Source organism: Odontesthes bonariensis, chromosome 19, assembly GCF_027942865.1.
Source record: "Odontesthes bonariensis isolate fOdoBon6 chromosome 19, fOdoBon6.hap1, whole genome shotgun sequence".
NCBI classification, from domain to species: Eukaryota; Metazoa; Chordata; class Actinopteri; order Atheriniformes; family Atherinopsidae; genus Odontesthes; species Odontesthes bonariensis.
In genome coordinates, this window is record NC_134524.1 from 7983207 (window position 1) to 8122270 (window position 139064).

The 139064-nt window shown below is 42.8% G+C and overlaps 13 protein-coding genes across 19 annotated transcripts; 7 read left to right on the top strand and 6 right to left on the bottom strand.

The window, feature by feature from the left end:
* Positions 1–3569: 3569 nt before the first annotated feature.
* LOC142368932 (tripartite motif-containing protein 5-like) lies at positions 3570–5573 on the bottom strand. Its single transcript, XM_075451144.1, has one exon. It carries the CDS (start codon positions 5469–5471, stop codon positions 3906–3908), a length of 1566 nt encoding a protein of 521 aa, XP_075307259.1. The 5' UTR covers positions 5472–5573; the 3' UTR covers positions 3570–3905.
* Positions 5574–14287: 8714 nt separating this feature from the next.
* cideb (cell death inducing DFFA like effector b) lies at positions 14288–17917 on the bottom strand. The gene is made up of 5 exons (XM_075451396.1): positions 17874–17917; positions 17454–17568; positions 16657–16815; positions 15206–15390; positions 14288–14429 (listed from the first exon to the last, which is right to left on the bottom strand). The coding sequence occupies exons 1-5, from the start codon at positions 17897–17899 to the stop codon at positions 14288–14290; spliced, it is 627 nt and encodes a 208-aa protein (XP_075307511.1). The 5' UTR covers positions 17900–17917.
* A 962-nt stretch (positions 17918–18879) lies between these two features.
* tinf2 (TERF1 (TRF1)-interacting nuclear factor 2) lies at positions 18880–25315 on the top strand. Its single transcript, XM_075451656.1, has 10 exons — positions 18880–19177; positions 19482–19684; positions 19797–19904; positions 21456–21551; positions 21624–21734; positions 21882–22005; positions 22088–22919; positions 23426–23481; positions 23593–23654; positions 24872–25315. The coding sequence occupies exons 1-10, from the start codon at positions 19150–19152 to the stop codon at positions 24989–24991; spliced, it is 1740 nt and encodes a 579-aa protein (XP_075307771.1). The 5' UTR covers positions 18880–19149; the 3' UTR covers positions 24992–25315.
* A 351-nt stretch (positions 25316–25666) lies between these two features.
* On the bottom strand, positions 25667–31120 carry dhrs4 (dehydrogenase/reductase (SDR family) member 4). 2 transcript variants are annotated; one of them, XM_075451658.1, is made up of 9 exons: positions 31081–31120; positions 29793–29908; positions 29383–29560; positions 28439–28540; positions 28264–28334; positions 28091–28142; positions 26855–26989; positions 26723–26778; positions 25667–26636 (listed from the first exon to the last, which is right to left on the bottom strand). In XM_075451658.1, exons 2-9 carry the CDS (start codon positions 29903–29905, stop codon positions 26522–26524), a joined length of 822 nt encoding a protein of 273 aa, XP_075307773.1. In that variant the 5' UTR covers positions 29906–29908; positions 31081–31120; the 3' UTR covers positions 25667–26521. The 2 variants fall into 2 exon arrangements, with proteins under 2 accessions (XP_075307773.1, XP_075307772.1); XM_075451657.1 differs by lacking the exon at positions 31081–31120 and adding an exon at positions 30227–30334.
* efs (embryonal Fyn-associated substrate) lies at positions 30697–41452 on the top strand. 2 transcript variants are annotated; one of them, XM_075451653.1, is made up of 8 exons: positions 30698–30844; positions 31861–32081; positions 32816–34117; positions 34339–34458; positions 36396–37328; positions 37432–37503; positions 39042–39299; positions 39382–41452. In XM_075451653.1, the coding sequence occupies exons 2-8, from the start codon at positions 32070–32072 to the stop codon at positions 39562–39564; spliced, it is 2880 nt and encodes a 959-aa protein (XP_075307768.1). In that variant the 5' UTR covers positions 30698–30844; positions 31861–32069; the 3' UTR covers positions 39565–41452. The 2 variants fall into 2 exon arrangements, with proteins under 2 accessions (XP_075307769.1, XP_075307768.1); XM_075451654.1 differs by lacking the exon at positions 37432–37503 and having other exon boundaries at positions 30697–30844.
* A 490-nt stretch (positions 41453–41942) lies between these two features.
* On the top strand, positions 41943–62578 carry acin1b (apoptotic chromatin condensation inducer 1b). 3 transcript variants are annotated; one of them, XM_075451650.1, is made up of 17 exons: positions 41943–42121; positions 44126–44191; positions 44290–44401; positions 44514–44587; positions 44779–46077; positions 46483–46565; positions 51313–51433; positions 55287–55332; positions 56966–57111; positions 57626–57772; positions 57854–58028; positions 58130–58275; positions 58955–59062; positions 59820–59927; positions 60080–60416; positions 60513–60613; positions 61362–62578. In XM_075451650.1, exons 1-17 carry the CDS (start codon positions 41987–41989, stop codon positions 61683–61685), a joined length of 3528 nt encoding a protein of 1175 aa, XP_075307765.1. In that variant the 5' UTR covers positions 41943–41986; the 3' UTR covers positions 61686–62578. The 3 variants fall into 3 exon arrangements, with proteins under 3 accessions (XP_075307765.1, XP_075307767.1, XP_075307766.1); XM_075451652.1 differs by having other exon boundaries at positions 60516–60613; XM_075451651.1 differs by having other exon boundaries at positions 44782–46077.
* Positions 62579–62937: 359 nt separating this feature from the next.
* Positions 62938–72193, bottom strand: ajuba (ajuba LIM protein). Its single transcript, XM_075451655.1, has 8 exons — positions 69654–72193; positions 65891–65992; positions 65711–65778; positions 65568–65630; positions 64198–64328; positions 63967–64018; positions 63616–63684; positions 62938–63462 (listed from the first exon to the last, which is right to left on the bottom strand). The coding sequence occupies exons 1-8, from the start codon at positions 71119–71121 to the stop codon at positions 63331–63333; spliced, it is 2085 nt and encodes a 694-aa protein (XP_075307770.1). The 5' UTR covers positions 71122–72193; the 3' UTR covers positions 62938–63330.
* Positions 72194–77264: 5071 nt separating this feature from the next.
* Positions 77265–79416, top strand: mrpl52 (mitochondrial ribosomal protein L52). Its single transcript, XM_075450976.1, has 5 exons — positions 77265–77321; positions 77618–77687; positions 78343–78410; positions 78942–79006; positions 79101–79416. Exons 1-5 carry the CDS (start codon positions 77288–77290, stop codon positions 79251–79253), a joined length of 390 nt encoding a protein of 129 aa, XP_075307091.1. The 5' UTR covers positions 77265–77287; the 3' UTR covers positions 79254–79416.
* An 8199-nt stretch (positions 79417–87615) lies between these two features.
* mmp14a (matrix metallopeptidase 14a (membrane-inserted)) lies at positions 87616–104631 on the bottom strand. Its single transcript, XM_075450658.1, has 10 exons — positions 104178–104631; positions 95124–95272; positions 94541–94663; positions 94009–94316; positions 93764–93925; positions 93042–93184; positions 92700–92838; positions 92440–92590; positions 90193–90308; positions 87616–89509 (listed from the first exon to the last, which is right to left on the bottom strand). Exons 1-10 carry the CDS (start codon positions 104259–104261, stop codon positions 89199–89201), a joined length of 1686 nt encoding a protein of 561 aa, XP_075306773.1. The 5' UTR covers positions 104262–104631; the 3' UTR covers positions 87616–89198.
* A 2659-nt stretch (positions 104632–107290) lies between these two features.
* lrp10 (low density lipoprotein receptor-related protein 10) lies at positions 107291–119060 on the top strand. The gene is made up of 10 exons (XM_075450846.1): positions 107291–107351; positions 109238–109426; positions 109578–109610; positions 109811–109955; positions 110385–110578; positions 111379–111935; positions 112208–112644; positions 113257–113451; positions 113878–114007; positions 117214–119060. The coding sequence occupies exons 2-10, from the start codon at positions 109378–109380 to the stop codon at positions 117856–117858; spliced, it is 2385 nt and encodes a 794-aa protein (XP_075306961.1). The 5' UTR covers positions 107291–107351; positions 109238–109377; the 3' UTR covers positions 117859–119060.
* A 169-nt stretch (positions 119061–119229) lies between these two features.
* cirop (ciliated left-right organizer metallopeptidase) lies at positions 119230–125815 on the top strand. The gene is made up of 15 exons (XM_075450864.1): positions 119230–119314; positions 120510–120885; positions 120961–121054; positions 121233–121284; positions 121369–121518; positions 122812–122937; positions 123018–123102; positions 123228–123373; positions 123788–123971; positions 124056–124125; positions 124219–124315; positions 124526–124633; positions 124715–124855; positions 125400–125509; positions 125596–125815. Exons 1-15 carry the CDS (start codon positions 119258–119260, stop codon positions 125813–125815), a joined length of 2016 nt encoding a protein of 671 aa, XP_075306979.1. The 5' UTR covers positions 119230–119257.
* Positions 125816–126052: 237 nt separating this feature from the next.
* On the bottom strand, positions 126053–131085 carry LOC142369113 (E3 ubiquitin-protein ligase RNF19A-like). Its single transcript, XM_075451372.1, has 5 exons — positions 130642–131085; positions 128899–128996; positions 127766–127860; positions 127508–127678; positions 126053–126903 (listed from the first exon to the last, which is right to left on the bottom strand). Exons 2-5 carry the CDS (start codon positions 128987–128989, stop codon positions 126445–126447), a joined length of 816 nt encoding a protein of 271 aa, XP_075307487.1. The 5' UTR covers positions 128990–128996; positions 130642–131085; the 3' UTR covers positions 126053–126444.
* Positions 130788–137972, top strand: LOC142369112 (ubiquitin carboxyl-terminal hydrolase 47-like). Of its 3 annotated transcripts, none has more exons than XM_075451370.1 (12): positions 130788–130883; positions 131701–131830; positions 132417–132513; positions 134304–134413; positions 134514–134584; positions 134909–135031; positions 135135–135230; positions 135317–135445; positions 135526–135654; positions 135738–135778; positions 135863–135897; positions 136884–137972. In XM_075451370.1, exons 2-12 carry the CDS (start codon positions 131773–131775, stop codon positions 137630–137632), a joined length of 1638 nt encoding a protein of 545 aa, XP_075307485.1. In that variant the 5' UTR covers positions 130788–130883; positions 131701–131772; the 3' UTR covers positions 137633–137972. The 3 variants fall into 3 exon arrangements, with proteins under 3 accessions (XP_075307485.1, XP_075307484.1, XP_075307486.1); XM_075451369.1 differs by having other exon boundaries at positions 130833–130883; positions 131698–131830; XM_075451371.1 differs by having other exon boundaries at positions 130833–130883; positions 131698–131830; positions 134307–134413.
* The last annotated feature ends 1092 nt before the right edge of the window (positions 137973–139064 follow it).

Below are 139064 nucleotides of genomic sequence, written 5' to 3' on the forward strand. Positions count from 1 at the left end.
AAGTGTGGAAGGTAGAGGATAGGAAACCAGTTCATCTTTAATGTAGTCTGTCAGACCATGCAGGAAAACATCGTGCAGAGCCGCAGTGTTCCAGTCACTCCGACGGGCCCTGGTCCGGAAGTCGATGGAGAAGTCAGCCACTGACTGGTCCATTTGGCGCAGAGAGAGCAGATCACGGGCAGCATCAGAACCGGAAGTGCCCAACCCGAAGACCTTGTGTAACTCCTCAGAGAAAGCCTGCAATGATGCACAGGCGGGAGTCCACCTCTCCCACTCTGCTGTTCCCTAGAGGAGGGCTCTGCCGGTCAGGTTGCTGATCGCGTACGCCACCCTGCTTTCCTCGGTGGCACACATGTATGGCTGCAGGCTGAAGAGTAAGGAGCAGTTCAGGATTCCTTTCATATCGCTCTGGGGTTCCCACTCGGGGCTTGGAGATCATCCTGGGCTGTGGCAGAGCTGGAGCAGGAGGTTCCGGTGTGGGGACTGGAACTGCAGGAGGACGAGTGGACATCAGCTGTTGCAACTGGGCGGAGTGGGCGGAGAGCGCTGCAAAGGCGTTGGCCTCTGCAGCTCGTCTGGCGTGCGCATAAGCCTCCTCCATTCTCTGCTCATGTTGCATGAGCGCGTTCTCAATCCTCTCAAACCGATTATGTCAGGGATGTCCAAAGTCGGTCCTGGAGGGCCGCTGTCCTGCAGGTTTTAGATGTTCCCCTGCTTCAACACACCTGATTCAGATTAAATGGATATCTTCAAAAGATTGTGAAGTTCTGCACAAGTCTGTTAATGATGCATTGATCTGAATCAGGTGTGTTGAAGCAAGGAAACATCTAAAACCTGCAGGACAGCGGCCCTTGAGGACCGGATGTAGACATCCCTGGATTATGTGGTGAAGGTGGTCCTGCTGGGTCCATCTCTGGCCAGATTGTACTGTAACGGGTGGTGTATGGACCCAATTGCAGTACAAAGGACTCAGAAACAGTGGTAAAAGTTATCTTACTAAGACTCTGGCAGACAGGCAAACAGTTCAGAAACCGGCAAACAGGAATCAGGAGAGGAGAGGCTAAACTTGGTCAGTGACAGAGGGCTGGGTCGATTTACCAGGAGGCAGACGAATCAGGGGAATCAGGGGAATCAGGGACAGACGAGGTCGGTACCGGGAAGACAGGCAGGAGAATGCTGGAAAGTCTTGCATGGCAAAGAACAATCTGGCAAAGGAGTGAGTGTGGAGCTGGTGAGTATATGCTGGGCTGATTGCATGTGATGAGCTGAGTGCACAGGTGAGTAGAGTAAACTGACGAGGTGGGTGTGGCTGACAGGCTGAGTGGGGCAGAGGCAGGATCAATGGAAAACTACTGAGGGCTCGATGACTGAACTGTGACAATTTGTTGCCAAGTTCTGTGTCTGAGAAGATCGACAAGCACCTCCTACTAGAGATTAAACTCATCTAACACTTGCAAACCAATTTTTTATTTAACTCTTTGTATGTAAAACAACTTGTATTGTCATGATAGCAGTAATATGCACATGATGATTTAGCACCAAATTACAAGGGATATTAATTGTGTCAACATACATTTTTGAAATTTCTATTCAGTCTTTGTGACTGTCGGATTTGATCCATTTATCACATGATAAAGAATCCTTTTCAAATAGACTGTGGATGTGTAATAATGACTGAACCCACTGACAACACCACACATTCCTTTTATAGCTAACAGCCATGATCATTCAATGAAACTAAGAAAACATCATTTTCTGGTAGTTACTTAAAGGACTTGGAAGTCTGTATGAATAACAGTGCATAGATACAATTCAATGATGTGGGTTCACACGGCAACATGACTGAAAATTACAGAAGTTCATGAAGCATCTCTGTGATAGGTGAGGAATAAAATGCAACCTTTCCTTGTTGCTATGTAAACATAATAGGAGGCACTGGTTGATAACATAAATCAGGCTCCAAACGACCAATAGATGGAGACAAACATTTAAAACTTGTAGAAATATCACATGCATTAAAAGCAAATCTCAAAATAAAATTAATCCCAAAGAAGATATATATTCAAATGAGGATATTTAATTGACATAAGTGTTAAATGTGTAGCTTGAGCACTTAACTGTCACATTCCAAGATTAACCCTTTTTATTGGTCTAAATGCATTAACTTGACATCTTTACATCAATCAGTTCAATTCATACTCAGTTATTAGCAGAATCTTAACAGTTAGCACAAGTTCACAAACCAGCTCTGTGGTGAATGGGCCAGGAAACTTTTTTCCACAAGAACTGCAATATGACTGTGAAGAGGAATGATAATACATTGCCAACTGGTTTGCCTCAAAGTCCCAATTAAAAAGAGTGAATGTAACCCAAAGTAAAGCATCCAGAGATCTGTTAGTTTTTTAAAATTAGCTTTGGAAGGTTTCCTTCATCAGCCGTGGAAATCTCACACTGTGAAGTTAAAAACTCAAAACCAAGAATCAAGTATGAATCCCTGCCCTTCATGGTGGGAAACTGCATGGTCAAAGTCGGAGCAACTACATTTCCCAGTAGGCCATGGGCAAAATGGTCACCAATTGGCTGATTGAAAGCAGCTGAAAGGAAGGAGCTGCTCACTTGCTTCATGGATCGAACAAGCTGCATGCAGGGAGCAAGCAGCCAAAACTCTCTGCAAGATCTACTCTAGAAGTTGCTCCAACACACCAATGGTCGGTGATTATATTTGTTCTTTTGAAGACTGGTAGAATATTTACCTTGAACTGCTACGTTTGTACCTAGAAGCTTCTTAATTTGATTACTTACCTGTCCTAAATTGTTTGTTAGTGCTAGGGTTAAAGTTGAGCTACTGCAAACTTATTGCAGTTTTGAGCATTAATTGCATTTCAGTGTTTGCTTACTGTGTTTGACAAGTTAGAAGATAAAAGAAAGCTTATGGTTTAATGTTTAAAGTTGAAAAATAATGAATTCAGTTAAATGCAAGGTTAAAGAATAAAAACATGTTTGATTAAAAACTCTTGCTAAAAATTTGAATTTAGAATGTTAAAAGTTTAAAATGTTTGAGAAAGAGCTGATCTACAAGCCTGTAAAAATACTTACCTTACTGAGCTGATTTAATTAATTCAATTATACTTACCTTTTTTTTTTTTTTTTTTTAGTTGATTGATTATTGTGAAACCTTGTTTGAAAATACCTGTGTAATTTTGTTGTTAACACTTGTTTCTCTGTGTTCAAAGGTTAACAACCTGATGATTATTCTGAAGATCAACTGGACCAACCAACAAAGAAAAAGTTGGACAATAAAAAGTTGATCAAATTTGGAAATCAAGAGTTGTCCGCGTGTCCTTTCGGAGTTCAACTGAGTGGGACTTGACACACACATTTGATTTAATTACCATTTCAAGCTCTTATCTGTTTATTATCTGTTTAAAGAAAGTGAAGAAAAGGGTTTCTATGTTGCCAAAACACACACAAGAAAGACTGTTTTCATTTCACTTAAATTCAATAAAACATTCCACATCTTAATGTTTTACTGGCTTTATTATTGATTAAATCATTAGCAGCTTTCCTATGAATTAAAATGCATACATTGCTATGAGAACTTAACATGAGGCATTATACAGAGGCATGAATCAGGCTCCTAACGACCAATAGATGGAGACAAACATTTAAAACTGATAGAAATGTATCACATCCATGAAAAGCAAACCTCAAAACAAAATGAATCCCAAAGAAGATATATATTCAGCTGAGTATATTTAATTGATGTAAGTGTAAAATGTGTAGTTTTAACATTTAACTCACATTCCAAGATTAACCCTTTTTATTAGTCTAAATGCATTAACTTGAACAACATCTGCACATCAATCAGTTCAATTCATACTCAGTTATTAGCAGAATCTTAACAGTTAGTGAAGTTCACAAACCAGCTCTGTGGTGAATGGGCCAGGAAACGTTTTTCCACAATTACTGCAATTTGACTGTGAAGAGATTTTATAACCACATGAACACCTCCACTGCTGCTGGGTGCTGTTCTGAGCATTTGAACACCTCCGCTGCTCCTGAATGCTGTTCAGAGCATTTGAACTCCTCCACTGCAGCTGGGTGCTGTTCTGAGCATTTACCTTCCCCAGACGGACAAAGGGGACCAGGCCCCTGTTGTTGAGGCTCATCTCAAGTGTGATTATTTCCTCCCTCTGGCACTGTCCAGTTCTGCTGAAGAAGGACAGCGTGGAAGCAGTAGAGTTCCAAAACACCTCCACTGTTTCAGGTATTGGTGCATCCTTCCCCGGATGTGAGAGTAATTTAGACAAAACCCTGAGATGGTGATGTCTGACAAATTTAGACATGCGGTTTCGCACTACCATACCTCTTGCATCGGTTCTGACATCATCCTCCGTCATCACACAGCTGAGGCGGTTATCTTCACAGTGCAGCCCATAGACGGGTCCATTCTCCAGGTTCTGAGCAGACAGCTTATCACACAGTCCAACCATCCAGTCAGACTCTTTGGTGAGACTGATGATCCACCTCTGTAAGTTAGGAGCTGACTGTGTGCTGCCAATCAGAAAAGTGGCAGAGCATGGTCCCAGCCAGCTGTTGTAGAACACCTTCCTCTGGTCTTTGGACAGTGAAATGCTGGAAACAGAATTCTGTGGTTCAAAGATCAGATCTGAACCAGTGGCACCGAGCTCCTGGTGGTTTTCAGGGTCAACCAGGGTCAGCAATGATCCCCAGAAGTGGGACGCTTGCTTCACCATCTTCTCACCGTTCAGTCTGATCTCCTCCATCAGTTTGTCACAGTCGTCTCCCGGCTCCAGCCCTCTTCTCAGATCCACAGCTTTGGCCTTCTCCAAATCCTGATGCACCTGAGAATACATCTGCAGGAATCTGAAGGTGTCCTTCTCGTTCTGGGCTGCCTGCATGCTGCTCCTGCTGGTTCTGATGGACGCCATGCGAGCAGAGACTGAACTCTGGACACTGGTCAGAGAAATATCTCGCAGGTTAGTCACTGCCTCGAGGAGACGAACACTACAGCGACCCACCTTTTCTCTTTCACTCTTCTCCCACTTTTCCAGACTGTCAACCTTTTTATTGGTTTTCTCCTGTAAAGCCTGCTGCTCAGCTTTGAGTTTCTCCACGAGCTCCTTGTGGGCTGTGGAGAAAGTCTTCATATTGTGTAGGCGGTGCTGGTCTTCGATGGCGCAGGAGACACACACACAGGTCATGTCGTCCAAGCAGTAGTACTCCAGGAGTTTTCCATGCTGAGGACACTTAGTGTCGCCATCCAAAGCCACGGGTTCAGTCAGAGGATGAGTCTGCAGTAACAAAGGTTTTGTCAGGTGGGCCTGAAGGTGCTGGACGCACATGGAGATCTCACATTTCATGCAGGTCTTCCGTGCTGGTTTCCTGGTCTCGTCCGTGCACATGTCGCAGAAAATAGTTTGAGGATCCTTTTGCATGTTGTCAGACATGTTTTCAAAAGCAGGAAAAATGGAAAAAATCCTTGAATCGGTGGGTCTCTGTTCGCTCGGTGTTTGCTCTGACAGTTCAAGCTCAGCTCTGAGTCCTCAGCAGTTTCATTTCCTGGCAAATGAACAGCCCACAGTGAGAGCAAATACCTTTTATGGCAGTTTATTGTTTTTCCCCTTGATAAGCATTACAGTATCTCACCACTTAAAACATAAAAATTGAGCAACAGGCAAAATCAACGTGCAATTGCAAATATAAAATGCAACCTTTATCCTAAGACACTTTGGCATTCCTAGTATTTTATAGAAAGAGGTCATGTGAATAATCAGCATAGGTTGTGCCAATACAAGCCAAATAAATTAAATCCTTGTTGTCTGAGCCATTGTGCATGTTCATGGATAATTATTAAAGGTCCTATGGCATGAAAATAAATGGAAGCTTTTATATATTTTTATAGGCTTTAGTGGTCCCCTAATACTGTATCTGAGTTTTTTTCCCAAAAATTCTGCCTTGGTGCAGAATTACAGCGAGTCCCAAAAATGAGCTTTCCTTAGGATCCTTAGAATGAGCTGTTTAGTGGGGGTGTGGCCTTACTTACGCCCGTGGTACCTTGCGCAAATGTTTTGTGAATCGCTATGGCACGTAGATGGCACGGCAGCCCTATGCCGTAAAACTAGCGAAACCTGTTGAAATGAGCTTACTTTGACAATATGACGAACTAGTTAGTGAACAACTCTCCTAACACAGTCAAACATCAAGCAAGTGCTACACAAGACACAGCAAAAAAGGCGTGCGTGAAGGGGAAAGCAGGATTTTGACATTGTCATCTGATTGCTCTGGTTTGCAAAGATGCACGTAGCGCGAGTCATTTCAATCAGGGGAAAGGCAGATATCGTGCGCGCCATAAGACCAACAGCAGGACGGCTATCAAAACAACAAATAAGTACACAACACTCGCGTTACAGTAAATGAGGTGTCCACTTGCATACCTCATGCTATTTACCGTTACATTAGTGACAGTGACCGAGCTATTAGCTGCAGAGCTAACGACACAGACAGACTGACCGTTTTGACTCTGGAACCATGAATGAATCATTATCCTGATGAAATGCATTGAATTTGCGGATTCATTCTTCTTCAGGAAGCTTGAAGTAGGGGGTTTTGGTCTAAAATGAGCGAGCTAACCATCTCATGGGCATGCAAACACCTCCAACAGCCCAGTTGACAGAGATAAGTGCTTGCAGATGCTATTAGCTGCATAGCTAACCGTTAGCTAACGTTAGCTGCTAACGATACAAACCCTTTCCTGTGGTAACAAGCTATGTAACTATACTGTACATACAGGAAAGCAACACAATAATAAGCCGCTTTCGGACAGACCGTTCTAAGAAAGTAGTTATCAGAACTACCCTCCTCGAATTTCGTTCTGATAACTATCCTTCCCCAGCGGAACTGTTTCAGTCTGCATTCGCACATGAGTCGGGACCTGATAGGGACTGATGCGCCGCGCGCAGCCGTCTGCTTCAGTGACGTGTTAGCCGTTAGCCGTTTAGCGCTACATTCAAACACAAAACAAAACGGTAAAAGTAATGAGAGTAGAAAAAACACCACCAAGAAGCTAATATGGAGAGCGGGGAGGCCACTGTGTTTATGGTCTGCATGATGGTGATATTAATCATGGACAATCACATCAGGCGTCTAATATCGAGTCTGGAAGAGCTCACAGAGAGAGTCAGGAGACGATACTTTTTTATTTCATGAAGGAAGAAAGGAGAGCAGCGCTGCAGACAAATGAGACCAGTGTAAGTTTAACTTATTAAACACCCGCCGGGAAACATTTTAGCCGTGATAGCATGACATGGGGCGTAGCTACCGACCACCAAACACCTCTGCCAGATTAGTTCTATAGAACTATGAAAAGACCCGACCTCGTAGCCTGATAAACCAGCCTAAATGGATTGGATGTCTAATTTAGTCTGGCACCGATCAATGGATACAACGGAACATTGTTGATGAGCACAACCCGTTGTCTTTCAAACCGCGTCTGTGCCTATAGGCCAACGCTCTGACCAATCAGCGCAACTGACTGTGACGTAGTAAGCGCGACAGAAAGCTTTGGTGGGAGGGGACTCTTCCAAAACTGATGCCAAGCACAGATTCTATAATAGGACAGATACGCCACTCACGGTGCATTTCCGGTTTCCAACGAGGCGATTTTGGTTGCAGTTCCACCCTCTTTCCACGTGGGGCGCCCAATTTTGGAGACCAGAATGAATGGAGTCCTATGGAGCTATACGCCCTTTCGTGCCCTTATCTCAAGATATAATTTTTTCTCTAGTAATTCGAATGTTGTTTTCGAAAAAGGGTGTTTAGAAAATTCCCATGGCTGAGTTTTAGATTTTTAGAGCCACTCATTTGCTTAAAAAAAGGATTTGAAGTGTATATGACGTCATACATAGCTGGTCGACCAGCTGTCATTAGCACAATGCTAGCGCGTTGTGGACAACAAGAAGCCAACCAGTAAGAAATCAAAGCGATATATGTACTCGTTCAGTAGATTTTTTACTTGAAACCCATGTTGAGCTCTCAGAAACTACATTCAAATCTGAGCGCTCTTGAGGAGACTTAGGTGAAACTGACCATTTGTAGCATCTAGCTCCATAGGGCCCCATTCATTCTGGTCTCCACCGACGCTCCCAGTGGAATTCTGGTGGAACTGCAGCCAAAAAGCCAGTACAATGGGGCTTAATACAGAGTGGCAAGGCTGTTCGTTATAATGGCTGTGTGCCAAGGCTGAATCAAACGAGCACTGTTCCATTGCCGCCGCCATCTTTCTTGTTGTGCTTTCGCTGTCTATGTTCGCTTCCACTGCCCAACGTCGCACTGCTCTGTCGTCACTCCCTCAAAACCCCGCACCAGAACCCTCTGGCCCGCCCGCGTTGATTCAAAACACATCTCTGCGTTGTGATTGGTTTAGTTGCCATCTGCCAGATTCAGGGCAGTATTTTCAAAATGACAAGTGGATCGAGGCCAGACCCAACCGCAGGCAAAACATTTTGCCGTCCAGCAGTTGGCGCTGGTTTTCCAGGCTACCGACCTCGGAGAAGGAGCTAAATAGTTATAGGAACTAAGGGAGAAAGCCCCGAGTTCCTGTATGTCCGAACACGGGAGAAAACGGCCCCGCGGATTAAAAGGTTATTAGAACTGCCAAAGGTTCCTACAGTCCGAAAGCGGCCATAGAAGGAGGAGCTGAGCCAGAAGGCGAAGCTCTCGATTTACCGGTCAATCTATGTTCCTACCCTCACCTATGGTCACGAGCTGTGGGTAGTGACCGAGAGAATGAGATCGCGAATACAAGCGGCCAAATGGTGTCTGGGCTCTCCCTTACTGGGCTCGGTATTGGCCCAAGTTCTGGAAACATTCGTCGGTGAAATGTTTGGCGCACACACACACACAAATCTCTTCGGTTCTGTCGTCACTTTCCCAGAAAAAACTAAATCTGTCCACTGGCTCTTTAGAGGTTCTGATGCAGGAGCTCTAAACAGATTTTTTACATCCATGTACAGCGCAATGAGCTGTCCAAAGAGCTGTGGGCGGGGAAAGGCAGTTTTGGCATAGCCATATATGGGCTCTGGGAGGAAAAAACCTCCATGTCATAAGCGGCGCCCACGTCATAGAGGCAGCTTTCCCGATCAGGCCATCTGCATGGTCACATTTCCCAAGGCGGAGCATAATTTCCAGTGCATGGTTTAGGTCTATCGTCATTTTTAGCCACTGGGGGACCGCAGGGAGACCAGAGGAACTCATATTAATGTTAGACAACCTTAAAAAGTGAAAATTTCATGCCATAGGACCTTTAATTTGGTGGTACATGGACAGAAGCAGTTAAATACATGAAGGTTCAATAACAGCTGGGATTTATTGGGACTCACATGGGAACACAGACAGGATCATGTGGTCATCCATCTGTTGAGTTATAAATCAGAAAGTTTGGCTTGAATGTTGTACATGGGTCTAAACTAATTTCTCCTTAGCCTGGTCATCTTGTGTTTTTTGAATAGTGATAGTGACCAAACCTTTTCATTAAGGTGGCCTATTCTTTGGCCCATGCAATCATTTCCCCTACAGAATGGTGTCTGTATTCGATGCAGTGCTGTCTGACCCACCAAAATTCAACTTTACTCTCATCCCACACACAAAGATTTCTCCAGATTCTCTGAATCTTATATTATATTTGATCACAAATCTCTCAATTCTTTCCAGTGTCACTTTGACTAAATGTTCATCTTAAATGTTGTTGAACTATTTCCATTTTTGTTTGCTTTTATTCTTTTCTCAATTTATTTTAATATGAGCTGCTGGCATATTTAGAAATGAATATTTTATTCTCCCCTAACATTTCTCAGTTTACGTTTATTGATCTACAATTGCCAACATGGAGTGAAATACATATAATGACAACAATGGTTTATTCACCTTTTACAAACCATCCTAACGTGAAAAAAAATGTAATTGTTCATGCAATCTGATCTGAAAGTAAATTGGTTCAATTTAAAGTATTTTCTGTTGTAATTCGTCCTGTATTTGAACCATGTAATCAGAAAAACAGGACATAGATATCCCATTTTATACATTTTATGGATGTATCACAAACTGAATTGCTGTAGATGTGACAGGTTTATAGTTTAAATAGTTTATATTAGTGATTTTTAATGTACATTTAATGTAAATTTCTTTCAATAAACATGGAGAAGCAGCATTTAGCTGTTATGCTGCAAACAAGTGGAACAAACTGCCAGTGGAGATTAAACTTTCACCAAATGGAGACATTTTTAAATCCAGGTTAAAAACATTTATTTTCTCATGTGTCTATGCATGAAATCTGCACGCTATCTTTGAACTTATCTAGACAGTTGCTTGTTTTTAAATTCATTTAAATGATTTTATTTGTTTCTCTTTATATTCTTTTATGTATTTTAATGCTTCTTCCACTCCCTGCTGCAATGCTTTTATTTTGTGTGAAGCACTTTGAACTGTTTGTACATAAAATGTGCTATATAAATAAATTTGATTTGATAAATTCCAAACCAAAACTAAATAAGGTAAAATTGTCATATTTTCATTTATAATTAACAAATAAGTAGTTCATGCTTAAAAAAATGGTTAAACAATTATGAGAATCGTTAGTTGTCAAAGGTAACCGAAACTGCGCAGAGAGCTAGCTAAACTTTCCAACTGACGTTAGCGCTAATGCTAACAGACCAACGGCTGCGGGAAAGGCGCTGAATCAAATAAAGGAAGGTAATCAATATTTATTACGCTGGCTGGTTTAGTGGAAGTGTAGTCTAGTGCAGTCACTGCAGGCTCAATTCGATTTGTTAGGAGGATCACACAATAAGTTAATAATTTACACAAGACAATGTCGGAGATTAACTAGCAAGATTTTGAGGCAAGTTAGTTTTAGCCCACACCCTTTTATTGATTTCGTGTCGTTTAATCAATGTTTTAATTGTTATCAAATGGTTTATTTGTGTGTCGTCTTCCACCAGCAAAGATGCTTAACTTTACACATACTCCATTATTAGGCAAGGCAATGCAATTTTATTTATAGAGCACAATTCATACACAAGGCAATTCAAAGTGCTTCACATCTATATAAAATCACAAGAAGGGAATAAAATCATTAAAAAGAATTAAAAAATAATAAAATAATTTAAAAATAAATAAATAATAATAAAAAAATTAAAAAAATGTAAAAACCCATTAAAAATAATCATTAATTAATTACTTTAAAAGTGAAGAGTGCAGATAAAATACTTTCAGTTGTCGTATGCACAGCCAAAAAGGTGTAAATAAGGTGACTTTCATATGCGGTGGCTGGTGTTTTAAGTAATTTTTTGATTTTCACACAGAAATTACACCAACAACCAATAATGGAGTTCAGTAGAGCTGTAGCTGTGGTGGAGAACATCAGCTCATGGTTTTTCATTAAATACTCCTGAATACATCAGTAGCTTGGGCATTTTTGAAGAAATTGAATTGAAGAATTATTACTTATCAAAAGGAGAAAACATAGAACACCGTAAATGCGTGATATTTGGTTGAGGAGACAGTTCATAACTACATTACTTTGATAGGAATTTGTCACAGAGTCAAAAGACATTCAGAGAAATGCAGAAAATATCAACAAACAGTCAAAACAACCTCAAAGATGCAAAAAAAACAACCACAGCGACATTAAACTGCCCCAAAACAGGCAAAACTACCACAATTAAAACACAACAGGACAACAAAGACACTCTTAATTAGCACAATAATACATATGACCACTGAAACAACCAAAAAAGATGCTTAACAACGAACTAAAAACTCAAAACAACCACGTGAGATGGGCAAAAAATGCTAAGACACTGAAACAACAATGAAGAAACTCAAAACAACCACAAATTACCTGAAAATGACCACACGGACAGACAAAAATCCCACAAAGAGAGAGAAAAGGTAACAAAGACACCCCAAAACGAACCCAGAAGGAAACAAATAACTCCCACTCATGAGACTCCAAATGCTTTCTGTGAGTTAGAAGCTGATAAATACTTTTGGATTTTATTTTGAGTGTATTCTGTTTTATTCCTAGCTTTGTTTGATGGGAGGCCCACAGTCCCTGACTTTGAAAACCCCAAATCTTTGATAAAAAGCATGGACTTATTTTGCAGTGTAGTCCAGAGCAACCAGGCTCAGTGACAGGTAACAGAGTTGTGTCCTCTGACGGTGACACTCATGAACTCAGTTCGATAAAACAGTAAAATACTATAATAAACTACAGCATTGTTACAAACTTTTCTTTTTGTCTGCTCTTTCCTGAAGCCGTTCCCACTAAAATGAGGCAGTTTGCTGATGGATGGCTCCCCGGGGCCACACAAAGGACACCTTCATCGGACATCGCAGCTGCCCCCATGACCCCCAACAGCCCAGTGTGTCTGCCCCTGGTCTCTGAGAGTAAGAAGCTCATATGGGTGCACTCAGACCAGATCGATTTACAGCTGAACGGTGCAGCAGAGCTGGACAAGGCCTTCGACCGGTTTCCTTATCTGACACACGAGCAGACCGCCGCACTGGCGCAGCGCTGCTCCCTGCACCCGGACCAGGTGAGGGTGTGGTTCATGGCACAGAGGCTGCGCCATGGCATCAGCTGGGACTATCACGACATCCGTGAGGTATGGAGCAAGTTCCAATCCAGTCAGGGAGGGGCAGAGGGACCTGAAGAGATGGAAAATGGGATGGAGGGAGACGAGAAGCAGAAAGAGACGGAAAATACAACAGAGTGTGGTGGGAAGAAGGCAAAAGAGAGTAAAATCATAGGGCAAGATGTAACGGTTACTGATAAGCTGGAGGAGATGAAGAAAGAGGAGAATCGAAGCGTGGAAGGAGACAAAAGAAAGCGTAAAAGGATGGCAGCGATGGAGAAGATGGGGCAGAAGAAAACGAAGGGTATCACTGAGAGAGCAACTAAAGTGGAAGCAAAGAGCGATAAAGACGAGAGCAAGGGGCAAAAACGCGTCAAGTCGGAGGGCGCCGGGAAAAAGAAGAGCGGGAGGAAAAGACAGATTTCCACCCAAGAGAGGCCAGCCCACAACGTGCCTGCGGGCGCTGATTCTCTGCTCTGTCTTCAGCCGGCTGACAACAGCCCAGATGTTCTCCTGACCCCTGTGAGCGGCGGCCTTCAGGGGGAAACACCAGGGCCGTCCGGGCTGATGGGAGATCTGCTCATAGACGCGGCGAACCGCAGCGTTTTGGTCTCCGATGCCAGCGAACTTAACGAGCTCGCAGAAGGCAACATCGTTGGCGATGATCTACCCGCCGTCGCCCGACAGCAGAGCTCCGGGGGTGAACACGCAGCCCCGCGCCGGTACCGCTGCAACGCAAAGACGCACTCTCAGCTGACGATGCTGAGGGTGGCTTTCCTGCGCTGCCAGTATCCGGACAGTGAGCAATACAGGCAGCTGGTGGCGGTGATTGGCGTCCCTCGCCACGTTTTGGTCCAGTGGTACGGCGACATGCGCTACTACATCAAGAGGTCGATGCCCCGCTGGATGAACGAGGAGCAGCACAGGCAGGTGCTGGCCAGCGTCAGGTATCGGCAGTACGTGAGCGCGCTGGCGAAGGAGCAGCAAAGGCCGACGAGTGGCGAGGCGATGGCGCTCGAGGGGAAAGAGAGCGCGGCGCCGTCTCTTCGCTAGAGCAGACTCTGAATCCTCGTGTTCAGAAAAGACGGCCCCTTTACGACGGCTCAGCGTGTTCGTTGGTGTTGAGAGATTAACAAGTCAGGATGCAGTTTGACTCTGACGCAAAGTGTTTGTTTTTTTTTGTTTATTTGCCGTTCAAATAAAACAACTTTTAAATGCTCGTTCAAACACGACTCGCTTTCACCATGAGTTACAGACAAACTGGGCTTCCTCTCGTACGTAAACATTTTTCAAGGTTCAGATGGAAAACACGATAAAAACAAATGCGATTTACCTCAAATTAACAAAAATATAGGACAGTTCTCTGACATTTAGAAAAATATATTGCACAATAAAGGAGAGAAAAACTACGTTAACATTTTGACACTCATTCTCTTTTTATCCCTCTGCAGCACTCAGTTTAATCCGTGTTTTGTTTCAAATATCTTGTATTTTTGGCTGTAAATACTGTCAAAGGATGCTGTAAAATCACACAATCAACACAGCGTCTCACAAAAGCGTTGAAAACAAAGAATCGATGTCAGGATGAACGGTTACTCGATGGTGAAAGATGTCGGACCCCGTGGGCCCTGTCAGTTCCAGCTGGCGGTGTACTCTGCCCTCTGAGGCTGCCAGAGCTCGGCCCCTTCAATGATGCGGCGAATCATGGAGGCGGAGGTGATAAGCAGGTGCCCGGCGGCCTGCAGGAGGGTGGAGGCGAGGCGGAGTGTTTCTCTGGGAACAGAACCAAAGTGTTATCAGCGTAGAGTGTTGCTGCCTGCTTTTAATGTGCAGAAACTTAAGCTTTAACCACTGGTGTTAGCAGCAAACTGCTGTTAGCATTAGCGCTACATTGAAATACCTTATCACCACGGAAACCAAAGTAAATTCCGAGACAGGTGTTTCGTAATTACGGCACCTGCACGGCCTCATGCTTCAGTGCCACTTTAAATGTGTTATTGTACGTCCCTAACCTGGGATTTTCCAAAAACACACAATTAGCTTTATGAATTGCAATGACCGTTTTTTTTTTTTTAATTTGTTTATTTTATTTAAAAAAATATATATATTATTTTTTTATTTAGTCTATTATTATTATTATTAGTAGTATTTTTATTAGAATTGGTATTATTATTGATGTTGTTAATATACAATCAATGTAAATATTAATAATTTTTTTTGAGCTACTTGACTAATTTGAATTTCCCCCATTGGGGGATGAATAAAGTATTTTTCTATTCTATTCTATGACTGTCAAAGACTAAAACCTACAAGCTCATTTTTTCCAATTATAGTTAAATAATTATTTGAGGTTCAGGAAGCTTAAATTAGCAAAAACATGAGGCAATTTTTGCTCGTCTCTTTGATTTGGAGCGTTTTGACTAAACTAGCGAACTATACCAGCATCAGCGATAAAATTATGGATTTTTTGAAAGATGTGCAGCAACAGGCCGAAATGTGGAAAAGAAGCATGATATTTAGCATCTTTGTAGTCCTTTAATTTGGCTTACCTGATGACTTTCTTGGGCCCCAGACACTGGAAGTCAGCGCTCACAGAGTACAGGCCCTGAAAGGTGGCCTTCACGTTCAGCGAGCCAAACACGTCCTTGGGGCTGATCCTGTAAAGGTCAAAGGTGACTCGGGCTATGTCTCTGCCAGTGCGAGGCTTGTTGTACTCTTTGGGCACAACTGGACCCTGGAGTGGACGAGAAACAACAATAATAATAATGATAATAATACATTTAATTTATAACAAGCTTTACATTTACAACAAAATGTCCAAGTGCTACAACGGGATAAAAGACAACTATTAAGATCAAAAGCAGGGACAGTAAAGTGCAAATAAAATGCACAAATAAAAGTCCACTAAATGCAAAAAGAAATAAAAACAGCATTTAAAGGGAGATCATTAAAAGCATTGGGTAAAAAGAAAGGTTTTCAGGCCTGTTTTAAAGTGTTTCTCAGTCTGTGGAGTCATCAGATGTGGAGGCAAAGCAAGTTTATCTGTACGGCACAATTCAACTACAGGGCGATTCAGAGTGCTTTACAGATACATTAAAACAGTAGAAATAAAAAGCATGATTTAGATTTTAAACTAAAAAGAAAGAAATAAGAACAATAGATAAAATCAGTAGTTAAAATGTGATTAAATTTTTAAACTCAAGCTTCAGATTTGGAGCTTTATTCAGCTGAAAGTAGGTGTGTCTTAAACACACTGAGTGTTTCAGCTGATCTGAGGCTTTCTGGGAGTTTGTTCCAGACATGTGGAGCATAGAAGCTGAATGCAGCTTCTCCATGTCTGGTTCTGACTCTGGGAACTGATAGAAGACCGGATCCAGATGACCTGAGGGGTCTGGAAGGTTCATCCTGGGTCAGGAGGTCACTGATGCGTTCTGGTCCTGGACCATTCAGAGCTTTAAAGAGCAGCATCAGAACTTTAAAGTCTGTCCTGTAAATGTATTTTATTTATTTTACAGACAGCCCTTTACAGACAATCCTTACGATGTACCAAAGTGCTTTACAGCAGGTAATAAATAAAGAGAAGAAGAAGTAAAAACAAATAAAAACAATAAAAGAACAGTGAAAGCAATAAAATACAACAAAATAAAATAAAAGTGTCATCATACTACTGGTTATTAAAAGCAATGTGTGCTTTGCAATAGTCAAGTCTGGAGGAGACAAAGGCACGGACGAGCCTCTCTGCATCAGAAAGAGAGAGTCAGAGCCGGAGTTTTGTGATATTTTCCGCTTAATATGGCTTTCAAAGGTGAGCTGTGGATCAAAAATAACACCAAAGATTGGTGACCATACTGGAAAGAGAAATGTTCTGGTAATGTTGAGATTACTCAACAATTATTACAGCAGCAGGGTACGAGCCGTCAGAAATAAAGCAGAAACTCTACGGCAATATGTGTGCATGTGTGGTTTATAGGAGGAGTTTGGTGTCTGTGGTCCCACCTACCGCCAGCGGTTTCCACATCTGTCCCGGCTCCAGGGCCATGAGCACGGTGTTGTCGGGTAAGGTCATGAGGAACTCGTCCGAGTCCACCTCTGTGCCGTCCTCCTCGCACACCAGAGACAGAGATACTGCAGACAGGGACAGCAGCAGAGCCTGGCACACCTACCAGTGGACATGCGTGTCATCACTCTTTCACATCTGCGTACGCCAATGATTTCGTATCCGAATAGTTAGTGAATGTGAGGACTCTGGTGGCATTAGTGAATATATATCCCCCTTTGAATGATAAAAGAAGAATCTGTTCATTTTGGGGCATTTTTGTGCTTCTCAAAGCATCAAAGACCTGCTCATACTGACTCATTTCTGAGGATAGTTGGTCAACTGAACCTATTTTGAGCTATTTTGTTTATTCGTGTGCTACTTTTTCCATCCAACAAAACATCCTCAGATTCAATGTGAGCAACCTTTGGAGGATTCTGAACTGCAGTAGATCTCCTTATCAATACTTGTATGTAACTTTGCCATTTATTTTCATTCTTTTATCACAAATACAGCCAGAGCCAGTGCTCTGAGTCATTAAGCAACAGTTTAATGTCTCATCAGGTATCAAATATCACACAGTAACTTGTTAAAATGATCAATTTCAGAAACTTTAACTCAGTGTCAGTTACACATATTGTATAAAATAAATGTATATGCTATAAAATCTGGCTCCTGCTGCATCTTATCTTATCTTAATTAATCAAATCTTTACGATTTAATCCTCTGAATCCACATCACTGAATTTGAATCCCTCTCACCCTCTCCTTCAGCTCCTCCAGGGTCCCGGCTGTGATTCCCTTCTTGGTCTCCCTCTTGTGACAGCAGACTCTGAAGGGTCGCTGAGGTGGGGACCAGACTCGCCTGGTCACAGATCTGAGTACAGATCAGACAGGAAAGTGATAAAATCTTTGATCAACACTGTCCTCTGTCTTTCCGTCCTCTGAGGCTCGTTTTCCTGAGACATTTTTACTTGCTTTGATATGAAAAGCAATGATGTTACTCATTAAATAAACTTTGACTCTGCTCTTGTCACATGTCCCAGTAAATCAGAACATTTGCACAAGCTAACTGGAAGCCACATATCATTAATTTTAATGCTAAGTGGTGTTTCTCTTCTTTGTAATCCGCTTTTTTCTCATGGATTTAATGGCCTTATCGTGACCATACGCCTCACTTACTTGAGAAATGATGATGTGGTATCCATGCTCGTGAGTTTCTTCCTCTCCCTTCTCGCAGCCGTATTTCTTGTGGGGTGTTTTAGAGCAAAGGAAATGTTTGTGTCCCAGAAGCTGACTTTGTCCTCAGTCTGGTGATACTGCAGATACTGAGCAGAACGGAGCAAAGTTCATGTTGCCTGTGTGTGTGTGTGTGTTTGACTCAGAAACAAGATGAATAACTATCCCTGTAGCTGATAACCACTGGTTGATACTGATAATGATGTTTGGCAAAATAAACAAATGGCATAATAAACCATTTAGATAAGGATCCCTCACATTGTTTTTCTACTAAGGCTGCACCCAGGGTGTAGGCCTACAAAGTGGGGCGTAAATACCTCTTGACTATGTGACGGTGGGTGTTTAATGCCATTCTAAATATCTTAAAAGCCATTAATTTTGTTAAAAACTAACTACAAGAACAACCATGAAATTTGTATTTAATTGCTGACTATACTTGAAAGGAATCTGATCAAACCCTCCTCTTTGCAGACATTTATGTCACTCGTATCTACACCACTAATAGCTCATCTTGGAAGGTAAATCAAAATGACGATATTAAAAAATGAATACATACCGTATTCATGAAAGACTCATTTTAATGTCTGTTTACGTTGGTTTTCTTGTTTTCAAGCTTTTTTTTCCATTTTTACAAAGATTTTATGATGATGAAGTTGCATTTATTTGAAATATATTGATAATGCATCCTTTTTATTTTCATTTTTATATATTTTTTACTTTCATAACATCACAATCGACGAAAATCACTTTTTCGTTTATTTTAAAAAGTCATAACATACCGCGTTGCTTGGCAGGCGACGTCTCTACGTCATATCCTGTTTATTTGCGTTTGTTTATTGTACACTGAGTGCCCGTGTGGGCGGTGTTTGCTGTTAGAACCATTGCTCTGTATTCGCATCCTGAAAACACCGCCCCTTCGGGACTTTTGGGTGAAATGATTGAATTGACAGCTGGCATCTCATTGAAGGCGGGAGGATGAGAAGCAGAATTTTTGACAGAAAGCTGTTTATCTTTGTTTGCGGAGGTTTAAGAACAATAGCGTCCCTGATGTTTAACGATAGCTAACTCTAGGCGTCACCGGAGTTGGTAAAGCTCTGTTGAACTTAGCTCCGCGTTACTTTTCTGGAGCACTCCCGAGTTGCTAAGCTAACGTTAATTAACCTCAACTCTTTGGTCTGCTGCCTTCGCTAGCAGAGCTTACTTTAGCCGATTCAGCGGAATGGCCACTGGAAAAGCCAACGATAACGGTAAGTGTTTATAACTCGTGCACTCATTGTGGTGAAAAGCGTTGATGTGGATTAAAGTTGAATTTAAGGTCTGAGCAGTTGGGACTGTCTTCCTTTAGACATTTAAATGTGTCGTTTTGCTGATAGCTACGCAGATCCAGAAGTGTTTTGACGACTGATTAGGCTCTGCTGCATTGGCATCAATGCATGGTGCTCAACAGTCGAGCTCTGAAGCCTTAAAACCATCTAAAAACCAGCCTAAAATGCCTGATCTGCTCAGATTTGGTGTATTTGGGATAGCTTCTAACTTGAGTCTCCTGCACAGATGTGTGCCTCCCCTTCGCTGCTCTCCAGCTCCTGGCCCCGCCTGTCCGTCTGGTGTCTGCAGCGCTCTGGAAAGTGCTGAAGCAGAGGGATGTGATGCAGTATGGGGTTGTGGAGGAATTTGTGACATCAGCCTGTGACAACGTCCCTGGGTTGCTCACCTTGCGACACCAAGGCAAGCTGGCACTGGGACTGAGAGCGCGGGTGAGTACAGCCCAACATCCCCCTTTTTTTGTTCCCTTCGGTCTCCGTTTGAGAGAGTAAATCCTCCACTTTGATTGCCCCACATGTTCATCAGCATTCACCTTCTTTGCAGTTGATCTTAGAGCTGTGCCGCACGCAGCCTGATGCCAAAGTGATTACGCCACATCTGGAAAGGATTCGTGTTCCAGCTGCCCCTTCGTGCTCCTCTGCCTCCACTGTGGTAAACCTCAACTTAAGCTCAAAACAACTCGACAAATATTTCTCTTTCAATTCAGTCACCAACAACTAATCATGGAGGCGATACCACAGTCACAGCGTAGTGATTTTGACTCTTTCCTTTGATATAGATGAAACTGGATGCACTTTTGTGTTTTACTGAGCAGAATGTAAATTAAAGTACTTCTACAAATCCTACACAGTGGCAATGTTTATAAAAAATATACTCATGTCATTTCTAAACTATTCATCTATTCACAGAGGGTAAAGTAAGAGCAATTATCAAGTAGTTGAAAGATTAAAGGGATAGTTCGCCTCTTTTGACATGAAGCTGTATGACATCCCATATTAGCAATATCATTTATGAACATGTTCTTACCCCCTGCTGCGTCCTGTGAGCCGAGTTCCAGCCTCGCTTTGGCGTTGATGAAGGTAGTCCGGCTAGTTTGCTGGGGTTTAAAAAATAAAGCGTTTTGCTTCTCAAAACAATATGTGTTCAAAAGAGTAATACATTTGCATCACAAAATGGTTCTCCAGGAAAAAGTCAGACCTCACAATCGCTTGGCACTATTTTCTCCCTCCAAAACGAGGCTGGAACTCGGCTCACAGGACGCAGCAGGGGGTAAGAAAATGTTCATAAATGATATTGCTAATATGGGATGTCATACAGCTTCATGTCAAAAGAGGCGAACTATCCCTTTAAGACAGGCTGTCCGTCTGCGTTATGAAGCGATGTGGAGATAATAGACCAGGGAGGACAAATCTCTGTATGTTTTGGACTTTGGGGGAGAGTAGAAGGCATCATTTTTCATCATGCCTTAATTGCCTTCGTTAATAATAATAATAATGATGATGATGATGGATGATGAACTTACAAGCATATTTTAGGAGGCTGAAGTCTTTTTAGCGTGACTGCGACCCAAAGCATGCATCCACCCCACAACAGACAAGAAAGGGGATGATCTTAATAAAAGAGAATACGCACGCTGGATTGGCCCAGAGCAGAATCCAGCTGAAAACCTGTGATTGAGCTGGAGTGGGCTGTGCGGAAGGACTGGGTGGGATCAGAAAATAAGCTAATGTGCTCGTAGACATGAATTTGGTCAAATCAAAAGCCCCCTTCTGTAAAGTATTAGTGTAGGAATGTGCGCGCTTCGTGGGTCACGGTTTGTAAACTCGGGGAAACGCTGGTTTTGCAGTTGGAGAAAACCAAGAAGTTTGGAAGGATAATCCTACATGAGTGTTTGAAGCTTACTTGGAGCCGATCAGTGGAATAAGCACACAAACCTTGATTATTAAAGCGCGAGTTTGCTGATTATCAGTGAATGTGGAAGAGGCTCCGACATCCATCATTTTGGTTTCATGTCACAGAAGGAGCTGCTCGTTTCTGCCCCCTAAAAGTGTTGTGTTTAGCAGATATTAGATAAAAACCGACAGACGCTGCAGACCAGGAGTATGTGTGCTTAGCAAAAGATGCCTAATGATGCTGATAAAGAGGCTGTTTTGGGTATCTTAATGAAAAATGGTCTAATTTCTGCTTTTTTTTGTCCCCCAGAGGAAGGATGTGAAAATCATAAGAACAGTGGAAAGCTTTCATTCCTTCGTTGACTCGTTGCTAAAAGGCCCGACAGAGAGGGAGCGATTCTTCAGGGTAGGCACCCCTCCGTCTCTTTACTGTCGGTGTGGTGAACGATCAAAGTAAATGGAGTCTTTCCTCTCACAGGAACAGTTTCCTGTGGATTACGGCCCAAAGTTCGACCAGGAGCTGGAGAAGCTGCTTTGGGAGTTTTTGATTCGGCTGGACCAGTTGCTTCCAGTTCCAAACCTTGCTCAGGTGGCTCATTTCGACGCTTTGTGGCTATTTTCATGCAGCTTGCTTCTAATATTTCTTGGAAAATACTCAAGAAGTATTTAACCGATTTATTTTTTTCGTTTTACGACGGAATGAAACAAATCTTCATGCTTAACGATTTGTTTTCAGACGGTGTCGTGGCTCAGTGATGCCCCCCCTGTCCTGGAGGAGTGTGCACAGGCAGCCACCCAACCCCAACTCCTTAAGATCTTGCTTCAGCATCAGACTTGCTTGGGTCACCTGGAGTCGGCAGGTTGAATAAGACACTTTCCCCTGTAGTCGTAGTATCTGTGACGGGATAAATTAGTGTCCAATAATCTCTGTTGTTATTCCAGCGTCCCTGCCTCCAAACATGGGAGACTCCATCCTGGCTTCTCTTTCTCTGCCACCATCTGGAAAAGTTGCATCAAATCAACCAACGGGAGACGGCAAGTCTTCTGCTGAGCTGCAGAACGGCACGCATCCGAGAGACAAAACACCGTTTATCAGACCGGTTATTGGACTCATACAGAATGAAGATGTGCCGTTCATGAGAAGAGTGCTGCAAGGCGACAAGGCATCCAGCTCCAAAGATGCAACAAGCGAGCAGCCGGATCCAAAAGAGAACCAGAAGTTCACTTCGGTCAAACAGAGACAAAAGCCCAAAGACAAAGAGGGAAAAGAGAGCCCAGAACAGCTGGAGGAGGAGTGGGAGAGTTTGAACCGAAGCCGTGGAAGGAAACGCAAGCAAGTGGCTATAATGGAGAGTGACTCTGATGAGGAGGTTTTAACTGGAGCTGGGGAAAAGAAAACCAGCATGGGCGGGAAGGCTGAAGACGACCGGAGGTCAGATGAGAGCGAAGAAGAAGGAGCAGGAAGTGTAAGAAACGAGGGTTGTGACAGAGAACTCGGAACAGAACTCCTGATGAGCTATGCGAGCAAGCTTGGCATCGGCAAGCTGAACTTACCCAAAGACCCGTCCCTCAGCTCTATTTTCGTTTCCTGCCTGAGCGCCCAGCCCAGAGTGGTCATAGAAAAGCTGCCGCTGGCCTCCGACGGCAGGAGCGGCTCCGGAAGAAGAGCAAAGTCTGCATCCACGGAAAGACGGCACCACAAGAGGAGGCCGCACGCACGCAAACGGACCAACAGCCGCCAAACGCCTGAGTCTCCCGGCCTGGATGATAAAGAGTAAGAGACGTGGGATAATGTGCTCGATAACGTGCGGTGATCACGCTGTAAAACGCAGCCGCCACGTTAATAAAATGTCCTCCGAAGTTCGTTTCCAAGCGTTTTATGTGTCCGCTGAGGATCCTCGTTGTTTTGGTGGCCACTGCACTCAAAGGACACTTGGAATAAAAAGTTTTTGTGTTCCACTGATGCTTCAAATCAAGCACATTGAGCAGCTCATCGGTTAGCATTGTAGACCGTAGTTTTACATATTAAAGTCCAATAAAAGCGTCTCATTTAGTTCAATGTCTCTGGTTTCTTTTGGTTTATCCGTCTCTGTAGACGGTTTGAACCTTTATCTCACTCCTTATATCCTATAAAACCAGCTGATATTTAGGCTTTCTGTGCCGTCTTTGGAGATGAATCGCCTGTCCTTTCATGGCAGATCAGCAGCAGCTCAGTTTCTGATTATTCTCCCCCCTTTCTATCCTGCTTTTACCACCTTTTATATCGTTTGTGCTTGACAGAAACCGTCCTGTATCTCTGAGTGAGGGCAACTCGTCTCAGCAGCTGAGTAACTCAGGTGACTGAACTCATCGGGAAACACTCATTCAGGGATTTTTGGGAGAACGTCCCGAGCAGCTGCCGGCTTTTAGCTGACCGTTTTGTGTTTTTTGTGTGGCGGCTCCTCCAGGCGACGGCGACGACTACGTAGCAGATTCTGAGGACGAGGCGACAAAGAACTTCAAAGGCAGGGTAAGTAAACCCCAAATATCCCCAAAATGAATGCCTGTACGACTTACATTTATATAGAAACTCAGATTCAGGAAGTGCTGCAGTTACCGTCGTCTTATCTCTGATTTGCTGATATTGTGCACGTGCTGCTGATGGGCTGTCGGCTCGTAAATCAAATCAAATTTATTTGTACACTGGAAACAATGCCCCTCCAAAAATAAGTAAAACAACAACAAATACGAGACGTTTTTGCTTGAAATAAGCAAAAAATCTGCCAGTGGAACTAGTGAAAATCGGCTTGTCAAGATTTCTTGAAATAAAATGTGATATTTAGGACTTGTGAGATAGAAGTGATCTTGAAATTAGCTTAAAAACCTCTTCAAATGTAAAAAAAAAAAGCTTGTTTGATATGAAATCCGACTCAAAACAATTTGTTTTCAAGACGTTTTCATTTAACAAGATATTCCAGATGTATTGTATTAAAACAAGTCCCTATATCTGGCTGAAATGGTACTTGTTAGACAGTTGTGTCTTATATTAAGTGTAATGAGATACTCAATGAGACAAATATACTTGGTAAGATTTAGATTTTTTTCCAGTGTATAGCACATTTCATGTACAAACAGTTCAAAGTGCTTTACATAAAATAAAAGCATTGCAGCAGGGAGTGGAAGAAGCATTCAAATACATAAAATAATATAAAGAGAAACAAATAAAATCATTTAAATGAATTTAAAAACAAGCAACAGTCCAGATAAGTTCAAAGATATCGTGCAGATTTCATGCATAGACACATGAGAACAGAAATGTTTTTAACCTGGATTTAAAAATGTCTCCATTTGGTGAAAGTTTAATCTCCACTGGCAGTTTGTTCCACTTGTTAGCAGCATAACGGCTAAATGCTGCTTCTCCATGTTTAGTCTGGACTCTGGACTGGACCAGCTGACCTGAGTCCTTGGATCTAAGAGCTCTGCTGGCTTTATATTCTCTGAACACATCACAGATTGTAAACCATCAGCAGGCTTTTAATATCTATTCTGTGACTGACTGGAAGCCAGAGTAAAGATTTTAAAGCTGCTGTGATGTGTTCAGATCTCTTAGTCCGGGTTAAAACTCCAGCAGCAGCGTTCTGGATGAGCTGAAGATCTTTAATGCTCTTTTTGGGAAGAAAACCTTTCATTTAACGCCCCAAATCGAGAGCTTTCCTGTGTTTTCTACCTGATTTTTGTCTCCCCCAGCTGTTTGTGAAGCGCTACTACAAGACCAAACACGGCACGTATGTCCCCACTCTGAGGGAGTTCTGGAGGCCCGGGGCGACCCGGCGGGACTCGCTGCCGGCGGGCAGCAAAAGCAGGTGATGAAGCGGCCTTCAGGTGCCGTGCGCGCTGCTCCTGAGCGGAGCCAGTGGACTGTGGATTCCTTCTGAAAAGCAGCAGTCACTCCAGCTAACGGACATTTCTCACATTTACCTTCAGCGGGATTTATTTTAAAGTCGTCATCATGGAAAACAAGCCCTCAAACAGCACTGTGACTGATTACGGACACTATTATGTTCATTTTGTGTTTATTCTGAATTATCAGTGTGCAAAGGATTGATCCGGATTACCTCTGCCACAGATGAGTAGCTCTTAGAAATATTTTAACCTCATATTCTGTAATATTCTCTAATAAAGTTTAAAAAAAAAAAAATCCTTTTTTGCTCATGTATTCCGTGTTAAAACATCAGCTTAATGGACCCTGACCAGCTGAAGACGTTTCTGTTTTTAACATCAGGGGGAAGATGTAAAGATCTGGATTTAAGACCAGCTGTTTGTTTAAAAAGTTCACATCTTCACAGGAGATCCTTGTTCATTAACTAACAGTCACAGTGGGAGAAATGTGCTCAGGAACCCCAAATCTTCAGTAAAAGGTTAACTAATTTAGTTGGTTACCAAGTTTATATTATTGCACGAATGTTAACCAAGTGTTGTTTCTTTATTTAGACTCTTTATTTTGCAAAGGAATTGATCTTCTTGATCGTTGTTGTATTTAAAAAAAAATCTGGACGAATCTAAAGTCTGACGCCGGCATCACATTCAGAAACGGCCTTGTTCACCCTTTGTGTTGCAGCAGCCTTCCTTTTAATGAGCATTTTAATCATTTGGCTGCAGAGGATGCTGTTTTTTGTGGTTTTCCAGAGGAGTCTGGGTCCATTGTTGCCGACTAATGATTTCAGCTGCTCAGCAGTTTGGTTGTTGTCCGTTTTTTCTTTTTTTTTTTGTCTTTGTACATTTTCAGGAGGAGGCAAAGGTGGATTTTCAACCAAAAGCCCCCAGAATTTAAACCCCCTGGGCTTTCCTTCTCAGGCTTTTTAAGTCCTGGGTCTGAGGTATGAGGGGAGATGAGGCAGATTAAGCACTCACAGGTCGCCCTCCTTCATAAACCGTTAAACCAGGGACTGTGAACCTGATTTATTCACTCAAAATATGTCATTTTTACACGTTTTGGCCAATTTTTTATTTGTAACCAGTGCAGATATTAACATTTTATTTATTAAATCCTAATGGGTGCCATCTCTCATTGTGATGGGAAAGTTTCCCGTTGTTGCATCCTGAACCTTCTGGTTTGTTGTTTTTCTGCCTCTTATCTGAACTTTTCTGTTTGCTGGCATCTCTTATATAATTATTATTCTCTTATTTGTTTCCATTTCATCATCGGTACCGTAAAAAGTCGGTCAGTGGAGACACTGAGAATCCTTAAATAAAGACTCAGATAAATGATAGATTAGAGCTTTTGTTGCATTTAAACCCCCCCAACCCCAACCTTTTCTGGAGACGGGATTGATGGCATCCACAAATAATCTACACAGAAACACATGAAGTGCACATTTCTCCGGCAGCCCTGAGGGCTCAGAGCCGACAGCTCATCCCTCCAGTCACTGTGACGGTCTCTCCCGTGATGTAGGAAGCCTCCTCGGAGCACAGGAACGCAATCACCCCCCCGATCTCCTCCGGCTCTCCGACTCTGAAACGACGGATCGATGTGCAGAGTGAAGCCTCGTCTATGAATGGATCGTGCACACGTTTGTGTATCGCACAGATGTGAGTCACCTTTTAATGCAGAGCTGCTTTTTAAGCTCGTCCTCGACGTCTTCGTTTTGCCACAACTGGGACAGAAAAGCAACACGTTAGTCACTCAACAGATAAGAAACCCCCGGTTTGAGGATGTGTTTGGCTCCTCACCGCAGAGCTGAAGCGGGTCTTGATGACTCCCGGAGCGACGCAGTTCACTCTTATGTTGCTGTGAGCCAGCTCAGGGGCCAGCGCCCGGGTCAGACCCAGCAGGGCCGTCTTACTCACACTGTAAGGACCCAAACCCTGCAGAGTCAGGGTCCAAGTCTTAGATGAATCCATAAAGGTTATTTCTCCAACAATACGTCAGGTTTCAACCCCTTAAAATTCCTGCAATATTCGTCTAAAACGGCTAAAAACGGTACGCGCAAAAGTCAATTTAAAGCTGCTCTTGAACCATTTGGAGCAGAGGGATTAGCGATACACTAATCTCATGATACGATACGATACACGATATTCAACCAACGATACGATTACATCATTTTCTGGTGGGGAAAAAAAACGGACAGTGTGATTTGACATGAATCGTCGCTGATTGGACTGGTGGTCCGACCTTTGAACCGGAAGGACAACACCGCCAGACAAACAGAAACAAACGAACATGTCACAAACGTGAGAGCTTTATGCACTTTATACAACATTTTTATGAACTAATTTATCACTGTTTTGTATAATGTGACCCCCTGGCATTGTATTTTATCACCTTAATGTTCTGTGTTTTCAATAATTCTAACGTCTGACTTTTCAATAAAGTTTGCTTAAAAAAAAAAAAAAAAAAAAAAAAAACGATACTCACGGCTGAAAAATCGATACTTTATCGGGAAACGAAATATCGATATATATCGCAGCATCGATAAAATTGCTCAGCCCTAGACAGGACTGTGTGTCTTTATGGATGCACGACTTGCAGATTAACTATATCACTGGAGCACATTAACTGGACTTTTGCAACCTTCTGTGAGGCTTCGTAGGTGAGTTGCATAATTTTTTCTATTTGAGACGGGTTTCACACGAGTGTTTCCTGAGTCTACACTTATGTACCTTTCAGCCATTTCAGGATACAATCATAACTCGAATCTCAAGAACTTTCTCTTTCCAACGGTGTATAATGTATAACGTGTGTAGGTACATAGAAAAGGAGGCTGAGGGGAAAAAAACTAAATTTGTCATGAAATATGCAAATAAGAAAGATGCCAGTTCACAAATAGTGAAATGTTGAGAAACAAAGCAACACTGGGACATTCACACATAAACAAGCTGCATCAGAACCAAATACATCCAGCTTATAAGAACATTTAAAGCTGTTAAATTCCTCTAAATGAATCTTTCATGCGTGCTTTAGCCGACCTGCATTGGTTGGTATCCAGCCACCGATGAGACAAATATCACATTTCCCCCTCTGAAAGAAAAACACAGACACGTCAAAACGAGTGGCAGAAATACAGCGGAGAGTTTTATAGTCGGTCCTTTGGGTCGGTCCTCTGGCTCCAGTCAGTGAAAGTGCCGTCATCATCACTCACCCCCTCTTCACCATGTGAGGCATCACCAGCTTGGTCAGGAGGAAGGCTGCTTTCACATTTACAGCCAGGATCTGTGAAGAAATATAGAACTGATGACGATAAAAACAAATCTATTCAGCATTTAAACAAATGAAAGGCAAATATCCAGCCCACAGCCCTCGTTTATTGTGTGCACCTTGTCCCAAACGTCCTCTGTGGAGTCCATGATGTTTCCAAAGAAGGGGTTGACAGCTGCATTGGACACCAAGATGTCAATGCCCCCGCACTGATCCAGAGTCTGGAGTTAGGGTGCAACGATTCACACAATGTGACACAATACAAGCCACGAATACAGTTTTATAATCAATAGCTGTTGATTTGAATCAAAGTGAGAAACCCAGAGGAGAGCGTTAAGTAAAGACGAGTCGAAAAAGCAGAGCAGAATGAGTGAGAGCCGAAGGCCTGAATGGATCATTGGAGCTGGTTACCATGACGGTTTTATGAGTCTACCATATGCAAATGATTGGAAAAGCACAGTTTCCACGAAAGGACTCCATGGAGGAATCCGCTGCTCTCCAAGACAAACAAAACTGCATGCTTGAGGTTTTCCAAAGCACACCTAAACACTGCACAACGCTGCTGAGAAAGTGTTTAAAGGCGGCCAAAAGTAAGAAAAACATTGAGTGTGTGAGTGTAATGCGATGTCCAGGATGGAGTCAGCATGGCCGAGACTCGTGCAGCAGGAAAATGACCCCAAGCGTCGATGTAAGACTGCGACTGAACGACCCGGATCCGGTGGAATGACTTCAGCAGAGCTGTTCAGTCCAGACGTCGGAAGAATGCAGCCGAGCCGAAGCAGGACTTTATAGGAGGAAGGGTTCAAAATCCCTCCTGAACATTTTGCAGGTCTGCTCAGCAGCCACAGGAAATGTTTGAGGTTATTGTGGCAAAAGGAGGTTCAACCAGTTATTATTTCCAAGGGTTCACTCATCTTTTCCACCACCGTTATGAGGAAAGCAGCAAAGACTCGCATCTGTCCGTTAATGGATTCGGGTCGTTGCTTTTATCTACTTTTTTTCTTTGACCAAAGCAGAAGGCTTTGGTAGTTTCAGTTTTTTTTACTGCTTCTCAGGAACGTACCGTTTGAACTAGCTTCTCTCTGTCCTCGCCCTTGCCAACGTTACAGGTGGTTCCAATCACTTTGATGCTCTGGCTCTGCAGCAGCGCCACGGCCTTGTCCACGTTGGCCTGCCGCCGGCTGCTCACAACCACATGGGCCCCTCTCTTGCCCAGAGCCTGAGCTGCTGCCAGACCAATTCTGGGGAGGTGGAAAGGGGCACAAGTGAGCCTACTACAGCTATTATTATCACGAATGTGTCTATCTTGAATCTATTTCACACACAATGACTGCAAAATGAGTAGGTGTGCACCGAGAGCCGCCTGCCTTATGTAAAATATTCTGCACCACTGATTTGTGAAAACAGCAGACCACAGTCACTTCCTCAGCTGCTGTTTTGCCTATTTTAGGGCAGTAAAAACACCTTTCTCACCCATCTGTGGAGGCAGTGACGATGGCTACTTTCCCTGCAAGACTACTTTGAGACATGCTTCTTTGGCAGGCAACAGGAACGGATCTAAGAAACCTTAATGCACTCCTCATCATCACCTGTGAACAGAGAATAATAGATTTATTTCATGCAGGCACTCGTCAAGTAGGGCAGGGGTCATGGACTCTAACATGATTAGCAAATGGACGGATTCTGACCTATAGAAGCGTGAAAGACGATGAAAACTACAATTTTATTAGTCAAACTTATGACATTGGCTGATAAACGAAACGGCAACACAAATATTAACACATTTCTTTCAGTATTTATGAAGGAAAACGCCGACAAAATCGTTTCAACTTTAGGTTTGGACGCAGTGCTCGACATTGGACAAAGTAATTCAACACTTAAAATACAAACCAAGACGATTATCTCACCATGCAGCTCATGCAAACTTAAAATCAAGTTCCAGCGAGGAGTTTTTAATAAGAGAACCTCCTGGATGGACCTTTGACTTTCGCTGCATTTACTGTTTTCCGGGTAAACGTCGCACTGTCAAATTAAAAGCCTTATTTAGCTACTTTTAATAATTTTTTCGAGCCATTATTACAATATCAGCCATTATATTTGATTAAATAAAATAGTGAGCATGTCATGACGAGCATTTATAGTAATATAAGGATTTTTTTGCATATTTTCTTCAGCGTCTGAGTCTTAGTTGTGTGATTAACGGTCGAATCGGTCGTACTTAAACGCACCCGCAAGAACGAACCAATCACACAAGCCGCATGTTGCAGGCTGCGGTTGGCTACGCGATTTCACAACCGTTGGGATTGGTCCGAACCATGAGACTTACACGAGCGTACTGCTTTGAGATCAGTGATGTATCCAAACCACCGAGGAGGCGGAGCAAATTTTTGTTGTCATCGAAGACGATTGAACGCGTATGGCTACAGATTTTCACGCCTGTAATGAAGTGATTTTTTACATTATCATAGACTGGACGTGGACTGGAAGTTTGCCGGCCGTTGGCTTCGTGTTTTAAATTTTTACTGGTAAACGAATCGTTTTTTTCCATTTTTATCCGTTGTTGTGTCGAGCTGGGCTTTAGCGTTAGCAGCCGGGAGTCTATGTAGATAACCAGCGTTTAAAATTCAGCCAGGGTTATTAGCTAGGCCGCGACACGGTTTACTGTGCTCTTATTAGTTGCTGGTTATATTCATATTGGATAACAGTCGCATATACGACTATAAAATATGCATTTTGTAGCGAGTTCACGTTGCTTGCTTACACGATGCTAAGCTAACGCCAGCTTTCTTGAATGGTGTTATGCCGAAAAGTGTATGCCTGCTGAGAAAAGTGTATGCCTGCTGAGAAATGCATCCCCTGCTGGTCCCCTGCTTTAAAGAGAGTCTGGAATGGAATAACTACATTAGAATTTGTTTACCCGATTAAATTAACAGATGTGAATTTCAGCAAGTCCAAAATTGTCTCTAAAATTAAATTTAAAATAGTCAAATTTCATAGTTCTAGGTTCATTTTTGGATTATTTTATCTGGGCTACACTGAGTAAAGATTGATATTCATAGAAAATGTCTCCAACCGGCTTTCTGGCTTACTGCAAAAGTGTTAGTCACGGCCCTTACTTTGTAATATTTGTACAATAATATAATAATAGGTGAAAGATGCTCTAAACTGTACAATTGTGGGATTATCATAAGTGTACTGTACATGTATTATTCATCTACATGAAGAAAAAAGATGAACGAATGAAAAACCATTGTCAGCTCAATATCATCACTGTAACTTTATTGGAAAAATGTAATAATCCACACGCCTGAAACTGTTTACGCGCGCTCCCGCGAATGGGGGATGCATTTCTCGGCAGGCATGCACTTCTCGGCACAACACCTGGTTGTTTTAACGTAACGTTGCTGGGCGTGGAAAAGCGTGCACAGGTGTTGCCCCTGTCTGCCTGTCCACCTTTTTTTTTTAATTCTTCCACACGCGTGTTTGCAACGTACGTGTTGCGGTTTCTGTAACCGGTTTTGGATGTACACATGTTTTGCAGGATCCGCATGAAGACGGGGACGTAGAGGCAAGCCGCCGGATCTTGAAAATGCGTCCTGCCCAGAACCAGCTGTGCCCCGGGATCGGGTCTCGCTGCCCGCAGACACACCCGTAGAGAACCAGCGCGGATCTAGATGGACGAACCCGACTGATCCGAACACTTTGAGTGTTATAGTTTCTCAGAGACATAACTGATATACCCTTGCAGCAATGTCCGTTTCAGTGAGTACAGTACTTGTGTCTTTGTATGCACGCATTGAATTTAACTCTTGTGGTTGCATCACTGTGTTCTGCAAATGAGTTTGAATCTAAAGGAAAATAAGAAATTGCCTTAGTTATTTCATGATGTTTTTATGAGGGCTACCTCCATTACAGTTCTTAGGGGGACCCACATGGCTCGCTGGAGCCTATCTGTCCCCTGGGGGGTTGGGTTAGAGAATGAAAGGGGGCCTGACTCTCTGGCTTCGGGTTGGCAATTAGACCCTAAACAGCAAGGGACAGATGTGCCTCTCATCCCCTCCCCCCAGCCTCTCATCCCGCTCATTACCATTAAGCCTCTGTGTCCATTTGAACATTGATTCTCCTGACTGTGCTCCTCTTTCTCTCTTCACCATCATTACTAACCCAGCTGGGAGTTTTATGATAAACATGACCTGAACTCTGCATTTTCCATGTTTTTTTTTTGTTCACCATTCCTCCTCATGGTTACCTGTTTCTCATACTTGCATGTTGCCCTGATCCTCTCTGTTCGCTCCTATTCACCACCCATTTAACAGCTCTAAACAGTCAAGCTTTTTATTCTCCCGACTCGGCACTGCCATGCCAGTGTGCATGTTTGTTCCTAGTTGGAAGATGTGAGACACATCTGGATGTTAACCTCCGTCCATACAGCTCAGTTTGAATTACTGAACTGGTTTTTAAGTGTTAATGAATTCTGCTGCTCTCCTCTCCCTCAGACGGTTTTGGCAAAGGCGCTGTTTGACAACACAGCAGAGAGCCCAGAGGAGTTGGCTTTCCGGAAGGGCGACATCCTCATGGTTCTGGAGCAGGAGCAGAGCGGCGGGACGGGCTGGTGGCTTTGCTCCCTGCATGGCAGACAGGGCATCGCCCCCGCCAACCGCCTTCGACTCCTGCAAACCGCGCCACCTCCGGGCTCCGGCCCCAATGAGGACTCCGTCTGCCCGTCGCCTGGTCTTCCTTTGACCCGGGCCGCTGTCAGCGGTAGCACGGACGATATAGACGGAGTTTATCGCTCCCCGCCGGCTGCAGGCGAGGGCCGAGGAGGAGCTTCGTCTCGAGCTGGGGAGCTGCGCAGGGTGGAGGGCCGCCCGCGCTCGCATTCTAGTTCCGGCACTCGGCCAAGACCCGACTGGGACATTGGCGTGGCGGGACGTCCACGCTCGCCCTCTCTGAGGGGACGTGGCACAGAAATGACAGGAACGCTTTATCAGACCCCAGTGAGTCCGATGCCCTCGGCAGCTCAGCATGCCAGACAGCCCGGGGTTTTCATGTCCTCGGAGTCGGTCTACCTCTCCCCCAGCGGAGTGCAAAGGGCTGCCGACGGACCAGAAGACGCTACATATCTCGTCCCCAGAGAGACGCTAACGGGACAGTCGGACGACTGTTACTTGGTGCCCAAAGGCACACCACTTGCAAGCGATGACGTTTACCAATCCCCAACAGGCGGAGCTGTGGCCAGCCTCTGCTCTAACGGCCCCTCAATAATCAGCGGAACTCCCCCATCCAAAGTGAGCCAGGAGACGCCTGGGATGTACCAAACACCCACCCCCGTGGGAGCCAACCTGCACAGGCCATCAGCGACCGTTCTGGCCCACCAACACCCGTCTCAGTTGACCCCCGTCAAAGTTAGCCCTCAAGAGATACTCAAACGAATCCCACCGAGCCCGTCCGCCGCCAGGGCCAAAGCTGCCCTGGCCGGTCACCGGGGCTCCCCTTTGTTGATCCGAGCCGGGCAAGTGAGAGCTCCTGGATCTCCAAATTCTGCCCGCAAACCCCCTCCACCCGCACCTCCAGTGAGAGGTGTCACCAGGAAAGACGGAGCGCCATCTTCTGACTCTAACTCCGTCTCCAAACCCACTGCTCAGGTGACTCCGTCAAGCCTGCAGCAGCCGCAGGACAAACCGAGGGGAGCTGCTCAGAGAGAAGAAGACCGGCTGAGCAACGGCCTGGAGAAAAGCAGCAATGTGCAGAGCAAGAAGGGAGAGAGTCAGGATTACTTGGGTGCTGCGGATGACCAAGTATGTGACACGGTTCTTCATGTCGTTCTAGTTGAGCTCATTTTTTTATTTATTTATATTAAAAAAAGTAAATGTTACGTTTCTTGTGAGAGGCGACATCATTGGCTGCCTCTTTCCTGTATGGTCGGCTTTCATAGAGTACAGCAGGTGTTTTCATTTTTAAATGATGTCTTTCAAATCTACAGCCATGGTCTGATTTTTGTCTTTTGTTGCCACGTTAGGTGTATGATACCCCTCCCAGTGGCAGGTGGCAACAGCCAGTCCCATCTGCCCTCAGGGATGATGAAGGCATTTATGATACCCCCCGCAGTGTCCCCCCTCCAGCCGACTCTGAGACGGAGGTAAATATAACTTTGCTTTGCTTGCCGGGCTGTGCATAGCCTTGTCTTATGAGTACTGAGTTTCCACTGGGTATTTGGATACCTTGAAAAATGTGCTTTTCATATATTTCTCACCAAACATGTTAGTATTATTAGACTTAAGAAGCCCATAGTTTCATAAAAGTTTCTCTTCTTGGTTAAACTGAAATAGATTCACACTAATTTAGCATTTCAGTCTTTACCTTTTCTTTTCCCCTCTTCCCTGTGGTGTAACGCTGCATTTAATAAGTGGGATTTCAGGACTTACAATCACCTGATCGTCAAACTCGATGTTGAGTTAAACAAACTTTTGTGTTAACTATGTAAGCAAGTTAAGAAGAAAGCGGGTAAATGCCAACGGGTCGATGTCTACAGAGAAATACACCACCACACACTTCTATTGTGCACCTACTTTAAGTATAGGTTTATTTTTTTTTTTTGCTTAGCCAATCATTTGTCCATCAGTTTTCAGCTGCTCATCAGGTTCAAACAGCATTAATGTCTTTAATTCAAACTATTTGTGATATAAAGAATGATAATTCCAAAGAGATACTCAGAATTATTCTTAGTCACGTCATACTTGAGTGTTTTTCTCTCAATTTGTGAACCCTGCTGCAAAGTCTTTCTGGAAAAGTAAGCTCTAATCCTTTAACTCATTCTACTGTTTTGCTTGGAAACGGCTGGAAACTCTTTCTGGAATCACATCTACACAAGTGAAGCGATTCGTGAACAAACGGTGACTTATCAAAAAACGCTTGCCACCACTTCTTCCCGCATTCCACCATTGGTCTCTCTCTCCCTGCCCCCCTCCAAAGCAAGGCCACACCTGTCTCTGTCTGCTGTGGAGCCAGTCTATCCAGTCCAAATGTTGCTTCTATTTTCTCCCTGTCACACCCATTTCATGGCCATGCCACGGGTGTCCCACCGCCACCATGCTGAGTCCAACGGCCTCCCCTTTAATCTTCCTTGAAAATGTGTGCCAGCTGTTGGGAGTATGTTTTTCTTCTTGGCCTGCAGTTGCCGTATGTGGATTGCAGACGCTTTGTTAATGGGTGTGAATGTCTCTCACCCTTTGGTGGTCACTATCTCTTTGTTGTATATATTTACAGACTTCCGGTGGGGTTTTTGTCACCAGAATTGGATTATATCCTTCGTGTGTGTGCGTGTGTATATCATGGTTTTAAATGAGCCTGACAGACTTCCACATGCGCAAGCGCAGCATTGCATGAAGGGAAACTTGGCGTATCCCTGGTGGTTTTGGTCATAAGAATGTAAATGTACTTTATTTATACAGCCCTTTACAGACAATCATTACGGTGTACCAAAGTGCTTTACAGCAGGTAATAAATAAAGAGAAGAATAAGTAAAAACGATAAAATAACAGTGAAAGCAATAAAATACAACAAAATAAGATAAAACAAGATAAAAGTGTCATCATACTACTGGGTATTAAAAGCAATCCTAAATAAGTAGTTTTTTAGCCTAGATGTGAAGAGGCCCAGGTCAGAAATAAGACGCAGCTGGACGGGGGGCTTATTCCAGAGCCTGGGGGCAGCTTTGGGAAAAGGCTCGCTCACCCCAGGGTTTGTATTCTGACCTGGGCACTTCCAGCAGAAACTGATCTGTTGACCTCAGAGCGCATCGCAATAGTCTGACCTTGAACTTATTAGGGCATGGATGGCTTTCTCAAGGTCATGACGACTTAAAAACATTTTAGCTTTGGCCAGGAGACGTAACTGGGAAAAAACTAGTCCTGACGACATTGTTAATTTGTTTGTCCAACCTCAGATCAAAGGTCAAAGGTCACTCCCAGATTTCTGACAGTTGAACTAAGCTTTGAAGACAAGGCGCCAAGAAGGATCTTCCTTTCCCACCGTCACACAGTTTGAAAACATGTGCTGTTTTCTCTCCTCCTGCAGGTCTATGATGTCCCCACAATCACTCTGAACAAAGCCACATCAGACATACAGGTGGAGGAAGCTGATGATGAAGTCTACAGCGTCCCTACGCTTCCTGGTGTCCCTCTGGGGCCGGCGGAGTCCACCACCAGCCTCTCCAGTGAGGACGTTGGACAGGTCTGCAGCGCCCCCGGATCTGAGCGAGCCGGCACTGGAGACCACAAACGAGAGTCCCCCGAGCCTGAATGTGGCATCTATGACATGCCTGCCCTGACTGTCAAAGTTCTCCCTCACTCCTCGTCATCCTCCTCCACCTCCACTCACCGCCTCTCCATTTCCAGCAACGGCTCGGGCGACGTGCAGTGGAGGGCCTCGCTCTCGAACCTCGTCCACGCCGCTCTGAGCTCGGCCTCCTGCTCGGCCTCCACTCTGTCGTCACGGGACCTGGCCACCTCGTTGGCCGAGATCCTGTCCACCTGGAAAGCCAGTCATTCGGGTGATCCTCCGCCGCCTCTGCAGCAGGCCTGGGCTCGTCTGTCGGACCTGCTTCCTGCGTTGACCACCACCGGTACTGCTCCTCCGTCTGAAAAGCTGCTGTTGCTGGTCCAGCGCTCTCTGGAGGAGAGCTCCCTCCTCCTGCAGGCACAGGGACGGCCTCGTCTGCCTTCCCAAGAATCTCTGTCGCGCAGGCCTCTGCCGGCGCTGCCGGTGCCTGATGGGAAGTCTTCCGGTGGTGGCATGGGGTCCCGTAAAGGCAGCTGGATCCAGGAGAGGCCCCTGCCTCCGACCCCCCAGCCTAACTTCCCCTTACCCCCCGCTCCCACCACTGTGACTCTCACTGTGGGTTCTGTTAATGGAGAAGATGACCCCAGCAGTGAGTATGCAGGCATTGGCCTGACTCCAATCCCAGCCCCGGTACCTACTGGAGACAGCGTTGGATACGTCAAACTGCAGGTCAGTTAACACTGTGATGGCTTTTTGCTGATATGGAATGAAAACCAGTATCATTTCCACTCAGATTTCATTGGTACCGACTGCTTTCTGTCTCCCACACCAGGGTAAACCAGAGCCGCCTCCTGATACCCTTAATGAGAACGGGCAGACACAAACTATCTCCACAGAGCCGAGGGCAAGTCCTTTACTTTGTATTTTCACCTCCGCGTACAGTCCTCTATCACTACGCAGGCTGTGATGTAAATGTATTTTATTTATACAGCCTTTTACAAACAATCATTACGATGTACCAAAGGTAATAAATGAAGAGAAGAATAAGTAAAAAACAATAAAAGAACAGTGAAAGCAATAAAATACAACAAAATCAAATAAGATAAAATAAGATAAAAGTGTCATCATACTACTGGGTATTGAAAGCAATCCTAAATAAGCAGGTTTTTAGCGTAGATTTGAAGATGGAGGATTTCTGCGGCGCAGAACACAAATAGGTCACTGATTCACTGACAGTGCGCTCTGTTTACCAGCGAGCACCATGATTCATTAATCCGGCTTTCAGTAGCTGCTCGCCTCCCAAATGTGGTGAAAACACTCCCAGTGTTTACCCAACATCATATATGTTGTGCGTGCAGAATGAGGGAATGTTTTATTTTTATGATATTAGAGCTTTCATTTGGTTTTCCTGAGAATCCAACTCCTTAAGTCGGCTGCGTTGGACCACAGTGAGCTCACGTCTTTTTAGTCCTCGGCCTGCATTTTTCCTCCTCTCTGCGAGGTTTCTTTGTCATGCCACAGACCAGCAACAAGAGGTCACTTGTAGTTCTCAACAATCTTGCCTTACATGCGAAAGGAGGCTTACGGGACAATAAGCGACAGAACAGCCCAGTCATGCCTTCAGCAGTGCCTGCTCTTGCTTTGACGTACTGTGTGTGTCCGTGTCTGACTCGCTCAGACATTTGGGTTAACTGTCAGACTCTGTTAGCTTCATCTAAAAGAATCTGACTGCAAACGCTTCATGTTAATGCTGCAATAGATGGGATCTGGTGCATATCATGGTTTTTCCTTCCTTTTAGACGGCTCTGATTCTCCATTAATTTTATGAATGAAGCAAGTTGTTGTGCAGTAGTAATTATTAATAAAAACAGCAAGATCTGTTGGATTAACTGGGGTAGCCGTGTAGCACAGTTGTTTGGACGGGTGCCTGGTGTTTAGAGGCTGTAGGTCATCGTTGCAGCCGCCCCCCACCCCTCCACCCCTCCGCCCTTTTTTCTTCCTTCTGTTCTCGTCCAGCAACGAGTGCCAGAAAAGACCGAGGAGGGCGGGGGCGACCCACTGTTAGCTGTTTTTTTTTTGCTGCTTTTCTTTGTGAAATCGAAGGGTTTCTTTCTTTTAACTTCTTCTTTATAGGCTTCACCCAGAACTATGTGGCTGATTAGTGCAGTTTATATGTTTGTTAGTATTACTCAGAAGTTCTGGACACACTGATGTGGCCCAGTTTACGATGTGACTAATGTTGGAGGATTTTTTTTTTACGATGTATTTATTTATCTCGGTTTGAGGCCTTAAGATTGTTCTCGTGGTATTTTTGACTGCTGCTAAGAGAAGCAATGTGAGGAAGCCATGTTGGACTCGTGCACATTGATATCTGTCATCTCCTGTCTGACCTGTGAAGCGTAACTTTGCCATTAAAGAACAAACTCGTCTCTTCCCGCGCAGCTGACCCCGTCGCCTCCTCTGCCGGGGTCCCTCTCGCTGGAGGACTCGGAGCTGCTGTCCTTTTACTCCTCTCAGAGCCTCGCCCACCTCTCCTGCCTGGCGGACGCAATCGACGTGCTCTTCAGCAGCGTGCAGGGGAACCAGCCGCCTCGCGTGTTCGTCGCCAAAGGAAAGAGCCTCATTGTGACGGCGCACAAACTGGTGTTCATCGGGGACACGCTGTCCCGTCTTCTCACTTCCTCGGACCTCCAGACGAAAGTACGCACGGCCGCTCCCTGACCGCACCGCACCAAAGCGGCCTTATCAGTCGTTTCTTTTAACGTCTTTATCCCCATTTCAGATCGCCACTTCCAGGGGGCGGCTCTGCCAGTCGTTGAAGGCCGTTGTCGTGGCGACAAAGGGCGCCGCACAGAACTACCCGTCGGTATCCGCCGCCCAGGAGATGGTGGACCGCGTCGCAGAGCTCTCCCAGCAAGCGGCTGGCTTCTCCACTCTGCTTCAGCGCCTGACAGAGATATCATGATGTTTTTGTGTCACCTGTGTAAAAACTTTGTCGACACCACACCTTTTATTTCCTCTTTGAAATGCCTTATTTGTTTGGTCCCACTCTTCCGTTTCCTTGCGCCTGAGCGGGATTGACGCTGAGTCCTGTAAGAAGTGTTTTCCCCACATTGCAGCTGGTACCGAGCTGGGTTCAGACTGTGGTTCTGTCATCCAAGAGAGACTTGTTTGATGTGTTTTTTTTCTTTTGGTTTGATGCCAGGCCCTCTTGTTTTTTCTGTTTTTATGTGTTAACTTATTGAGTATTTGAAACCCCTCTGTGGTTTGAATGTCCGTGCGGACTGCTTATTTCGGGAGCTTTGCTTTAATATGCTTGCCACGTTTCCTTTTCCCTCACATGACAGCCATTTTTCTTCCTTCCTCTTATTTATTTAGCCCCCCCGGGTTCCAAAAATAGTCCAAGCCTTACATCCTGGTTCTGGCCCGCTTTTTACAATGATACCTGAAAGGCCTTTTTGTTAGTCTGAAACTGATTACGCTGCATGTTGAGGATTTTTGTGCTTTTTATGAGAGAAATTTAACAGAGTGGAGTGCTATAGAAGAGTCCCCCATATTCTATTCTCGATCCATTGCTTGTGTAGTTTCCCTTTCCTTTGGAGAACAAATGTTACCTTGAGTATTGCTTACAGTTGACATACTTTTACAAGAAACGTATCTCAACACATTCTGCTGTTTACCGTCATGCAGTCTTACGTCATGATGGGAAGTGCAGGTCCTTTCTGACAGGTAGAGATAATATATTCAACGAGAAACTTTAGGGAAGAGTGTGACTAATGGTAGCCGGGTGAGAAAATGCCTAAGTTTGTTCTTTCCCACAGTCGCAGAAAAAGAAACCCGTCGACCAGGTTCACCTGTCTCCACATGTCTCGTTAGGATCATTACTCGTCTTTGTTTGCTTTTTATCTATCGCATCACCTAAACACGTCTGTCAGCGACGCTTACGCTAATCTGCTTTGACAGTTTGAAGTCCGCAGCCTTGCTGTGAAGCCGTCTGATGTAAGGCTGGTTATCAAACGCGTCATTATCGTCATTATGTCACACTTTTTGTGCAATTTACATCAAAATTTGAGTATTCGGGGTTACTGGTTTGGTAATCACCTTTTTATTCTGTTGAACCTGTGAAAAACTACAATAAGAAGCACGGCCCACTTTTTTTATATTGAATGGGAGAATGAATCAAAACACTAAAGCTGGTGTGAGGCTGTCGCACCTCTGCTATTATACATTTACACTAAGGGACTCTTAAACATGTTAAGTATGTAGCAGCGGTGGAATACATTCATAATGGAGTGAAAAACCTACACACTACACATCTCAACTGTGTGAACACCAGGTCATAAAGTTGGAATATAACGCTAAGTGTCGGGACCTATCCTTTATCTCGTCAATCACGTTACTCAACCTGTCTTGTTTCATATTCAAACTGCCATTGTATTTCATAAGCATGATTTTTCTTCCCCGTGTGGCTGAGTTGAGTTTGTTCTTTTGAGAAATGCTGTATTTCTCTGCCTTGACTTTTTCTTTGCTGCAGTGCCACCTTTTGGGAGTTTGAAGTATTACTAAAGGAATATCTACCTGCTAAAACGGGCTGTTTGTGTGTAAGAGCGCATGAGAGACATGCAACCTTTAGATATATATTTATTAATGTCTTTTTTTTTTATTCTTTCCCATTTGCATGGCTTTAATTTGCTTCTTTTATATGCACATCCTACACCAGGGAGATCCTATTCGGTGATTTGCAATGCTTAAATATGTTGTTTTCTTTTTTTAAATATATATATTTTACATTACAATTCAAATATATGGCTGTTTTCTTTTATACAGGGAGCTTTTTTTTTTTTTTTTTTTTACACCATGTGAACTCTCTAGAGTCTCGTGTATTTGCTGACATATAAAAGTGAATCTTGGACTTCTCACCTACAGAAATGTCAAACCTAAACCCTCTCCCTTTTAACACTACATTTGATGTCTGTCTTGTATTCCTGTTCAGAATGCAAAAATACATCTTTTTACAATTAAGCAAATGTGTTTGCTTATGTGAACACTCATATTCAGATGTGTTTGTATTGTATTTTTCAGTCTGGTTTGATAAAAAAACAAAAAAAAAACATGTTATTTATTTATCCTGCAGGATATTTCTTTGTCGGTGGCCTAGTTTTTCGTAAAAAAAATAAAAATCCGAATAAACCCCTTTTTATAAATTAAAAAAATGACAAATAACTGTGCCTGGGGTGCTAAAAAATGGTCCAGTAATATTTAAACTGACACGACTGTAATGTGATCGATTCGGGACAAACCGAGCCCTTCCGGAAACTGCCGAGTTGTGACGCCGAACAGCAGCCGTAGCGACGCTTGTTGGAGTTTAGACAAGCGGAGGGAGCAAAATGGCGGACGAAGATATTACGCTTGATGGAAAACCTCTACAGTCGCTCCGAGTTGCGGATTTGAAAGCGGCTCTGGAGCAAAGAAACCTCCCAAAAAGCGGGCAGAAAAACACACTCATAAAGCGGCTCAAAGGGGTAAGTTTTTGCACGTGTTTTGGCCGTCTATGTCGAGTCTAGCTAAGTTCAGCAGGAGGCGAGAGACGGTGGGGGGGTTAACGTTAGAGGCCGTAACGGTGTGTGGGCTCCGAAGCGGGAATACATAAATCGCCTTGCACTCGTTATTACACGTAAACAACAGTAAATTATAATTGGCAGCGCTATCTAACTGTCTGCCCAGAAAGTTTAGACGTAATTGGTAACTACTCGCGGAACACCGTGTTGCACACAGTTGAACTGTGCACCTGTCAAGTCGAGGCCTAAGCTGAGAGTAAGCGAGCCAACAGCCGCACACAGTGTACAGTACATGACAGTGACCGCGCGCGCCGTTTGTGTGTGCTGGGGTTACGGGGGCGCGCGCCTTGCGATGTAAACACAATTTTACGAGCGTCTTCAACGGCTAATTTGCGAAAATTTCCTGCCAGTTTTGTATATTTTTGAACACGCAGAAACACATTTCGCACGGGGCAGTCAGTCTACGAATGACCAGGTCCATAGGACCATAAATACATGAAGAATTGAGTCCAACTGCCCCTTCCCCCCCTGTTGCCAAACATTTTTATTCACCATAAAATAAAAACAAACTACCAGCAGAACTGAAATCAGCCCCAACTGTAAGCACTTTTAAATCCAGGTTAAAAACATTTCTTTTTCGGTGTGCTTATGGTTGAGTTTATATCTTCTTTTTTCCCCTCTTCTTTGATTGCTTTTAACTGTGTTTTTAATTTTTATTCTCTTTAAATTGCTGCTTTATGCTGTTCTTTTAAATGCCTTGTCTTTATGTAAAGCACATTGAGTTGCCTGTGGTATGAAATGTGCTATATAAATAAAAATGCCTTGCCTTGCCTTACCATAAAATAGGAAAAAAGCTTTCTTATTTTTTTTCTAAACTCAATTTATTGCCAGAAATGGCTCTCTCTGAAAGTTTAATTCGCTCAAATTGAATTTAAAGTTGTGTTTTAAAGACCTTGGCAGGAATTATATATATTTATCTATTGAGAGTGTAACGGCACTTCCTGAAATGCTTATTGTGAACTGTCTGCATGAGTAATTGACTTATTGTCCCCAGATTAGGACAGTTTACTTAATACAACAGTACTTGAATTATGCATTATAATATCATTGTCCATGCTGCTCTGGTTTATTAGCTGCTTATTTCAGGACTGTGTATGTGCACCAGTGTTAGTCAAATTACTTATCAAATGCTCTAATTGACATCATCCACTAAATTGAAAGGAGCCATAACATCCCCTTTTTTATTTTAAAAAGCTAGCACGTTTTCCGAGGTGCTTTTAAAATGTGTAAAACGTGAATGGGTCAAAATATAATTCGGCTGAAGCGCAACAGCTGTCTCCTTCCCTCTACTGAAAGAACACTTACCAGATCAGCCTGTTTTAGAGGTGGAGAGTAGGGAAGTGGGCAGTCCACTGAACAAGAAGGAGCTTCTCTAAAACTTTGTCCGTCAAGGCTTCAGCAGGATGTTGGTGAACACTTAGGTTTTTGTACATTCATACGTTGACCGAGGACACAGCGTCATGACTGCAAATTACTTAAGTCTAACATACGATGTGTTTCTCTTATCAAAACCTGGCCCTCTGGTGTACAATTTAATACAAATGTAATGAAGCTATTCATCCAGTCATACCAATAACACTCAAGCCCTCTCTATAGATATAGATCCTTTATTGATCCCATGAGGGTAATTGCTTAGTACTATAGCTTTGTAAGTTATAGGTGCGATTAAAACAATGCTTTCTCATCAACCGTAATGGACCAAGCAGAAGATGTACACGGTATCAGCTGTATATTTGTTGCTGCATTTAAATGTCTTGTTTACATTGATATGATTAAACAATTGTACTTGTAGACCTACATCTTTATCAAAAACATGCCAATAAACTCCACATGCAGCATGTTATTGTGATATCATGAAGTTTTACAGCATGACGCTTAAAGCAACTTCTCCTTTCTCGATCCCTACAGGCTCTGATGCTGGAAAACCTACAGAAGTCCTCTTCCTCTCACATTGGGCTGCAGCCAAACTCTCAGGTAGGAGATTCCGATCGAAGATTGGTCTAGTTTTGGTAATCTTTTAGAAACGCTGCACGCCGTTTGACCCATGTTTTTTGTCTTATTCTGTGGTGTAGATAGGGGAAGAGATGTGCCAGAACAGCTTCATAAAGCAGTATCTGGCCAAGCAGCAAGAGCTCCTTCGTCATAGACTGGAGCGAGAGGCCCAGGAAGAAGACGACGCTGATGGTAGAATATTTCTATAAACGCACATAATAGCAAAACAGATAGGAAACACATTTGGTTATTGAAACCATTGCACATTACTGAAAAACACATCACTGTTTCCCCTTTGTCATAGAAAGCCCAGCCGGAGCAGAGGAGGATGAAGACCACTCTGAAGACAATGACAGTTCTTCATTTGTCCCTGATAAGGTCAGTAACCTCTAAATGCTTAAAAACAGGATTTATGTGATAGAACAGCTTCCATTTTCAAATCAGTATTAATATTACACAATATTACATCATATTAAACTATCCTTAAGTGATTCAAACACTATCAGAGTTGGTACAAACATTGTATTTTTCTGTAAAAACTTGTAAATGAATAATTTTCTGTTGCCCAGCAGCACCGAAACTTACTGCCCCAGCCCTCGGTGGCCAAGCCTGATATTAGAGGAGGAGGAGGAGATTTTGTGATGGGTCATGTTCAGGAGGCCCCTCAGGCTCCAGGAGGTAGGATGCAGCGATCCACCTTTCAGCAGGGACACAAGGAGCCCCCGGCACCCTCCCCTCCCCGAGCTGTTGCCTCCCTGTCAGTGCGTGTCCTGGGACAGCCCGACAGCCAGGGACCATCCCCGGCCGTTCCCCGCGCCCAGGAGAACGAGGGCACTGCGCCCAGTGAACCTGGATCAGCTCATCCCGTCCTCCACTTCGGTCGATCTGCCCGGAGCTCGGCGGGCAATCACGCTCCCAACGACAGCGATGAAGATGACGATGATGAGAGTGACGACGATGAAGACTGGGGTCCTAGTCTGAGTGGGGCACGAAAGGGAAAGCGAGTTCCTCCTCCGGCGGTGCAGGTGGCCCCCAGCGTCCCACCTGCAAATGCAAGATCCAAACGCAAACTTCAGCCACCGCAGCACATCCCTCCACCACAGGTACACCAGCTGCGCCATCCCACCCCTCCTCCCTCTCCGCCCCCTAACCTGTTCCCCCTGCCCGACACTCCCAAGCAAAGCCCACCAGACACAGATGACCAGGAGGGAGAAGCCCCCCAAGCCGCACGTCGCTCAGGGGGCGTGTCTTTCCCACCGCCCACCATGCAGAGGCAAGATTCTGACTCAAGCTCTCGTTCCAGTAGTCCCGAACCTCCTGTGAAGCGCAGGCCCGGTCCTCTTTCCCTGCTCGTACACAAGATGGAGTCAGAGCAAGCAACCTCAGCCCCTAGTATGTCAGGAGAGACGGCGCACTCCAGTGCTGGGTGTTCAAGCGCATCTCCAATGCAAGGATCAGAAACCAAGAGGCAGCAAGAGGGTAGAAACATGGAGGAGGAGAGGCGGCTGAAGGAGGAGAAGGAGAGACAACGGCAGCAAGAGCTGGAAAGAGAGAGAAGAAAAACACAAGAACAGGAACTGGAGAAGAAACGCTTGGAGGAGGAGAGGAAAAAACTGGAAGAGGAGAGGAAACGCAGACGAGAGGAGGAGGAAAAAGAGAAGAAACCCCAAGAAGCGGAGAAGAGAAGAGAGGAGAAACGTCTCAAAGAGGAACAGGAGAAGAAAAATGAGAGAGCCAGCAGAGACACGATGGTGGTGTCTCAGGCCCAAGATTCAGATTCCTCATCAGACTCCGACTCCAAGTCAGACTCCTCATCACAGTCATCCTCCGACTCCAGGGATAAAACACATCCTCCCGATCAGCTGAAGGTTAGTGATTTAACTGCTGTGGGTGTCAGTCACTGTCAAAGGCACAGGCACTGAAAGGAAACCGTGTTTGTAATGAAATCTAGCATCACACCTGTTCTGAATTCCTCAAGAAATGTTTATATATTCAAATAAAAGCACGGATATATACACACCCTTGTTTCACCCGTGCTGCTGTCCATGAACCAGCTTGAAATGTGTTTTATTATGTGTTTTTAAGCACAGACGTACTAAATATACAACCTGGTTGTATTTTTACTTCCAATTTGTTATATTCTGGTCTTTCTTTATGCATTTAGAACAAACCTTATAGCACATGTCTCGATATTGACATGCATTTTAAAGGTTAATTGCTTCAGATTGCCATCTGCCTTTCATTTGTCTCACTTACTTTTAATCATCTTACAGAGGGCGGACAAAGGACAAGAGGCGGAGGATGAGAAAAAGAATAACTCGAGTAAAGGGTTGGAGAAACGATACCTTTCAAAAAGGTCAGTAACCATGTTTAAGACACAGATAACCTGTGGAAATTAGCGTGGGATTCACTCTATATCCACACCACAGTTTAGTTTTCATAAGAGACTGACTCAAAACTGTACACACAACATGAACATGACTAACCAGTGGAGGACCCATAGTAACTCAGTCAAGAAGTGGATGTGGGCGCCTCTTTTTTCATTGTCAAAAGTGTAAAAAAAAAAGGTGCAAATTGAGTTTTTGAACATCAGAAGAAGTGCCAGAAGAAGTTTTTAAAAGCTCCGTTTTTCAGGCACAGATGAAACTGCATATGTGTATGGACGAAATGTTAAAATATACAGATGAAGCTAAATTTATGTGCGTGTGGTGTTCAAGGAGCTAAATGTGGGTGGATTTAAAATACTCAAGTTTCTGTGGTTTGAATTCTTTCCAAACAAATTGAACTAATTGTCATATACTGTCTGTATCCCTTCTTTATTTCTACATAGAGTTTGCTGTTTGGTATGATGTAACATAATTGAACCAAACAGATCCCTGTAATTTTGTGGTTATTTATTTAACTTTTAATGAGTTTAACCACTCTATCCATGAGCTTGTAGCACTCTGAATTGTATCCCTGTTAAATAGAACAAAGGTTTTATTCACTTGAAGACCTTAACTGCATTTTTGTCACATGTAGGACTAAACTGTGTAAACATGCCATTATGAGCAATATCATAGAATTCACTGGTTGATGATAAACGTCCTTCACAGCACTGAATTTACAGAGTAATTGATCATGCACACATGACACAGTAATGCATTTTTAATCGCTTTTTCCTTTAATGGCAGGAGTGGTTTCCTTATATTTCCACATCATATTTCAGGATTAACCGTCTGTTGTTGTGAAATTTAAAGAAAAGAAAGGAGTACTGCTTCTTATTAACGGCATCCAGGTGCATTTTTCACCCTCAATAAATATCTTTGTCTTCCTCTGATTGAAAATATGTCAACAAGATGGACTAATTAGTACATTTGTAGCTCCCTTTTTCATGCTTCTGTCCCCCTCGGAGCAAAAATGGTCCCTTTTGTGTGAGGCATGTCTTAAACTTGTGCCAGTCACGAGAGCAAAATGTTTGTCATTTTATTAGAAGTGGAAGTTGTGGGTTAATCATATTTCTACAGTGTTTATTACAACGAAAAGGACAGCGACTGCACTAATATTCGGTGAATAAACCGATGTGCATCATGATTTTGTGCCTGCAAAAAGTAAACTTACAAGTAAGAAAACACTACTTTTTTTCCTACGATTTAAAGTAAAATGCCCGGTCACTGTAAGAAAGGAAATAACATGTCTTTTTGTGTTATTTGTCGACATGTTTTTGGCATATAAAAGCCTGAATACTCAACACTCAGGGCAGGCTGCATTTCTAGTCAGGCGTTTAATGCGGCACCCCTACAGCCTTGCGTTTGCTCCTTTTCTCCAGAGAGAAGGGGTCCTTTCCGCCTCTTCTCGTCGCCTGCCGCTGTCTTTTTCGTGTAATTTTTCTTTGCTCACTGGCAGCCGAAACCCGATTTACACCCAACGCCTGCTTGCTAATTATTCCCAATTTTTTCTTACATTTCGGTGTGCGCCACCGTTTGAAGCGCCCAACATTTATTTTGGAAATCTTGGACCGGAAGGAGGTTATATATACTGATAGACTGGTCCGCGCTAGCCAACATGGCCGTCCTGCACGCATTGCATCCCTGATCCAGACGCAGTATACGGCTAATCAGAAATAGAAACAAACAGCGCTTGATCTGTTGCTTTGCGTTTCCGATTTCAATCCAAACCCGAGTGAAATATCAGCCAGACACAGAGTGTCATTCTCTAATCCCCGTGGGTTCCTTTCCAAGGCCGGTCACAATGCTCTCCGAAGGCAACAAAAACGGGTAAGAGTGAGCCAGGGAGGCGACTAAAGGCTTCAGGTTTCTGGTTATGCTTCACCTCCAGCTGTACGGATATCAAAAAGGGTAAATTGGCCGCTCTCGGTGTGCCTTTCTGTGTCGGTGTGAGCTGCCGGTTAGCCAGCAGCTCCTCCCCGGCTGTTAAATATCATGTCATCAGTTCACATTGGCCTGATTATGAGCGGTGCTACATGTTCGTCCATGTGAAGTAGACCGGGGGTGGGGACGTGGGGGGGGAAGCCTTTTGTTGGGTGAAGGAGCAGGGAAGATTTTGTTGGGGGAAGGGGTGGGTGGGTGTGTGGGTGTGTGTGTGGGGGGGGGGTTTCTCCTTTTCTTTGATCGTGGCGTGAAATAGCTTTTCATTGAAGGACACTGGTGAATAAATAATGGCCTCAGATTTTATGGTGTGATGAGGAGAAGCACGTGGAGACGGATTTCTCCCCCCTTTTCTACTGATGTGCCTCTCTTATTATGGCTCATTTCACAGTCCGTCATGGTAATTCTGTTTATGCGTTTTAATGTCTAAAGGAGGGAGAGCAATATGTATATTTTTGAGTTTATGTGGCTGTGGCTGTTAATGATCTCACTGTTGTCAAGGGAGATCATTAAAACAGACATCTGTTAGCTCTACAGTCAGTGTGAATGGTCCCTTATGGTGTGATATGATTCTCCAGCTGGCACCAGCTCTCAGCCTCCTCTCATGGGAGTTGACTTTATGTCCGGTTTGATCTGTGACAAATGATTTGATGCGTATTATCTGGTGGTTTCTACTTGTTCTGAATACTCGCTGATTACACTTGCTCAGCATTTAAAGTTGGACCAGCAGAAATTGATTTTCTTTTTTTTTTTGTATGTTTTTCAGTTTAACATTGCTCCTCGGGCTACAGTCTGACTTTGCTTCCTCATTCCTGCCTAGTCATATGAATGCATAATTACTGGAAAAGTAGAGCAAGGGGGCTTCAAAGCTGCTATTTGAGAAGAATGAGCCAAACGCCACAGACGCTCACAGTCTGTGTGTGATCATATCACCCTCTTGCCCTTTCCTGATTCCTAGGGGTCAAATTTCTAGTGACATCTGTCTCCCTTTATAGTCTGTGCAGGTGTGCTGCTGGCTTTCACCACAACTAGGGCAAATGTGGGGAAAAAATGTGTGCGGTGTGAAGAAAGGAAGGGGGGGGAACGCTGTTTTTTAGCTGAAACTCCCACCAGAGATTAATCATCAGAGATGCCCTGGATAAAACATTTAAGTCAGTCCTCTGATAGATGCTTTAAAACTTTGCCAGCAACCACCTTCATAACATGCTCAAAGACAAAAGCAAAGATCAGGCTAGCTGACCCGGAGCAATTATTAAGTTTGATGTTGTTTCCAGACTTTAAAGGCAGTTAAGGGATCAGTTTCTTCATTTTGACACATAGCAAACCACATACCACCTGGTAAAATCATTATTTATATATAGTTGGGTAAAGGTGACTCAGTAACTATCCGGAAAGTTTCCTCCCATTGAGTGTGTATCACTTTCAGATCAAAGGCCATCACTAAGTCAGTTATTCAGTCGACACAAACTAGATTCTTTGTAGAAAAATGATAAATATGCACGTTTTTGTTTCATCATAGTAATTCTAATAAAGTGGCCAAATAAAACGGGGTATTTGAAAAAAATACCTGCAAAGTAACAACAGGTTTGTTCATAATTCAAGGTTTTATGTCCAGTTGTTGATGATTTAGGACTGATGGAGACACAAACCATGATATTTGCATCTTAAATTGATAATTACTGCCAAAAAAAGGTGTTCTATTATATGTTTACATGCAAACTATGGTTTACAAATCCTAAAAAATGAGCAAACGCTACAGGAAAATGAGCACTGAGTTAAAAACGAGGTCTGCTACAGGATGTTATTCTCCCACGCACAGGGTGCTGCCTCGGTGCCTGTGTCATCATATGGAGGAGGCTTCTGATACTGCTAAAAATACAAGGCTGTTTTCATTTTTTATCCATCTGAGATTACCTCCTGTTAACCGTGAAATGAACCAGGACAAAACAAAAGATGCCTGACTGTGTGAGGTCTGAGTCATAGTAACCACAATGCATTGCCTGAATGACCCGGCATGGATCAGATGGGAGACCACACACAGAGTCATCTGGACGCGCACGTCTTAAAGTATGAGTTGGTTTTAGGAGTGTTTGTGACCCTGGGTGTCAGTTGGCTGGTGAGTTATTTATAGCAGGAGTGACCCAGATCACCGGCTTCCAGCACCCTTCCTCTGACTGTTTCTGTGATTTTTGTCTGTCTCCTGACCGACTCATTTCGTCTCTCGCTGCACAAACCCTCCCGTTGCTCTTTGTCGAGCTAAAGTAGACGGCAGCATCGGTTATCCTTGTTCGGATTGAGTCTGATATGGGTAACATTAACAACTACTTACAGTGACCTTGATGCACAGCCACTCCTGAGCCATGGCTACCTACAAAGACTCCCTGATTGTTTAACTGATGAATAACTGTCCAGAAAATGTCAGATAATGGTGTAAAGTACTCGTGATGCTCTAAACCTCCTGGTGTTGATGTTGAAAAGCACTAAATTCAGTCAAATTTGCTTGAAAATGACTTCAAATCATCATAATAATTAGCATTTTGCTTCTTATAGCTGCTTGTATTAAAGATGACCAGAAACAAAAGTTGCTCTATTAAACTGACCTTCTTTTAATTCATCCACAATAAAATTTCAGCACCACATGCGTGAAGAACTACGAGTGCCTTTTTAGCAAAGATATAGACGGTGTGGTTTTTTGGTTTTCTGCTTTTTCTCATCCTGATCGTGTTCCTCTTAAAGAGAGGTGTCGGAGCCCAGCGCCGCGGCCGTGACGGAGGTGGAACCGGGCTCGGAGAGCTCCATGGCCCAGCAGCCGGCCTCTGGGGCCCAGCCAGAGAACAGCGAGAGCCGCCCAGAGGAGGTAAGGTCACTGGGAGGGTGTGGGTGCCCGGGTTTTGGCTCTCTTCCACTAACCTGCATCCTCACTCGTGTATAAAAGCATGTTTTAATTACAAGTGCGAGTTCAGTGGCTCATTTAGAACCAACACATCCCCGGTAGTTTGTCAAACATTGTGGATAAAGTAGCTGCATCCTTTTTAACCGTGTAAAAATGTTTAATGAATTATTGAACTGGCTCTTTGGATAAATTACCGGTGAAATGAAAGGGGCTGTGTTGGAGTTGAGTCACGGGATAAGTTGGAATGATCTCATCCCTTTTCATGTGCTTTTAATGCATCTTAGATCTCATTCACAAAGATGATCTCTCACACACTCGTCCATGGCCCGTCTGCTCCCTGCAGAGGTTTGTTAAGTGCTGATACTGCTGGAATTAAAGTAGTCGTGGAGATTGTGTTTTAAATTGGAGCTGCAGAGAATGCATGCTTAGTATTGTTATTGCCGCTGTGTGTTGGGGAGAGAAAGCATTATAATTAATGGCCGTCACTCATCGAGATGGCAGCCATTGCTTAGCAACTGCGCCATCGTTTTCGTGGATATGTACGTTAAAGTTGCTGCTTCTCTGCAGTTTAAATGATTGAGAAAGGTGAATTGATGGCAGAGATGGTAGTTGAGAGGCAGCTCTTTGACCGGTTCTTTTTAGTTATTTCACTTCTTTCAATTCAGTTTATTTTTATTTTATTTATTTTTCTCTAGCGGTCAACATCTCTATGTACAATATATGTTGGTGAAACCAGAATATTTAACTTAAAGCCAGACTTTGTCAGCGCAGTACAATGGGGTATGTCAGGCTCTTTAGACCATATATACTGTATGGGATCAGATTGTGTAGCTTTGTATACTGTTTTCTTTTTCTAAATTCCAAAATGAACACCTTTTTATATTCAGTACCAGTCAAAATTCGGACATGAATACGTTTAAATATATAATTTATAATTCCCCCGGCTGTAGGAGTTATTATCGGCAGGTTAGTTTTTATTTTTCTGTATAAGTTTGTGGATTTTCTGTTATTATTTTAAACTCTTAGGTTTGCATGGGTAGCGGACCATGACGGTGTGTGTAGAGATGCATCAGGGCTCGTTTCTTGCTGTTTATTTTCCACAGTTTTCATTGTCTTTGTTTTCCCAGTTGCTCCTTTTCTCTCTGCCTCTCTTTGCTCTTTTTCATCCTTTCTGCCTTACTGTCTCTCTCCCCTCTCTGCCCCCTTATTTTCCATCTTTTGCCTTTTTGTGTCCCATCATGATCACTTCTCTCTCACTATATATATTTATGGTGTGATTGCTGTTTAAAACCCCATTGATTGCTTTGTTATGAAGGTGCCCATGCCTCTTCCATTGCCCCTATTGGTACCTGCTGCGTACTACTACCACCAACACCACCAACAACACCTCTTCCACTCCTCCTACTCCTTCTACAACTCCTGTCCCGCTATGCGAAAGTGCGTCGCTGGTACCTGAGTTAGGCCCAGATTCTGCAACCTCATGGCACTGAGTAAAGCCTGCGAGGGCTTCTGTTTTCCCCTCCAGTGACTGGCTGTCTGACCTGGAGCTAGAGCTTCCGTCAGACCAACAGCAGTGGCAGCGATGGGCTTGAGTCTGCTTGCTGTTCTGAACTGGACTAAAGAATGAAGGTTGAGGGGGAGGGTATCCTATCCTACCTCTCCCATCGACCATGATGAGGATTAACTCATCCTCCGTAAACAGAGACGCATCAGGAAGTCACGGGAGTCTTCGATTCCAGTTCCTCTGCTGCTAATCCCACGCTGCCCTCTGCTTGTAGGGTGGAGAAATGACTTTGGACTGAGAACTGCTGCGTGCCTCATTCGGTGACGAGGGCTTAAGGATTAGTATGATCACTTGTTTTGGGGGGTGTGTGTGATGCTTTTAAACACACCCCCAGAGGAGCAACTGAAGACAATTGGACTGTTTTTCATGAACAAGTTTGTTTCTGTGGGAATGACACAAGTGGAACGCCGAACATCGCCGTCATCATCATCCTGTTTTAAAAGGAACTACAACACAGATTTGATGGCGTTACCGTGGACAACGCTGTTCTCCTCACTTCTGCACAACGCCCAGTTTTCGGTTGACTTTCAAAGGACACGCTGGAGAGGTCAAGTGACGCCGATTATTTACTGTGGCTCTTTGTGAGTGCACAGTGATATTGATCATCCAGATCAGTCCCGGAAAGCTGGACGTACTCAACAGATCGCTGCCTCCCTTTTCCCTGCAGCCACACTGTCAGAACTCGGGGAAAGTGGCTTTTTCATCAGGATGTTGTGATATTCTACCTCTAATATGGACTACCGGAGTTGTTGTTACAACTAATTTATTGCTACACAGACACCGCTTGACTCCTGCAAGCACAGAGCCAGCGTTTCTACAAGCCTCCTTATTTTTATCCCTTGCATGGATCGGGATATAAGAGACAATTATTATTTTTTTACCTTTTAAGAGACCTACTCCTCTTCTACGAAGCTGCAAAACATCTAAAGAATCATGGATCTACAAACTCCGACTGAAACCAGCAACGTAAACGCCTCTCAGACAACCTCCCGTTGTCCTTTGGACATTTTGAAGTGTCAGAAAAGCTTCCAGGACTTGTTTATTGGACTCAAAAGAAAGTCTACGTCCTCAAGCTTCAACTTTTTTTTTTTTTTTTTTTTTTTTTTTTTTGTACTTGCTTAACACATCAGAGACTCTTACCAAAGTAAACTTCAACCCCCTATGCACATCAGCATCCCAACACTTTGAAACCTCTGGTTCCTAAAAGACTGAAATGTGACTGCCAGCCGTTAGCCGAGAAATGTCCTCCCCAGCCCTGTTCAAGACAAAAAGTCCCATCCAGTCATCACGTCCTGCCTGGTGGTTAATCTGCACACTCAAATCGAGCCCTGCCCTCACTCCTCTGCCTTCTCTGATTGGATCCTTGTTGCCTAGATACAATGCACACTGTCGTGTGGTTGGGCCATAGTCAAAACCAGTAAGGAATCAGGTGTTAAATGGTACCAGGAAATGACTTGTAATTATTCCTCTATTTCAATTGTATTCAATTTTAAAGAATCAACAGAGTAATATAATCTTCTTTTTGTAAATATGAGGAGTGACTTATTTCCTCTGTAATTTATCCAGATTTTTTATCAAATGTCTCATGTTAATGTAGTTTTAATTAGAAGTTTTTACAACAAGCTTACATTTGAACACATACTGTGGATTTAAACCATTTTAGCTGCAGACTTGATAATCCTGTTTTCAGATGATTGACGGTTTTTTAACACTCGGTTCTCCACCTATGCTCAACGGCACCAACATACAGCACCGTCACTCAGTCACAGCTCCGGTTTTAGCTGCTTCATATGACTCTTAACACTCACTGAGCAGAAAGAAAGAAGGAAGTATAGAGAATCAAAGTTTCTTCACACAAACGCACTGACGGGCTCTGTATCGATCTGCTTTCATGAAACGTTAAACTATGCACACATGAGGGTTTTTATGGTGGGCATCACGTTCTTTTTAGGCTTTAGTTTATCTTGACTTTCACATGCACGCATGTTAAGGAATAAAGATGCATTTCAGCGCCATTGAGCAGAGGTGGAGGACTTAAATGTGTTTCAATCAAAGAAACCCAGCCCTTAAAGTGGTGCAGTTAGATCCTGCAGGCCTCTGTTACTCTAACCTCCGTCCCCCCCACCCCTCCTACACTTTTTCCTGTTTCACCTCCTCTCTGTTGTTGCCTGTTTGGGTCTGGACTCTTGGTTCTGATCTTGCCCCGCACCCCTGGGGTTTCTGTATGTTCTTTTTGTCTCCCTCTCTTTCCAGAGCACCACTCCGAAGGCTTTTGCTGCTCGCAAGATATCCCTAAGCAGTAAGTGTCGCAGTTCCTTGTTTCTCCCGACTCCTGGAACACCAGTAAGAATGAACCAAACAGAGATGCACCACTGGATTTATTTATTTATTTACCAAAAACCTGGACTTTCTGAATTATGGCTTTGAATCTGATAGCTACAATACATCAATAATCCTCTAATTTAACAGGGAATTTAAGCACTTAGACAACTTTACCAGTTTATAGAGCCCTCTTATTGATGTGCTTCAGGTTATTGACCTTTTTCAAACAAATAAAATCCAAACTGTGCTGCCGTACTTCCCGCTTGATTGAACTTGCCAGGATGCAGGTGTATTCCACTTTGTCGACTGTCCCTCCACACTCATCTCGCAGCCTGCTGCACCTGGTAAAAACTTGCACATGATGAAGGTTCCTGCTTGTTTTCTACCTTATTATGATTAAAAAGAGATATAATTGGGGGTTAACTTCTTGTTTTTATGCAACTGATCTGGGAATCTTGCATCCAGGAATAACTGAGTTAGGTTGGATGAACGTAATGCTTCCTGGGGGGGGGGGGAAACTTGCTGTGTTGTGCTTCTCAAAAATGAACCAGAACTCTTGAAAAAGCTTCGTAACTCATGCAGACATGATGTTCAATCAAACTGGGAACCAGCTGATCGATCGGGGGCCTCTCTCAGTGTTTAAACACCTGTGTCGTGTACAAAAGCAGCACGAGAGGTAAATCGCTGCCATGTGGAAAATGTAGACGTTCAAAGCCACATTCTGTGCACTCGTGTCTCAGTAGGAACAATAGCAACACGTGTAATTGTTATTACTTGTCTGCTTATGACGAGTGTTAATTTCCACCACCTTTATTAGATTTTGGAACTTTCTGACAGACGGCTGTGACTTCTCACAGCAAAACATCTGTAAATCAGATGTTTTCCTTCTCCCACAAAAACAAACTCCTGATATTACTTCATTTCAAACGCGGTTGTCATTTTAACAACGATTGCTCTTAAACGTAGCTTAGTAACCCCCCCCACGTGGTTACTTGGACGTCTCACACGGAGCTGCTGTATTGCAGTAAATTGCGATGAGTAACGCAGCAGCATGCTGTGTTGTGTGTTCATGCCAGCACTCCTTTCTTTATTTATAGATTCAATTTCATGCCAACATGCTGCAGGAAGACTTCTGTCCATGCTGAAGGCATCTCAAGTGCAAACTGTTTGTGTTCTTCATGTTTCCCAGTGATAATAAAGCACTTGCTGTGCTCTTTCAGTCGCAGGTGAAGCCTTTTTAGCACCTGCTAACAGCTGGCTTTTGAGGTGTCGGCACTACAGCAGAAAAAACGTATTAAACACGTCACATTTGGTGCAGAAAGCGATTATAACGCAATCTGTTGCAACTCTGCTAAATCTTGCCTTGAGTCATTGCATATTATTAATAAAGAAGAGGGTAAGGAAATTGCTTAATGCTCTTCTGAATTCTGTAAACTCTTGACTACTTACCGCCAACCCTTGGCTAAAGTATTTGGGTCAAAGCAATTATTTCTGCATTTCTGGTATGAGCTTGCAGCAACTTGTCTGTTAATTAGCGTTCACGGGTGAGCAAATAATCCGTCTGCTCGATGATTAACTGTTTTTTTTTTTTCCTTTTTTAACTCCTGCAGACAACAAGGCATCTCCAGCCACCACAGATGGAGGAGCGGGAGACCCCGACGCAGGAAATGCAGCGGGGAGGAAGAGACGCTGGGGTTCCAGCACAGCGGTCACTGCTAAAAAACCGTCAATCAGCATCACCACCGACTCCCTGAAGGTACGGACGCCCCCCAGGGAGGAGGGCCTGGTGTCCAGCAGATCTGACAGCGGTGTCAAACTGGAGCTGGAGGACATTATCGCTCATTTTTCTGGGTTAAATCTTTTAATTGGAGTTTAGATTTAGTGCTCTTTTCATGGGAAAACCACCGTTAACATAGAAATAGATAGATGGATAGAAACTTTATTGATCCCAAAGGAAATTCAAGCATCCAGTAACAAGACATAATAAAGCACTACAAATGTTTATACAATTATAAACACTTTAAAAACAATCTAAGAATTTAAAAATATAAAATATATATATGAGCGGTAATTTTAGTAATATAAAGACGTCGTGTCTTAATGTAAAACCCACATAAAGCACAACATTACAGTTGTCCTGTCCTTGTTTGAATTATAAACTCAAAAAGTCTTTTTGAACTTGTTTAGGAAACAGATTTAGTTTATACGTTTAATTTTTGCTTTCCCTCTTTTCCCTGTCTTGTATTTTTCCTCCCGTTTCTGCTCCTCAGTCTCTGATTCCAGACATAAAAGTGAACCAGGAGGCAGTTGTGGAGCTTCACCCAGAGGAGCTGCAGTTGTCCGGGGACGAGGAGAACTTGGACACCAGCCGGCCAGACCCGGACAAAGGCCTCAAGATCCGCCGTACCGTCACGCAGGTAAGACCCAGCTTATTCATGCTGCCGGCTGATTATTTTAACATCTGAGTTAAAGTTCATAACCCTGTTATTCCTCCCCAGATTGTCCCAAGTGACAACCAGGAAAATGGCCAGACGAACGAAGAAGAAGAACAGGTGGAGAAAACGGAGAAGGAGAAGCAACGCAGGACTTCCAAAGACAAAAGGAAGAACAGTCTTTCTGAGGAAGCCTCAGAGATGCAGGTGTCTGTGAACCTGGATGGAGACGCAACAAAAGGTACAACTTGTTCGTTTCTGTCGCTCATCGGGCACAAAAACGTCGGCCTTTGGTTACACGGTGTCAGTCATTTCTGGTTTTTTTCTCCGTCTTTCCTTCAGTTACCCCCAGCGACAGCCTGGTGCGCCGCTCCATAAGTCAACAGAAGTCTGGCGTCTCCGTGACGATCGACGATCCCGTTCGCACGACCGCTCAGCCCTCGCCGCCTCGTGGAAAAGTTTCAAACATCATCCACGTGACCAACCTGGTGAGTCTGTAACTCGGGCCATTAGCTTCATTAGCTTCATTAGCTTCTCTTCCAAACTGAATTCATAGCTTCTTTTATTCTTTGTTTATGAGAGAATTACGTGACATTTTTCATGAATGAGGCATGCAGTTCATCCCAGTGGTGACCACATCATCCCATACCCGTAATTACAGTCAGGTGTTAATGCTGTAGCCACTGAGGACTTAAGGGCCACAGAGCGTGACTAATCAGACTCTGTCAAGATGAGACATTACCCGTTAAATGACTCGTATTTGCAGGGTTTTTGGCTGACGTCACAGAGGTGAGACTTGAGCTTCCACATGAGTCAAAGGTTGCCGCCCAGCTTCACTAATTCCAGTTTAAGACCAAACAGAGTCTAAGCAAATAAGACTAAGACAGAAGTTGAGGTGTGAGGCTGTGATTCTCATGGTAAACGTTTAGTTTTGCAGAAAGAAAAACAAGTTGATCGGATGTAGAAAGCATGTAACTTTGGGCCTGAGGGTGGCACCAGAGGATGGAACATTTCTTTTACCTTCAGAGTAAACGAGCTGTTCTACGACTGGATTATTAAACAGAAGCTGGTGGAGGTTTAACTCAGGTTCAGGTCCCCTGAACACATGAATGTTTGCACCAGATTTCTGTTCTACAGCGTTCACGGTGGAGCTTTCTCACCCCGCAGGTTCGACCCTTCACTCTGCTCCAGCTTAAAGAGCTGCTGAATCGGACCGGCACCGTGGTGGAGGAGGGCTTCTGGATCGACAAGATCAAGTCTCACTGCTTCGTCACGGTAGGAATGATCAGATGGGCCTGAGTGAATTAAACCGGGAGCAAATGCATGATGTGAAGAAGCTGTCGAAACAAAACCAGATCACATCACCTTTGTGTCCACACGGCTCCACCTGTTCCCGCTTTGGTCGGTTTTAGCACCGAGCGTTTATTTCAAATCTCAAATCAAATTTATTTGTAGCACATTTCATGTACAAAAGTGCTTCACATAAAATAAAAGCATTGCAGCAGGGAGTGGAAGAAGCATTAAAAATACATGAAAGAATATAAAAAAATTATAATAATAATTTAAATGAATTTAAAAACAAGCAACAGTCCAGATAAATTAAAAGATATCGTGCAGATTTCATGCATAGACACATGAGAAAATAAATGTCTTTAGCCTAGATTTAAAAATGTCTCCATTTGGTGAAAGTTTAATCTCCACTGGCAGTTTGTTCCACTTGTTTGCAGCATAACAGCTAAATGCTGCTTCTCCATGTTTAGTCTGGACTCTGGGCTGGATCTAAGAGCTCTGCTGGCTTTATATTCTCTGAACATATCACAGATTGTAAACCATCAGCGGGCTTATAAAATCTATTCTGTTACTGACTGGAAGCCAGAGTAAAGATTTTAAAGCTGCTGTGATGTGTTCAGATCTCTTAGTCCGGGTTAAAGCTCCAGCAGCAGCGTTCTGGATGAGCTGCAGATGTTTAATGCTCACTTTGTGATTAAACCGTCCGTCCGTCTGTTAACCACCTTCCGTCCTGTCCTCGCAGTACGCCACAGCAGAGGAGGCAGTCGCCACCAGAACAGCGCTCCATGGAGTCAAATGGCCCACGAGTAATCCCAAAGTGCTTAACGTGGACTTCAGTGAGCAGGATGAGGTAAAGTGGTGATGTCCTATCCTTAAGATGGATGTTATGTTGGTGTTAAAGAGCTCCTTTTTGGATTTGGTGTATTTTTCACTCTGTCGTTAAACATTAACACTCCTGCCGTTTGCCTCCTTCTTTGTATCTTTCCTCATTTTCCTCCCCAGCTGGACTTCCACAAAGGAGTCCTGAAGCCGGAGAGAGAAGAGGATCAAGCTGCTCCGTCAAGTGGTCCCCAGCCCCGGCTGCCCCCTCTGATGCCCGAGCGCGACAAGGACCGAGAGCGGGAGCGGGAGCGTGACCGAGGGGTGCGGGATCTGTGGGCAGAGCGGCAGAGGGAGATGGAGCGCCGGGAAAGGGCACGAGGCGAGCGCGAATGGGACCGGGACAAGATCCGGGAATTCGCGAGGCCGGGAGAGGATGAACGCAGATCTAGATCCAGAGACCGAGATCGGAAGAGGAGAGACAGAGCCAAGAGCAAGGAGAAGAAGACCGATAAGAAGGGTAAGAAATCCGGGAGAGAAAAGGAATTCTGCGTCTTTGCTCCCAGGGCGACTGGCGCCCGATTGTTGGAGATTCATTCGTGTCTTTTCTTTCCAGCAGAGAAGGGAGATGAACCTCCAGCCAAACTGTTAGATGACTTGTTCCTCAAGACCAAAGCAGCTCCGTGTATTTACTGGCTCCCCCTCACCGAGGAGCAGGTGGGTCCCACATTACCTGACCATCTGTTGCATTAAAGGGACAGTTCGCCTCTTTTGACATGAAGCTGTATGACATCCCATATCAGCAACATCATTTATGAACATCTTCTTACCCCCTGCTGCGTCCTGTGAGCCGAGCTCCAGCCTCGTTTTGGTGTTGACGAAAGTAGTCCGGCTAGTTGGCTGGGGCTTAAAAAAATAAAGGGTTTTGCTTCTTAAAACAATATGCGTTCTAAAGAGTAATACATTTGCATCACAAAATGGTTCACCAGGAAAAAGTCAGACCTCACAATCGCTTGGCCCTATTTTCTCTCCCTTCATATCACTGCGCGCTGTGTAAACCGTGCAGACCGAGCAGCAAACACCGTAACAGGCGCAGCTGTCGGCAGGCGGCAGCAGGCAGTGATACGAAGGGAGAGAAAATAGTGCCAAGCGATTGTGAGGTCTGACTTTTTCCTGGTGAACCATTTTGTGATGCAAATGTATTACTCTTTAGAACGCATATTGTTTTAAGAAGCAAAACCCTTTATTTTTTTAAGCCCCAGCCAACTAGCCGGACTACTTTCATCAACACCAAAACGAGGCTGGAGCTCGGCTCACAGGACGCAGCAGGTGGTAAGAAGATGTTCATAAATGATGTTGCTGATATGGGATGTCATACAGCTTCATGTCAAAAGAAGCAAACTGTCCCTTTAACTTAAACATTTCGTGGTGAACCTAAATATGTTTCTGTGTGTGTGACCACCAGTCAGCGAAGAGGATCTCAGACCGCACCGAGCGCCAGAAGGAGCGTGAGCGAAGGCGCAAAGAGCAAGAGGAGGAGGAGGACAAGAAACGTGAAGAGGAGAAGAAGGAGAGGCTGAAGGTCCGGGAGAAGGATGGCGGCGTAGCGGCGAGCGGTGGAGCCGCCGGGCGAGGAGCCGCCGACGGCGACAGAGAGCGCGAGCGTGGCCGAGACAGAGAAGGGGACAAGAGGAGGGACAGCAGCCATCGGTCCAGCCGGCCCTCGCAAGGCGCTGGCAGCGGACGGCGGTCTCGTAGTCGTAGCAACCCCAGGGACAGACGCCGCTGAGGGCCCCGAGAAGCTGAAGGGAAAGGGAGGCAGAGTAGCAGAAGATGAAGCAGACAGGAAGTCTGGAGAAGAAGCGTTTCCACGTGGCGAAACATTTCTTTTTGCCTCGTATTCAGGACTTTGCGTCTGCTCCCCGTGATCTGCCCCATCATTGCTTTAATTCGTCCACTTTGACGCCAGCGTTGTCTTCCATACACTTCTGCCATTTCTCCTCTCCTCTCTTCACCGTCGACACGAGAAACGCACGTCGGGTTTCTCTCCTAGGAAAACGTCAGCTCCTGTCCATCTCTGGTTCTTCATGCCTTTCCGGAGGCTAAAGTCTGTCCTTTGTCCTGTAGAGAGCAGCGTTCTTCTTCTTCTTCTTCATCTTCATCTCCGTGTAATGCTGTTAATTTTCCTTTCATTGACGAAAAGTAGCTGAGGGCGGTTGTTTTCCGGCTCCCCTCTTCATTTTATCCCTCTTGAGGTTTTTGGAACCAACCTCATTATTTTAGCTCTGTGGCCACGCAGCTCCTTCCTCCTCTGAGCCCTGTAATAAAAACGCTCCAAAATAGATCCCCGACCATGACCTCACATATTTTCAATGTTCGACTTTTCAGCACTAAGATTTTTTATATATATATCTTTATGTATACACAACGAAAATTCACAGGCAATCCTTCGTCAGAGTGAAGGTTATTTTATTTTGAAGTTTAATGAATCGTGTTGGTCTTTTTTTTTTTGGCCACAGAGGGGGTTGTTATGTGGCAGCAGGTGAGTAATAACCTTTATCTCCCCCCTGAGAGGCTGCTGGTGTCAACACTGTAACCTGTAGAAATGCAACGGGATGCGTTCATGAGGCTGTTTGTGTTTAGTGGATGTTTTTTTTTTTGGGGGGGGGGGGGGGGGGGGGTGGTGGTGAGGCGTTTAAATCTGTTATCGTTGTGGGACGCTGGCCTTCCCAGCACTGAGGTCTCCATTTGGAAATGCCACCTCTGACCCTTCATATTTAAGGAAGCAAAAAAAATAAAAAATAGAAATCGTCTAATAGAGCAACAGTTGCAATTTTAATATTTTTAATTTTGTTTTTAGTTCAAAAGTTTGATTTTTGTTTTTTTGTTGCCGTTTTCTCCTCCTGCAAGTGCTGAATGTACTAAGAACTTGAGAAATTAATAAACTTAAATTGGTTTATCACAGTCTGCTTTAATGTTTTTGTTTGCATCCGACCTGGTTAAATACGTTTTTTTAACTTTTAAATACACACGAATCCGAGCACAGATGAAAATATTTATTACAACATTACAGAAATTACAGTTTTTACCTGACAGATTCATGGACAAAAGTTAAATTTAAGTGCAAAATGTTTGCTAGCAATAATGTATATACAAAACAATTCAGCAAAGTCCCTTGTTCTTCTACAGCAAACAGTAGCCACATTGGGGTTAGACAAGCAGTAGTTTCTTCGTTCCCTTTTCATGATGGTACAGTAAATCGTACGAGAAGTACAGCAGGCAGTAACAAAAGGGACAAAATGAAATGTGAACTATGAAACGTCTAAACATCAGCAGTTTCTTCTCAGAGGAGAAGAAGAAGGAAGCAGGAGAGCACTACGGGATATTAAGACGAGCTTTTTTCTTCCAAGAGTCCGCAGCTGCATAGAGAGTGATCAGTGTGTGTTGTGTGGGGGAATGTTATGTGAAGCACACACTCTGCTCATGTGACAGGAGTGGCAGAGGAGATGAGAGTCCAGAGGGAAGCACTGCGAGCCGGGCTTATCAGAGAGCTGCTTACCACACTCCTGAAAGAAGAGGGGAGGGAAGTCAGATAAGGAGAGGAATGCACACATGGGAGGTGAGGTCGGTTATTAAACCGCTTCATAACAAAAGTCGGATCGACCACAGTCCGGAGAGGAATTTGGCGAAATTAGCCGGCGTGCGTTTTGTGGACTCACCTCGCAGTGGTAGCACTCGAAGTGGTAGTCTTTGTTCATGGACACGACCCTGAGGATCTCCTCGCTGTCCTGAGACACACAACAGAGCGATGTCAGAGGTCAGCAGTCTGCCTGAACAGTATTCGCCAATAATCTCTTTTGAATTTATCTGGAACAAGTAATGGGAATCACTACTAATACACGTCCAGCAACCTAGCTTTGGAAACGACTTTTCCACCGGCTGTAATGGTAAAATTATATTTAAAAAAAGAAGCATTTCTTGTTCTTTATACTTTGTGGAACCACATCAGAGTCAGTTTTTGGCTCATTAGATCTCCAGAGACTTTGTAAAAAACCACGCATGTTGCTCACCTCAGTAGGTAAGATGGGTTGTAAACAGGCAGCACACTTTGGGGCAAAAGTCCTGCGGTGGGACAGTAGAAAGTTTAATTAATGTAGAAACACATTCTTCAAACATTAGACATGTAAAAATCACATGAATGTGGAGTTCATTCATGTTTTTGCTGAATTCCGAGTGCTTAAACGGTAACCACAGGGACCGAATCTGACTTAAAATGTTTAAAAAAAAACGGTAAATCTCACTTGTTGTAATCAGCGACGCAGTAAATGTTGCTGTGCTGGTCCACGGTGAAAGGCACCCCATCCAGAGCCTTGGAGCACACCACACAGCGGAAACAGCCGGGATGGTACGAGTTCCCAAGAGCCTGCAAGATCTGAGAACGCACACCAGTAATTACCCCCGTAAATCTGTGATTTAAAGCCCTCGGCACTACGTGTGCGTTTCAGTTCTACGTGTAAATTTACTGTTTCGAGCAGCAACATTCGTTCGTTGCCATGTGGTTTTACTTCTTCCCTCTCTGTCCAGCTGTGTTTAAAACGTAAACTTCCGGTTAAATGCAGCATAAATGCACTTCTCAGGTAGATTTGAATAACGCCGGATCCTTTTATTTTGGGGTCTCCACTAACAGCAGAAGGAAACGTTTGCTGCTAACAGCTGCCTGCTGGGGCTGCTAACAATGTGAGAACGAGCGTACAACAGGATGGGCTGGAGAATGCACTGGAAACAATGCCCCTCCAAAAATAAGTAAAAAAACAACAAATAAAAGACGTTTTTGCTTGAAATAAGCAAAAAAATCTGCCAATGGAACTAGTGAAAATCGGCTTGTCAAGATTTCTTGAAATAAGATGTGATATTTGGGACTTTTGAGATAAAAGTGATCTTGAAATTAGCTTAAAAACCTCTTCAAATGAAAAAAAAAAGCTTGTTTCATGTGAAATATGACTCAAAACAATTTGTTTTCAAGATTTTTTCACTTAACAAGATATTCAAGATGAATTGTCTTAAAACAAGTCCCTATATCTGGCTGAAATGGTACTTGTTAGGCAGTTTTGTCTTTTATTAAGTGTAATGAGATACTCAATGAGACAAATATACTTGGTAAGATCCAGGTGGCATTTCTCTTCACGACCAACCACCAGTATGTCTTTTAAACTCTTTCACCTAATAGAGAACCATCAGACTCCACCGTTAAGCTGTATTTTCTCTCCTTAAACTGCAAACAGGCTACGGGGAGATAAACATCTGCAACCCTAAAACTTTAACCGGATCGGGCCGCTCGTGCAGGAAATAACTGCTGCTTTTTTCTTTTTAAGTTTATATATTTACTCTAAAATGTTTTAAGACAATCACCGAGCGAGATTTCTTTATTTATCAAAAAAACCCAAGGCAAACATTCCAGTGACAATCTGCCGTGGGAAACCGGAGAGAAGCCAACAGAAGGACGTCACCGCATTTCTCCATCCTCTGGAGGCTTCTTGAAAGGAATTATGGGAAACGTAGGATGTAATTATTTGAAGATTAGAGTGTTATTGGTGTGTTTTGTTTAAAGAGAATGTAAATATAAATGTTTAGGAGGCTGTTAATGTTCACGTGGCCGCTCACACACACTCACCTGTTCGAGGATAAGGTGGCCACACACGCTACACTTCTCAGCAGCTGCCTGGAATCCTGAAAACTGTCATTAAAACAAAGAGATTACAAACGGCACAAACAAATCTTCTGCCTCTGAACTAAAAACACGACCTCAACTCTTACCATATAATCCTCTTTACAGTATACAGAGCCGCTGACGTTGTAGAAGTCCTTGTTTCTCAGGGTGCGTCCTGCAGGGGTCAGAGGTGGCAGACAGCTGAATCAACATGACATTTCCCAGGTGAAAATGCTTCCCCCGGAATCATCATCATTGTTGTGTGTTTGCAGGGTGGGGCCACTCACCACAGGACACACAGGTGAAGCAGCGAGTGTGGTAGAGGTTGTCCAAAGCCTGGCAGGCGTTATCCGCCCCGTACACACCTTTCCCACACTTCACGCAGGTCCCTGCCGGCACAACACAATGAATACAAACATGCGTTTAGTGGAGAGTAATCGTGCGGCGGCTCATCTAGCACTTTGTTTACGACGCATTCCAGGAGGATGTGTCTGAAATCCAACTCCACGCAAAGTGTCAACACTTGTAAATCCTCTGGTTCGCACCACTGAGGGGATTTTCACACAGTTAAAACCCAGTTACCCATGCCAGCCTGTTTGCTCATCCACTCGAGTGTCTGTTATTAAAGGGAAACTCCACCGGATCCGACTTTTTTTTTTTTTTTTTTTGGCAGCCCTTCCAGAAAAATAGAAGACTCTTTCTTCAGGTATTTAGAGCTTAGACGTGCCTTTAAATTTGATTCAAACCCCACATTTAGAGCAATTTGGAGATTTAAAGTGATAGGACTTTTTTTCTCCTCTGCCTAAAAAGCAACAATGACAGAATTAGTTCGATACAAAATGATATTTTGCTTTTCGTTCAGCCGGTGAAGGAGGCGTTCAGCTGTCACTTGAGCCTCTCTGAGTTGAGGGTTAGGTCTAAGGTCTCCGCTGACACCGTTGTCAGGTAAATAATCAACCTTTCTCGGTTAAAATGACCACAAGCAGCTGTAGAAATGCTGCTTGTGTCAAACACAAATCCTTAAAAAGTCAGTGGAGATGTCCCAAAGGCAGCAAACTAAATGCAAAGTGGGAAAGTGCTGGTGGCTGACTGAGCGTCACTCCTCCTGTGATCTATTTAAGGCTGGTATTGAGTTTTTTTTGTTGTTTTTTCCCCCCTTTTCTTATGTGGTTGAGGGAGTGCCACACAAATCAAGAATTCCTACACTCTGCCACTACGAGCTTAAGCGTTTTCAGAACAAACACGAGCCGGTGCCAAAGCCAGAAACCTTAAATACAACGTCTGAAGCTGCTACATATAGAGCCCACTGAAAAGGGAACAGGCTTCAGTAGCTGGGACCTAACTTTCCCAGGTTTAAAACGACTGTCCAGTGGAAATAAAACAATTAAGAGAGTGAAAATGAAGCGCATCGCCACCAAAATCATCAGCTCTAAATCTAATTGTTGGTTTATAGTTTTCATTTTTACTTTCTTTATGAACATAAAAGGGATTTTTTCTTTCCCCTTGACTCAGCGTTTCCCCTGAATTCAGGTGTGCGTCGGCCTTTCGTGCCTCAGAGCTTGTGATTTCATTTTAAATGGCTGAGAGGAGTACAGTGTTGAATGTCCCCTCCGGGCACACATACCTGAGCAGCAAAACAGGCTACAGCACACCGCCCCTGCACACGCCAAGGCAGCGTAACACACACACACACACACACACACACACACACACACACACACACGTGAGTCACTCTCACACACACAGCGTTACTGTGACCTGAAGTCACTGGGGGGGGGGGGGGGGGGACACACCCTGCCATAGAAAAACAATGCACACACACACACACACACATGAGAAGCCTGAGCCCTAATCTTCCGTGACTCACAGTAATGGCCAGAGCCGTGTTTAGATGGAACCATGTAATTTGTGTCTGAATGTTACAGCAGAATTTCGCAGTTTAATGACCACGTAGATCCGCCGTATTAGCCCACATCTGCCCCCAAAAAAACCTCCAGCCGATTCTGCCCGACGTCCCCGGGTGCAGATGTGAGCCCGAACAAGCCGCCAGTCTGCTTTGACTTTTAGTCATCGCGGCACCTCAGCCACGTCTACTTGTCTGGATCAGTTTGTGAAGCCTGAGCATTTCTTTCTTTCCCTCTACGCTTTTGCGTGTTATGGCCCTGCGTGTCTCTGCAGGTTCCATGGCACCATCCATCTATCCCTATGCTCTTTCATCTAATAATCTTGTCCATCTACGCATTCAACCCTTTCATTTAGAGAGAAACCTGTGATCTGACACCAAGCAGCGAGGATGACAATAATAACACGGTGAGAGCAGACGCTCGTACACGAATGTGTGAGCTCATCCGCTGGCTCAAAATAGGGAAGTGACTTTACCATTTGGGTAAAAAAAAAGCAGCTTTAGCCGCATTCGGACAGAGCAGTTCTAAGAAAGGTCCTCCTCAAATTTTGTTCTGATAACTGTCCTTCCCCAGAGGAACTGTTTGCATTCCCACATGAGTCGGGACTGATGCGACGCAACCGTCTGCGACAGCGACGTGTTACTTTAGCGCCACATTCAACAACAAAACAAAACAAAACAAAACCCGGTAAAAGTAAGGAGAGAAGAAAAAACACCACCAAGAAGCTAACATGGAGAGCGGGGAGGCCACCGTGTTCATGGTCTGCATGATGGTGATATTAATCATGGCACATGGGGCGTCTAATATCGAGGCTGGCAGAGCTCACAGAGAGAGTCAGGAGACGAAGGATGGAGCGCAGGCCATACTTCTTGGTTTCATGAAGGAAGGAGAGCAGAGCGCCACAGACAAAGGAGACCACGTGGAGGTTTAACTTATTAAAGTGATACTCCGGAGTAGATTCACCCTAGGGTCATTTGAACCGTGACATCCAGCCAAGTAGCCCACCCAAAGTTTTTTCCATCTTGGCTGAACATCAGCTGAGTTACTGAGTTATCCCGAATAGCTTAGTACAAGCGCTAACGGACCCTGGCAGTATCTCCAAAATTACCACACTAAAATCACATGCCATGACACCAAACTTCTACAGGAGTACAAATATGGTCTGTACTCACAAAACGATGCATTTGGAAGTTTGTACATAGTCCAGGAGTTTATTATTATCAACACAAGCCTGATAGCTTCTCTGCTGCTAAAGCTGCGTCAACGTCACTTCCTTGATCTGGGAGCTTCAAAGTAAGTTGAGGGTTGATCTACTACTGTAGACAACAAAGTAAATGCTATATTCTACATGTTTTTTTTTATGAATTTTTATGTTGTAGAGTTGTGAAATTATTTTATCAATGGAGAAATTGAGCAGCCTTGCTTTGTTGTCTACAGTAGGAGATCATCCCTCATCTTACTTTGAAGCTCCCAGATCAAGGAAGTGACGTCGACGCAGCTTTAGCAGCAGAGAAGCTGTCAGGCTTGTGATGATAATAATAAACTCCTGGACTATGTACAAACTTCCAAATGCATCGTTTTGTGAGTACAGACCATATTTGTACTACTGTAGAAGTTTGGTGTCATGGCATGTGATTTTAGTGTGGTAATTTTGGAGATACTGCCAGGATCCGTTAGCGCTTGTACTAAGCTATTCGGGATAACTCAGTAACTCAGCTGATGTTCAGCCAATATCGGAAAAACTTCGGGTGGGCTACTTGGCTGGATGTCACGGTTCAAATGACCCTAGGGTGAATCTACTCTGGAGTATCGCTTTAAACATGCGCCGGTTGTGTCGTATGAGGAAACATTTCAGCCTGACAACATGACAAGGGGCGGAGCTACCGACCACCAAACACCTCTGTCAGATGTGTTCCTATGGAAACCAGAACAGACCCAGCTGAGGAGAAGGAGCTGAAATGTTACAGGAACTGAGGGCCGTGGTCCTGAGTTCCTGTATGTGCGAATGTGGGAAAAAACGTTCCTGAAAAGGTTAAAGGAACTGCAGAAGGTTCCTACAGTGGGAATGCGGCTTATGTTAGACTGGAAACCTTTTTGTCTTTCAACTGTGTGTGGGCTGAAAACTGTAGCTAAACAAGAATCTCACCAAAGTACTCCAGGCGGTTTTCGACGACGTCTCTTCCAGCGTCTTCTTGAGGTTTGACCGGCACGCCGGCCGAGGAGGGCCCCGTCGCCGTGGAGCCCGTTATGGTGGAAGACTGAAGACCCCGCAGTCTGTCGCCTTCTTTCAGCAGAAGCCGGGTCAGCTCTTCCTGGTAGCGGGTGCCGGGCAGGTCGGAGTACCGGGCCCTCTCTCCCAACACGCCCGCCTCTTTGCCCCTCAGCCCCGCCTGCTGATCGTCCCACCAGTCGGGCCCCCCCTGGTAGCAGGCTGCTGCCGGACTTCCCACAGCAGGTGGGTAGGAGTGGCGGCTGTCGTGTGCGACCAGACACACCCCCCCCTCCAGGTACTGAGTCCAGGCCTCTACGGGGGTCACCCCGGCCCTGCCCAGAGCCCCGTACCCGGCCGCGGAGCCCCCAGTCTGCATGGACTGCTGCTGAGGAGGGAGGCCGCCCGATGCAGAGTAGCGAGAGTCGTAACCTAAGCTGATGCCGCTGGTCCGGTTGCTGCTGCAGCGGCTCCCCATGGGACTCCCCCCCCCTCCCCCGCTGGCTGTGCTGGAGGCGAAGCTGGACCTGGGGCTGACCAGCACCGACTCCTGGAGGCTGAACGAGGAGCATGGGCTCAGGGTTGGTCCCGGGGGGTAGAACAAGCCCCCCGCTGCGGTTTTATCAGACGGGCGGTGCGGCGGGTGAGAGAGGGACGCCGGCCTGGCGCTCTCCCACAGCTCGCAGCCCGTGCTCATGCGCTTGTAAAACAGAGCCTCCTGGAGCGAGAGGCGTTTGTGCCGCTCGGGTTCGGGGAGGTAGCCGGGCTCCGCCAGGCCGCCGCCTCCGCCGCCCCTGGGAGCGGAACCATATCCCGCGGCAGCGGGGTATAACGGCGGGCCGGAGTGAGGAGGCGGCTGGGAGAGGAGCTGCTGTCGTCTGACCAGCTGCTGGAGCTCCAGGGAGTACCGCCGCTGATTGAGGGAGCCCTCAGGGCCCGGGCCCGACTCGCGCCTCAGGTGAGAATCCACGCCTTCACTCAGGTAACAGGAAGCGCGCTGTTGGGAGGAGGGACGCCTCAGTTGTGCCAAGGTGGAAGGATTAAGCGACTGCTCGCCATCTGGAGGTATGGTGCCCACCGTGGAGGAAGTGGGTGGAGTGGCGAGGAGCTGAGAGGGAGCCATTCCCATCCCTCCTCCTCCTCCTCCTCTACCACTCGCTGGAACACATGAATCGTTTGTGGTTGCAGAGGCAAGCGAGAACTGGCCGGGTCTGGAGGGCGAGGCGGAGCTGGGAGCCGGTGGCAAAGCGCTGCCCCCTCCACCGCCCGCAGAGACGCCCGTGTTGGCGTTGCTGTTGTTGGAGTTGTTGGCAGCGTCGTGTTTCTTCTTTGAGCTGTTGAATTTCACACTGCCCGCGTCGGTGAGCTTCAACTTCCCCAACAGCTTGCTTATCGGCTTGTCCATGATGAAAGCCTTCGAGGGTTTGGACCCTAGTCAGAGCTCACGGCTTACTCCTTTTAAACTACAGATGAACGAGCTCAAATACAGTGTGAGATATATATATATATATATATATACAGCAGAACAAAGATGCTCAAGTAGGTCTACAGATGAAATGTTAGCTTTCAAAATTAAAAACTGGCCTTAAATCCTGCAGGGGGGGTCTTTAAAAGGACCCCTTCTATACACACAATAAATACAGAACATATAAATAAAAACTATTAAGACATTTCAAAGTGGTTACATGACTTAAGTCCACTGAGTCATCTGGTGTTTGCCCTCATGTGGAAAATCCACATGTAGGATGTGGTGAGAAAGACTCCATGAATTATTATTAAAAGAAATACAAAGAATTCAAGTCAGTCCGGCCAGGAAATAGGAAAACCTACATCCAGGACACTTCGGCGTGACCTGTGGTCGTGGAGGGCCTCTTTTTGTGGACCCTCAGGTGGCTCCACATCTGTAACTTCTCTCCTGGTTAAACTGTCTAAAGTATACTTCAGTAAAAAAATCGGCTTGCGGAGTGTGTGTGTGTGTGTTGGGGGGGGGGGGGGGGGGGGGGGTGTCCCTCCGTTTGAATTTTCTTTTTGAAAAGCACAAAGCGGAGAGGTTCAGCAGGATGCAGACTCTCGCCACTTCATGTGGGTCCAGTGTAGACGAGAAAATAAACTTCTGCCATTCATCTCAGGACAAAAAAAAACGTGCTCAAGGGAACATTATTACCTTCAAGAAAGGCAACAGAAAACACACACACGGCACTGGGAAGAAGAGTCCTCCGTCCGGCCGTCCATCCGCTGGAGCTCGACTGCTTTTATCATTCCCGTTTTCAGAGGAGAAACCCTGTCCGGGACCTCGGCGGAATAGCAGCGGAGAAGTTTGCAGACTGAGGAGGAAATGAGGGGAAACCGGCGCGCCGTTACACTTACATCCCAACAGACCGGTGCTGGACTAAACGAGTCGCTGGAGATAAATAAAATCCCTCCCCGTGTGCATCGTACGGTCGAGAACTTGGTTTCTTTCTTTCTTCCCCCTCAATAATTACTTACCTCCCCCTCTTTTTCACTCAACGTTGAGCTAGCTGTAACGGTCTCCTAGTTCCGGTTGGGATGTTTCAAAATAAACTACCCCCTTCACGGTTGCTAGGTTTAAAATTTAAACTAAAACAACTTAATGGTCCACTTTGGGGCTTTTATTTAGTTACACGTATAAAACAGCGTTTCGTTGTTTTTTTAAACCTGAATTACAGTCCCTAACCATCGCAATACTGAATTTCTGAACTTTATTTTCGAACATGGTAGTGAGTTTGCTTTTATTTTGAGGATTAATCCACATCCGGGTGTTACGTCGTGTGCCGTTGGTACGTTGAAATTGACGCGCAGTATTCCTTTATCAGTCAGCGGCGGCTCGTTTTCCCCAGCAGGCCGGAACACCTTTCCAGTAGCCATGGCTGTTTCGTCATTCATACGCAGAAGTCCCCCCCCATAAGATGTGTCCACTCCACGAGACCTGCTTTTAATTCTCTTAAAAGTTAACAGTTTTATTTATTTTTTTAAAGTGCTCTAATGCCAGCCTTTCACCTTAAGACTTGCACATGTGAACTAGTGACCCCAAACTCACCTGATTGAGTTTATCCAGAAGTTTTCAGCAGCAGGTTGTTGAGTTTACAATTGTCAAACCCAGAAAAAACGCTGGCTCCACAAATTCTCTGCCATTTTTAAGTGAAGACTTCAAACTACCCACTACTGAGGTCTAAAGCAGTGGAAGTGGTAATAACAGCCTTTACTTAACTAGCAATTCCCCTGTTACACACTGCAATTATCACTAAAGTAAATAGGTAATTTCTAAATAATACGCATTATATCTCACACTTTAATTAATGACGCATTAAGTTGTGGACGTTGCAGCTGGCAAGGTCTGCTTTACATTTGATCATTCATTGTTTGCACTGATATCTGAAGTCTTTAAAGCATCTAGTATAAATGTTATTGGAGTAAAAAGTACAGCCCCCCTTCTCTGTGTGTGAAGATGTTATGAACAGGAGCATCAAGAGTGGAAATACTTAACCTAAGTACCTAAAAATAAACAATTCAGCTAAACTTTATTGTCATTTACACAATGTAAAGTCACATTTACAAGAGTTTTGGCATCAGACACAACTGTGTGTGTTTGTGTTATAGATAGATAGATAGATAGATAGATAGATAGATAGATAGATAGATAGATAGATAGATAGATAGATAGATAGATAGATAGATAGATAGATAGATAGATAACACACAGAAGGAATGCATGGAACAGTAGAAATAATAATAATGTAGCGTACTGTTATAGATGTAAACAAAATCTGAATTGTGTTGTGCATCGTTGGCATCATCAGAATGTCACAAAGTGCTTAACAGTAAAAGCTGAAATGAAAGTTTTGGTATTGGTAATGAGGTATTTTGCAGCACTTCCAATCACCTCTTCGGTATTTAATGTAGCCTAACTATGGTCCTGTAACTGCGGAACAACTGAGAATCAATGAAAAGAGTGAAGACACGATCTATATATGATGGCTTTGATAAAGATTTAACTCTGTCTCATATTTCAAGTATAAACAATCTTCTCTCTGTGTTACCTTTAAGTGTAATTAACCCACATTTTGTACTTGTTTATCCTTTAAAATGACAGTTTCTTCAGTAAATAGCATGTTTCTTTAACCAAAAAAGACCCAGATCAGTAGCCATTTTTGCTGCGATCTGCATCATAGGCTTTTGAGGGTTAGACACATTTCTCATGTACTAATGACACCATTATTAGCTTATAATGTCTCTGCTGTTGTGGCACCAAAATGAACAAAGTGGCTGAGTTTTCGGTGAACGTTTATTGTCATTTTGATCAGAATACCTGGCAGTTGAGCCTAAATTGTAAAATGACCACCAAGCCAAAACATTAAGTCTTTTATTCCTCATGTAACTTGTTGCCAAAACCTAATTTTCTGCATTCATGATGGTGTTTTCAGCAGCTAGCTGTAATGCCAACAATCTGTTTGAATGTTTTAAGCACATTTGAGCACAGTTATGAAGTAGGTAAATTGTATATTTGCTTTCTGGCATCCTAAATATCGCCCACAAGTAGATACTTCACCATATTTGTTGACACGTTTAGTCTTTTACAAGCTGCTTTTCTCACCTTTTATTTACTAGCATAGTTCACTGCCAAAACATCTACACAACACCATTTATGGGCCTTTTTTTCTTAAACTAGCTCCAATACACATTAATGCATCAATGGGAACATAAATATAACGTCTCCTTAATATTAATATTACTTTTTGTATCCCACTAACATGGTTTTGAACATTTAAAAGCGCCGTTTTCCAGGTTTACGTGAACTTTTAAACTTAGTCGTTTAGAAGCAACGGCACTATTTGATTGTACCACCAGCCTGTGGAATGCGCGGAGGGACACAGTGCAGAGTGACTCTGGTGAATTTTTGCGGCGTGTCTGAGTTCTCCAAGGACGATACAGAGTAAACATCCCGCCACTATTTCAGGGCTGGCCGGCATTAGTCAAAGGTGATTCCGGCCGTTTTGTGGCAGTTAACGGATACACCATAACACAACAAAGCCCTAAAAAAGTGAAAAACCGTGTCTGGCCCGGCGTGCTTGGATAGGCTGGTTGGCTCTCTGTGTGCCCCGGAGTCCCCTCCACATGCTGCCCTTCGCGGCCTTGCTGTTCGCCGGAGTCCCTGCAGCAGCCTCTGCAGACTCTGGCGTTCACCTCGGGCTGCGAGTGGGAACTTGTCTGAAAAGCTAACAGAGAAATTCTTCAGGGCTTAGTGGTGGAGCAGCGCATACAAAAACAATACTTTGAAGGGCTGCGAGAGCTGCCCTTGTGCTCCGTCAATTTCTGCTCCTCCACAACTCACTGATGTCGATTGTATTTACAGATAGTCTCATACATCCGTCTCCAGCTCGGCGAGCAGTTCAGTAATTATTTTTAGTTTCTCCAAAGGGCAAAGATGCACATTTTTAGTCATGCACTTCTTTCTAACAGTTCAAATCAGAGGGTAAATACTTAAATAATGCACTTTGCATTCAAATTCACACACTAAACTCATCAAAAAGTACATATTACAATCTTTTAAGGAGTCAAACGAGAAAAAAAGATAGTGACTATGTGATTCACGTGTGTTTAAGAGCATTTAAAAATGTTTTTAAAAAGTATATCACCATGAAACCTTTTAAGTTGTTTACTTATATTCAGATAATTAAACTTGGTATGTTTTTGACGGTGGGCCTTCAACACAGCTCGGATACCTGCAAATTTCCATATAAACAAAAAATCGAGTATTTTAGAAGATTTGCATTCAACCCGAAAGACGACTCGTTTTTAAGGGAAAAAACTGTCCTCGTGGGTCGGTTTACTCTTTAGCATGTTCGTGCATTTATGCTATGAAGTTTGTCGATGTGCATTTTCATGCCCGGCCTAATGTCACAAGTTGGGCTTCCTAACCACTGGACACGCCCTTAAGCTGCTAATTCAGGCCTCAGTTGTTTGTTTCCTTTGCGAATACTTTGTGTTTGGTTTCCATCGGGGCTATTTTTGACATCCGGTTGCTACAGAACCCAAAATGAGGCACGCATCTGCTTTTTCCTCCAGTTTCTCTCCACTTGAAGGACATTTTCTATCCTGATGGCTTTGCTTATTTGGTGAAACATTCTCGTCTGTAGATGCAACTCTTCAGCTTGTCAGGTTGCATAACCCACACTGACTGCAGCGCAAGCAGGGAATTAAACTTTACTTTAATGGGTATATTTTGATTTACAGCAGCAAAAATACAACAGGTGTCACATTAAAGATGGAGCACCTACATGATGGTGATGGTTGTACCTGCAGCTTTGCTTTCTAACTTGTGAGTGAAGTATGATGATCACTAAAGGCTGTTTAAAGGCCGCTGGCTGCTGCTCTGGATGAGTTATCATCTCCATCATGCTGCGCACACACTGCACGTGTAGTTGTGTTATAATGATAATAAAACAGGTTTTATCATCTGTATTGGCAACTGAGTGTTGATCTGTTTTAGGCATCTGTTGTTTTTAGGAAAAAGGAGCTAAACGTGAACTGAAATAGGTTCTCTTACACCTGATATATATAAGCTATGGTGCACAAATCCAGTTTTGGTTCACTGGAGGCTTTAACTTTCCACTTCATACTTGTTTATGCTTAATTTTGGATGAAGATCGACCTGCAAACTGTTTCTGATACAACAAGCCGTGCCCCCAAAATGAGACTTATCATGAGCGGAGAGAAAATGTACAGTTTTTCTGCTGGAAACAACCTTTTAAAGTCAAATTCAACAGCAGGAAGAAGAAGAAGGACACAGTTTTGACTCATTGTGTGTTCAAGGATGGTGTTTTATTGTATTCAATCTTTTTTAACCTACAGCAATGTGCCATATTCCATAAGATCATCACAAGTTTGTCACGTTGATCAGCTGTTCTTGAGCTGAGAAAAACATTTATGTTTGCAGCTTTGTATTTTCCAGCAGACCAAAGGCTGTTTATTTTATGTTGAGTGGTTGTTCTCAGATATTAACGACAATGAATGGTTAGAACTGGACAAGGGAGTGATGAAATGTTACGTCGGAAAAGTAACTAAAGCTGTCGTACTAACGTAGTTGTGTTAAAGGGACATTTGGCTCTGAGGTGGAGCACTGTAGAGTTGTATTTAACAGGAAAAACTCACATAAAGTCATTAAAAACTACTACTTATGTACCAAAACGGCTTTTAAATGTCTTTCTGATTCAATACATGTGCAAAATCTGCAGCCATTGATTGATCATTCAAACATATTCACTGAGCATGTTTAAGTACGTTTGGCTGTGATTGCCTTGTTTCCCTACAGTCAGCTTAAAACTTGAAACAGGCTAATTAGCTGGAACAGAAGGCATATGTAAACAAAGCAAAAATGCAGTATTTATATGTGAATGATACAAATAAAAAAATCACACACTGAGAACTCATTATCTTATCCAGGTTTTCTTTATTTTTGTTGTGTTTTTTTCCACAAGTTATACTACATATCTTTGATTTTTGGTGTATTTTGGCGCCGCCTGGTGGTCACAACAGAACATTGCCGAAAAAACATGGCGGCCCCCGTCAGGACGTTGTGTTGCTCAGGTGAGACAGAGGTTATCGACCAAGTTCTTGTGTGTCTGTATGTTGTTCGTTCGTTTTAAGCGAGAGAATATAGTTCCGTTGTGGTGGTTACTTTCTATTTTTAATTGTTATTGCGTTTGAAAAAGTTTTATTTAAAGGTAACTGGCGTGCACTGTCAATGCTAAAGCTAATGCTAACATCAGATTCGGTGCATCGTCTTCGCTCATAAACGTCACAAAGCTGTGATTTAAGTGTGTCTTATGAATTTTGAGTGACTGTATGTATACTAATTTTGTTTCTTCTTGCTGTTTTTGAAGTGTTGAGACACTCCAGCAGACAGTTCAGCACAACATGTTCAGTACAAGCTGGAGGGCAGTGGAGGAAAGAGTAAGTTCTCAATTTACAGATTTCGCCAAGTTACGTGCGGTTTTTCTCGGTTTTAAAGAAAATGATTCAGATTTGCACCAAAATATCATTTGTTAATTTTCTACTTTTGTGGCCCGCCTCTCCAAGAGTTTTTATATAGTTCGGCCTTGTAATTTTTATGTATCTTCCAAAAAAAGAACAACACTCAGACAGTACTGAAAACATTCACAAAGGAGCCGCTGTTTGAATGATCATTGAGTAGTGAATGAGGCCACAGTGTTTTTATTAAAACAAAACGATTTATTTAACCTTTAATGAACCAGACAAGTCATTAAAAAGAAATTCTCATTTACAATTACAGCCTTATTATAATTAACATGTGTGGACACAACTAAATCTCTCTGGTTAAGAAAATTGTAATAATCAGTTCAGTTTAGTCATTTTATTGTACCAACTGGGAAACTTGGTTTACAGACAAAATACAAAAGAAAACAGTACAAACACAACAAAAACTTACACAACAACAAAATATTGATTATTCTTCTGTTTAAGGGGAAACAAAGGAGTTGATTTTGAGTTCAAGCCACATTGAAATAAATGTTAAACTGCTGAGAACAGTGAAAAATGAAGTCAGATCTTGGAGAATTTACAGAAAAATGCGTGCACTTGCTTTCAGGCATGGACTTGCCAGAAGCGGCTCAGAATACGGACCCATGACAGATCTACCAGACTGGTCTTTTGCAGGTATTTATCAGCTTATTCTTTGGTGCACAAACAAAGCAATTATCCGTGTAGTTTAATGTCTTTACATTTAACTGTCAGCATGAGTGTTGTAAGAGGTTGTATTACCTCTGTTACTTCTATTATTTATTTTCCCATCTGTGTTGATTAACATACTCGCGTGTGTTTAAATGTTTGACCCTTACTCAACAGCCGTGGCCTAGTGGTTAGGGAGGCGGACTTAAGATCAGAGGATTGCAAGTTCAAGTCCCGCCATTACCTCTCCCTACACCTCTATTCATGGCTGAAGTGCCCTTGAGCAAGGCACCTAACCCCACATTGCTCCAGGGCCTGTAACCAATACCCTGTATCTAAATAGATGTAAGTCGCTTTGGATAAAAAGCGTCAGCTAAGTGTAATGTAATGTAATGTGTTGCTTTCTTTGTCTTGCTGATAAATTGAAGGTGTGCGACAGTCAGAGAATGCGATCCGCTTGTGTCACATTTCGTTTTAAACTCTTTTTGTTTGTGTGCATCTTTTCCTGTTTGTGCACAGATGGACGGCCGGCACCTCCCATGAAGGGCCAGCTGAGAAGAAGGCAGGAGCGAGAAGTTCTCGCTGTGAGTATCTTCACTTCCTTCCTTCCTTTCTCTTCTTTTCTTTTCTTTCTTCAAGGTGAACTCACCCGTTCTCCGCTGTTTGTCTCTGATTCAGAGACGTATTGTGATGCTGAGCTCGGAGGTGGACAGAGGAATGGAAGCCTGGAAGGAGAAGCAGGAAGAGGCCAAACGCACGGAGGAGCACAAAAAGTCTCTTTTACTTAAACCCAAAGGGAGGTTACTCATGAAGAAGAAATCTAAGAGTTAGATTATCGCCAATTCTCCGTTCCTGCTTCGTCCTGTTCAGTCTTTTGGGGTCACAGCTGCCATTGTGCAAGAGTCCGGCTGCAGCCCGGAGAGGTCACAAAGGGCACACATGTTTGTTTTCTTTCTTAATATACATAAAATAAATGTTTATTTAAAGCTTTAAATGTTGAGTTCTTGTTTTCTGAGGCTGCTGTAAGGAGAAAAAAAGACCGGAGATGCCGTAAATCCAGCCGGCATGTTTGAGTTGGTGTCTCTGTGCTTCCACTAGGTGGCAGCATTTCTCCTCCGTAAACCAACCCGGGGGCTCGTATATCATTTTGAAGGGAGGAGCTGGCCAACATAAAGCAGCACTGATTCAGAACCTTACTGTGCGTTTTAAGAGACTGAGGGTATTATTTTAAACTCATTCAGTCCAGACGACCTCCATGAAATGATGTTCTGTTAGAATAGTTTCAAGATTCAAGTAGAATCCTCTAAGATAGAAGCCATGTGGGATATTTGACTCGCAAAGGACTTTGTGTTCTAGGTACCAGCCTGATGTCTGCAAAGATGATGATAATATCACAGAAAGGGATGTTTTCTGGTAGAAAATACGAATTTAAGATGGATACAGTCTTCTTGAAGGGGCTGAAACACTACAGTGTTTACATTATTATACACAGAAGCCTAAGATGCTAAAAGTCAACATAAACTCTCATTTGCGAACACTTTCGTGAACGTGTTTCCGGATAAATTTGGTCTAAAAGTAATAAAAGAACCAAGTAGATCAAATTATTGGTGATTTTTATTTTAATTTTTTCAGGAAAATGATCCAATATTACATATCTGGTGGGAGCAAAGTTTGTGAATATCAAGGATTAACTATTTATTTAAAGGTGAACTCAGATTCCCTGATAAAGATCAGTGGGAAGTGGGTGCTCTGTTTCATTTAAGGCCAGTCCCAAATCCTCTCCCTCGGCCTTAACCCTCTGTTTTAAAGAGGTAAGGTGCCCATTTTATTACGGAGATCATGAACTAGTGGTCATCCAGATGGAGCTCAACATCCTGGTCCAAGGGCTGGATGACCACTGCACCAGACAAGGGGCACCTTACCTCTGCACAACAGAGGGATAAGGAAAGGGGAGGAATTGGGATTAGGCAACAAAGACAGATAAGAACACAAAGTCTGATCTTTACCTACAGTTGCATATTAAATTGGAAAGCATCTCCAAAGAGTTTGGGCTCCATGTGGACTGGTTTACCCACAAAGATCCCCCCCCCAGCAGCCTGAGAGGCATCAATAGAAACCAGGTTAACTGATGCTGATGTCCATGAGTCCACCATTAACCTCACACTGAACAGCTACTGTGTGCACGGCAGGACAAACAGAAAGCTTCTGCCATCAGAAAGCAGCACATTTGTCCAAATTATATCAAAACAGAACTTTTAGGCTTAGATATAAGCAATATATTCCTTCTATAAAACACGCTGGTAGTATGATATTGCATCTGCGTCGGGACAATCTTGAATTAAACCGGTGAATTCTGCACCAAAGGATGGTTTAAGGAGAACAAAAGGTCATATTTTCATCCTGAAAGAAAGGTCTAATGGATAGAAATGCTTTGGAGGGACTTTAATTGTGTACTTTATGTGAAGAAAATCCCCCAACATTCAGCAGATGAAGCTCTGTGGGGAAACAAACTCCTGCACAAAGAGGTCAGACACTCTAAAGCACACGTTAACATAGTTTTCCTGCTCTTGGATATGTGACCAACTGTTATGGTTTAGTGTCATTTGTGTTTATCTGGAGTGTTTCCGTCTTCTCTAAGAACTTGTGTGGAAATGTTCCTTTTAATCACATTTCTGCAGTAACACAGAGAACTCTGAAGGGTAAAATGTGCAGAGATGCTGAGCAGCTGTGCTTTTGTCTGCTCAGCATTAATTTGGTGTGACTTTGACTCATAAAGTGACTATTTACAAAATGAGGTAAGCCTCTCCTCTCTGTCCCCCTCTGAATTTTCTTCTCCCCTCCTCGCCTTTTTTTTCTCCCCCCTCCAGCCTCCTCCTCGCTCCGTCTTTGCCCTGGTTTTGTTGCAGACTTCAGCAAAGCCCCACTGTAATTAGGGCTGCTAGCCGCTGAGTTGCAGATTCTTTTCTGTGGATAAGGGAGTGTTCTTCCCACCTCCCCTCCGCCTTGTCTTAACATTTTTCGTGCAGTTGACCAAAGGAGCTGACTGTTTGTCGTGCTACAGAAGTGTGGGAGGGACACACGGGGGGTGTTAAAGAGAAAGAAACACAGTGAGACGGGTCAAAGCGGTCGCCGAGGCGACAGTCTCCATTCACGCACATCCTCACACCTGCGCCATCAAAGACCTCCAACATGTGACTCCCCACTCAGACTTTTCACATGCTGCTTCTCTGCGAATGTCTTTCCTCTCTGCAGCCTCCCCCCTCGCCCCCTTCCTCTCCTCCTCGTGTTGTTTTGGTTTTGTGGAAATGAGAACCAGATGTTGCTTATTGTGCAGAAGTCAGCGATGGGAGGGAGGGAGGGAGGGCGAGTGGAAGTTTTAGATGGGGAGGGGGGAGGGGGGGGGGGGGGGGGGGGGACGGGACGAGGTGGGTGTTAGGTGAAGTCGGTCTGCTAGGATGGAAGATAAATGGAAGGAGGGAGCTTAAAGGATGAGACAGATGTGGTTGGATTTGAGGATTAACCCACAGACTAGACACAGGGCTGAGATGGGGGGTGCAGGAGGATGGACAGCTATGTTGGTGCAGAGTGCAGGGGGTTTATGGAGGGTCTGATTCAGCAACTTGCTCATAAAGACTGCTTCCTGACCTGGGGTGCACCTGGGGTTCACCCAGCAACATCTTTGCCAAACTCCCTAATCTGAAGGTTTTGAACTGTAAACGGCTGTTTGAGAACAAGCACAACAGGCTCCACTTATCCTCATTTGTTGCTTTCTTTCAAGTCAGTTGGTAAAAATGCTCATTTGATGACAAAGATGAGGCTGGACTGACGTTAAGTGCCAATAAGCATGGGCTGATGAGTGAACACGACAACTTTTGAGCTGTTTAAGCGTAAGAATAACTTAAAATGATGATAAAAGGAACAGAAAAGAATATACAGTGACATTAAACATACAAAGTTATGAAAATATTGTGGGATAGAGATATTTTACGCAGCATAAATGAGTAATTTCCTTATTTTCCACCCCTGAAAGCCAGGTAAAGTGTGAAAATAGGGGCAGGGGGCTGTTATGGGCTGAGTTCTTCTCAAATTGATTTTATTTTATTTTATTTTATTTTATTTTATTTTATTTTATTTTATTTTATTTTATTTTAATTGAATTGAATTGAATTGAATTGAATTTAATTGAATTGAATTTTTATTTTATTTTATTTTATTTTATTTTATTATTTTTTTTATTTTTAAATTTAGTAATGTATTATTATTATTATTATTATTATTATTATTATTATTATTATTATTATTATTAGTTAGTAGTAGTATTTTTATTAGAATTTGTATTATTATTAATGTTGTTAATATACAATCATTGTAAATATGAATCTTTTTTTTGAGCTACTTGACTAATTTGAATTTCCCCCATTGGGGGATGAATACAATATTTTTCTATGCTATTCTATTCTATTAACGTTACAGTAGAAAGTGCTCTGTGCCATAATGTAGGTCACCCAAAGTCCCAGGTTGAATTGCTCGCAGCTGTCCTGGCCACTTCCTGCCTGGCATGGAGAAGGACTGCTGAGCCTGACGGTGGTTCCTGCACCGCCCTGCCACACTGTACGTGTTCAGCATTAAAATGGCTGACAGCGAGAGTGAGGAGGACAGACAGAGAAAAGGGTGGGGAGGCAGAAGAATGGAAACTGCCGGGGAGATAAAAAAGCAGAGCAGATGTTTTCTGCATCTCGTAACGGACGTCGTCGATACAGCACAAAATAAACCGAATAAAGTGAAAGACTGTGAAGTTTTATGTACTTTCACTCCCTCTTCCTAACCAGCAACATCTTTCACAACCACTAAACATGACTGTCTCCCATCTGACTGCTGCTGTGTGGATTTACCCTCCAGCAGCAGCTGTCAGCACCACAATGAACATGTAGAAGTAAGGCAAAAAGAAAGGTGCCAAACAGCCTGTTTGGCATCAATATATTCTGCTGCTGTTTATAGTTTTCATGATCCTGAAATCCCTGGAATTTCACTGGGAGGTTCCTGGGAATAACTTATATTTGACCGTGACTTAAAGGGACATTGACACACTGCTAAACTACATTTCCAATAATTAACTTAAGGTATTTACAGGCATGATCAAGATTTGAAGCCTGACACCTTCCAGATGGTTTCTGTTATCAGTTTACAGGATGGAAAAGCAGAACTAAAGAACGTCCGGTGTTTAAACATGCTCATGAGAAGAGTAACGTTTGACCTTACAGCAGCAGACTCTGACTCCATAAAATAAGAAAATCGAATCGAATCAGAGCTAAGAGCTAAAAAAAAAAAAAGCTCATAAATCTCAGCATCTACGTAGAAAAACAAACAAAAGAATATATAAAAGTTGGAAAATAATAACCGTCCGATCTGGACTTTTTAAACAAGCTTAGGTTGAATGTCCCCGGCAAACCTAAAGTTTGCTAAATAAAAAAAAGATAAAATAAAATGAAATAAAATAAATAAAATAAATAAAATAAATAAATGCAAATGTTAACCTCGTAAACACGTCCACAAGACAACAAAACCCCCAACAATGCTGCAGCTGAGGACAAATCTGACTGAAAAATGATGGAGACAGATGCTCTTTTACCCAGAAGACACCACTGTTTGCTTATAATGGGAAATGTTTATTACCTTTAGTTTATCTGAGCTATCGTTCAACACACCAATCACTGTTATAAAAGAAATAAACTTAAAAAAACAGCTCAAACTAATGATTCTAACTCTGTTTTCATCAATAATTAGTAGTAGATCATTTCCAGGACACCAAGATTAAAAGGATTTAATTGTTTTTTTATTTATTCATTGTTTCTGTTTTGTTTTTATTAGTAAAAGCCATATTTTTGGCTATAAGCCCAGTGTGTCAAAATCCATTTAAAGACCAGGTATTTTGCTCATAACTGAGAGTCAGTTAGTAATAACTACACTGAACACCACTATAATGCCACCGTTGATCATTCAGTTTGTAGATAAATAGATTTTCCAAGTAAATTTGGTGCAAAAAGACATTTTTAAGCCCAAAAGTTGCTGATGGAGCCTTTGAGGCTTTGTTATAAAGCACTAAAGCTGCGACAGATGTTTGGATGGATGCGTCTCCGTGTTTTGACCGGCGAAAGATTACATTTAGAAACGTTATCTCACGATGTCTTTGCTTCAATCTGTGTTCCAGCGGCGCCGCAGAAGTTGGTGCATAGATAAAATAGCGAGACAGTTACTGTGCTCCAGAGACGGCCGCAATGGAAACTCCAGGTGACAGAAAGGGGGTTGCCAGTTGTGTTGGAAAGAGGTACAACAGATGTTGATAGAAAGTTTAAAATGGGAAGCAGAGAAAATCTCCTTTTTGGCGGATCTGTTGCACTAAGTGAGCAACTCTTGCTCCGGTTTAGTGAGCAGAAAAGCTGCAGTAACTGTTAAGTTTGTAGGAAATATGAGGAAAATGTGGTTTGGTGTAATTTGATCAACCTCCTTATTGTGCTGCTGGTGAGAAAGCAGAGCTAAAACTGACTCAGTGCTTATTATTCTGCATTATATGCCTTTTTCCCTCCTCACTCGTGGTATTTATTTTGGGTTCAAACTCCCTTGAGATTCCAGGTTGGTTGAATTGATGTTAAAAGGTGAAAACACTTGTTAAGAGTAACTATTTTGAGATGTTTGCCTTATTTTAAAGTGGTAAAGCACCCTGAAACAGGATTACTTTCATTTCTCTTGTTTTAACTCAGATTTCATTTGTTTCCTTTGCAACCAAAGCTGATTTCCCTGCACACCAGAGAGGTGAGAAAGGGTGAAATCAGTTGGTTGCAATCTGCAGTTCCACCACTAGATGTCACCAATAATAGCAACAACACTCTTCACTGCAGTTTCTTTGTGGAGACAATACATCTCAGACATTAACGATTCAGTTGGCCTGTTATTTTCATGATGATTGATGATGATCACTGAGTTTTACGTTAGTTTCTGCAGTTGCTGCTCTGGATTTATAACCGGGCAACTTATAAAGCCTTTCACTCTGCAGTCATACACAAAACTCACAAAAAAAACCAACACGAAGAAGCTGAAGAGGAATAGACTGCAAAGGTTTTAATCCAGAAATTGTTTTGACAGGTTTATGAAGAACTCAAGAAAACGGCAGGAAGTTGCATACGAATTTGAACATGTAATTAGATTTAGCATCTTTTGACTGTCAAAAGTTAATGGTGCATCATCACAAATTTGAAATAATACGGTAAATATTAACTAAATCTTAAAGTCAGAGTTGGATTTAGCTTCAAAACTGCAGCAGACTAAACTGTCTCAAATCAGTTCCCTTACCTGCTTGTTCTGGAGCTTTTAACTGCTTTTTGGTTTAGTTTATAAACCACTCGCAGCTAGTTATCGAGTTCCAACCTCCAATGGATGAGAACCAATAACAAATTGTGTTTATAAAGCTCTTTAACAGTGATGTAGCTCAAAGTGTGCAACTAAGACTGCCTTTTAAAAGCGCTAAAAAGTTCAATTAAAGCACCAAATTCAAACAATGTGTCACTGCCAGTAAAAGAAAAGCTAAACCACAACCTCATATCTGTCTCAGATTCACCGGTTCTCTTTTCTTGTCGCCCTGAGCTTGTAGTTTCTCCAGTTTGCTGTTGAAGAGTTAACGCAGAGAGGTATGAGGGGAAGGGGGGAGGATGGGGAGGATGGGGCCGAGAAAGAGCAAAAACAGACCAGAGATACTTGTAGAAGCAGAAGGAGTGGTTTGAGACTGAAGCCTCATAAAGAGAATAATCTCGCAGTGGGTGAGGAATCAAGAGAAGGAGGAGAGAGAAACTGTGAAGGGAAGTGTGAAGGAAAAATATCCTCACAGCTTCATCTTGATACACGACTTTCATCTATGTTTTTTTATTCAAATGAGGGGAAACAAACTCCTTCTTTCGCAGAAACCTGAACGCACACTCACTCAGATACCCACATGCAGGCTGCAGCCGGGCCTGGCCTGGAGGCAAGAGACGTATCAAGAATACCAGATGCTTGGCTGGAACGCGTTTCTCTGAAAAATGCGAGCGTTCCATCACTTTTTCCAGCTCCTTCCTCAACACATGACTGCTGGCTGCGTGTCCAGAACAGCCGGCAGTGTAACTTAACCCAGACTGTTCCTCTGTGGCTCTGCAGCAGGCCCGGTGAAGGCCTGCCGGGGATCCACACGTGACACGTGACCGCCGCCACATATCGCTTTCTCTCTGTTTTCCTCATTAAATTTGATTTGCAGTTGAGATTTCTTTTAAAAAGACTCGACCGGAGCACGATGCTGCCGTTGCCCGATGGTCTGTGTGTCTGTCTGTAAGCAGGAATTTGTGAAAGTAACAATTTTCATGGAAATACTGTTGGTGGAGAAGCGGATCACGGTCGAAGGAGGAACACTTTATATTTTGTGTGGCTTTGTTTCCTTCTAAAGCAACCCTGAAGCTGTCTTTATTTGCCAAACAAACACTTTAATAAGAAAGAGACGAAGAAGGAGAAGATGACTTCTCGGGCTGCTAATAACCGCCTCTGTCACTGATCAGTGTTGCCACCGTCCTGAGAGGCAGATTCTGAGAGGGAACGAGGGGGGAACTTTCCTCAGATGAGCATATATAGAACGGAAAGTTTGCAGATGTTGAGTTGGCGCAGCTCGCGTTGAAAGTGGAAGTGAACCAGAATGATGTAATCCTCCCAAACTCTGTTTTTCAATGACAAATTATAAGATTTTCTGTTCTGTGTGGATTCAGCTGGCACAACGTTACAGTTATGGTCAAAACGGTGCACGACGGGGATCATGACCGGCATTTTATAGTTTTACTGTTTGGAGTTGGGGTGCAGATACTAAACAAAGGCATCAACCCAGGCTTGTTTCCCTGCTAAAGTTGAGCTTTTCTCTTATTAAACTGGCAGCCCCTAAAGACCGAAGCAGAGATATTCTAACCATGAATGCATGTATTTGAGATTGAATAGATTTTGAGAGGAAATTCAGCTCCTGATTCTTCTTCGGCTGATTTGAAAATACTTTTTGCATTAGTTTAACAGAGAATATGTGTGTGTGTGTTGTGGTGAAAAAGTTGTGAAAGAATGGGGATAAATGTTTGTAGAAAACAGTTTAATTTCACTTGATCTAATCAAATAAAAAGACAAGACAGGAGAAAAAAAAATCTCATTCCATTTTATTGATAAGATCATCATTATAAATATCATTACCATTATCATTGTTACTGGCTAAATCAATTCTCCTTCAGCTGCAATTGGTGTAAAACAACAAAAAAAGAAGATAAAATCATGGAGAACCATCCGTGTCAAAGTTCATAAATAGCACGCTTGTTATTCTGAGTCTGCATCTAAGTGATTTGGGGTGTTTCACAGGAAGAGGAAACTCTCTGAACTCACATTAATCCGATCGGAATCACGACACGCTGAATGTAAACCGGTTCATTTCCATAATTGTCATGTTATGCCTCTGTCCAGCAGGACTCCAAATGACAACACATAAAAGCAAAAAAAAAAAAAAGAAGAAAATAATAACAATAATAACAATAATCATACTTATAATAACAATTATAATTAAAAAAATTGCACCATATTATTGGGAACTGCACTAAGACAAATGAACAGTTGGCTCTGCTCATGTTTAAGAATAATGCACTGGTGTCATTGTGAGTTAAAACGTCACATTTTAAAATTCATTTTCCATCTGACTGCTTGAACTGAGCCTCTTTTGCAGGTTTGAGTGTCTTAAGTTTGAATTAAGTAAAAAATGTGCATACATAAAGGAGGATTCCTGGACCAGAAGCGGATTTTTATGGGTGTTTTGGTCGGGTTCAGTCTGAAAGATAATCAGCCTCATGTAAAGTCATAAGGGATGTGCTGTAACACACAACTGCATGAAATCAATCTTTCTGATCATCTTAACTCTCATCAGAAGGGGGAAGAATCCTTTTAGAGCACAAATACCAATAAAAAATACTTATGTCAGTGCCTTACTTTGAGTTTTTTCTACAAAATTCCCCATTTAAAAACAAGAAAAGTGTTTGAAACAAAGAGACATTTTCTCTTTACTTAGTAAAGTTTAAAATTCAGGGGGAAAAAAAAGCACTTTTGTTGTGGTTTTGCATTGAGATCAGATTTTGCAGGCCTTCTAACTCGTAGAAAAGAACCAGATACTTCCACAAGACAATGTATTTAAGAGGAAATGTTGTGTTAAAGAGTAAAGAAAATAACCCGAATGGTTATATTTCAGAATCAACCCACAGACATGATCATTTTCTAACACCATTTTCCAAATGAGAAGTGAATCAGACAACAGTTCAGCTGGAGTCGTCCAGTTATGGGAAAGGGTGGGATGGTTTAATACCTGGGATATAAAGAGGGGAGATGCGGGAGGATGATGAGTCTTTGTATATTTCCCTTCTTTATTGTGGGGTATGTTCTTAATTTCTGATCAAAAACAGTACATGTAAGTAGTTAACATACAAATATACATTTTCCTGATTTCGGTTTCATGGGCGGCCATCTTTATTTTCTTTGCTTTTGTGGCACTTACAAACCACCCAACATATCGTCCCCCCTTTCCATCACCGATGTTTCCACTCGCTCCTGGAGTCGTTCTCTTCTCCTCCTTTTACGTCTTCTCACTCGGTTTTTCAGTCTTCATTCTTCGGTTTCCCTCCTCCCCTCGAGCTCACCCCCTCCCTGTCTGTCCCTCTGCGGCAGTCTGTCAGTCACCTCTCGGTCTGTCTACACCTTGTCCAGCAGTGATCTCTGACAGTAGAGGAGGCGGCGAGGCGTGCCGTACTTCCTGAAGAACAAAAGCGCTCCCAGAGTGACCACCACCAACACCAGCAGGAGGAGAGGAATCACCACGGCCACCGGCCCGGCGCCGCCCTCCACTTCGTCGATGATGATCACCTCTTTCCGACCCTTCTTAGGCTCCTCGCTTTCACAGCCCATCCAGTCACGGAGCACAGACTTGGGGTAGCCGGACTCCACCTTCATGTACTGATTATTGAACTTCCAGTACTTATTGGCTTTGTAGAAATAGGTGTAAGCTGATAGAAAAGGAAAGATCGAAGGGTCGGAAGTTAGTTTAACGAGCTTGTCCCGCTCTCAGACTAGTTTTTTCCCCATTTTTTTCAGCTTTTTTTTTTTTCTAAAACAACAAAACATTGTAAAAATAAAGGCCTCCTAAAATTCTCTGAATCCCAGATTTTGAGTAGAAACTCAGTTATTTGTGACAAAAAGGAGACCAATTGCACTGGAAAAAAAATCAAAGTCTTACCAAGTATATTGGTCTCATTTCTAGTCAAAATATCTTATTACACTTAATATAAGACACAACTGTCTAACAAGTACTATTTCAGCCAGATATAGGGACTTGTTTGAAAACAATACATCTGGAATATCTTGTTAAATGAAAAAGTCTTGAAAATAAATTGTTTTGAGTCACATATCATATGAAACAAGATTTTTTGACATTTGAAGAGGTTTTTAAGCTAATTTCAAGATCACTTTTATCTCAAAAGTCCCAAATATCACATTTTATTTCAAGAAATCTTGACAAGCCGATTTTCACGAGTTCCATTGGCAGATTTTTTTTGCATATTTCAAGCAAAAACGTCTTGTATTTGCTATTTTTTAACTTATTTTTGGAGTGGCATTTTTTCCAGTGTGATCTTAACTCTCCATCATCTATCAACTAAACCCCTAAAGCTTAGCGAGCAGAAACACTCACATCCGTCTGCACTCATGATGGCAGCTTTGATGTTATCTGGCGCTCCGCTCCACTTGCTGATCGCCTTCGGATAATCTTTGTCCACGCTGCGGGTTTGCTCGTTGAATCGATAGTATCTGCACGGGACAGAATAACCACGCGTTTATATGCATGAAAAACATTACTTTAGAAAATAAAGAGCTCCAGTGGATAATTCCGTGAGTCTTGTTGGGGAAACTAATTGTTTTAAAGGAGTGCGGAGTAGAACTTAGTGACATATAGTGGCATAAATGCATTTTGCAACCATTAGAAACAACCCATGAGCACTTATCCTCTTCCCAGAGTGAATAAGGAACCACTGAAGGTGTACTCTGGAGCCAGTTTGTCCCCTCTGTGGTACTAAAGAAACATGCCGGTGCAACAGGACAAAGAACAAGGAGGAGAGCCTCCAACTCATCTCACAACTCCTGTTTTCATTGATTAATGAAAATCTATTTTTTTGGCATTTTTGCCAAAAGATTCCCCAAAATGATAGAACTTTAACATCCCTTGTGGACATTTATCCTAATTTTATGCATCAGTATTTAGGACAAACTAGATAAAAACACAGAATATTATCAACGTGTCTCACGAGAGTGAGGAAACCAGCTGCTGGACCTCTGTTCTTGTCTGATAGAAGATTCTAGCTGCTCAACAGTCCTGGGTCTCCTTTGTTTTTTGTGTTTCATGATGCTCTGAGTGTTTTCCGTTGGTGAAAGATCTGGACTGCAGGCAGTTGGAATAGATGCAGTACGTGGTTTAACATCGTCTTGCTGAAATATGCAAGGCCTTCCCTGAAAAAGACGTCTGGGTAGGAGGCACTTATCCATCCCCGTAACATCAGAGATGCAGGGATTTTGCCCTTAGTTCGGAGGACAAAAAGAATTTCAAATTTCAATTAATCCGTCCGCAGAACAGTTTCCCACTTTGTCTCAGTTTATTTTAAGTGAGCTTCGGTCCAGAGAAGATGGCCGTTTTCTGGCTCATGTTCACTTATTGCCGTTTGTTATCTGGATAAAGGTTTAACCTGCACCTGTGCTCACAGACAATGACTTCTAGAAGGTTTTTTACTGGCACGGCAAAGTGTTAATGAGGCATTTGTGAACGTAACTCTGTACTGTAATGTAATGAGTCCAACTTAGGCTGAAATTCCTTCAGATATGCTGCACCACACAGGGAGAAATATACAAGATCCTCCCCTTAAAAACCTTCATAGATGCTTTTTCATACCAAATCACATCATTAAAAAAAAAAAAAAAGCATTAGTATCATGGATGCATGTCAACAAATGAGGTTGACTGGACAAATAGAGGTTAAACTTGATGTGAGAATAACATCACAGGCTGTGTTCCAAACCGCCTACTGCATACTCATTGATCAGACAGTATGCAGAGCGTTTACCCACAATGCATTTCGCTCCTGCCCGAGCCGAAATCAGCCGGCCTGAAGCTGATTTCCCTTAAGCTCTAAACTCTGTAAACTTTAGCAACATTTGAAACATTTTCAGGCGAGAAAGTAGTCGTTTAGATCCCCAACGTGTTGAAAACCTGACAAAATACCAGCTGTTTACAATATTGTTCCCACGAATTCGGCGCTACTAAAGCTAGCCGCAGTGAGCGACGCACTTCCGGTTATTTTCACAAAATAAAACACCTGTTGCCTTTTATCATAGGGAAAGCCATTACAATAAAAAGGTGCTTTTGTTTTGAAAACAGGAAGTGAACCTACCCTCGTTGTAGCTAGCTTGAAACTGCCATTTTGACAGGAAGTGACGATCGGCGACGTCACGTTACGTTGCATCTTGGGTAGTTTGAGTATGAGTAGTAACCTCATGATGCATACCCAACATTTCAGAGAATCTAGTATGCATCCGGGAACTTCTCGCTTACTCAAACTCGCATACTAACTCAAAAAGTTAGTAGGAGTAGTAGGAGAAGTAGGAGAAGTATGCAGTTTCGAACACAGACAGTCTTTTCTTATTTAGGGTTGTACTGTATGGCCCCAGAATCCCAGATCAAAAAGTGATGCTGCATCATCTCTCTACGGATGAAGCTCCATATGCATGTCAAAAGCATGTAAAAATAACAATAACTATCTGTCAAACAACCCCTCCACAAGTATAAGATCAACCGATATCAAAGAAATTTTGGGTTATGTCAAAAAATGATCAAATAGATCAGATCTCTGTTCAGATAAGGGCAGTGAACCCTGAAAAGAGGCTGCACTCACTGAGATCCTCTGAAGAAGAACGTCTGTCCCGTCGGTGTGTAGAAGAGAGCAGCATCGATCTTGTCTGTGGGTAAACCGGTGCCCAGGTCTCTCAGGCTCTTTGGAGAATCCTTGTCCATGGTGGACTCTTTAAACACCCAGTACCTGTCACCTGAACACAGAAGGATGGAAGGAGTGGGCGCTGAAAACACAAAGACCCGAGCAAGAAGGAACGTAATCACCGCCAAATCGCTTCCTGTCTGACCCTGAGTGGGACATACCCTTGAAGAAGACGAATTTCCCGTCGTCCCTTTCGTAGGCTGCGTTGATGTTTGAAGGCAGGCCTTTCCAGAAGTGACTGATGGCCATCGGGTAGCCAGGCAACACCTTTTTGTTCCGTATACGCCAAAACCACTTGTCCTGCAAGCACGCACAGGGAGATCTATCAGATACTTCACCTCGATTCACGAACAACTAATTAGTTAATTAGATTTCTGTCGGTCAAATATGGAGATTTGCTTGTTTGTCACTAATATTTTTGCTCAATTTATATGAATCGTTACTGCAAAAATGCATTTTGTTCCGTCAGAATCAGACTAGACACAGAAAACAATGTCCTGTACCTTAAATACGAACTTCTCCCCTCTGAGGTACGCGATGGTGTCAAAGTGTCCCTCACATATGTCGGGACCGTGGTCGGGCCTGTCGGGCTCGGCTGGAGTCTTGGGGGTAGGAGGAGGAGGAGGGGGGGCGCCACTCTTTGTTCCTGTGGTGAAGGTTTTCAGAACAGAGAAGTGAAAGACGCTTAATTAGCAGGAAGACCACAAAACGTTCTGTAAAACCTGCTCGTGCGTCATCGTATCATGCGCTTTATCTTCTATCGCTGCTTCAGATGCACGCATAACTTTAGATAGTTCATATTTTAGTCTTTAACCTTTCAACTGATTTGTTGTCTCACTTTTAGACCCTTTTCTGGAGAAACTAAATCACATCAACTGTGACTGTTTTGTGGTTTAAAAAAGACTTAATTAAATTAAATTCAACTCATTTTTATTTATATAGCGCCAAATACAACAAATGTCATCTCAAGGCACTTAAATAATAAAGTCCAATTCAAGCCAATTGGAATTCAATTCATTGTAATCATAATTATTTATAAAATAATCCAATTCATTCATATAGAGCCAATTGAAAAACAATTTCCCAGCTAAGGAAACCAACAGATTGCACCGAAACTTGTCTTCAGTCCAATCTTAATGTGTCCATGCACTTGATAATTATTCATGAAACGTGGCTGGGATCTGTTGATCAATACGTTTCCTTCTCTTTGAGTGAAACAACCCACCATAAATAGCCTGGATTCCCATGCGGTCATCATCGGGAAGTTGGAAGTTCTCTGTTTCAAACCACTGGTAAAAGGGGGCCATGATGGCAGCAGGGTTGTTGGAGTGCTCCAGACCCAGCGCATGGCCCAGCTCATGGACCGCCACCAGGAAAACGTCATTACCTTCACAGAATAAAAGACAAAAGTGACAGCTGCTCGCCACGGATTCTCGTCTCCACTTATTTTCCGTCTGATCTGACGCTCACCTCCTTGATCCACGCTCCCGGTGGTCCACGGTTCGGCGAGGTCAAAGTGCGTGTCTCCCCCGATGCCGTTACCGGGGAAGTAAGCATGTGCAAGGAAGCCGCCCTCCCCGTCAAACGGCGTGCTGTCGCCGTGGAAGCCTTCGGAAAAGGACAACATGATGTCGGCATACTTGTCGACTTTCCCCCGGATGTGGCTGAAGGGGATCTCTCGGAAGGTGAGCGGGATATGCCTCTCCCACACTTTGAAGGCCTTTCGGATGGCATCATAAGTGGCTCTTTCACCCACTTTGGGGGTGTAGTTCTCTATGCTGTGGCGGACAATGGAGAGGACGGGATTCAACATAAGTCATCAAGAAAATGAAGATTTGGGTATGTGCCACATGTCAAATCAAAGTATATGTAAAAAAAGAAAAGCAGTAATTGGTGCTGGAAACAGCTGCAGCTTCACTCTCCATAAAGATGTCTTTAATAAAGTCTGTTACATTCACAAAAAGACAAACTGATGTAGATATAACTGAGTCTGCGCTCTGACCTGAAGGTCACCTCAGACTTCTCCCACTTCAGACCCTGCAGAGCGTATCTCTTCCTCCTCAGGTTGGTTTTCAGCTCTGGGCCGAACTTGTCTGCGACGCCACACCGCGGCCGCCTCATCGCTCTGGAAACAGCAGAATAAAACAGTTTTTGTAATTTAAAGGCTCGTTATTTTGGTTACAGGGTCAACTACTTTATATGCTTTAATTAAAGATTTTGTGGTTTTAATACACATTGCTGCTACGCCTCGTATCTGTCTCCTTTCTCTTTAAGCCTCCTCTCCTATTGGTCACTTATTGGTCAGCTGATTGATCAAAATTGCTTCCTTATGCTCCTTTTTGGCTTATTGTGTACCACACAAACGTCCAAAAGTATGCAAATGTGTAACATGATGATGTAAATAACTAAAGGAAGAAAAGGACTCCCCGTTGTACTAACTTTGTGGATGTTTTACATGGACAGAAAAGCTATTTAACACATTTAAACCTTAGAAGCACGACACGACCTCTTTAAAGTTCCAATATTTAGCTCTAATAACTTGAAAGCATCAGTTGTTTGTGACTCAATCATCAAGCAGGACTTACGCTAACGTGCTGGTGTCTATGGAGCCGGTGACAGTCAGTCCGTAAAATCTCTGCATGGATTCTATCGCTGTTTCGATGGACTTTGGCGAGCGGATGGCCTGGGCTCTGACATCACCAGGAGGCAGATATCCATACTGCTGCAGCCATGACTAACAGAAAGAGACATGCATGAAGAGAAAATGTAAACTGAGTGCGTTTTAAAGACATAGATTAGCACCTTTGGTTAATAACACAGACAACATGTCGCTGATGCAGGTTTCCCTCATTATTCCAGTCGAATTAGACTATAAATCAGCTATAAATCAAAATAACTGGTTTAGTTTTCCGCTGTTTAAATGCATTGCTCTCATTTATATTTGACTTATTCTTTAAAAACTGCATTACACTGCACAGATCATTTAAGAAATAACATTTTATTCACTTTCAAGATGTCTGAAGGTCATACCTACTGACATGCATGTGGTCAAAAAGCGCCCAAATGACCCTATTTTGCCCTCTGCAGCCTTTAACAATAAACTAAGAACACAAAGGTGTGTAAAACATGTGGGATATTAGATATAATGACTCTTATGCATTGGGAATATGAAAAACAGATATATATTCCCTAATTATGTATTAATGTGAATATGATTCATTTTTGTACAGAGACATTGGGTTGTTTGGTGATCGGTAACAAACTTAAAATAGTTTTTCATAACCAGGAATGCACAGATATGTTGGCCCAACATCAGTAAATCAGCAAACAGGACAATATCAGTTTGTCCTGTTTGCGTTGCATTGATTTTTACTCTGAAACAGAGATTTATTTACATTTAACTTTTGCTACACATGAAAAAAAGGTTCGAAAGCTAAACTGTTTTAGACATTTATTCATGTAGCAGATTATAATCTGTATGTTCAATCAAAGGAAGTGTGCATACAGTTATAATGCTTATTTCATTGTTTCTCTGGCATTAAAGGGAAAAACTGGCATTTTTCAATCACAAAAAGGAAACTTTGAGACGTGTACACCAAAACACCGACAACTAAAACGATTTGGAAAATCCTTCAAGTTAAAATTGTGACTAATTTAGTGAGTGCTTGTAAAGGATTTTGCAACGCAGCATTAATAACTTAAGTTCCTGTTTTCCTTTTTCTCTTTTAGTCTGTTTTTCAAGTCAGTCGTGCCAGAAACAACACAAAAAACCCCTGAAACAATACAAACATCTTAGTCGACAAAAAAGAACCTGAGCAACTTGTATGAACCTGAGCGTGTTTGCCTGCTGCCAGTCACATTTCAGTTTGTCTGGACCTGCCTTCTGCTCGTTTAACTTCAGAGACACAAAGGGTGCGTGTGTGTTTGTGTGAAGCTGGAAGGGTTTTCGTGTGCCAAACTGACTTGTTAACCTACTCCTACAGACGCCAACACGTACTGAGGTAACTCGGCATGCCAAATTTATTTCTTCTCTTCTCGTGACTTTGACAGTATCCCGTTTAGAAACTCTTAAAACCAAACACCAAATCCTCCAGCGTCCCAGTGATTTATGCTGAACTCGTCAGGGGAAACTTTGTTGTGGGGTCATGTGGTGGCATGAGAGAGGAACAAAAAGCCAAATAAAACACACAATCTAAAAACACTGATGTCATTTTAGTTACAATGACCCACAGCCCTGTCTAGACAAAGACAACTGGCAGTTGTTACAGTGGAAAAAAGTCAAATTTTCAGCAACATTTGAGTTCTTCAAAGCTTGACCTTGAGCTCTCCCTGCCACCATCTTTGTCTGTCGTCCTCCTCGCTGTCTGTCCTTATGTCAACCAAAACCGCCACTATTTATCTTTGCACATGAGACGCCAGGCTTTTCTTTCCACTGCATGCTGCTGGTGGTCTAATAATGGACCGAGACACTGTTCAAAGATAATTAAACATTCGGGAAAACAGCCCAACAAATAGTACATCTGCGACTGCCAGCTTGCATAGCGTACAGACACAAAATGGAGGGAAAATATTACTCTCAAAGTCTCTAAGATTAAAACATCATCTATTTTCTTATTCATCTTCACAGTTTAAAGACTAAGCATGGGATTTAACAAGCTTATTATCACATATATCTAGTTAGCTCAAAAGTCTTGACGTATTTATTAGCCCTGTACAGAGGCCAGGACAGCTGTTTCAGCATTTGCAGGCTAATTAATTACAAAGCTGGCTTTTTTTTTGGAGTGGCAGAGGAGCAAATGTATCTTTAAGTGTGTTTCCAATTTTGACTTAATACACATTAGCATCTCCACCACAAATGAAAGTCTGTGGAATTCCTCCTTCAGCGTCATCTAAACCTCAGATATCTTTGTTGTTCCACCGTATGTGCTGGTTTTCTCCTCAGACCTGCCTCTGACGAGACGGGCAGAGCAGAGGGAGGGATGGAAACGCAGCGACTGGGTCGGACTACCTCGGCCATGATGTACACAACCTGTGCACACACAGCCACTGTTAGTGGTGCGGTGGCCAGTGAGGCCAGAGAACAAGGTTCACTTATGATGAGCTGCAGAGAGGCACCTTATCCCCCTTCCCTCCATCTCTGCATATTCAATCTGACAAGTACTTCAAGATTTCTCTGGATTATTTAAGCGTCCAGTAAATTTAATTCATCCACTGACTCTCGCAGGTTTACTTTCGCAGCCTCTGGGCTGACTGCTGCTAGTGTGTCCTGTGGCTCCAGTGTGGTGACGCGTCTGCTTCTATAAAAACACTCCCCCCACAACGTCAAGACCTCCACTTCTCTTCACTAGTCCCTAACTACTCCACACACCACCACCACCACCACCTCCGGTTGGCACGCCAGGTATCCCAACATGCACCCCTCCTCCCTGGAACTCCCAGCAGCCTCCATCAAAGCTTCTATTTATTGAGACTTGCACATGGCTGGTATTGTTGGCCAGGTAGCTTGCGACACAGCCATGTGTGGTCAAAGTGCTGGCTGCTGGTTGGGTAAACACAGCCCTGTGTCTTACAGTGACGTGTGGTCTGGATGTACACTGCACAGGCAGCCAAACGTAGCCCATATGATGCAAAGTTGGGGAAGGAAGCTGCTTGAGTGGGGCTGTGCGATGTATGGATTCTGTGACCCGACTATGACCTTACTCTGAAATGTACAGTTTGTTTTAACCACATGCATTTATTGTATAGATTTGGTTGTTTTGGACCCTGATACATGACAACATACTGCTTTGTTTGTCCTAAATCGTTCTAAACTGAATATCTTTTGGGTTGCAATTGATGGTGAAAACACAGTTAATTTCTCACCATTTTCTCTACCCATCCATCCATCCATCCATCTATCTATCTATCTATCTATCTATCTATCTATCTATCTATCTATCTATCTATCTATCTATCTATCTATCTATCTATCTATCTATCCATCCATCCATCCATCCATCCATCCATCCATCCATCCATCCATCCATTCAGCCATCCATCCATCCATCCATTCGGCCATCCATCCATCCATCCATCCATCCATCCATTCATCCATCCATCCATCCATTCATCCATCCATCCATCCATCCATCCATCCATCCATCCATCCATCCATCCATCCATCCATCCATCCATCCATCCATTCAGCCATCCATCCATCCATCCATCCATTCAGCCATCCATCCATCCATCCATTCAGCCATCCAACCACCCATCCATCCATCCATCTATCTATCTATCTATCTATCTATCTATCTATCTATCTATCTATCTATCTATCTATCTATCTATCTATCTATCTATCTATCTATCTATCTATCTATCTATCCATCTATCTATCTATCTATCTATCTATCTATCTATCTATCTATCTATCTATCTATCTATCTATCTATCTATCTATCTATTAATCCAAACACACTAGTTGCCTATATATTCTTGTATATTTGTTTCCTAGATGTTTCCTCTCATCTCTTCCTTATTTCAGGGAGTTAAGCGATTCCCTGGCAAATCTGTAATTAAAGTTGTAAATTCTAACTGACTATAAAATCTTGTGTTGGTTCATCATCTATTTGATTCATTACATTTTTTATGCTGCTGTCAGAAGTCAAACGCTTATGGTTGCCTGAAGTCTTAATCTCTCTTAAGATTGAGGCAGCATGACACCAAACTCTATACTTGAACCGACTTGTGGTTGTAATAACTAAACCGAGCTCTCTCCATTGAAAGCATGTGTATTGTTTTTCTATGATATAACTCAACCTGGCAGTCAAATTTATTTGGGAAAATATAACATTTAAGCACAAAACTGAGCCAGTAAATATATCAGACCTTGAATTTTACACAGGTGCCCTCGTCAACACAGACCCTCGGGTAATACTTTACATTGGAAAAAATGCCCCTCCAAAAATAAGTAAGAAAAAAAACAAATAAAAGACGTTTTTGCTTGAAATAAGCAAAAAAAATCTGCCAATGGAACTAGTGAAAATTGGCTTGTCAAGATTTCTTGAAATAAGATGTTATATTTGGGACTTTTGAGTTAAAAGTGATCTTGAAATTAGCTTAAAAACCTCTTCAAATGTAAAAAAAAAAGCTTGTTTCATATGAAATCCGACTCAAAACAATTTGTTTTGAAGACTTTTTCATTTAACAAGATATTCCAGATGTATTGTCTTCAAACAAGTCCCTATATCTGGCTGAAATAGTACTTGTTAGGCAGTTGTGTCTTATATTAAGTGTAATGAGATATTTGGACTAGAAATGAGACAAATATACTTGTTAAGACTTTGATTCCAGTGTACAGCCCTGATCATGTCAGTTAACACTATGCCCCACTCCTGAGGGAAAAAAACAAGCTGAAACCATAAGTTTGTGACCACAAAATGTGTAGCTATGTCCCGTGGTTATTATCACCCATCACAGGACATGCAGAGGCAGGCTATTGTCACACACAATTACGCACATTCATGTGAGGACGACTTGTTCTCTGAATGCACAATAAAAAGTACCTAACCACAAGTTCCTTAAAGGGTTATAAAGGAGATGAAAAAAATCCACATACATTTATAGCCCCTGTGGTGGAAAACAAAAGGACGAAGACATTTCAGTGGAATGGAAAACATTTTCAGAAAACCGCACGTCTGTTTCTATGTAGCATACACTTAAAAATGAGAATACGATGACAAAGCTAAGAATTGATGAGCTTAAAACGCTCCGCAGATTTATATCAAGAAATTAGGTGAACGCTTTACTTTTTTTCTGAATCCCACTAAGACGAAGGGGAAAAATGGACAGGCAGGACTGAGCATCAAGGAGAGCAGAGGATGATCTAAAGCACAGATTTACATTGGAGAGCAAGAGGTAAAAACATTAGAAAGAAAGAGTGGGCAGAGACAGAGGGCTTAGAAGTATGGCTGTGTTTAAAAGCTGAGGGACTGAGTCAGTTGTTCCTCTCGCACTGTGCCAACGGAAAAGAAAAAAAAGAGAAAGAGGATTCTGAGTGGCCGAATCTCACATTTGCCATCGTTTCTTGGCGTCTCTGACCTAGTTAGCGCTCACAGCAGTGCCATGCTACATGTTTTCTGCTTCGCCTTTTCTTCCCGTTCAAACAGGTGAAAAAATACATAACTTAATGGAATATTCTACCACGTGAAACTTTACAGAGCTTCCAAAGTTAATCAGTGAATAGCTTTAGAAAAATGCACTTAGGGACAAAGTGAATGCACATAAGTACCACATTTAGGCACAGTTTAGGGGAACTTTACTTAAGCACCGTCCTCTGATTCTCTTATAGGCTATAACTATAGGAGGGAGAATGATTTACTTTGAACTCTTATACATTTGACAGCTAGTCAAAAGTCATGTTGGGGGAATATAACTGACAGATGCACTATTAGAGAATAAAACCCTCAGCAGTAACAAAAAAATGGTATATAATAAGGTATATTTAAATTTAACCAGAACTCATCACTGTTAAGAGTGACAACTGATGTGTTGCTAAGGTGCAAAATCCTATGTGGCAGCTTAGCTGTGCTTTGTAGTTTTATTTTTGATGCTACTGTACATTTTGCAGATAAAAGATGAGAGCTGTCCCTGATCTTAGTGTTTAAATCCAGGGCTTATTTTTACAGTGGAATACACAGCGATCCAAAAAAGGCTCCTTAACTACAGTCTAGCTCTAACAAATGGAAGTCTATGGCAACAATGATGACCCAATATTGAGTGAGGGAAAGACAAGTATTGCCAAGTTTACAAATAACTGCGCTTCATTTGAAGTGAACTTTAGAAATGTTGCTATAAAGAAAATGATTGGTATATGCTTTGTTATGAATGGCTGTTCTGAACAGAGCAGAAGGCACAGTTGTTGTGAACTAGATATAGAAACAGCTAATTGATCATGTGCTGCACATTAGGTTTCTGAGCCAATACTGAGAGGGATTTGTTGTGCGATACAGGTAAACCCAGAAGTCTGCATTTCTGAGTTCAAGGCAGGAAAAATCAGCTGGAAATCACTCCACAAGTTGGATTTCCAGCCTCAAATTAAAAATCCAATATGGCTGCCCTGCAAATAAAGTGGTGACAGCAGCAGTGATAAAATCTTTCAGTCCAGTCACACACAGTTCTGCTCAAATGATGCCAGTTACCATTTTGTGATAGCTTTGTATGTGCAAAATACAGCTTAATGCATTGCCATGAACTTATATTGCTAATAGCTAAATCAACTCAACTTGGCTTTTTAATAAAACCTATTTCAAACACAAATATAACCCAAACTGCTTTACAGAGCAAAAGCTAAATTTACACCAAAACAGCCAAGGCAAAAAGATGAGAATAAGACATTTAGGGTCACTCATGAAAGCAATTAAAACGGCAAAACATAAGCTAAAAAGGGTCAACCTCCACTGAACCTTTCTAATCAATATTCAGTCTTTCCTTGCAGTGGAAACAACCGAGTCTCACTCAAACCCCAAAGTTCATTTCTTGTATCTAAGTATAAAATCACTCTTTTCATAAACCGGATTTTGTTACAGCACATCTGGAATTCAACCCCAGTCAAATCCAACCAGCTGAGCACATGAAAAAAAACCAGTGGCAGGAATGCAAATTTTGAACGAAATCATGGAAACTGCATCTGAAACCTTGTAATCCTGCACTCATTAGCTTCGTGGCAGAAATGCTTTCCCTTTGATGTCCCTTTTCCTACAAATAGAGCAAAGATAGGCCTCTATGGAAGCCCATCAGTTTCCCATTAAGGCAGATCCAACAGATTATTTGAACATTTCTTAAGTGACAGCTGCTTTCTGTCACATCAGCGCGCCGCAGAACTTGAGCTACACTTTGCTTTGATGCTACATCACCAGCGACTCCGGTTAAGATAAAAGGAATTGAACCCAGATGTGTTTTGACCAGATCTGTAACCCGCTGCGAGGATCATGAAACATGTGTCTGCAAAGGGAACTGGAAATCTCCAATGTTTTTTTTTTAGCCAGGATAGTTCCTGTTTTAGGACCTGTTGCTTTCCTTGCAGCCCACTTCCTTTACTCACAATGTCCAACTAAGCATTTTATTTAAGTCAAGAGAGGTGAACGAAAACAGATGCAGGAGGAGGACGTTTCATTTTCTAATCGCCTCCTTTCTCTCTTGGTGGGGCCTCTCTTCTCACTCAGAGTGGATCAAGTGGTTTTAGTTTGTCAGAGTGAAGTCATAGAGGGACGCTCTCATCTTGGGCAACACTTATAGACCACAAAATTCCTCTGGAACAAACAATTTCGTGGTCTGAGTTGAGCTTTTTTTGGTCCTTAAAACCCTTAAAAAGGAGCTTCGCTTCACTTTCAAGTTTTACATTTTGCGTTACCCGGTCATAAATTTGCCTTAATTCTACTATCTGTCCTATTCCAGTTAAGGCTATTTTCTCCACACACAGACAAGTCTATCTTTTGATCACAGGTTTCATAACGTGACCTCACCTCCAGCCCATAATCACAGCTCATCCTCGTACTGCATCAAGACTGTTGCGTCTGATAAAAAGCACATTCCTGTCTCAGGAGATAAGACCCTCACCTCTCATAGGATATAGGAGAGGATAGATTGCTGCAGTGATGTTGGAGATGATGTCCCGCGACTGGTTAAAGCAACACGGAACTGAACTGTTCTCATTTCATACTTTGTTTACAGACATTCATCGGTGTGTCAGTGCTCGCCATGGGAGGGCAGCTGCCTCCAGCCTCCTGTAAACTGTCTGACTGATCCACCTCGTCTGGCTTGACTCACACAACACCGACTTGTGGTCGGTGACTAAGGTCTTCTTTGGCATCCTGCGTCTACAACACAGACTCTTGTAAATGTTAATTAAAGTTGCTTTATTTTGATGTTTGGTCTGTGAATGAAAAGCTGTGATTTCTGATTATTGGTGACATTTTTTGACAGCAACGCATTGAATCTGCAGCTCCTCGCAGTGTGATCTTGGTCACACACAATAAAAACGTTACTTCTCCTCGTGCTTTTGAGCCACAACTTTTAGGGAAGTTGATGACTGCAGTCGATCATTTACAACACTGTATAAGATCTGATGACAGAATCTGTAGCTAAACTGGGAAATCACATGCTAATACTGAGCGCCTCATGCCCAACTTGTTGTGAAAGCCGACCAGCTTCCTGAACTACTGTCTGCACAGTCCACACAAGCAGATGAAATCCATTACCCTCCCCCCTTATAGTTGCACCACTGCCCCATTTTTTTCTCTAAACAAAGAAGCTCAGCTGAGGTTTCTGAACTCTTCTCTGCCCCTGCCTGCCTGGCTGGATCTCCCTCTCCCTCCTTCTCAAGCCACAGAAGTAAACACTCGTGACATTGTTTCACGATGTGAAAAATAAGAAAGAAACGGATCAGGACTTAGAGAAGAAAAAAAGAAAATATAGTAAGGGAAGAATCCTCTGCTGCTTGGAAAATATGAATAAACTTTAAAGATCAGAGAGGCATTTATAAAACTAAGATGCTGATAAAATAAAAGCACAACAAATGAATACATAAAGATGCACTGTTTAAAGTATTTATGTGTATTTATATATATGTATATATCTTCTTTATCTGTGTTTCTTACCTCGGCTTGCAGTACGTTGGCCGTGACGGAGGTAAAGCAAAAGCAGCAGAGAGCGCAGGCCAGGCTGAGCAGCTGCGGCAGCATTCTGGTGTCTGCAAACTACCTCCCCCGGACAAAAAAAAAGTTCAGAAAACTAACTCTCTGCACAAATCTGTCCTCACGGACAACAGCGACGGGCAAAGAGACACAGCAAAGCCGACCGACGCTACTTTAAAACGTGGCAGAAAACTTCCCCGTCTCCACATGGAAACTTTAGGCGCACCGCACAACTTCTCGGCACAAGAGCGACTCCACTGGAGTCAGGGATGGACAGGGAACAGCCCCCAAAGTGCTACAAACATGTAGGTCGCTGTAACAAAATGCTAAAGCTGGATCATTTAGCCTCCGTTCCCTCGGGTTGGACTGTGTGCCGCATGTGCGGACGTGGTCAGGGGAGAAAAGAAGACGAAGGAGAGATTTTCTCGAAGGTCCTCCTCCAGATGTGCGCACGTCATTTAACGCAGGGCAGCGCGTGGACATCTTACCAAGCTTACAGAAGTGATGTTTACTTAAGTGACGGTAGCATTAATACAGTGAACTGTAGAGTAAAAAGTACTTTATGTGTCACAAACAAATGAAAAAATATTGCATCCCAGTGTTGTTATTCGTATGTAATAAGAGCCTCAGGCTTTCTGTGGTGATTTATTTCACATTTGGTTTAATATCTTTTCTTCATCATGCATCATATTTCAATCAAGGACGTATAATAAAAATCGAGCACTTGGGCACTGACGTGTCAAGGGCCCCCACCGGTCCAACTAAGGGCCAAAACAGCCACTGAATGACTCAAAACTACCACAAACCAAACAGATGAGATCTGTAGTTGTGTGTAGATGGTTCCAGGTTGCATCTCTTTAGATGATTTTTCATAATCTCATATGGATGATGGGAGAAATTTAAAAATCCTTCAAATTTAAAACACACATTAAAACTCAGGGATTCATCCCAGTGAGTCCAACTGGGATTCCAATGCTGACTTCTCACTGAAAAGGTATAATTTTTAAAATTGACTGAGCTGCATGTGTTTCATAAATCAAAAAATGGCTAAAAGGAAACCATTAGGCTACCAGGAACTGGTTTATGACTGATGCTAATAAGATAAGTTGTTAAGTTGAAAGTAAAAGAAGAAAGTTTTGCAAAAGACTTAAAAAAATGGTTAAAATAAAAAACAAAAAAGGTCCCAAATAGCTTTAATTCCTAAAAAGTCTCAATTGCACAGGAATTGGTCATTTAAAATAATAATAAATAGTTTGCTATGGGTAAGAAAATAAATGTTTTACGTCTCTGTTGCACTCCCCAAAGAAAAGAAAATGTCTTTCTTTCTGAAAATTTGAAAACATAAAAAAGGGTTGAAACGTTTGGAGTTGTGTAAATATGACTTATTGTTACTTATTTTGAGCAATACTGGACAGCAAATATTGACTTGGTGTCCAAAGGCTTTGCAACCTCTTTTCAACCTCGCTTAGACTTGATGACAACATCATTTTTCTCATTTTAAAAATGAAACAATGGCCTCTTTTTAAGGCCTCTTTATGAGGCCGTTTGAAGAATGCCTGAACAAAACACAACAACAGGTAAATTTGCTCCGGTTGAATGTGGTCAAAGATCCGATTTCAAAGTATTTATTGTTTCATGTGAAATGCCGTAAATATGGAAACAAATAAGCTGTGTGCTCTCAGAGTGCGGGCACCATGGCATCATCATGGGAGTGGTTGTTTGCTTTCAGTGTGAAACAAAAGAAAAGCAGGGCTTACTACTATAGGCACGTGTGCTGGTGCTCAGGAGGCTTCACTACTGCAAAAGCAGATCATCCCCTTTATTACAGTCTAGTCCTGTAATAAGTTATAGGGGCTGATAACAAGGGCAACATTTTTTACTTGTTCTGTAATTTCACAGATGAGTAACGGCATTTTTCAAACGTTTTTATGAGATATAAAACCTCAGAAAAGAATCATTTCAGCAGATGAATGTAGTTGTTAATGTGTGTCTGCCTGTGGTAATTTAACATCTATTTCTTTTCTCTTGTGAGTTTTCTTATTGATTCTTGTCTTTTTTTTGGACATATAAGTTCGTGATAATATGTGTAACCTTCCTGCTGACTCTTTGAGTCCCTGGGCCTGTGGTCAGTGGGTTTATTATGCAATCTAATTTTGATCAACAGTTGAAAAGTAGAAATATAACAGTGGGATCATTTATTTATACTCAACTAAAGTGTATTTACCTTTGATAAAAACAGAGAAAAGGCTCATATACTTTAACACACATTTTTATTGTACGTGAAACACGTCCACATAGAGATTTTGTGCAGGATGCCTGATCTTCTCTGTGCAGAATGATGCACACCTCGTGCATAAGGATTGACACTTTAATCATCAGCATGTGAACACAAGCGGGATCTTGTTGTATCACAACTAACTTTAAAGTCAGTCCAATGTGAAGCTTACACAACGGGGATGAGAACAGTCAAAGTTTTCAGCGTGTGATGGAAGAAAAGCAGACATTGTGTATTTGGCAGTGAGACATGTGAATGAATAGTGAATATTTATGAGAGATGCCACATTGTAACAATGTTTTGAATAATATATATATATATATATATATATATGAAGTTAAGTGGGAGAACAACTTAGGAAGTAGCTTGAACAAGTGCTTAAAAATGTTGAACGCACCAGCTGAGTAACTTCAGCATGAAACACGTGAATATTTAATTATTAGAGTTATTTGATAATTAGATTATTAGAGCTAGGCTACAAAGGGGTAAACTCCTTAAAAGAAAGAACAAAAGAACTTCAATGAAAGCATTGAACGGCACCACTTTAGTGAATTAAAGCTGTTTTTGACGTTCACGCAAACCAGCACTGACCCCTTGTGTTAAACAATGAACATTTCACCTTTCACACTCCCGCTGATTAGTTTCTATCGCCTTATTTAATCGTGTATGGTCGCAGTATTTTTTCAAAGAGTCCAAGTTTGTAATGACATGTGATTGGAATAAGAATATGTGTACATTCTTTTATGAATGAAAGAAAAACGGTTTGTCAGCGTCCGCATCACAAGCTCCGCCCCCTCCTGTCAACGAGTTGCAACATACGGAAGTAGCTCAGAACTTGTCAACAAGGAAGGCCGACTGATATGGTAACGTATTCGCCCTCAGTCTCTTCCTTATGATTTAATTACATTGTCGCCGCTTTTGACCTACATGTTGTGGTTTGTCTGGGTACGAAAACGTGTGGCGTCGTGCTCGGAAGTCTTTTCTTGCCGTGTCGCGGTCCAGAAAAGCGACTAAAAGGGCAACAGAAGCGGGGATGCTAACAGCTAGCAGCTAGCTCGATATTAAAGCTCTTGTGACTTAAGGAGGCGAGCAGCTGCTCCGTCCCCCCTGCTTCAAACCGAAACTGTGTCGTTGTCTTATCTAAAGACGGGATCTAAACAATAAGCACTTATATGTCTTTATTAAACGACCACAACTCGAGATTGCGTTATTTTACTTAACTAGGAATGAGAGAAAGAGTTTGATTAAGCTTGATTGTCGGGGATTTCGTCTCGGAAAGAGCGTTTCTGCCGTCATTGTTGAGAAGATTATGGGGAGGAAATCGGTATGTGGTGTGCAAACAAGACGAAAATAACCTATTGTTTCAATGAATCTCACTTTGTGTTGTCAATGATAAGAAATATACGCGAGATTATCAATGAAGTATTCATATTTTTGGGGGGAGGAGCAGAGGAATTGCACATTTATGTCTTTAATTTATATTTAAGTCCACTATAAATTGCAAGTTTACGAAATAGATGACAGGCCCAAGAATATTAATATTGCTAAAGGGATGCTTTTACAATAAAGAAAAGCAATTATAAAAGTTTTAATTACTTGATAAGAAGAAAAAAGTGCCAAACGTGGATTCCCATGTTTCAATTTGACTATTTTACGTTGATCCTTTTATTCATGCATATATATTTAGTGTCATTTCTCATATGCAAGAAGAAGCTAGCAGATATTCAGTCATTTTTAAAGACACTTAAAGCAGGAACTGATTATAAATGTTGTGGAATGTGAGTTTCGGCTCCAACATGGACACCGTTTTTAGAGGAGCTCAGTGTATAATTTCAGCTGCGATGTGCACAGTTGTCTCACTGCAAGACAAACAACGTCGGGGCCAAATAACTGGGACACGTAATGCTGCAACTTCTGTTCGGCATGATGCAGAAGGAAAACTGAAGTGGTTCTCATTGTCCATAAAAAATCTGACTGCTATCATTTACCTTGATTTAATTGCCTTGCAACTGTTGCACAAGGTAATCGACAAACTCATTTGATCGTTGAACCTACTCGGACTTCTAAAATCTGTAAACATCAATCTGTCCACTCAAGCTGTTTTTATTTCTCAACCTCTGGAGAACACTGTGTGTGTGTGTGTGTGTGTGTGTGTGTGTGTGTGTGAGTCACTCCAGGCTTCAGAGATAAACTATGCATGAGTTGCTCCAGGTTATTCTGAGTTAGGTCAGCTCAAATCGTCAAAGTTAGATCAGACTTGAATGCTATTCAGAGCAGAAAAGACCATCATGACGTGTCGGATTGTTGCCTGCACCTCAGATGAGTTTCATGTAAAGGAACCAGTGAGTTAAACTACATATTTAACTGGGCATCAAGTATATTCAGAGTCCAAAAGTAATAGAAAGAAAAGAAAATAGCTTCTGTTTTGCAACTGTTATTCATATTTGTGTTTGATTTATTTTCATTATTCTTCTGCATTGTTATTATTATTATTATGAGTGTTTTGCTCTCCCGGCCTTTTTTGTCACCACTTCTGCCACCTGTGTTTTGCTGGCTTGTGGAGGGGGAGATCAGAACCAGAAGAACTGGTTGTATTATTTAGCCAGTTTGTTCAGTTCCTCTTGTTGCTATTTATAGAAGACATTAATTGTTCCTGTTTGTTATCAGGCGGTGTAACGTGGCTGGGGTTGGGATGGCAGTCGGCTCTAACGGGCGTTACTTACTCCTCTTTTCTTCTTTCCCTTTTCAGACGAAGTCTTCCTGAGCCAAACCTCCTGAAATGGAGCTTCTCTGACATCTATTATATATATATGTATATATTTTTAAACCTCCTGAGTCCTTCGTATTTTTAGAGCATTTTAAACACTTTAGAGGAGAAGCTTCAGCACAATGACAGTCAGCCACAAATTATGCGCCCTCCTAGTCTTCTGCATAACAGGTGAGTTCCTGCACGCCAAGCTTGTTTTAAATGTTTATCAGTCAAAGGCCATGTTGACACTTTACATATCGATCAACATTTGCAGTTTCTGTCATTTCCTGTTGAAAACACCTCTCATGACTGGTTCTATTTTTGTTTTTGTCCTCTGCAGCTTGCAGCCGTTTTGAGCCGGCCCTCTGCTTTGGTAAGGAATCAGTGAATCATGGTTCCTTCAGATGTCTTAAAATGTTTTTTTTTTAATTCTTGTTCGGTACTTTTCTTCAACCTGCTGGTCATAAATGTGTCCTGACTTATGTGTCTTTTATGGAAAATTGACATAAACTGGCGTAGGCTGGTGATATGAACCAGCTAAGTGATGCTTCTTTGGTGTTGTGTTTTATTCAGCCCACTGTGGGCATCCACCTCAGGTCGTAGACGGTAACACGGGAGAGATCAGGAGTTCTGCCTACCACAGCTGGTCCTACCGCTTTGGCGCCACGTATGACTGCTGGGTCATCAAAGGTTCGGAGGAGGAACCCATCGTTCTCAGGTACAGATTCTGAGGGGAATCTATTTAAAGGGTAAAGCCGTCAAAGCTCAGAGAAGTTGCAGGATTTACTCCTGGTTTCTTGCTGCAGATTGGACGATGAGGGGAAGTCAGTGTAAATATTTGATCATCTGTAGTCGTGGAATCTGATGGAATGTGGTTGTTTTTACTGGATTAAAGTATTAAAATTGTATGGACAAAGCTTTAAATAATCCAACATTTTATATTGAGAGTTTGAAATGTATCCAAAGCAAGTATATTTTCTTTGATTTATATATTAAGTCTTAAGTCTAAAAATCAAACGGAGAGATCTCTTTCTGGCTAATCCATTAAAATAAACACTTTGTGTCAACCTGGAGTTATATTGTCGACCCCCTTTTTCTTTTTTTCTAAGGGAGTTTATTTGTCTTGTGTGTACAATTCCTTCCTCAGCTTCTCCCAGTTCTCAGTGCGGTGTAAGAAGGAATGGGTGTCTATAAAATCATCAGCTGGAGGTGAGCCAGTCATTCTGTGTGGCTCCAAGTTGCCGCAGCCGTTGGAGTTCCCAGGGGGAAACATTTCAGTGGTGCACCATTTTTTACCGCACCTGTTCCCGGTGTCATCATTCCTGCTGAGCTACGCCAGAGGTATGCTAGCGTGACCTCCACATAAGTCGGTGTCTTAATGAATTTTTTTTTGTAATTCACTTTTTTATTGCTTTTCAACAGTACAACAAAAGGAACAACATACATGAACAATGACAAGAATAAAACAACATAACAAGAGAAAAAAACAAACAAACAAACAAAAAACAACCCACACACGAAACATTACTCGCTAAAAAATGCTTACATAAACTAAACTAATCCAAACATAAAGATAATTACATACATCAACATACACAGGGTTAACATCTCCAGCATCTCACCTGGCTCCCTCACTTCCACAGTCACCTTCCAACAACAAATCAGACTTTTGTCACAGTGAGGACACATCTCGCTGTCCACATAAAGATTCATCAACATTGCCCCACCAATCAACCATCTCGCTCAACACTTATGACGGGGACCCCATAGTTTCATGAATATCTCCTTATTGTTCAGCCTGAAAGTCAGTTGCTCGTAGCTTTGCTATGTTGTTCATTTCTCCTAACCGCTCTTTAAATGGTATAATATTTTTGGTTTTCCAGTGTCTTAAAACAACCCTCCACCCTGTAGTAAGGGCCAATCTACACCATAAAGTTAGCTGGAATGACAACTCTGTTATTATGCCCAAAATACATAGGGCGGGGCTCTGAGATAAATTTGTCCTGAACACTTTGTTGATGAATAATATTATATTTTCCCAAAGGTTTTGTGTCATTTCACATTCATACAACATGTGTAAAAGTGTTCCCTTACTCCTCTCATCGTTCAGATTTTTAATGTTTCTCGACTTCGGTTTACAGACTCGGGCGACTGCCCAGAGACGTCTTTTAAATGCCAAGGCGGGCGCTGCCTCCCCCTCTCCTGGCGCTGCAACGGGCAGGTGGAGTGTCTGGGTGTGGACTTCGGCACTGACGAGCTGGGCTGTGATGAAGAAATGGACTACGCTGAGGCGAAAACCGTGTCGTATTCAGATTTGAACAATGACTGGGACTCGGAGAGACGTAAGGTCACAGAGAAGACTCACAGCTCGGTCAAATCCACCGAGGGGTACACGTACGCCGATCTGTGGTCGCCGCAGAGGGAGCTGGACCAGGTGGATCGAGAGCAGCCTCACACTCAGAAGGATCTCGTCGTGACGCCCACTCCCATAGAATGGCCCTGCGGGGGGATTCTTCAGACCTTTTATGGGACCTTTTCCTCGCCAACGTCTCGTGGTCTCGGACTGTTCTGTGTCTGGACGCTGGACCCACAGGACTCCAGGCCACTGCGGCTGGACCTGCAGCAGCTGGTGCTGGGGCCCGGGGATCGACTCACCGTCTACAACAAAGGGGGAGGCAAAGGAGAGATCATCAAAAATGTGAGTATGCTTCACTTAGAAACACTTAAAGGGCTAGTTCGCCTCTTTTGACATGAAACTAGCCGGGACTACTTTCATCAACACCAAAACGAGGCTGGAACTCGGCTCACAGGACGCAGCAGGGGGTAAGAAAATAATAAATGATATTGCTAACATGGAATGTCATACAGCTTCATGTCAAAAGAGGCGAACTATCCCTTTAAGAAATCCGCACAATTTTTGAAAAATGAAAACCTCTTTGGTGACATGACGTCTCTCGGCCTTTTTGGCAGATCACCAACACGTCAAATTACAAGTCGGTCCAAGTGGAGTCCCACACCGGCCTGCTGTCTCTGGTTTATGAGAGACTTCCTGGCTTTGTGGGGACCGGCTTTAAGGCTACATTCCATGTTGGGAGCTACTGTCCTCCGTGGGAGGGTCGGTGCGGAGGGGCAGCAGGAGGGTGCTTCACCCAGGAGCAGCGCTGCGACGGGAAATGGGACTGCCCCGACACCGGAAAGGACGAGGAGGGTTGCAGGGGCTGCAATCAGAACCAGTTTGCATGCGGGGTGGCGGGACAGAGGACGGTGGCGTCCAGCCACTATGCCAGCAGGCCGGTGTGTTACCCGGTGGCGGAGAGGTGCAACTACCAGCTGTACTGCGCTGACGGGAGCGACGAGAGGGACTGCACCATATGTCAGCCGGGGACCTTTCACTGTGACAGCGACAGGTCAGCTCCCATATGCCACGATGTTAAGAGATTAATAAAGTTACAGATTTACAGAAGGGTTTAATGAGTGTTACGACACCTACTTTTCAGTTTTTCAATAGATTGTTCTGGCTTCTACATAAAAACTACAGAAAGATGCTGATGTTAAAAGTGTGTTTGCACAACAAATGTTATGGCACTTTCATTCATATGGCAGCACATTTAAAATAAAACTAAATGCTAAAAGCTATACACTACTTTTGAATTCATTTTTGGATTTTGCATACAAATGCGATTAATCGCGATTAATCAGGGAAATCATGTGATTAATTAGATTAAATATTTTAATCGTTGCCCGGCCCTAATTATGACATGAAATAAGTTTGAACTCTTGACAAACTGATTGCGTCAGCTACTGTGTTGGATGTAAACTAAACCAAACTTACATTCAATGTTAGCTGACAAAGTTCATAAACTCTGTCCTCTGCCATGATATCCTGTCACGGTGTATAGTGTCATGGCGTCTCCTGTGGCTTCTAACTCGGTTTCTAACTTCACTTTCATGTGAAGTTGAAAGTGGGTCACGTTGGCCCCCTTAGCTCCGTAAACAGACGGCCCTTTGTTCCCCTGCAGGTGTGTGTTTGAGAGCTGGCGCTGCGACGGCCAGGTGGACTGCAAGGACGGCACCGATGAGCTCAACTGCACCATCATGCTGCCCCGCAAGGTCATCACCGCGGCAACGGTGGGCAGCCTCGTCTGTGGACTGCTGCTGGTCATCGCCATGGGCTGCACTTGCAAACTGTACTCGCTCAGGACCAGAGAGTACAGGTATCTCTTATCCAACCGAGTGTTTCTGCTTTCAAGACAACAGTGAGATCGTTTTGTTTCTTTCGTTCGCCGTGACGGAGCTCCGTTGTGGCTTGAAAGAGTGTCTGATAGTCTTCGGTAGCGAGTCAGCAGGTGCACAGGTGTTTTCCAAATTGTTGGCTTCAGCTGCTGCCAGACAGAACCTCACACAGAACTGCCAGTACACGCTATAATCCACTTTAGTGAGAAAAACAAACAAGTTTCCCGGGTGCGTGTTGCCTCAGCTAAGTGAGTCATGCTGGATGGGCCAATTAAATCATTCCTTTACGCAAACCACGTCAGAACATATAACGTATTCTGTGAGTTCCGTAAAAACAGTTATAATGCTGAAGTGATCCACCTTGAAGGGAGTGTGACTCCATCTGAAAGCCATTGTTGTGTTTTCAGCTTGTTTGCACCGATAAGTCGCCAGGAGGCGGAGTTGATCCAGCAGCAGGCTCCTCCCTCCTACGGTCAGCTGATCGCCCAGGGCATCATCCCCCCGGTGGAGGACTTCCCCACAGAAAACCCCAGTGAGGTGAGAGAGCAGGCAGACTCATCCGCACTTTCATTCATTCATTTAAACTGAAAAATACAGAGATAAGCTAAAACTAGCTAATAACGAATGCTAATTTTCAACCCAAGATAAATTCAAAGTCTAAATCAGGTTTTATGCTGAATTAACCTGTTTTTTAACGACTCTATTAAGAGTTAAAGTCTGCAGCACATTTAAAAAAATCAAATGAACATGGAGCACCTTCAAAGTTTTAGCTTTTTATTTCACCAGCTGCCTGAGCAAACGATGCTAAATGACAAAGTGTGGCTTTACAGTTGCCTGATGAAGCAGTTCGAGCAGATATAAGCTGCAGTTCTGGTGTTTCTTTATAAGTCCTCAGAGGTGGAGGAGAAGCTCGGGCTCAAAATCACCTAATTAGCTTTTTTATTAAGATTTTTAATGCTCGGTTGTAGAAAACCTCTATTGTGCAAAATATGATTTAATTTAAATTAAATGTCAGAATTTAATTTATCAGGCAATAAATACAAACTAAATATTTCTCCTCTGGTACATGTTTCACCTTTCAAATCTAACATTCAAGGACTCAGAGGCAGTGAATTTTTAATAGAAAAACAGGCTTTGTTTTCTTTTATATTCGTTTTAAAGCAGGAGGCACCGAGCCAAAGATCCTTTGAGCAGCTCAGATTGGATATTTTTGAGCTACATTAGTAAAATATGCGTCTGGGGCGGTCGTCAGTAAGTAAAAAAGTTCCTTTTTAAACCTGCATTCTTAAAATTCAGATTGTATAGAAGTCTTTACTTCTATTCTTCTTCAGGGTTTATTGCACCAGTCACCAGGTTCAAGGCTTCCTCACCAGAGTGGAACGTTCAGTTTGTACACCGTGTACTGTTTCTGCTGCTGGGTGGGGTCCTCTCGTGATTCACCCCCTGTGGGCGTGCTCGTACTCGGTTGCTGTGGTTTTCAGTCAGATCCATCTCTTGCTCGCTCCTCACATCTGGTTGGTGATGGTGCAACGGCCAAAAGACGAGGCTTCAGAATGTCAACCCACAAAACCACCGAGTGACGGCTTCACCTTTTTATACAGCTTATCTGGAACAGTGGGCCTCTTTTAGGCCTCTGTGCACGTTGGTCAGATGCTGTTATATGTGCTGCTTACGTGTGAAGGAGTGTCAGAGCCTTCTTGCATCTTTGAACACTTAACGGAGTCAAACTCAAACAAATCAGACATAATAAGCTGATAAATTAGGCGGTGTGATTAGATAGATTTATTAAATACTCATAGTCCAGATCACATAGAAAAACAATCAATTATAAAAGTACATAAAAAGAACATTCATAAAAAATAATAATAATAAAAACACTCGTAATCTTTTAGGAGGCAATCATACCAATGTTTCTAATATACAGAAGTATATCTTACTGCACTATATTTAATGTTAGTCAACAGTAGGATAATTCTATTATCAGACTCATTTAGCCGGCAAATAAATTTATACATAGGCTTCCTTAAAACAGCCATCAAAGAGCTGACATTCGCAGACACAAACAGTTCAGTGGCACCGCTCCATCTGGGCTTCTTTAACGAAAGTCTTAATGCATCTTTATAAGCCACCTTCAATCTCTGAAGGCTGTTTTTTTATAATTACACCATAAGTGTGCCGTATACAGTGAGCTACAATATGATCTAAACAAGTTCAGTTTAACTTCATCAGAGCAATATCCAAATTTCCGAACTCGAACATTAGCTTGAGCATATAACATTCGAACCTGACGGTAAATGTCCTCATCAGCACATGACCGAGATATTTTACTCCATTTGAGATGTTCAATAAGATCCCAGACAGCTTAAAATGAGGGAAACCCCTATTTTTGTCTTCTTTAGTGCGACATATCAGAATGACACTTTTTGATGGGTTGAATTTAACACCATGAAGTATATACCGAACACACATTAACCCATTTAGGCCTAAAACGCCTGGAAAAGGATGCCTGTAAAACCTATGGGCGATTTCAGAAAGACCCCCCAAAACCTGAAGTTTTTCTGGAAATTCAGCAATTGTGTCAACGCCTACTAAATGATTGATTTCTCAGCCTCTGTAGCAGATAGAAACAAAATTCAAAAAGTATTTGAGAGCTTACACCTGTGGCTTTCTTTGGAAATTGAGTTTATTTACATACACCTTCACGAAAATAGAAAATGTAAAAAGTAAAGTGCAGGAACAGCACTATTTTCAATAAAAAAAACAGTAATAAAATAAAATTTAATTTTATATTTAAATTATTTATTTATCTATTTATTTTATCTCCAGTGATCTCTTCGTACTGGCAGCACAAGGAGCCCATACACATTCCAATAAACGTTTTCATCTCCGGCACAGTTACGTGTGACCACCTTGCCATCTTTGCTCGAGCTGGAGTCTGAAGTACCTGGTCACTGTATCTATTCATCTCGGAAACGAGATGCGCCCAAAGCTCCTCAGTAAAAATATGATTAAATGCCTGCAACGGTGTGGCATCTGCAGGTAAACCGACTTTCACCCCTGGTGTGCGGTTGAAATCTCTCTGTCGATTACGGTGGTAATTGTCAGTCTTCCACTCACTTTCAAACCCTTCAAAATCATCCTCGTCGTTATCGTCATCTTGAAGCATATGTGCTAGCCATAAATCTCGATCAATTGGGTCAGCACGTTCATCAGCATCATCAAAGTCAAGAAACTCCTCACAATCGCTACCGTCTGAAATGTCTTCCCACTGAAAGTCCTCCATGCTTGTTCGATGAAACTTAACTTCAAAACAAAGACACGAGGAACATGACGACACTCTCACGTGTCTATTATAATGCATTTCATTGGCGCAGAGGTCAATAATTGGTGCAAAACAACCTTATACATGAAAAAAGACGCGTACGCTTTCCCGGCCTTAAAGGTAGAATAACGCAACAGCGCCCCCGGCTTTAAAGGTAGAAATGCGGCAACGCTTTCCCGGCCTCAATGGGTTAAGCAACTTCTGAAGACCAGCTGAACTTGGACTAAAAACCACTAAGTCATCAGAATACATCAAGTGCTTTATAACTGTCTCCAACCATACGGCCAGTTTTACACAGATTTTACTGCTTAGAAAAGATTGTTTAAATGTGCTGAAGTTAGAAAGAAAGAAAGAAAGAAAGAAAGAAAGAAGGAAGGGAACCCTCGGTGTAACCTGTGTAACCATCTTTTCTCCCCGTCAGACCTCGTCTCTTTCTCTGAGAGGAATCCTTCAGCTGCTCCGCCAGGACGCCGTCAACTCCCCACACCGCAGGCGGAGGCCCCGGTTCGTCCGGCGGGCTGTTCGCCGCATGAGGAGGTGGGGTCTGATCCCCAGAGCTCATTCCAGGTCCACTCAGGCCTCCAGCTCCAGCCAGCAGCAGTCCAGCTCTGCGGCCCCCGGCCAGGAACCCGCTCAGTCCGCGCCCACCAGCTCCTCGTCGGCCGTGGAGGCGACCAACCAGCCGGTGCCTCAGAAACTGGGCTTGTTGGCTCAGACGGAGCAGCAGCAGCAGCAGGAAGCGACCCCTCCCCAGCTGCCTCTGTCCCCTCCACCTGTCGCCTCTCTTCCTCACCCTCCACCTCCGTATGCTCCCCCAACCCCACCCACCTCCAACACCCCTCCTGTCGCTGTGCCCCCGAGCAGCCCCTCCCTGGCCTCCATCTTCCACACGCTGGGCCTGAGCATTTCCCTCTTCAGGGCCTCGCCCTCCTCCTCCTCCACCAACTCCATGCCCCTGTCTGCCTCTCCTTCTTTCTCCTCCTCCTCTTCCTCCGATGACGAGGTGCTGCTCATCCCGCTGTCTGAGGACGCCACTTCAGAGGATGATGTGCCCATGCTCACCTGAACGACCCCTTTACTCAGCAACCCCCCCCCCCCTCTCTCTGCTTTATTTCGCTTACACTCTAATATCTGAAACCCAGTCTTTCCACATTTGTTTGAACTTAAGCACAGGAGCGCCCCGCCACGAGACTCATCCTCTCCGTGCGGGTCTGGTGCCTTTTTGAAAATCGCTTTCGAGTTGAACTTTGTTGACATTTGAAATCAAGTATTGGACTATTTTTTTTAAGTGAAGACGAGCCAAGGCTGGTGTATGTTGGCGCGTACTGTCGGTGAGTGTTGGGGCTGCACGGAGGAGGTAAACTTTTGCACAGAAGGATTGAAACAGTTATGTTCGGACGACTTCAGCTGCCTGAATGCAGCTGCATTTTAGTCTTACGTAGACAGTGGAGTATGACTGCAGATGTGGATTGTCTCCGCATACTCCTGCCACTTGCATCCAGTCTGATATTACATCACAAATATTATAAGTAAGGTAAATAATTTCCCCTATTTAAGTGCCTTTTGAGGAGTTTCCTGTCGATGGCTTGAGGATTATTAAGTCCTGAATGCACACTGCACACATTCTTCACACCATAGCACGCAGCAACACATCAGTGGCTTTATTATAACGGTTAAAAAAATGCATGTCTCACTTCAAGATGGCAATAACCTTTTTTCGGGGGACCCCTGTTTTTTGTGCACATCGACTGCAAAGTAATTGCGTGTTAAAGTAGGCGTAGGTCTATCCTTCCAAGTGAATGAATGTAATCTACCAAGGCAAATGTTTCGATTGACAATCTCTTTGGTGCCTGATTTTGTTTTTCTGATGCGTCTGTGTGCGTGTGCGTGCTGTGGGCGGGAGGACGGGGGCGATGAACAGGGCCCCAAATTCACAAAAAAAAACCTCAATCTCTGAGCGCTTTCTGTCACATTTGACCCAACAGACTTGTGGTGTGCCATACGTATTAATATTGTACATTTTTAGTATGTTTTCATTTCGACAACCTACATATCTTTTATTTTTTTTCCTTGTAAATTGTTCTTTTTTGCTTTGTTGAATGTATTAGGGTCGATGTGGAGTAGCCAGAAGTTTTAAATTGCGATGTATTTAGGTAAATGAAAGTTTAAAAACAAACAAAAAAAAAAAGTGATTTTATGATATAGAATGGTCAACTTCACTGTATATAAGTAAAAATGTGGCTGAGATTAAACGATTTGCACTTTTAAGTTCTGAGCTTTGTGTTTGTTTCTGCGGGGGTGGAGCGAGGCGGATGTGGAGTGTCGCCCCGGTAACGGATGAAAGACTCTGCATTGTGCTCTGTATTCTAAGGTCCAGACAAAGGAAACGCACAGGAGGAGCTCTCCTGCTTATTTTGGAGTGAGCTCTGCTGTGTGAGGGGAGCTTAGAGCTTTCCTGTTGAACTATGGGACCACATGGATGGACTCAGGTCACATTCAAATCCAAGGTTCTTAGGATTAAGGTAAGTGATCAATGCTCCACATCGATGGAGACGGGGCCTCCTCGGGCCCCCTGATGAGTAACTCTATGATGGGTTAGTTTCTTTTAGCTCCACTGTACTGATTGTGATAAAGACTGCAAAGTTCAGTGGGGCAGTAAACCAGCAGGATAAACACTATCTCTGGATGTAAGAGATGAAAACAGCACTTTTATTTTAATTTCGTCATCTTTGCATTTAGGGTTAAGCGCAAAAGATTTGAAAGCATCGCTGCAGGTGGGATTTTTGCAGATCTGTTACTGAAATTGTCTAAAATACTGGTCCAGATGTTGTATATTTATTAGGGCTGGGCAACGATTAAACTTTTTAATCTACTTGATCACATGATTTCCCTGATTAATCACGATTAATCGCATTTGTACGCAAAATCCAAAAATGAATCCAAAAGTAGTGTATAGCTTTTAGCATTTAGTTTTATTTTAAATGTGCTGCCATATGAATGAAAGTGCCATAACATTTGTTGTGCAAACACACTTTTAACATCAGCATCTTTCTGTAGTTTTTATGTAGAAGCCTCGCTCCACTGTCTGTTTCCTTGAATGACTTGCTGCTATCAGTTGTGTGTTTTGCCTTTAAGTGATATTTTAGACTGGAACTACTACGCTGAGAAGACAATTCAACTTGGCTGTGTTTACAGATGACTTTGGTTCTGTCGACTCCGTCTGGAAGAACTTTAAAATGAAAATGGCCGAGTAAAAGTTCCGTACCCTTCTCCATGTTTGGTGGATCCGCCGATTACTTTCTTTTCCATTTCCGCAGCAGAGGCTGTAGTCCTCGCTGCAGCTGGCCCCGGTTCGAGTCCCACATCGGACGGCCCTGTGCTGCGTGTCGTTCCCCCTCTCTCTGCCACCTGCTTCCTGTCTCTCTGAACTTTCCTATCCATTAAAGGCACAAAAAAGCCCCAAAATAAAAAAAATAAAAAATTGTTTTACATTTTTTTGTAAAAATTAATAAATAAAACCTGCTTTAATGCGCGATAAAATATTTATCGCCGTTAAATACGTTAATAACGAGTTAACTCACCCAGCCCTAATATTTATCAAGGTGCACAAAAGGTACATTCGACTTGAGTCATTGTTCTCTGTCTCGGTGTTTGTATAAATATTATTCAGCTTAGTCCCTTTCAGAAAGATTTGTAACATTGTGTCCTCCACCCCAGAGACTCTGGATGTGGGTGCTGCTGGGGGTAATCGTGGTGGTGGCTGAGCTTCCAGGAGCTCGGCACATGTGCATCTTTGATGAGGTCCAGTCTCAGGTCAGAGTGCTCAGAGCCACGCACATCCAGCCCAGACTCAAAGCCCTGACTGGGCCCGAGCACCTGCGGACCTCCGGGCAGCAAACCAGACATCCAGGACTGGTGCTGCAGCAGAGGAGCATCCAGGGAGAGTCGGTCCGGCCGGCTCCCACCGTTCCACAGCCAATCAGGATAAAGACCTGGATCCCCAGAGAGAGCGATAGCCTATCAGACGCTGAGAAAGCGAGGCTGGAGGCTGCAGTGGCGGAGGCTGTGAGGGTGGTGTCTTCTTTACTGTCAGGTGAGAAACAGGCAGGACGCACTCTTTGACCTTTGACACGTCGCTAACGTGAGACTGACTCGAGTTTTCTGACAGTGAACAGAACTGAGGGTCTGCTGCTGCTCAGCAGAGACAGAAAAAAGTACTGCAAGTTCCTCTGGAGGAATTCAACCGTCCTCAACTACAACAGGTGTGTAAACTAATTCTGTTTCTCCACAAAGATGATGTCTGGACTGCAGATCAGTACCACATTATTTACTGCAAAATCTCCAGGTTTTCACCTATGAATCACAATGTTTTTTAATTCAGTTCTTTACTGAATTATCATCAAATCTACATTTACAGAGTTGTGATTTCTCTTGCTTCAGGTGTGGCAGATTCAACAGCAACTACAGGACAGAGACGTGTCTGGATGTGAAGGTAAGTCTCACGTTCTACATGCTTCTGCTGCTTCTTCACGAATAATTTTGAGCCAAGAATGCTTCCCACTCCTGATTTTGACAGATCCCAGACGCCCACTTGGCTGGATGTGATATTTACCCGGAGGCTGATTCTCCTCGCAGGACAGTCCTCAGACCCGAAGGTGCCGGACTCCCCGACACAGACTTCCTGCTTTATCTCCATGTACAAGCAACTGACAAGTGTAGAGCAGAGGTGAAGACTCGATTTACTCTCAGAACTGAGAGATCCCATTCAGTAAAGGCTAAATTTCTTTTTTTAAATGTGTTTATTAATTTTCCTTTTTCAACACAAAACTTCGACACAACAACGCTCAAGCAACACACAATGACTCAGTTACACACAATCAGTATCCATATTGATAAAGACAGTAAAAAGTACATAAATAAGTGAATAAAAGAAAAGAAGAATGGGTGCACAACAATGTGTCCCGTTATTATGACCTTCCAGGGAATCCCTGTAAAAGAATGGAGGATACATTGAGGTCCAAGTAATTCAAATAAGTTTCCCAAACCTCATAAAATTGGTTGTAGTTTGAATGTGATACGCAAGTCAAGTATTCCAGAGGCACTAACTCAAACAGCACTTTATGCCATCCCTTAACATTTGGTTCCTTATTGCTAATCCACTGCAATTAAATATTCTTCCTCGCTGCAAATATAAGAATACAGAACAGTCTTTGATTTGTTAACCTCACACCTTTAGCAGGTGGGCCTAACATAAGAGACAATGGCTCCATCCCCAGCTTTAATCCCAGCATCTTTTCAATTTCTGTTGAAACATTAGACAAATATTTCTGCAGCTTTTGGCATGACCAAAGACATTGAGTTAAGAGTGCCAATTTCTGTTTTACATCTAAGACACATTGGAGACAAACTAGGGTTGAACTTAGCTCCATAAAGTAGACTCATAGACATCTTCCTACATTTTCTCCAGAGGAGATATATCAGGGTTATCCATTCAGGTCCTGTTGTGTACTATATAATGCCTTATCTGTAAATAACAATATAAGTCATGCCTGGGGATTTCATATTTCTCAACGATCTGTTCAAATGACATTAATGTATTATCAGAAAATAAATCTTTTAACATGATAATACCAAAATTACCCCACTGTCTAAAGCCAGCATCAAGTAGTCCAGGCTGGAAATCAGGATTATTCAGAATAGGAGTAAAAACTGAAGCCACGTGTTGAGTGTGACGGGGTTATCACAACACAGTTTTATAGTTTTAAAATTCTTAATAAACAGCATGTCTCTTAATGGAAACTTTGAAAGGGAGCAGTCAATATCTAGCCAGACAGAAGTCGTCTTATTTAAGATCCAATCATAAATGTATAAAGGCTAGATTTCTAAGAAGAAAGCTCAGAATTGTTCTTGCATTGAATAAAGAAATCTACCTTTTACACTGTTTCTGCATTTAGCTCTGCCCTACACTGATTAAAGTTCATTCTTTTGACCTTTTCTCCTTCTTTTCTGCTCACGCCAGCCTCGTGTGTTGGCGTACGCCGTCCACTGCCAGACAGATGCCCGCGGGCGACCTGTGGCTGGGGTGGTGGTCATCTGCAGAAACGGACTGACGGGAGCCGCATACAGTCACCTGACTGCAGCTCAGGTTCGCTGATTTTTAAGAAAGTTATGTCCTGGACCAGTTAACAGCAGGATCAGAATTACCTTTGATCGTCTGTTTTTCAGACTGTGATTCACGAGTTGTTTCATGCTCTTGGTTTCTCTAAAGACCTCTTCAGCACATGGCGCCGCTGTCCTTCATCTTCTCAAGGTTTTTATTCAGCACTGACTGATTTCAATGTTTTTGGGATTGTGTGTGAGTATAAGGGTTTAAAAAGATTGGTGTGTATCAGGCAGAAAATGGTTCCTTCCTTGTGTTTTACTTTGATCCTGCAGCGGATGCTAAATGTTCTCCTCGTGGCAAAGTGACTCACTCTGATGGATCCAAACAGATGAGGATCTATACTCCGTCCATCGTTTCAGCCCTGCAGAGGCACCTGGTGTCCACTGATCCCGACCTGGGCGGACCGCTGGAGAACCTGGTACTGAGCACCTCCGTTTACCTTCATGCTGACTTCACCTTCATGCTGGTGCACGGCTGACTTTACCTTCATGCTGGTGCACGACTGACTTTACCTTCAGGCTGGTGCACGACTGACTTCCCCTTCATGCTGGTGCACGGCTGACTTCACCTTCATGCTGGTGCACGGCTGACTTCACCTTCATGCTGGTGCACGACTGACTTATCCTTCATGCTGGTGCACGGCTGACTTCCCCTTCATGCTGGTGCACGACTGACTTATCCTTCATGCTGGTGCACGGCTGACTTTACCTTCATGCTGGTGCACGACTGACTTCCCCTTCATGCTGGTGCACGGCTGACTTTACCTTCATGCTGGTGCACGACTGACTTCCCCTTCATGCTGGTGCACGGCTGACTTCCCTTCATTCTTCAGGATGCATCAGCGGACACGTTGTCCTCTCACTGGGAGTCCCGGGTCCTGCAGGGGTCCATCATGGCGGCGGTGCTGGGGCCTTCGGCCACAGTTAGGATCGACCCTGTGACTTTAGCTGCATTACAGGACACAGGATGGTACTCTGTGAACCTGAGCCAGGCACAGAGTCTGGTCTGGGGAGATGGTAATGAACAATGTTGACATTGAGTGCTTTTGGGCTCATCGTCACATGTGGACTGATTCTCAGAATATTCTCATCTTTAAATAGGTGAAGGAGCCACATTTGGCTCTCTGTCAACCTGCCGAGATAACTCCTCATCGTTTTTCTGCACTGGCAGGTAGACTTAACACTTTGTTTTGAGTTCACAATCCACTTTTTCTTTGCATGCGGCATTTCCAGCTTTAATGGCGGTGTCCTCCCTCTGTCTTAGTGGACTTGGGTGTCATTTTCTCCATCTTCACAAGGGAGAGTGTCAGACTGATCCATACCTGGAGGGATGTCGAATTTACAAACCTTTGAAGAATCAGGTTAGTTATGAGTCATCCTCACCAAACATTATCTTCTCATTTTGTGGTAACTATTGTCTGTTAGTACTCTTTCTTGATTTGAAATCATAGAAAATGTGCATAATCTGTCTCTGTATTTGGGGTTTGTAGTATTCTGGGATCAGCTGTGCATTTTGTGCAGTTTTACAACCGTTACAGTCTCTCGTTTTTACTATTTTTGCTCCTCTTCAGAGTGAATGCTGGAAAAAGGAAAATTCCGGGTGGTCAGCTGAAGAAAACGGGAGCGGAGAAGTTTTTGGCTTCGACAGCCGCTGCTTCTTCTCCAGCCTGATCAGACAAGTAGGTGTGTTTGTGAGTGTAAGTCTGTCTCTTGTTTAATCTGTCGAACGCAACTCTCCTGCTTCTCCACCCGTCTTTCAGATGGATCAGAGCGATTTAGTCCCATTCAGCAGCTCTGTGGAGGGTCGCTGTTACAGATACAGGTGTACTGGACCAAACAGGTACCAGATCCAAGTGTCTGGCTCCGAATGGGCGGACTGCCCAGCAGGGGGCACCACTGAGGTAATGTCACACCTCATAGAAAACTACTTCCTATTATTTAAAATCATTATTTAGAAATAAAACAACTATTGTTATCACATAAATGTAAATAAAATATGTTAATTGTTGTAGAATATTTACTCACATATATATATATGTTTGAATATGAAGCTTAAAAAGGAAAAGTTACTCGTTCATGTGTTTACATTGGAAACGAGTGAAATAAAATCAGACAGAGTGGAATTATTTAACACTTTTCCTTTCTTTTCATTTATAATGTATTTCACTACTCGTCTGGATCAATACGGGGGGAATAAATGAGATTGTTCGTCCAATATACACCGTTTGGTGCCAAAAGAAGCTGAGCTAAAACTGTGGCTTTAACCGGAGTAAATATGTCATAACATAACAACACGTATTACACAGATAATTTAATGGATTCAACAATAAAGTATTCATGTTGTATAATCCTGAGCAGCTCCAGTGTTGTTACATTTTTGGCACAAATTCCAGCTCTCAGTTGAACTCTGAATATAGTTTCTTTGCTGTTTTCTTGTACTTTCAGATTAAAGGTTACCACGGATCAGTTTTCTGCCCCGACAGAAGGTTATGTCTGTATCCTGATGTTACTCCTCCCTTAGAGCCTGGAAATCCACCTCTTAATTTCACTTCAAGGCAAGTACAACTTCAGGAAAACACTCTCCTGCTTCATTAGAAAAATGTAACTCATTCTAACTTCACTTTGTTGTTTGTTTGCTTAGTGGCCCCCTTCAGACTTTAGCCCAGAATAAGACCTGGGCTTCCCTCAGACTGCCAGAAGGGGGCGCTGTGGCCCCAGCGCTCTGCTTCGCTGCTGCTGTAGGTTTCCTGGCTGCACTGCTGGCCTCTTACAGGAAGTGTCACATCTGTGGGATCAGGAGCCGCTCTGTGGCCCCCGAGGATCACAGTGAACTGAACTTCAACAATGAAAGACTTGAATAATCTGACTTTGAGAGCTCGTTTAATGTCCCCTGAACAACAAGGACCGTGAGGCTCGTCATCCATGGAGTTACAGTTTACTGTACACAAGATCATATTAGGCAGGTTACAGATATCTAATAAACAGTAAAACACAGAAAAAACATTCATTAGTTTCGGTTGGCAGGAACTATGGGCCCTGAAATTCCTTTTCAGGTTCCAAGTTTCCTTTCTGTAAAGATGGTAATCATTTCTTTGAGCTCTGAAGATGATTCTTGATCGACTTCTATGTCTCCTGTGTTGCCTCCAACTGGTTGAGAAGTGAAACTTTTGTCTCCTGACAAAATAACTGTTTTGATCGTGTGATTTTCAGTCCCTTTAACAATCAGGCTGTGTTCGAAACCGCATACTACGTACTACATACTACAGCAAATTCCAGTTTGTATATTTTAAATGTGTTTTAATGCACACGTTGGTACCGATCATTCAAGCCACGGGCAGTGAGAAATAAACGAGTGATAAAACTTACTTATAAATACAAACTTAAAGCGAGATCATGTTGTTTTTATCTTTGTAAACTAACTCATGATTTTTGTGGATAATATTGCATCTTTTAGAATTTCCACTCCACCTCCCTTGATGGATTGTTCATTCTATCTTGTCTTTTTCTGCCATACGGGGATAGAGGTCTGTCTGGGAGCTACACCAGCTGCACAGATTCTGTACGGCGAGCTGGTCTGACAACACTCGCGCTTTAGTTTCAGGCAAACAAAGCAGAACTCCACGCGGCAGCGAGGACACGCGATGTTTTTGCAGAACTCTCGGCTATGTTCCACTTTCATGCCACACACGGGACAGGCTCGGACGGAGGGGCAGCTGGTGACGCCCTCCACCTCTGGCAGACTGATGGATTTGCACATCTGCAGCAGTTGCAAGTCTCTGTTGACGCAGCCGTCGTTGTTGCAGCGGTCCGACCGAGGGCCCGGACCCTTCCACTGCTTCAGACACTGCCAGCAGAACTGGTAGGTCGTCTTGCCGGCTGAGCACACGACACACTGGACACACAGGTTGGACAGATCCATCCTCTCCACGGATGTTTTGCACCGAGGGCACTGAGGTAGAAAACGGGAGGTGAGTCAACAGGCTTCATTTGGTTTTTAACTAAATTAAAAATCAAATCAAATTTATTTGTAGCACATTTCATGTAAAAACAATTCGAAGTGCTTCACATAAAATAAAAGCATTGCAGCAGGGAGTGGAAGAAGCATTAAAAATACATCAAAGAATACAATGAGAAACAAAATAATTTAAATGAATTAAAAACAAGCAACAGTCCAGATAAATTAAAAGATATCGTGCAGATTTCATGCATAGACGCATGAGAAAAGAAATGTTTTTAACCTGGATTTAAAAATGTCTCCATTTGGTGAAAGTTTAATCTCCACTGGCAGTTTGTTCCACTTGTTTGCAGCATAACAGCTAAATGCTGCTTCTCCATGTTTAGTCTGGACTCTGGACTGGACCAGCTGACCTGAGTCCTTGGATCTAAGAGCTCTGCTGGGTTTATATTCTCTGAACATATCACAGATTATAAACCATCAGCAGGCTTTTAAAATCTATTCTGTGACTGACTGGAAGCCAGAGTAAAGATTTTAAAGCTTAAAGAAGATTAAAATTAAAATTAAAATGAAAGAAGCTCTCAGAAAAGCCACTCACTGGCTGAACCTCACAGTATTCTGCAGCAGCCAGGCGGGCCATGGTCTCCTCAAAGTGCTGCATTTCTTCAACCGTCAAATCAGCCAGTCTGCGCACCTCTTGGTACGTCCACAGTTTGTTGCACTGTCTGGTACCCTCCACCACTGCAGGGCATCTGAATTTGTAATTCCCCTTCAAACAGAAGAATTTCCTCAGGAGAATGGAAAACATCAAGGGTTTCCTCCCCCACTCACAACCATATTTGAGGACGTGAAATACCTCATCCAGCAGGCTGAGGCACCACGATGTCAGTGAATCTGGGGTCACGGCGTGGCCGCAGGACATCTCTGCTCTGAGGGAGCTGAAATCAGAGGCTGAGGAGGACAGAAACGAATACATCAGCAACACCGCAATTTATACGAACAGCTGGAGATGAGCAGTTAATGTTTATCAGAATAACATCAAAACCTACTTTTTAAAAACAGAGGAGCATCAAAATTCTATGAATTCATCAGAAGTGCCAAAACTGGATGGTTTAAAACTATGTTGGGATAGGCACCTGGCTCAGGAGATTCCAGAAAATGATTGGAAAAATCTATGTGCATCACGGTACTGTTACTCACCTGAAACACAATCACAGCTCATCTATTATAAGATATTAAATAGATCCCACTGGACTCCCTCCAAATTGGCAAGACTGAAACTTAGAAATAGTGACATATGTTGGAGATGTAATAGAAAGGTGGGAACTCTGGTGCACGTGTTATATGAGTGTGACAAAACTAGTGACATGTGGAATGCAATAATTTTCTTCTTGAATGAGATGTTTGGTACACACTTGACCAAAAACCCTTCGTTGTGGCTTTTGGGACGGCTTCCAAATAATATTCAAATGTCAAAACGCCGAAAATCACGGTGTCGTTTAGCTATGATACCAGGGTGCAGGATAACTTTACGCCACTGGAAATCTCCCATCTTGTCCACTTTTAAGGAGTGGATAGAGGTTCTAAGCTCAATGGCAAGCTATGAGCGTGTCACCTATAGAGTGGCTGGGAGGGAAGATCTATTTAATGAAGTATGGGGCCCATTCCCAGACCAACTGCTGGATATGGAAGGATGACACTACCTACCTCTGCATATATATATATATATATATATATATATATATATATATATATATATATATATATATATATATATATATATATATATATATATATATATATATATATACAGATACTGAAAAAGAATACATTGTTTGCTATTCTTACCATGTAACTGTAATAATGTAACAGTTAGTTTTTTGCATCTCTCTGAAAAAAACAATAAAAAAACAAAAACAACAAAAACAACCTACTTATTTGCTGCACTTTTCTGTCCTCATTCTCATTAAGAGAGAAAATGAATCTTACAGACTGGATCCAGGTCATCCCTCCGACTGACGAACTTCAGAGTGGTGTCCCGTGGGTCGTATTTCTTCTCTTCCTGACCCTGAATGCTCATTTTGAATCTGTGGAGATGGAATGCACTGAGCCTTAAATTTGATATGTATAAGTTGGTTGATACAGCTGAATTAAAACGGTTGATGCGAGTGTGTTTTGCAGCTCTCGTTGTTCGATGTCTCGGTGTTGGGGCGTAAAACAGGCCTGCTTTCAGTTTAATAACATTCATGTATTGTGGAGGCTTCAAGGGATGTAAACAGGAAGCCTGATGTTTGATATATTTCACATTTGCACAAAGTTCAGTCTCTAGGAGTCGAGAGCCAGAAGCTCCTGGTTGAAGTATGATTATTGATTAACACTATAGTTGTTTTAAGGAATAAAATGCTTACTTTTATGATGTACAAATGATTTATGGTTGTTTATATTTGACTGACACTGTCCCTTTATATTCGATGTGAGTTAAAATCCAAATCTGAATCCTCTGTTTCCCAACAACAGATAGAAACTTTAGCAATCAATAAAATGTGTCCGGACAGTGAAGGAGTCGGACACCAAACCGCAGGACTCTTCCTCTTATTGGCCATCTGGCCCAGTTAAGATAAAAATACAGAACATTCTTAGATGGAGGGGAAACCAGAGACCACAGACACAGAGCAATAACACCTGAAGTTTTCTGCAGAGAAGATGCTACGCTAACTAAAATGCAAATAACAGATTTCTTGGATTTTTTTCCACATTTTCCTCAGGAAGTAGATGGAACGCAGTATCAATCTTCAGGCGATGCAGAAAGACTGGACCCACCTGATGAAGAGGCAGACTTACAGGTGACTAATGGGGCGTAAGACCTCTAAGTGGCTTCAAAATACTAATAACGTACACGAGTCCTTTTCAGCTTCTGCAGCAGAACACGTGAATCAGGACACTTAGAAATCTGTTGCCTCACTTGGTCCAGAGTGAACTGTGACCTCCATTTTGCAAACCCAGGGGTGAGCAGTACTTTTATTGAATATTTACAATTTCTTTTGAGTTTTTTTAATGTTTTCTAACATAATTTACAACATGTAGTACTGTCAGTATTCTGCCAAAACACAAAGTCTTAGGTTCGAATACATTTCAGTTTCTGATTCTTCATACACTTCCAAACATTTCTGAAAAGTTTGACAAACTTTGTCATTTTAAGTCTTGAGTGCAAATCGATGAAGAAAATGACAATTTTATTGCTTTATCGTGCATATCTCATGTCTCATAATAGTTGGCCAACCTCTGATCTGAAGTGTACTGTTGACGCAGCAACACACATCACAATAAACGCACTATGATCACTAAACTTCCCCATGTGGGGAATTCCCTGCTGGTTCAAGCCGGTAAACATTTAAAGGAAACACTTTCGTAACTCGGAAGATAGTTTATGTCACCTTTATTCGTGTTATGTTAAGGCAGGGTTAAAAATGCTTCATTTATAAATCAACTCCAGAGAAGTTGGTCGTTTTTTTTGCTATTGTTGGCCCTTTTTCAGTTCTGTCGTGTGCTTTAAAATCTGATAAGTTTGAGAAACAATCAAAACACACCCACAAAAAGATAATTTCACTCTCCCATTCACACCGATTTAAGGCAATGAACTTATATTAAGGAGGTAAAAGTAGAAATAACTAAGGAGGATGGGCTATAACATATATTAACAACATGATAATAAAAATAAGTATTGAGTTTTACCTTGAAAGCGCAGCTTATGCGTATAGTTTCCAAGACTTTCCTTGAATAATTCGCGCTCAAACGGAAGCAGAACAGCCACATTTATATGTAAAACTTATAAAGTGAAGTTTCTTGTATTTGACAGAAACTGTTTGTCTTCCTTGAGTGTTTTTGCTGCCTCTGCCAGCCGGTCCTCCTCACCCCTCCCGTCTGGCATCGAAAGTGAAAGAACGCAGGAGGAGAGTCGCGAGGCTGCGTAGCTGGTGAGTGTCCTCGTGTCCTACCGACTGCATAGCATTGTAAAACGTAATCGTGTTTTCTCGGTAGTCAACATCAACACGGTGTGTGTTACCGGCACTTTATAATTAGCTTTCTTTATCGTCTCACTGCCTCTTAATTGTCGCTGTATAAGATTTATTGTAGGCGTCGCCGTCGCGTAACGGAGAACTCCGACGCAGCAAAACTCAGAAACGCAGAAAAAAAGCTGCTGCTGCTTTCACTGACCCTCGATTGTTTTATGTTTCATGCGGTGGTGAATAAATACAGGCATCATATCGTAAAAATGTCTTATTTACTATTTATAGTTGTACATATTTGTTATGTCTGTGTATGGAAGCCCATTCCTGCCACTTGTGAATCAAAACTTTCCACTCTGTATCTCGTAATGATGAGATTTAAAGTAATTTATGTCAGACTAAAAGTCTAAATTATGAGATTAAAAGTCATAATTATGAGTTTTAAAGTCATAATTAGATTAAAAAAGATGCAAATGATATAAACAGGTGACACTAATTACATTCCACTATTACTTTAATTATTATTCAATGTAATTTAAAAAAAAAGTCATAATGAGATTTTGTTGTAAATGTAAAGTGTGTTATAAATAACATTTATTATTATTATTATAATTATGAGATAAAAAGTGTGACATTTAATCTCGTAATTATTATTTTTATAAATAAAATCCTACTTGCAGTTAAATGTAAGACACTGTTATCATTTCATGTGGTCCTGTTCATGTCTGTTCTTAACCTGTTTAGTATCCTTCCTGCACTTTTAACCCCTGATGTGTCTCAGCAGGAAGGATCCGTACATGTGGGGGAAAAAACAACAACATTTAAACCTGAACATCGTCATTAGAAGTGCAGAATTATGAATTGCCTCCGCGTAAAGAAATTCAGAGAGAAACTAGAGAATTTTTCCAGCTCAGGTAAGTGAAATACAGTATTTAAAGAAGAAAGTACACGTTCTTTCAATGCTAAGATTTTATGGAGAAGGACATAAAAAAAATCAGCTGAACCTCGCATAGTCTCAAGTATTTGTTTGTCTTATTTGGTAAATACAATGCATATTAAACCAGTGTCATTATTTATTTAACGAAATGCTGTTTTTCTAAGATCATTGCTGATGTCTTTCCTCCTTTTTATTGTGTTAACACACACCTGAATGCTTCAGATCAGCAAACTGACAAAACTTCTGCTTTTATAGAGGTGCTCACACTTACTGATGATCAATTAATCAGTGCATTGATCAGCAGCACCTAGCAGCTACTTACCCTATTCATTTCTATTAATTTAAGTAGTAAGAGAGTGCTTAGTTTTTAACATACTGATTCTACATTTTGGCTCAGTTTTTGTAGAAGAAGTAATGACACCGTATAATGTTTACTGAATTTAAGACTAATGTATTTGCCTAATTTTAAGAGCTGATAAGGTCAGATGATTCTTGATTCTCAGATGATTTCTCATGTATAACTTGGATAATGTGACAGTACTGTGTTGCTGCTGTGTCTGTAGATTACCACGGCCTGAATAGTCCCGGTCTGACATGCTATTTGAACAGCGTCCTTCAGGTGCTTTTCATGACGGAAGACTTCCGGGAGGCTGTGAAAAGGTTGGACATCTCCGTTTTAGTCTATTTTTTTATATTTGGGGGTCAATATTTATCTTTAGCTTGTGCTGGTAGATGGACAAGAAGCAGCTGCTGGGCCCAACACTCACAGGGGAGGAAATTTAAGGTTGGATGCATTGTGAGCTGCACAGCAGGCGAAGGTAGAGGCCTGGGCACGCCAATGAGTCCTGTCATAAACTGACTATTTGGGATGTGGATCGCTACCTTGCTGGTGGGGGCAGAAACTGAGCTGATGATTTCATCATTGTCCTGGGGGACTTCACTGCCCATGTTGGCAATGGCGGAGTGACCTGGAGAGGTGTGATTGGGAGGAACGGCCTCCCCGATCTGAACCCGAGAGGGGTTTTGCTTCAGGACTTCTGTGTCAGTCATGGATTGTCCATGACAAACACCATGTTTGAGCATAAGATGGTTCATAAGTGTACCTGATACCAGGCCCCTTTATCAAATCAAATCAAATTTATTTGTAGCACATTTCAAAGTGCTTTACATAAAATAAAAGCATTGCAGCAGGGAGTGGAAGAAGCATTAAAAACACATAAAAGAATAAAAGAGAATCAAATAAAATCATTTAAATGAATTTAAAAACAAGCAACAGTCCAGATAAATTAAAAGATATCGTGCAGATTTAATGCATACCACATGAGAAAAGAAATGTCTTTAACCTGGATTTAAAAATGTCTCCATTTGGTGAAAGTTTAATCTCCACTGGCAGTTTGTTCCACTTGTTTGCAGCATAACAGCTAAATGCTGCTTCTCCATGTTTAGTCTGGACTCTGGACTGGACCAGCTGACCGGAGTCCTTGGATCTAAGAGCTCTGCTGGCTTTATATTCTCTGAACATATCACAGATGTATTTTGGCCCTAAACCGTTCTGGGATTTGTAAACCATCAGCAGGCTTTTAAAATCTATTCTGTGACTGACTGGAAGCCAGAGTAAAGATTTTAAAACTGTTGTGATGTGTTCAGATCTCTTAGTCCGGGTTAAAACTCCAGCAGCAGCGTTCTGGATGAGCTGCAGATGTTTGATGCTCTTTTTGGGAAGTCCAGTTAAAAGAGCGTTACAGTAATGGAGTCTACTGGAGATGAATGCATGGATGAGTTTCTCCTGGTCTGTTTGGGAGAGGAAACCTTTAATTCTGTTGATGTTTCTGAGATGGTAAAAAGCTGCCTTGGTGACAGCTTTGATGTGGCTGCTGAAAGTCAGATCTGAGTCTATCAACACTCCCAGGTTACCAACTTGGTCAGTGATTGTAAGGGCCCGAGTCTTTAGGCCAAAGGTCAGTGATAGTCTTTGTTGTCATAGCCTGTGGCCGTATGTCTCGCCTGGCGGTGAGTCTGGATCTGTTGGCGGGGAACACAGCCGGACAGACCTGGTAAGCCCAGACGGGTGGTGAGGCTGATCTGGGATTCCTCTGGTAAAGGCCCCTGGCCATGAGACCTTCATCTCACACCTGCTGGAGAAGTTTAGAGCCGCTGCTCCGACTGCATCGACAGGAGTCAGCTGAGATGGTTCGGGCATCTGATCAGGATGCCTCCCTTTCAAGATTTTCCAACTGGGAGTAGGCGCTGGAGCAGACCCAGAACTCGCTTGAGGGGATTATATGTCCCGTCTGGGCTGGGAACACCTTAGGATCCAACAGCAGTCTCTTTGTTCTGCATACACCTGGGTCTGAAACCACCCTGGAGTGCATTAATCTGGGGGAAAAAAAGTCATATTGATGAATCTGTCTTTGTTTGACTTGACGCTCACATCTCTGTCTGTGCCACAGCAGCAAACATGCAGCAAGCATTGACCGACTCCTGAGAGAGCTGTTTGTTGATTTGGAGGGAAGGTCGACCAAAACACACAAAATCGCAAACGAACTGGGCATCACAGATGGTAAGATTTGTTTTGAGGCATCTCACAAGTGGTTGCAGCCTATTTGTGAAAAGGAACAGTGAGAAACGATTGATTCTTTTGCACTCACTCCTCCTTTCAGTGTTCAAGCAACATGACGCTGCTGAGTACTTTGAGAAGCTGCTGTGTCTGACCAGCCCAGAGGCCTCCAAAGTAGGAACGCACTCACACTTTATTCACGTGTTTTCAGGGTGCATTAATCTGCACTTACATCAGCTAAACCGTCGGTGACAGAGGAAGTGTTCAGATTCTTTACTCCAGCAAAAAACTACTGAATTGAAACATTACGTTCCTTCAATAAAAGTCATGAAAGTGTATTACACAAACTGCATTTTCCTTCTTTAGTTTAGTTTTGAGCAATCACATGTGGCTGAAAGTGATCTGTTTATATAACCGGAGAGAACTGAGCCTGCAAGAGGTGCTAGAAATGTATTTCTAATTAAATATTCATTTTAATAATTGCATTCTTCTCTCTAGATATTCAAGGGAGAGCTGAATCACAGGACCACGTGCTGCGGGTGCGGCCAGAAAAGTGATTCCAAAAACTTCTTTTGGGTTCTGCCGCTCGGAGCGGATTCAGATCAGAAATCCTTCAGCGTGGTACTGAAGGATGCTTTCTTTTCAACAGTTACCGTGTGTGTTTTAAGGGATGAATGCAGATAGAAAGGAAGTTGCAGGATGAACGGATGTTCTATGTTTACAGCAACAAGGACTCAGTGGTTTCTTCAAGGTACAAAGAGTCTGCCGGGACAACCAGATGTACTGCAACATCTGCAACAGAAAGCACGACGCAGACATCGTGAGTCTCACACTCGGTTTATTAAAGTGGTTGCTAGTGGTGGATAACTTTCTCTACATTCACTTGTTTCCAATTATGTGTTCCAGGAATGTGAGATGACACAAAGTCCAGATGTTCTGACCCTCCTGCTGAAGAGATTCTCCTTTGATTACAAGCAGAACCGCTACATCAAGCTTCAGTGCAAAGCTGATGTGGCCCAAACTTTACTCATCCAGGTATTTCACAGCCTGCGCACTTAAAAACGGTTTTAATTTGACATTTTTTAAATGGGAGCTCTCCGTCTTTATCTCATCAGGGCTGCAGATACGAGCTCTACGCCGTAGTTCACCACTTCGGTGATCTAACGGGAGGTCACTATACGGCTGAAATCAAATCGTTTGAAACTGGACAGTGGTACTGCTTCAACGACAAAATTGTTAAAAGTGTAAGCGGGCTCTTTTTTTTTAGAAATTTGTTTAATAACATGAAAAGTTGGAATTTATCGCAGCATCATTTTCAATCTTCCAGGTCAGACGACAGTATTTTGAAGTCGGAGACAACTCCCTGAGGTAAATGTAGATATTTTCTGGGTGTTTGGTGCCGTCTGCAGTCACTTTAATGATGTACTTTAACATGTTTCTCCTTTAAAACAGGTCTTATACAGCTTATCTCCTCATGTACAGGAAGGGTAAGTGTGCAAATGTGTCGCAGTCACCTGTTGAAGCTCTGTTCAGAAGGATTATTTTTTAATCTATGCATGTATTGTAACTTGGAAAGAAGTGGAAAATAAATCGCATTGAAAATTGTGGTATTAACACAAAGTTAGATTATTGCAGTTGATTGAATTTTATTTCACATTCTACACATGGATTATTGCATAAAGTTATTTTTAGTTGAATTTATTAGCACATTAGTTCATTTCGCACTGGAAAAAAAATCTAAATCTTACCAAGTATATTTGCCTCATTGAGTATCTCATTACACTTGAAGACACAATTTGTCTAAGAAGTACCATTTCAGCCAGATATAGGGACTTGTTTTAATATAATACATCTTGAATATCTTGTTAAGTGAAAAAGTCTTGAAAACATCTTGTTTTGAGTCATATTTCACATGAAACAAGCTTTTTTTTTTCATTTGAAGAGGTTTGTAAGCTAATTTCAAGATCACTTTTATCTCAAAAGTCCCAAATATCACATTTTATTACAATAAATCTTGACAAGCCGATTTTGACTAGTTCCATTGGCAGATTTCTTTGCTTATTTCAAGCAAAAACGTCTTGTATTTGTTGTTTTTTTTACTTATTTTTGGAGGGACATTTTTTCCAGTGCGTGGGTCACTTATATATATTTAATTTGTATTTATTTTTGATTACGGCAGTTTCAGTCCTCCATGTGCTTCTTTGAAAAGCAACGCAAGCATGCACCAGCAAACAATCATCACTTATAAGAACATATTAAAGCCTTTTTATCTTTTTATCAGTTTGTATGTTGCTTTCTATATATTCTATAGATTTTAGAAGCTCTCTACAACGACACGTGCTCTTGCTTTTAAATGTATTAATTCTTAATGAAAGTCCACCCTTCAGCTTGGTCTTAATGAGCAAACAAGGTGTCGATCTGTACATTTCTGCTGTTTGTGTCGGTCAGTAATTGTCCCCATTTCCTTTCAAAGTGACCCCACAGCCCAAGAAGACTGACAGAGGTCACCTGGAAGCTCACGCTGCATATTCAGGATTTAAGGCTGAAGAAATGCGGGGCGTGGCAGAGAGCCGAGAACCTGACCATCAAAGGAAGAAGGAATATAGCAGAGAATGGAATGATAAGGACTTAAATGGAGATGTGTTTTGTGGGAATCCAACAGGAGTTTTTAAAGATATTGCAAAGAGGCAAAAGTCGGATCTTCACACTGAAGGAACCTCTGCTTTATACTTGAGGAAATCTGGCGATGCGAGTATGTCTGACCCGAAACTGATTAAAACTTCCTCTGAAAGGCGGGATAACACGAGAGTCAATGGAACGAAAACACATCTTTCTGATCCCAGAGTCAAACCCTCAGAGGCTACAGCTGTGACCTACAACCACAAAGCATGTGCAGGAACACGCGGAAAAAGTACCGAACCTGAACTGAAGAACCAAACCTCGTCTACACCTCATGTTGACTCTTCTCTTCCACCTGTGAGCGGGCGCTCACGCAGTTTGTGCAGAGGGAATGGATCCGTGGAGCGCCACAGTTCGGCAGATTGCCGCCAAAGGTCTGGCAGCTTAAAGAAGCTCGATGTGCAAACGCGGCGCGTTGTTGCTGCAGACAGCAGCTATAGACTAAAGGCCTCACAAACTGAGGCACCGAGAGGAAGAACTCTCACCCACACTGGTGCTAAAAAGCATGAAGACAAGGACAAAAAAACTCCCTGGAGGTCATAGAATTGTAAGAGACAAGCTTAAAATCTGTATTTATTCACATAGAAACGCATGATAATGTGTGTGTGCCGCTGTCCACGCCAGCAGAGGATTGTTGTGATTGTTTTGTAATATCTTTTACCTTTTTAATAACATTAGGTGTTACATGAAGCCGTTGAGTTCATCCCTATCGATAAGCTCCATTTCCAGCTGATGGTGGGCTGGGATGCAGAGCTCCCCGCTTACCGCCATCTTGTTATTGTGGAAGATTTTTTTTTTGTGTGTTTCGATTTACACAACAAACATCGAAATGCAGAATATTTGTTATTGTGAATCCAACAATAAATCATGTGGAAACATAAAAGCAGCAGGAGGAGTTTCTTTTTCATTTCTAGTTGCCAATAACTGCACTTTTATATTTAGAGTTTCATAGTTCTGGTTCTGTTTGTAGCTGGTGTGCAACCGTGTTTAAATCAAGCCACAGAGATTCAGCTGGACTGAGATTTGAGCTTTAACTATTCATCATTTCCTAGTAAAATGCAGCTTTATTCCTGTTTCTTTATGTTCCAGCTCTCTCCTTTAGCAACACCATTGTTATAGCTGATAGATACACAACACAGCTGCATGTAGAATGACTGCTTGTAGGAGCTATTTGTAAAGTTAGCTTTTGTTTTTTGGTTCTAGTTGTAAATTTAATTTGCTAATTATGAGTAACTTTATTTGTTTAATTTCAGTGCTTTATTTATATTAGATTTTTTGCTAATATTCCTTGTTAGTTATTTGTTTTGAATATTTTTGGTAATTGGGTCACACTGGGCACCTGGAGTACCAGCATGCACCTGGGTGGGCCAATGGTTTTTTTTTACCAGGGAAAAGGAGAGAGCAGCAGGTTTTCTTTCTTCTTTTGTTTCTTTTATTGTTTGGAAATAAATAATCAGAAAACGCAAGAATTAATTTTTTGACATTCATCTTATTTTGCCTGCGTTAAACCACATCCCCCATGGTGCATCAGTGGTCTTTTGATTTTGTTTGGTTTAAGTTTAGTTTTTTTATGGACAAATGGCCACTACACTGCTGTGGAACAGTAAGTCAAATTGGAAATAAAACTCTGGGAAAGCCTTTCAAGCATGCTATAGGCCTATAGTGGAAAACTGCCAGAGTATGGCTGGGGGGGAGGACAGGGCGGGCCATGATTACTGCCCGGATGGACAAATGGGGATCAGTCTTGGAGGATCTGACCCCCCCCCCCCAGCTGATCCAAAGCAGAGCCACAACAGGCAGCGCGACAGTGACGCCGGAGCTCGTCTTAAACTGCAGGTAAACAAGGTTAAAAAACCAAAATGGTCGGTGTAATCATTGCGGTTTATAGGGAAGAGGAGGTGACCGTCAGGGTGTGTGACCACAAGAAGGATTTGAAGAACGTGACTGTGGCGCAGCTGAAGAGGAAGATTACCAG

Coding starts and splice junctions, on each gene's coding strand:
- lrp10 (XM_075450846.1), top strand. CDS start 109,378: ATGACAGTCAGCCACAAATTATGCGCCCTCCTAGTCTTCTGCATAACA. Junction 112,645..113,256: donor TTTCACTGTGACAGCGACAG/GTCAGCTCCCAT, acceptor GTTCCCCTGCAG/GTGTGTGTTTGAGAGCTGGC. Junction 113,452..113,877: donor CTCAGGACCAGAGAGTACAG/GTATCTCTTATC, acceptor TTGTGTTTTCAG/CTTGTTTGCACCGATAAGTC.
- LOC142369112 (XM_075451370.1), top strand. CDS start 131,773: ATGAATTGCCTCCGCGTAAAGAAATTCAGAGAGAAACTAGAGAATTTT. Junction 131,831..132,416: donor AGAGAATTTTTCCAGCTCAG/GTAAGTGAAATA, acceptor CTGTGTCTGTAG/ATTACCACGGCCTGAATAGT. Junction 135,446..135,525: donor CCCAAACTTTACTCATCCAG/GTATTTCACAGC, acceptor TTATCTCATCAG/GGCTGCAGATACGAGCTCTA.
- LOC142369113 (XM_075451372.1), bottom strand. CDS start 128,989: ATGAGCATTCAGGGTCAGGAAGAGAAGAAATACGACCCACGGGACACC. Junction 127,861..128,898: donor GGATGACCTGGATCCAGTCT/GTAAGATTCATT, acceptor TGTCCTCCTCAG/CCTCTGATTTCAGCTCCCTC. Junction 126,904..127,507: donor AATACTGTGAGGTTCAGCCA/GTGAGTGGCTTT, acceptor TTTCTACCTCAG/TGCCCTCGGTGCAAAACATC.
- cirop (XM_075450864.1), top strand. CDS start 119,258: ATGGGACCACATGGATGGACTCAGGTCACATTCAAATCCAAGGTTCTT. Junction 121,519..122,811: donor CTGACAAGTGTAGAGCAGAG/GTGAAGACTCGA, acceptor TGCTCACGCCAG/CCTCGTGTGTTGGCGTACGC. Junction 125,510..125,595: donor CCTCTTAATTTCACTTCAAG/GCAAGTACAACT, acceptor TTGTTTGCTTAG/TGGCCCCCTTCAGACTTTAG.
- ajuba (XM_075451655.1), bottom strand. CDS start 71,121: ATGGACAAGCCGATAAGCAAGCTGTTGGGGAAGTTGAAGCTCACCGAC. Junction 65,631..65,710: donor ACTGTAAAGAGGATTATATG/GTAAGAGTTGAG, acceptor TTTTAATGACAG/TTTTCAGGATTCCAGGCAGC. Junction 63,685..63,966: donor AACCCATCTTACCTACTGAG/GTGAGCAACATG, acceptor TGTGTGTCTCAG/GACAGCGAGGAGATCCTCAG.
- mmp14a (XM_075450658.1), bottom strand. CDS start 104,261: ATGCTGCCGCAGCTGCTCAGCCTGGCCTGCGCTCTCTGCTGCTTTTGC. Junction 94,664..95,123: donor ATAGACACCAGCACGTTAGC/GTAAGTCCTGCT, acceptor TGCTGTTTCCAG/AGCGATGAGGCGGCCGCGGT. Junction 93,185..93,763: donor GGGAATCCAGGCTATTTATG/GTGGGTTGTTTC, acceptor CCTTCACCACAG/GAACAAAGAGTGGCGCCCCC.
- mrpl52 (XM_075450976.1), top strand. CDS start 77,288: ATGGCGGCCCCCGTCAGGACGTTGTGTTGCTCAG. Junction 77,688..78,342: donor GGAGGGCAGTGGAGGAAAGA/GTAAGTTCTCAA, acceptor ACTTGCTTTCAG/GCATGGACTTGCCAGAAGCG. Junction 79,007..79,100: donor AGGAGCGAGAAGTTCTCGCT/GTGAGTATCTTC, acceptor TCTCTGATTCAG/AGACGTATTGTGATGCTGAG.
- LOC142368932 (XM_075451144.1), bottom strand. CDS start 5,471: ATGTCTGACAACATGCAAAAGGATCCTCAAACTATTTTCTGCGACATG.
- acin1b (XM_075451650.1), top strand. CDS start 41,987: ATGGCGGACGAAGATATTACGCTTGATGGAAAACCTCTACAGTCGCTC. Junction 58,276..58,954: donor TCATCCACGTGACCAACCTG/GTGAGTCTGTAA, acceptor CTCACCCCGCAG/GTTCGACCCTTCACTCTGCT. Junction 59,063..59,819: donor AGTCTCACTGCTTCGTCACG/GTAGGAATGATC, acceptor CTGTCCTCGCAG/TACGCCACAGCAGAGGAGGC.
- cideb (XM_075451396.1), bottom strand. CDS start 17,899: ATGGATACCACATCATCATTTCTCAA. Junction 17,569..17,873: donor ACCACATCATCATTTCTCAA/GTAAGTGAGGCG, acceptor ATCTGTACTCAG/ATCTGTGACCAGGCGAGTCT. Junction 16,816..17,453: donor TGGAGGAGCTGAAGGAGAGG/GTGAGAGGGATT, acceptor GTCCACTGGTAG/GTGTGCCAGGCTCTGCTGCT.
- tinf2 (XM_075451656.1), top strand. CDS start 19,150: ATGGCCACTGGAAAAGCCAACGATAACG. Junction 19,178..19,481: donor TGGAAAAGCCAACGATAACG/GTAAGTGTTTAT, acceptor TCTCCTGCACAG/ATGTGTGCCTCCCCTTCGCT. Junction 22,006..22,087: donor GGGTCACCTGGAGTCGGCAG/GTTGAATAAGAC, acceptor TTGTTATTCCAG/CGTCCCTGCCTCCAAACATG.
- efs (XM_075451653.1), top strand. Junction 34,118..34,338: donor TGGGTGCTGCGGATGACCAA/GTATGTGACACG, acceptor TTGCCACGTTAG/GTGTATGATACCCCTCCCAG. Junction 37,329..37,431: donor TTGGATACGTCAAACTGCAG/GTCAGTTAACAC, acceptor CTCCCACACCAG/GGTAAACCAGAGCCGCCTCC.
- dhrs4 (XM_075451657.1), bottom strand. Junction 28,541..29,382: donor GAGAGAAGCTAGTTCAAACG/GTACGTTCCTGA, acceptor CCCTAACTCCAG/ACTCTGGATCAGTGCGGGGG. Junction 28,143..28,263: donor CCTCACATGGTGAAGAGGGG/GTGAGTGATGAT, acceptor TTTTTCTTTCAG/AGGGGGAAATGTGATATTTG.